The sequence below is a fragment of the Ahaetulla prasina genome, chromosome 4 (genome assembly GCF_028640845.1).
Source record: "Ahaetulla prasina isolate Xishuangbanna chromosome 4, ASM2864084v1, whole genome shotgun sequence".
In the NCBI taxonomy this organism is placed as follows: domain Eukaryota; kingdom Metazoa; phylum Chordata; class Lepidosauria; order Squamata; family Colubridae; genus Ahaetulla; species Ahaetulla prasina.
Genome location: NC_080542.1, coordinates 71,578,312 through 71,722,490, shown reverse-complemented (window position 1 = coordinate 71,722,490; position 144,179 = coordinate 71,578,312). Strand labels below are relative to the sequence as shown.

General features: G+C 40.7%; 1 protein-coding gene across 2 annotated transcripts; it reads left to right on the top strand.

Annotated features, from left to right (window-relative positions):
- The first annotated feature begins 33,997 nt into the window (after positions 1 to 33,997).
- SEPTIN7 (septin 7) lies at positions 33,998 to 130,867 on the top strand. Of its 2 annotated transcripts, XM_058184226.1 has the most exons (14): positions 33,998 to 34,217; positions 71,076 to 71,178; positions 78,002 to 78,108; positions 89,843 to 89,943; positions 92,271 to 92,405; positions 96,925 to 97,042; positions 102,519 to 102,611; positions 104,202 to 104,298; positions 105,757 to 105,808; positions 106,620 to 106,745; positions 112,305 to 112,325; positions 116,830 to 116,965; positions 127,300 to 127,439; positions 129,861 to 130,867. In XM_058184226.1, the coding sequence occupies exons 2-14, from the start codon at positions 71,169 to 71,171 to the stop codon at positions 129,898 to 129,900; spliced, it is 1,176 nt and encodes a 391-aa protein (XP_058040209.1). In that variant the 5' UTR covers positions 33,998 to 34,217; positions 71,076 to 71,168; the 3' UTR covers positions 129,901 to 130,867. The 2 variants fall into 2 exon arrangements, with proteins under 2 accessions (XP_058040209.1, XP_058040210.1); XM_058184227.1 differs by lacking the exon at positions 112,305 to 112,325.
- Positions 130,868 to 144,179: the final 13,312 nt, after the last annotated feature.

Genomic DNA, 144,179 nt, shown 5'->3' with positions numbered 1-144,179 from the left:
GGTCCAATAAACATGTGGTAGCATTCAACCTCCCCAGTATCCTGTCCATGTCTTCAGGAGTCACAGAGTCGAACTCAGCCCAGACAATATTCTCCAGACCTGCCTCCCTCGTCCTGCGCAGGTTATTGCTTCATCGAACAAAATAAAGAAATTTGTATAAGGAAAGGGTCTTTTCTGTGGTGGGCAGCCAATTTATGGAATGTTCTCTCTAGAAAAGCTCAACTGGTATCCACATTAGCATCTTTTCAGTGCCAAGTGAAGACCTTTTTATATTTTCACAGAAATTGCCAAGGACAAGCCAATCCTACAGTATCACAGAATTTTGCTGCAAATTGAAATTAATCTATCAATGAAGGCAGGTAGAAAAAAATAAAAGAGTAGTATTTGTCAGCCAGATCTCCAGCATGGGATTTTCCTTTGATCCATGCTTGCTATTGGCTGCCATAATAACTGGGAGGGGGGCATGGCATTTGGGTTGGGGAAGTGAGCTGGTGAGGTGAAGTCCCATGTGAACTAAAAGGGAGGTTTTCTCTCAAGAAGTATTGCGCTACTTAGTGGAGTTGTTTTGTTGTTGTTGTTAGTTGCGAAGTCATTTCCAACCCATCATGACCCTCCAGGCCTTCCTGTCCTCTACCATCCTCTGGAGTCCATTTAAGCTCACGCCTGCTGCTTCAATGACTTCTTCATTGGCATTCTTTGGCATTGCTTTTCTTTGGAATTGGAATGTAAACTGACCTTTTCCAATCCTTTGGCCACTGTTGAGTTTTCCAAATTTGCTGACAAATTGGCATTTCTGCATCATGGAGTTGTTTACACCCTGTCAATGTCAACAGATGGGCTGAATACCCGAAGATGAATTTCACACAACATCACACTGGACATTTATTGGACACTCAGCAAGGGACCCTGGGTAGAGGGATATGGGAAAACCCTCAATTTGTAACTTTCATGTTTTTTGAATCAGAACTTGCCTTGCTTTCACTGCTATCATTTCAAACTCAGTAAAACTATCTCTTCTCTACTTCAATGGAGTCACGGTTTTTCTTTCTTGGGATTTGAGCAGAGGCAGGCTTGACAGTACTACACTTCCTCTCACAATTTCTCACCATCCATTAGCTCCAGTGAGCTTACAGAAATCTCTTAACTTTCCATTTGGCAAGGTCTTGAAAGGCTAATACTGACTTTTAGTCATCTCACACTAACTTCAATTGTCTTTAAACGTGGATATTTCTTAAGGGGTTTTCAAATTACATCTATACATGCCCTTCACAACAGCGAGAGCCAAGCTCACAAGGGAGGATAGTATAAGTTTCAGAACTCATCACATCAGCCAGTGATTACCCATACAGCTGAATGTTCCACCAACTCCAAGGTCAGGTTCAGATAAGAACAAGAGGCATAATGCCCTTGATTTAATTAAAGCAAAGATACACACATCAGCTAGCCATATAGAAGATGAGGAGGAATTAGTCGAGCTATTTACCACCCTCTCTACAGAAGACCAATAAACCATCCTATGTAAACTTGAGGCAATCAAATTAATACTTCAGTCAGTGTCAGTTGCAACTGAATCTCTCAACACTTTACCATACCCCAGTTGTCCTGCTGTTGAAAAGATGACAAATTCATTTTAGGGAAGTGCCTAAAACCTCCCTAAAAAAATCCACTCTAGCCCAAAACATATTAAAACAAATTAAATTAAATTAAATCACCATGCTGATCACATAACACAACATATTTATAACCTTCCAGATGTTCATACTACAGGTGATATTTCCTCACAACTGGACTTTAAAGAATAGACTAACAAATCTATAGCCACATTTCCTATAGCCATCTTCTGCATGGATCCAAATTCTAGTCATCTAGTGATTGCCTCATCTACAACTGGCTATTCCTCCTTACAAGTGAATCTTTTCAAAGGAAACCTGAACATGATCAGCCCTCTGATTTCTATCCCCTATCTGGATTCACCTGTTCTGCCCATGGAATACCCTCATCATTTAATTGCCTCATAGCCAGGATCAGGAGGTCTGCTTTCCATCCTCTTCTTCCATATTCCAAATGATATTTTGTCTGAACACTTATCCAGCGAAAGCACCCAGGAGAATCCTGAGGAAATTAGCAATTGCATTCTACTAATGATTTGCTGTCATCTCTTGGAACATAGCTGATTGGGTCTCTAATCAAGCAGACCCAAACTTTTCAGGATTCTTACCTGCATTTGATATAATCTTTCTGTATGAGACATGGATGCTGGAGAATTCTCAATCCCTAATTATTTTTCTTTGTTAGCTCCCACATAGGTGGCAGACCTAAGGAGGGGCTTGGTCTGTTTATAGCTTTCAATTTATGTGTCCAAATTATTAAACAACCACCTCAGTCTGATAATTCCTTATAAGCCTTTTTAATCTTTTATTTTTTCCCCTTACTATTAACCTTTAGCTTCCTCTTCAACTGTCTCAGTACAGGCAACTCAAACTGGATGCTTAAATTAGTTTTCTGGAGCACATATTCTAATAGGTAAGGATTTCAATGCAAGAGCAGGTGGTAATGATGAAGCCCTCCATGATCAGACCTCCTTACTGCCAAAGCAGCATTACTGGAATCCCTTACTGCCAGAGGTGAAATTTACTTACCTTCCCTACTGGTTCACCAATGTGCGTGCAGCGCGCACACGTTCACGCACACCATCGTCTCTGCATACATAAAGCATTCTGCACATGCGCAGGGGCTTAAAATGTTGCAAAAAAGCGATGTCATAAAGTCTGCATGGGTGGGCAGATCCTCCTGTGGCTGCCGCTACTGGTTTGCCTGATCCGGATAGAACCAGCTAGATTTCACCCCTGCTTACTACTCATCAGATTCCACTCAAATTCTAAAGGAGCAGAAAAGACAATGTAAGGCCTGTTCAGAAAAAAAGCAAGATGAGTAGAAAAAAGTGGTTGCAGCTAATCAAAGCCCCAAAGACTAAAAACCCTACACTATTTGACATACCATAGCAAACTGTTCCAACAACAGCAACAACTCTACTGTACTATCCCCTCAAGTACCTGAATATGTCATTTTCAAGACCTTTATTGGTATGTCACTTTCCAAACTGCAGGCTAATACCCATACGATGGATCTATCACTATCTTGACTCCCACAATGGTCCCCAGATACATGTAAGGAAGTAAAAAAATTCATCAACCAGCTTAAGTGTGCTAAAAGTCCTCAGAGTGATTGTATCCCTCCTTAGCTAATCAAATCTAACTCAAATTAGTGGGTTCCTGCACTGACATCTTTATTTTTGTACATCAACCACACAAAAAAAGGCCTGGAGGGAGGAGCCATAATTGTCCCCCTATAGGCCTATACAAAGAAAGTGACAGGAATGACACAGCCAATTATAGACCAATTAGCATATTAAATATCATTAGCAAATGATATGCCAGGTACTTATTTACCAAATTCCAAACCTGGGTAACAGACAAAAGAGTAATTGACCCAAAACAACTCAGGTCATACATAAACTTGAAAGCTTATGAAGCCATTCAATAAATTTTTCTCAGAAAATTGTTTGGCACTCCAAAATGAGCCCCCAATGTAGTACTGAGGTTTGAAGCCAATATGCCAAATACTAAAGCTCAGGCCAGGACTAGGATCCTAATCCTAGGTCATAAAATAATGTTTGTTACTTTTGCTGCTATCAGAAATTACCAATCCCATTGGCACCATACCTTGCAGTCTTGGTCTTGCTCTGAAATATTTAGATCTGGAGAAGGCTGGAGAGGAGGCTAGGAGGAGGCATGGCAGCATCACAGCAGGACAGCATGGATCCTGACGCTCTGGAGAAAACGCTGATATCCCAGCTGATTTGGGGGTCCTCAATGGACCATAGCTGTCCTGTAGATACAGGGAGGTACTGGCTGGTGCGAACAGAGAAGCTGCAAATTCCCTGGAGTGCCGGCATTAGCCTCAGATCCAGTGGTGAGGGAAGACAGCCATTAGGAGCTGTCAAAAGCTGGGACGGCCACACAAAAGACTTGAATAGGAGCAGTGATCGAACAGAGTATTGTTAATGGGTGCGTGATTGGCCAACTCAAAGGTAAGAAGAAAATCTTTTAAAGCTGAAAAGAAGTTCCAACTTGAAATTAGCGGCTAATTGGCACACAGAAATTTAAAGTGAAGGGAAACAAAAAGCAAAGGGAATTCTAAGACTAAAGTCCTAAAAGAAATAACTTTCCATCTGGATTTAAAATAGGATTTGGAAGAATTTAAAAATAATAAAAGGAGAAGAAAATTGAAGAAAAGCATCTTTTACTAACAAAAGGTCTTGAGGAAGACAAAGTAATGATCTTTGTGGATTAATAAGTAACATTTTGTTGCTGGGGATTTGTGAATTGGAGAGACACATTGGCTGGAGGAAAGAATAGTATCGCATTGCTTAGACTACCATGGGAAAGACTGGAGGAGTGTTTGTTTAAACAGCTGCAGTACAACTTCAAAAAAGGAGTGGAAAGATCAGAGATTTAAATTGGAATGGCTTAAACATTATTTGGAAATAGAAAAGAAAAAAAAGAGACAATGTTTGAATTTGAATTTGATATAAGTTAAAATAATAAACTTAAAAATCCTTTCTCCTTAAATTGAGAATATGGAGAGTTGGGAGGATGAGTATGAGGAAAACCAAGCATTTAATAGTGAGTGCCATACCATGTGCACTAATCAAACAGGTGACAAGAAAGTAGGAGCAGTCATGCACAACATAGGTTATGTAGATAGTAAACACAAGATCAATCAAAATGGACTCAAATGTCTATACACCAATGCACAGAGTATGAGGAATAAACAGGGTGAATTAGAAATTCAAGTAAATGAGGGCAGATATGATATTGTTGCCCTTATGGAAACTTGGTGGGATGAAACCGACAAATGGAACATACAGCTAGAGGGATATAAATTATTTAAAAGAAATAGACCAAATAAAAGAGGAGGTGGAGTTGCACTATATATAAGAAATAACTACATCTCTACAGAAATAGAGCACAACAATGATGAAAATTATCTTGAATGATTTGGGTCAATATTAAAGGGAGGGAAAATAATATTGCCATAGGTATATACTATAGGCCACCCAACCAAACAGAGGAAGTAGATGAACTTTTTGCTAGTCAGCTAACTAAGGTATGTAGGAAGCACATTACAGTAGTAATGGGGGATTTTAACTACCCTGACATCAACTGGGAGACAAACTCTGCACCAAGTGGAAAATCCAGCAGGTTCCTAACAAACCTAGAAGACAACTTTGTTTCCCAAAAAGTAGAGAAGGGAACAAGGGGATCAGCCATATTGGACTTAATTCTCACTAACAGAGATGAAATGATAGAAGGTGTTGAAGCTATAGGAATCTTGGGCGCAAGTGATCACGCAATATTGGAATTCAACATTATCCAAACACAAGTAGTAGAACAAAGTCAAGCTAGAGTCTTGGACTTCAAGAGAGCTAATTTCAATAAACTCAGAGAGAGCTTGAGAAGGATTCCATGGATGAGAATCTTCAAGGGGAAAACAACTCAAGAAGCTTGGGAAATTTTGAAAAGTGAGATTATAAAAACGCAGTCTAGCACAATACCAATGAGGAAGAAAAATAATAGATCTCAAAAGAAACCAGCATGGATGTATAAAGAACTATCTGACAAATTGAAAGACAAAAAGGACACATATAAAAAGTGGAAAGAGGGGCAAATAACTAAGGCAGAATATCAGCAAATAGCCCGAGCCTGTAAAGATGAAGTGAGGAAAGCTAAGGCTCACAATGAACAAAGGCTAGTGACAGAAGTAAAAAATAATAAAAAAACTTCTTCCAACATGTTAAAAACAAGAAAAATGTCAAGGAAACAATTGGCCCATTGCTGGGAGAAAGTGTCAAGAAGGTGACAAGCAACAGGGAGAAAGCAGATCTACTTAACTCATATTTTGGATCTGTCTTTACACAAAAGGAAAAAACAATCCAACCTATCAAAAACAAAAAAACCGATTAGGAACACAAGTTAAAATAGGGGGGGAAATGGTAAGTGAACATCTGTCTACCCTAGACAAGTTCAAATCACCAGGACCGGATGGATTACACCCCAGGATTCTGAAGGAACTGGCAGACGAAATCTCAGAACCACTGAACTATATCTTTCAAAGATCCTGGACCACAGGGGAACTGCCAGAGGACTGGAAAAGAGCTGATGTAGTTCCCATCTTCAAAAAAGGGGGGGAAAAAACAGATCCAGGAAACTACAGACCTATCAGCCTAACCTCAATACCAGGGAAGATTCTGGAAAAGATAACCAAGCAACGAATCACTGAACATCTAGAAACAAACAAAATAATAACCAAAAGCCAACATGGGTTTGTCAAAAACAGATCATCAGACTAATCTTATTGCATTCTTTGACAAAGTGACAAAATTAGTGGACCAGAATGCTGTCGATATAATTTACTTGGACTTCAGCAAAGTATTTGATAAAGTAGACCATAACCTACTACTAGATAAAGTAGAAAATGTGGGTTAGACAGCACCACCACCAGATGGATTTATAAATGACTGACCAACCGCACTCAACATGTAGTCCTCAATGGAACTACATCCACAAGGAGGGATGTATGCAGTGGAGTACCCCAAGGCTGGGTAGCCTACTCAGGTAGCCTACCCAGGTTGCTGGGTAGGCTGAATGCCACCACATATTTACTGGATCTGTGCCCCTCCTGGTTAGTACTGGCTACACAGGAGGTGACACGAGGCTGGCTCCGGGGGATTACAAATGCTTCCTTGCGGGAGGGGGTCTTTCCCGCTGCCTTGAAAGAGGCGGTGGTGAGACCTCTCCTCAAGAAGCCTTCCCTGGACCCAGCTGTTTTAGGGAATTACCGGCCAGTCTCCAATCTTCGCTTTACGGCGAAGGTTGTAGAGAGTGTGGTGGCATGTCAGCTACCCCAGTACCTGGATGAAGCTGTCTATCTAGACCCGTTCCAGTCCGGCTTTCGGCCCGGATACAGTACGGAGACAGCTTTGGTCGCGCTGGTGGATGATCTCTGGAGGGCCAGGGATAGGGGTTATTCCTCTGCCCTGGTCCTATTAGACCTCTCAGCGGCTTTTGATACCATCGACCATGGTATCCTGCTGCGCTGGTTGGAGGGGTTGGGAGTGGGAGGCACCGTTTATCGGTGGTTCTCCTCCTACCTCTCTGACCGGACGCAGACGGTGTTGACAGGGGGGCAGAGATTGACTCCGAGATGCCTCATGTGTGGGGTGCCGCAGGGATCGATTCTCTCACCCCTCCTGTTCAACATCTGTATGAAGCCGCTGGGTGAGATCATCAGTGGTTTTGAGGTGAGATACCAACTGTACGCTGATGATACTCAGCTGTACTTTTCCACCCCGGGCCACCCCAGCGAAGCTGTCGAAGTGCTGTCCCGGTGTTTGGAAGCCGTACGGGTCTGGATGGGGAGGAACAGGCTCAAACTTAATCCCTCCAAGACGGAGTGGCTGTGGATGCCGGCACCTCGGTACAGTCAGCTGCAGATGCGGCTGTCTATCGGGGGCGAGTCGTTGGCCCCGATGGAGAAGGTACGCAACTTAGGCCTGCTCCTGGATGGTTGGTTGTCCTTTGAAGATCATTTGATGACCGTCTCCAGGAAAGCTTTTTATCAGGTTCGCCTGATCTGCCAGTTGCGTCCCTTCCTGGACCGGGATGCCCTATGCACGGTCACTCATGCTCTCGTTACCTCTCGTCTGGACTACTGCAATGCTCTCTACATGGGGCTCCCCTTGAAGAGCACCCAGAGACTTCAGCTAGTCCAGAATGCGGCTGCGCGGGTTATTGAGGGAGCGGTTCGAAGCTCCCACGTAACACCTATCCTGCGCAGACTGCACTGGCTACCTGTTGTTTTCCGGTGCGCTTCAAGGTATTGGTTATCACCTTTAAAGCGCTCCATGGCTTAGGACCGGGCTACTTACGGGACCGTCTACTGCCGGCCTCTATCTCCCAGCGTCTGGTGCGTTCCCACAGAGAGGGACTCCTCAGGGTGCCGTCAGCCAAACAGTGTCGACTGGCGGCCCCCAGGGAGAGGGCCTTCTCTGTGGGGGCTCCTACCTTATGGAACGAGCTTCCCCTCGGGCTTCGACAACTTTTATTTATTTATTTATTATTTAAATTTTTATACCGCCCTTCTCCCGAAGGACTCAGGGCAGTTCACAGCCAGATAAAATAAACAATAATATTACAATATAAATACTATTAAAATACAATTAAAAGACTTATTCAATTGGCCTAGATTAAAAATTTAGAATAAATGATAAAAACCCATTAAAACCAACAAATTTAAAAACTAATCCAGTCCTGCGCAGATGAATAAATGTGTTTTAAGCTCGCGACGGAAGGTTCGGAGGTCCGGAAGTTGACGAAGTCCTGGGGGGAGTTCGTTCCAGAGGGCGGGAGCCCCCACAGAGAAGGCCCTTCCCCTGGGTGTCGCCAGACGACACTGTCTCGCTGACTGCACCCTGAGGAGTCCCTCTCTGTGAGAGCGCACGGGTCGGTGAGAGGTATTCGGTAGCAGTAGGCGGTCCCGTAACTAGCCCGGCCCTATGCCATGGAGCGCTTTGAAGATGGTCACCAAAACCTTGAAGCGCACCTGGAAGGCCACAGGTAGCCAGTGCAGTCTGTGCAGGATAGGTGTCACACGGGAGCCACGAGGGGCTCCCTCTATCACCCGCGCAGCCGCATTCTGGACTAACTGAAGCCTCCGGATGCCCCTCAAGGGGAGCCCCATGTAGAGAGCATTGCAGTAATCCAGACGAGACGTCACGAGGGCGTGAGTGACTGTGCACAAGGCATCCCGGTCTAGAAAGGGGCGCAACTGGCGCACCAGGCGAACCTGGTGGAAAGCTCTCCTGGAGACGGCCGTCAGGTGGTCTTCAAAAGACAGCCGTTCATCCAGGAGAATGCCCAAGTTGCGCACCCTCTCCATCGGGGCCAATGACTCGCTCCCAACAGTCAGCCGTGGACTCAGCTGACTGTACCGGGATGCCGGCATCCACAGCCACTCCGTCTTGGAGGGATTGAGCTTGAGCCTGTTTCTCCCCATCCAGACCTGTACGGCTTCTAAACACCGGGACAGCACTTCAATGGCTTCGTTGGGGTGGCCCGGTGTGGAAAAGTACAGCTGGGTGTCATCCGCGTACAGCTGGTACCTCACACCAAAACCACTGATGATCTCACCCAGCGGCTTCATATAGATGTTGAACAGAAGGGGCGAGAGAATCGACCCCTGCGGCACCCCACAAGTGAGGCGCTGCGGGGTCGACCTCTGCCCCCCGTCAACACCGTCTGCGACCGGTCGGAGAGATAGGAGGAGAACCACCGATAAACGGTGCCTCTCACTCCCAATCCCTCCAACCGGCGCAGCAGGATACCATGGTCGATGGTATCAAAAGCCGCTGAGAGGTCTAATAGGACCAGGGCAGAGGAGCAGCCCCTATCCCTGGCCCTCCAGAGATCATCCACCAACGCGACCAAAGCCGTCTCCGTGCTGTAGCCGGGCCGGAAACCGGACTGGAACGGGTCTAGATAGACAGTTTCATCCAGGTGCAGGGGAAACTGATATGTCACCATACTCTCTACAACCTTCACCGCGAAGCGAAGGTTGGAGACCGGACGATAATTACCTAAAACAGCCGGTTCCAGGGAAGGCTTCTTGAGGAGGGGCCTCACCACCGCCTCTTTCAAGGCGGCCGGAAAGACTCCCTCCAACAAGGAAGCGTTCGTAATCGCCTGGAGCCAGCCTCGTGTCACCTCCTGAGTGGCCAGCAGCAACCAGGAGGGGCACGGGTCCAGTAAACACGTGGTGGCATTCCATCTACCCAGCAGCCTGTCCATGTCCTCGGGAGCCACAGGGTCAAACTCATCCCAGACAATATCACCAAGACCGCCCTCAGACGCCCCGTCTGAATCGCCGCAATTTTGGTCCAGACCGTCCCGAAGCTGAACGATTTTATCGTATAGATAACCGTTAAACTCCTCAGCATGTCCCTGCAACGGGTCATCCCGCTCCCCCTGATGAAGGAGGGAACGGGTCACCCGAAACAGGGCGGCTGGGCGGTTATCTGCCGACGCAATGAGGGAGGAGGCGTAGCAACGCCTCGCTTCCCTCAGTGCCACTAGGTAGGTCCTAGTATAGGATCTAACTAGTGTCCGATCAGCCTCTGAACGGCTGGACCTCCAGGAACTCTCTAGGCGTCTTCTCCGGCGTTTCATCCCCCTCAGCTCCTCGGAGAACCAAGGAGCCGGTTGGGATCTGCGCCGGGTCAGAGGCCGCAGAGGCACGACACGGTCTAAAGCCCCAGCCGCAGCCCGTTCCCAGGCTGCGGCTAGTTCCTCTGCCGTGCCGTGGGCCAGACCCTCAGGAAATGGCCCAAGCTCCGTCCGGAACCTCTCCGGGTCCATCAGGCGGCTGGGACGGTACCAACGTAATGGTTCCGTCTCCCTGCGGTGTTGGGTAGCGGTCAGAAAGTCTAGGCGAAGGAGAGAGTGATCTGACCATGACAAAGGTTCTGTGACTATATCTCTCAAGTCCAGATCCTTCAACCACTGACCAGAGATAAAAATCAGGTCCAGTGTGCCTCCCCCGATGTGAGTGGGGCCATCCACTACTTGAGTCAGGTCCAAGGCCGTCATGGAAGCCATGAACTCCCGAGCCACTGTTGATGACGAGCCGGCAGATGGCAAGTTAAAGTCCCCCATGACTAAAAGTCTGGGGGTCTCCACTGCCACCCCAGCAAGCACCTCCAGGAGTTCGGGCAGGGCAGCTGTCACGCAGCAAGGAGCCAGGTACGCGACCAGCAAGCCCATCTGACACCTATGACCCCATCTCACAAAGAGGGATTCACACCCGGCAATCTGAGGTACCGTGGTCTCCCTCGGCTCTAGACTCTCTTTAATAACAACCGCCACCCCGCCACCCCTACCCTGGGCCCTCGGCTGATGAAATGCACGGAAGCCCGGTGGGCACATTTCGACCAGGGGCACGCCCCCTTCAGTGCCCAACCAGGTCTCCATAACGCCTATAAGGTCCGCAGCGCCCCCCTGAATAAGATCATATATTAGGGGGGCCTTATTTGCCACGGACCGTGCGTTGCATAACATAAGCCGAAGGCCCAGGCTCTGAGGTCATAACTACCTGACCTTAGGACCTTTCGCCACGAACTTAAAATCTATTTATTTCGTATGGCTGGACTGGCCTGATTTTAAATTCTAAATTTTAAATTTTAATTGTGGGTTTTAAATTTCTGTAATTTTTATGGGGTGTAATGTTATTTTAAATTTTCTGGCGAATTTGAATCAGTTTTTTAAGGGTTGTTTTAATTATGGTGTATGTTTCTGTTTGTATTTTATCTGCCTGTTCACCATCCTGAGTCCTTCGGGAGAAGGGCGGTATACAAATTAAAACATCATCATCATCATCATCATCATCATCATCATCATCATCATCATCATCATCATCATTATTATTATTATTATTATTATTATTATTATTATTATTATTATTATTATGGCTCTGTTTTAGGCCCAGTACTCTTCAACATCTTCATCAATGACTTGGACGAGGGGATAGTTGTGGAACTCATCAAATTTGAAGATGACAACAAACTGGCAGGAATAGCCAACACTCCAGAAGATAGGCTCAAGATGCAGAAAGATCTTGACAGACTTGAACATTGGGCACTATTTAACAAAATGAAATTCAATAGTGAAAAAAGTAAGGTTCTACATTTAGGCCAAAAAAACCAAAATGTACAGGTACCGTATATGTGGTACCTTGCTCAACAGTAGTAACTGTGAGAGGGATCTTGGAGTCCTAGTGGACAACCATTTAGATATGAGCCAGCAGTGTGCAGCAGCTGCCAAAAAAGCCAACACAGTTCTGGACTGCATAAACAGAGGGATAGAATAAAGATCACGTGAAGCGTTAATACCACTTTATAATGCCTTGGTAAGGCCACACTTGGAATATTGCATTCAGTTTTGGTCGCCAGATGTAAAAAGGATGTTGAGACTCTAGAAAGAGTGCAGAGAAGAGCAACAAAGATGATTAGGGGACTGGAGGCTAAACCATATGAAGAACGGTTGCAGGAACTCGGTATGCCTAGTTTAATGAAAAGAAGGACTAGGGGAGACATGATAGCAGTGTTCCAATATCTCAGGGGTTGCCACAAAGAAGAGGGAGTCAAACTATTCTCCAAAGCACCTGAGGGTAGAACAAGAAGCAATGGATGGAAACTAATCAAGGAGAGAAGCAACCTAGAACTAAGGAGAAATTTCCTGACAGTTAGAACAATTAATCAGTGGAACAACTTGCCTGCAGAAGTTGTAAATGCTCCAACACTGGAAATTTTTAAGAAAATGTTGGATAGCCATTTGTCTGAAATGGTGTAGGGTTTCCTGCCTGGGCAGGGGGTTGGACTAGAAGACCTCCAAGGTCCCTTCCAACTCTGATATTATTATTAATTAAAAGAGATGCTTCAAATGGTGCAAGAATCCTTTAAGGGAAATAAAGAAGCAGAGAAGTGGCTAAAAAGTAAAAAAAAAAGGATGTAGAAATTATGAGGGAGAAGCAAGAGGAACAAGAATACAATGCTGAAAAGGAAATAATTGAAAATAAAAAAAACAAAGAAGGAAATGGGAAAAGATTGAGGGGAAAAATTAAATGAGTAAAAAAATAGATGATTACACTGGGATTGACAGTGATAGGCTAAAGAGAAGAGGAGAAAATGGGGAAAAATTTAGGGGAGAAATCAAAAGAGTAAAAATTAGAGAGAGGAAGTGGAAAGGAAGATACAAGAAAGAGAAAAAGAAAAAGATAAAAAAATGGGAGAAAGGGAGAAAAATATTAAGAAATTGAATTTTGGAGAGACCGAAATAAAATGGTTAAAAGGAGTAGAAAAATGAATAGCAGAAAAGAAATTAAAATAGTTGTAGAAATTTTAGGTAAGATGTAAATTAGAAGAAATATATAGATTATTGTAAAAGGAAAGTAAGAAAGGATGAAATGAAGTGTATGTAAGAAGCAAAAAAGAAGAAATATGCTTTTTAATGCAAAATGGAGAAGTAGATGAAATGTGAAAGATATAATGGGGATATATGTTCTACTGTCTGAGAATGCATGGAATTAGAGAGAATTATAGTAGATGGTAAAGAAATATATTTTAAATATAGAAAAAATAAAGAAATTAATTGAAACTAAGATATAAAACTGAAAAGAAGTAAAAAAGGAAGAAGTATATCATTTAAGAAAAATAGTCCAGCAGATGAAATGTGAAAGACAGTATGGTTTATGGAAAACAATTGAAAGTGAGAGGTAAAATGGAATAAAATTGAAATGTTAGTAAATGATGTATCCCACTGGAAGAGAAAAATAATTATTGAACTATGAATAAGAATGGAAAGAAAACAAGAGGTGGAAAGTTGTATTAATTAATTATAAGGTAAAAACAGAATAAGATGAAGACAATGTTAATAATTAAAACATATGAGAGGAATTCTGAGAAACATACTCAATAAATGGGAAAATCGGGGTTGTCTGGAAACCATAGTTAAAAATATTGAAATGAAAATGAATACAGCAATAGAGAGAGATAAGAAGGAGAGAGAATGGAATGGGAGAAGGAGGGAGAGAGAAAGAAGAAAGGGAAGAGGAGAGGAAATAAGAATAGGAGAGAAGGTTAGATAGGGAGGAAGAATGGAGGAAGGGGAGAAAAGGGGAAGTAGAGAAGGAGTAGGAGAGGAGATGAGAAAGTAGGAAGGATAAAAGAAGGGAGGAAGAGGAAGGAGAAGAAAGATTGCTGTAAAATGGAAAAGATGAAATGGAAGAAAGACAACCCTGAACATGTTTGAATATATCAGGATAAAAATTGAAATAGCTAAAAAATAATAAAAGAGAAAATGGAGAAATTAGAACTTGAGGGCGAAAGAAGATGTGATTTATATAAATGAGCATGGAAATATTAAGGCATGATTAAAAGATGGGAAAAGATATTTTTTTTCTTTTTTTTTCTGGGCAATTTTTTTTATTTTCCATAATAATTCCCACAATTTGACCAGTGTACAATGCAATCACTTATCCAACAATCGATCCTATACTCAAATTATGCTCAATCAGGCCTGCTCGACCACCACTCCCTCCCTTAATCCTTTCTACCCTTCTCATCTTTCTTCTACTTTCTCCGCCATCCTTCTCCTCGCTTTCCTACTTCCCCTCCTCTTTCCCACTTCTCACTACCATCCTTTCTAACCCTCTATCTTCTCCTCCTTCTTCTCCTCCTATCCTTTCTTCTCCCTCCCTTCTTTCCTACCTACCTACCTGCCTACCTACTTTCTTCCTTCTTTACTCCTCTTTCCTTACCCTTTCCCTTCAGGAGTGGTTACCGAGCAGTCCCGACTTTACACCATTCCAACTTGTTTAATTCTATCATTATTCCTGTACAATGGCAATCAATCAATTTATAATCTTCCCCTTCCCCCGCCCATTTCCCCCCTCCCCCCCGAGACTTCCCAGAACAGAATACAGGGTATAGTAACTAACAAACATAATCTAAAATATAACATAAAGCATATTCCATTTCACACCATCACACTATCAATTCCCTTCTTTCTTAAACTCTAATACATAGCAATTCCTAACTTCACTCAAAAACTAATTGATATTTTTTAATCTGATACTTATTTTGAATATAATCGATCCACTTTCTCCATTCCAAAAATGGAGAAAAGAATATTGTTGCAGAAATTGTAACTAAGTAAAATGTATTTAGATATGTTAATTGTGTAAGATATGATATGGCCAATACTCTGTTCATAATCTATGTGGGGGCGGGGGATAAAAATCAATAAAAACTTTAAAAAAAAAGCCTGGAGAAGGCCAAATCAATAGTAAAAGATGAAATCAGGGACATTTATTGACAAAATATTACCACTGTCCCTGAATCTTATTGTAAATTGTTAGACAATTTACAAGCCCTCCTTTGCAGGGTTCTTATACAATTCAATACTAAGCAAATATATATGGGTGGTTTTTATCAAGTCACACAACTGCATAGAAAGTATTAATTAGACATGCTGCTTTATTGTCCCATTACTTTTCCCTCCCCCTAATTATTAATTGTTGTATTGAATCATTCCTTCATTTACTGAATTTTTATTATTATCTTTTTTATTGATTAAACATGAAACTCAGTCAACTGAATATTTAACAATGTATCACAAATATCATTAACTGGTGCTAATGGTTGATATACGTTGCTGCCAGCATCCTAGGTATCAGCCAAGTATCTTTTTAAAACATATCATGTTCCAAGTAGCACAGTTTTTTGCAGTTCTGCTGGTGTTATTGCAAGAAGCTGCAATTTCTTGATGTGTTTTGTAAAATTCTTGGACATGGTACCAAGTGCCCCGATGACAATGGGTATCATGGTTACATACTTCATCCATAATCACGAAGTTTCAATGGCCAGGTCGTGATTTTTCGCAATTTTTTCCAGTTCTTTTTCCTTGACACCAGCATCTCCTGGTACAGCGATATCAATAAATGCTTCGGTTTTCAACAACTGTGATATCTGGTGTACTGTGATCCAAATGATGCTCCATCTGTATTTGAAAGTTCCATCTTTACCTTCTCATTTTGACAACTTTTTCCATCTTATGTTCCTGTTGTGGTCCATCAGCAGCCTACAGAACTGGCAACGGAGTCAGACAGCGATGAGGCTGAGATGAGACCAGGGCCATCAGGAAGTGAGGTGCGGACTCCAGAGCCTCCAGAGACTGATAGTAGTGAGGCAGAGGAACAGTAGGAGCCTGTTCCTAAGGCACACATTACAAGAGCTGCCAGAAGGCAAGAGCAGCTCAAGCAGCGAGGACAACTTGGGAGTAGGGCCAAGGGATGATTGGCTCCTCTCATAAGGCTTAAAACAGACCAGCACCAGTGTTTGGCCTTTGCTGGAAAACAACATTGTAACTGTGTCTTCTGCTTCATCTTCTGCTTCATCTACGTCTTTGTTTTGTGGCTTCTGGACGTTTGCCAGGAAGGGACTTTGGCAGTTTTCCTAATTGGACCAAGGTTTGCGAGATAACTGAGGAATTTGTGTTGGGAGGCATTTGTTTTAATTTGAGTTGAATGACACTGGGAATGAAGCAATTCCCAGCTGTTCAAATAAAGTTTGTTTGTTTTTTCACGGACTGAGTTTATTACTACCTACTTGGGCCTGGGTGACAACAGTTCCCATGACTTTTCGGATACAGGTAAGTATTATTATTATTATTATTATTATTATTATTATTATTATTATTATTATTATTATTATTATTATTATTATTATTATTAACAACCTGTATCCGGAAAGTCATGGGAACATAAAGTGGAAAAAGTTGTCAAACATGAGAAGATGAAGTTCTCTTTTTTTATATAATTTTTTTATTTTTTAATATAATAATTCCATCTTCAATTAAATAGTGTGTCACCAGGTACAAATATCTTTGTAAAATGATAATCAAGATTTACAAAAATATTCATTACATTAATTCTATAATATTAAAATAATATTAAACATAATATAGTTGCTTTTCTCTCTTAACGTATCTTCTTTATTTCACAAATCTTTTTCTTTTGTTTCCCTGTTTCTAACTTCCATTTTTGTTATCTAACCATTGATAAAATAAGTCCCATGTAATATAATATTCAGTTTTTTCTCCATAATTGCTAGCATTAATCTATTCATTTCTGCACATTCTAATATTTTGCTGATCACATTTTCATCTGTGGGGTTTCTTCATTTTTCCAATTTTGTGCAAACACAGTTCTAGCTGCAGTTAATATATGTATAATTCGTTATGCATTCCCCTTACTATATTTTTTGGGTAAAATCCCCAACAAGAATATTTCTGACTTTAAATCAATATGTTGCTTTATCATTTTTTCCAGACAGGTACGTATTTTTGTCTAATATTTTTTTGCCTTTGAGCATGTCTACCACATATGATAACATGACCTAAGTATCTGGTGGCACTTCCAGCATTTAGCCAACTATCTTTAAACAAGTTTGCCAATCTTGCTGGCACAAAATGCCATCTATAAAACATCATATACAAATTTTTTTTGTATGCAGTTCCCATGACTTTTCGGATGCAGCTAAGTCATAATACCACCACCACCACCACCACCACCACCACCACCACTACCGTTACTACTACTACTACTACTACTACTACTACTACTACTACTAATAATAATAATAATAATAATAATAATAATAATAATATGACTTACCGAAAAGTCCTGGGAACATTAAGTGGAAAAAGTTGTTGAAAATGAGAAGGTGAAGATCTTGTGGGATTTTCGAATACACACAAATTTTAAGAAGATACTTGGTCAATACCTAGGATGCTGGGAGCGATCCATATCAACCATTAGCACCAGTCAGTGGTATTTATGATACATTTTTAAATGTTCAGTTGACTGAGTTTCATGTTTAATGAATAAAAGAATAATAATAATATTGTAAAGTCTAGTCAAAGATTAACAAAGATATTTGTTTTCTCAGACTTTAAAATAATTCATATTTTAGCTGCATTTTAATTGGTATGGTTTTTGATTTTGATAACTAGCTTTGCTGCCTAGTTTGTATGATATCTTTATTTTATTTTATTTATTCAATATTTTAACTCAAATTGTTTTATTTCTTTTTTTCTTTCTGTTGTGTTTATTGTAAACCACCTAGATAGCTTTGGCTAAGGGTTGGTTGAAACATATAAATAAACTCCTCTGCTTGTGTTTTGCATTTGGAACAGATTTCTTTTCAGATGGGGAGGGAGTAGAACTCCTTAGCATCAGAGCAGGTTAATAATAATATATAAGATATTAATGCTCTGATGGTCATTTCAAAAAATCCTTTCTTAATGAGCATCTAGAAGCCAAGAGGAACACACGTGGCAAATTTCAAATTTGTAGGCTTTACAGTTCTAGAAATTTCGTGATTTTGCTTTTGTATATATAGATGAATATATAAAAATTATTATAAATAAATATTATATATAAATATAAAATAGACCATAGCATGGACAAGAATATGTTCTTTTACTATATTGTAAAATAAAACTTTATAATTGCAATATAATCAGGAAAAGAATCTGGTTATTTTTTGAAGAGAAGCATATGTTCAAATTTATTTACAGAATACTTCAACATTTACACAGAAACATAAGAAAGTAGTTATAGAACCAAAAATTTATCCAACATTAAATAAATTTCAATGATGTTGAGCAAAATTGGGCTACCTTTCTGGCAGTTGGAGAACATCTATCATCTAAAAGGAGTATACTGTGACTTCCGGTGGCTCTGCCGCATTGATGGCGGTCTTTTTTAGACCGCTAGCTCCGTGATCGGGTAGAGCTGCTCAGACAGCGCAAATCAGCTGTTTGGCGGCTCGGAAACCTTTCCCTCGGGTAAAGAGGGAAAGGTGAGAATTCGGGCTGAAGTAGAGCCCCCCCCCCGAAAGCCCCAGGAAACTTTCTGGAGGCTTGAGGGTGAGTGCTCCTTCTCAAGCTTGGAAAAGCTCCGGATCCGGAGTGCTTCTGCCTTAATGGCAGAACAAAATGCTGCGTCCACTTCTGCGATATGGACCTGTGAATGGATTTTTAATGGAGACGGAGCAAAAACAGGAGTACTGGCAGTTATTTGTAAGGAAATTCTAACTCCCTAACCAGAGGATACTTTGTTGGAAAGATCGGAGATGAAGAAAGGAAATGGCATTTTGTTCTTTGAAAGTGAAAGTTAAGGAAGTGCTCATTAAAGCTGCTAGTGTTGAAGCTACACGAAGTATATAAGAAGAGATTAAGTAAATGGAATGAACAAGAACTGATTTATTTTTTATGATAAGTGTTCAAGAGGAAAGGATTTACTGAATTTTTCCATTCTTTTTTATTTCTCTTGGCCATTTGGCAGATTATAGTTTAACAGGAAATGTCTTTTAAGCAAACAAAGCCAGGACTGTGAAATCTCTTTAGCTCAAATACAGAAGTTAAAAGAAGATCTTAAGGAATATTTAAGGGCTTTTTTAAAAGAACTCTGGGAGGTTCAAATTTCTGTAATAGATCAAAAATTTAATGAAATGGAAAAAGAAATATTGGACTTTAAAAATATGGTGGAAACTCAGAATAAGGATTTGGAAAGTATAGCGGATGCAGTTAAATACCTATCAGATTATACTATTCAGATGAATGGAAGAATGGAAGAACTTAATCAAGTTAATTTGGATTTGAAAAGGAAAATAGAGGGAATATAGGTTAAGGTGGATAGGGCAGATGAAGAAAGGGTTTATTACAATATGGGCCTCTGGTGGCTCTACAGACTAAGACAGTCTGTTATTAACACAGCTGCTTGCAATTACTGCAAGTTCAAGTCCCACCTGGCCCAAGGTTGACTCAGCCTTCCATCCTTTATAAGGTAGGTAAAATGAGGACCCAGATTGTTGGGGGCAATAAGTTGACTTTGTATATAATATACAAATGGATGAAGACTATTGCTTAACGCAGTGTAAGCCGCCCTGAGTCTTCGGAGAAGGGCGGGATATAAATGCAAATATATATATATATATTTATATAAATATATATATTTATTATATATATATATATGTTAATGGAGTATGCCATAAGGGTGAGAGGATTGAAGGAATGTAAGCAGGAGAATTTAAAAAAGATTTTTACACAGGCTTTTGCACAGATAACTGGAGAGAATCCAGAAGATTTTGAAGTTAATATTGAAAAAAATTATCGTGTTAACTCCTGGCTGGCTAGATAGAGGCAATTACCGAGAGATGAGGTGATTTATTTTACAACTAAGAAGATTAGATATGGAATCTTACAAGCATTTTATAAAAATAAATTTCAAATATTAGGACAAGATATAATAATGATGAAGGAAATTCCTCCTAAAATGTTAAGAAAGAGAAAAGAATTTACCTTTTTAATGGATGAACTTAAGAAATATCAGATACAGTTTAGATGGGATGTCTCAGTTGGTTTAACAGTGAATTATAAAGAAGAAAGTATTGTCTTAGTATAGTCCTTAAAGTAAGAGATTTTTATATTAATGTATTAAAGGCTGGAAATCCTTTGTTGCTAGAAGCTAAGTTGATTGGTGTCAAGATGGCAAAAAAATGGGATAAGGATGTAATACAAATACAAGATAAGGGGAGAGGAGGAGAAATATAGGAGAAAATAGGGGAATCAAAAGAACATGGGGAGATTCGTGTAACTTCTAAATTAAAAGGTGTTTCTCTCTATGGGAAAGGGTATTTTTTTTTTGAATATAATAAAAGAAGAAAGTCAAAATAATTTAAAAGTTGGAGATGTGATTGTAATGATGTTATTTGTTTATATATGGTTTAACTGTTTTTTTTTTGTAAATAATTTTTTATTTCCATTTTTCAACATCATATTTATGTACAAACTATTATCCATCATTAATCATTAATTTTTATTTATTACTAATTCAGGCCTGCCCGACTGCCACTTCCTTACTACACAACTTCCCTCTCTGCCCTCTACTACTTTCCCTTATCCTTCATCCCCTTCACTTTACTACTTCCTCTCCTCCTTCTCCACTCCTCCCTTCTTCCACCCTATCTAACCCTCTTATTCCCCTCCTCCTTCTCTACACTTTCCTATCTACTTTCTTCCCTCCTTCTACTCCTCTCTCCTTTTCTTCCTGAAATGGCAGTCGAGCATCCCCAATATCATTTTAAATTTTTTAATTTCATATCTTCGAAAATTACTGTACATTAATAATCAGTCCATGTATCACTTGTTGATTCATTTTCCCCCCTTCCCCCCCTCCTCCCCCTTCCCCCCCTTAGGAATATATAAGTGGGAAAAGAAAAAAATTGAAAAATTTGAATTCAAATTGAATTTGAGAAGATGGATTAATTTTAAAAAATGGACTGTAAGAAGAAGCAATATGTGAAGTTGGTATTGTTTCTTTTCTTTTTTTTATTATTCTTTCCTATCTTTTTTATTTTTATTGTGAGGGGATCTATAGTTTTAAATTTTTTAGGGTGGGAGGTTATGTATATTTTGTATACTTTAGCTTGTGATTGTTGGTTATAATACCCGGTATTTGCTCTGGGAAGTCTGGGGGGGGGGTTTAACTGTTAATAATTGATTTGTTTTGGATATAAGTTGGAGATGTAATTTTAGTAATGTTATTTGATTAATTAAGAGTGAGAGATATAATTGGAATTTTATTGTTAAGAAAAATAACTGTTTAAGGATTTAGAAAATGCTTATTAATTTAAATGTTGGAATTATATATGTTGAGATTGTTTAGAAAATGTTTAGAATACAATGTTGGGAATATGGGAAAGAACTGGAGTTAAATGGTAGATTTAAACAAATTAAAAGGATGATGTTTATTTGATGGACATACAAATATGGTCTATAAGGTATATTTCCTAATTGATTTTTGATCGCCAAATACATTTTAGAAAGTAAACATGGATTATAAGGTATACTGAAGAATAACTCTTAATGGTGTAATACTGGAAATTGGAATACTGCTTATTGTTGAAGAATGGACAGTAAAATTTATGAACTTAGATGGCAATGTGGAAATATCATATTTGAAAGACTGCTTATGGAAGATATATACAGGAATGGAGAACATAGACTGATACTTAAAAATTGGACTGAAAGACTAAAAAGTCAAATAGTTTATGAACGGAAAGACTGTAAATCGTATTGCTACAATCTTTTCTTCGTTTTTATGGAAAAGGGGAGTTAAGGCCTTAGAGAGGGGTGGGAGCTTTTGGATGATTAGAATATTTTAGTTTGTGAATGTTGATACTATACCCTGTATTTGCTCTGGGAAGTCTGGGGGGGGGGGAGGGAGTGGGGGAAGGAGGGAAAGGAGAGGGAAGAGGGTTAGGGTGGGTGGGATGGGGGGATGTATGGGGGAAAATTTTGTAAAACTTTTTTAATAAAAAAAAATAGAAAAATAAAAGGAGTATACTGTATTCTTCTTTAAATAAGCATGATTATCAGACAGAAAAGCACAAGAGTCAATATTGCCCCTAGATTGTCCTGCCTGGCAAGGATATAGGTATTCCTGGCAGAGTAGTATTAGTAAATCTCCCTTTAAATATTATGAAAGGCAAAGCAGACCAAATCTGGCAAGTGTGGAAAAGTCTTCTGTAAGACAATATTGCATATTCTTACGCATTAATTATATAGTAGAATAGTCTTCCAATGAAGTCTTCACCATAGAAAATGGAATTTAGACTATTATCAGCTCCAATGAGGTTCAGCTCAAATGAGATTCTCTAGAGGCTGAGCAATGGCAAGGATTGATCAGACAGGCTACAAAAAATTCAATCCAAATCTATCTTTCATACTGATATCATGTATCCTGAATAATCCTGTAACAACAGGGAAGCTAGATTACAGGTAGTTCTTTAGAGTCTACCCTATTTAGTGACTGTTTAATGTTATGACAGCAGTGAAAAAATAACTTTTTGTCTGTTCCTCAAGCCTATGACTGTTGTAACAGCATTCACAATTGCCATTTGAGTGCTTTGCACTAGAACACATTTATGACAGTCACAATGTCCCTCTGTCGTGATTGCCATTTGAGCTTCACAGCCAGCTTCAAATAAATAGGTCAATGGTGACACCAGCAGTAAAATCATAAGTTAAATCATCTGATATCTTACTTAATGACCACAGATGATTTACTTAATAACTGAAGCATAACTTGACATCTTAAGTCCAGTACAGTCATTGACATTTCACTTCACAATGGTCGCTTAGCAATGGAGTTGTTGTGCTCATTAAGTGAGGACTACCTGTATTGATAAAACTATAATTTGAATTAAATTTTATGTTACAAAGCTATAGGTAAATATAGAGATCATTCCAATCTGTATAACTAATAAACAGCTGGAAATAATGTAATTTTCTTATTAAAAATAAATAGCAAGGAATCCATCTCAAGTCCATTTGAATCAGAGACAATAATAATCTGCATAAAGGAGAACCAAATGTTATTTGCTAATTTTTGGAAGTTGATCACAAATTTTGTCAGGGCTCATACTAAAGAATTACTGTAAAATATAAAAAGGCTGTGAGAAAATGCATCCTTGCTTTGTCCTGTTCTGAATAGGAATTGGAAAGAAAATCAGCAACACTAATTGACCTCCATAAAATATTATCATGAAATCTCATAATCAAGAAAATTAGGCCTTGATACTTTAGGAGGCAGCCAAAGACTCTCTGGGAACATAGCCATATGTTGCAAAGTTCGAGGCTATGTGGGTATCACTGAATAGAGTCTGGAAATATTCTATCTAGATCTCAGGAGAAGTAAGGGTGAATAGCTCAATTGAAACCTTATGGAAAGAAGGTCATAAGGAAATGGAAAGGTACTTCTTTCTGGTACCAGAAAACAGAAGAAATTTATTCTCCAGCTGAATGTCTACCAATGTTCAATTGACCCTCCAGATTCCAGCATTTTTGCTTAAGAAAACTCTTTTTAAGATTTTTTTTCCTTGCAGGACCCAGTCCCTGCAAGTAGCAATGGCTCTATATGTCCCATATGTTTCTGCTAATTTAATCTTGATCACAACACATTCATTATTAAAACAGGGCCTAAAATAATGCTTGACTCTACTATTTTGGATGAGGTTTGAGCCAGAGATGTCATAGATATTTTTGATTTCAAAGTGAAAATTGTGCAGAACCTGTGTTAATATTCAAGTTGGTGCAAATAGCGTTCTATAAATGCATAACTAGAGGAACTAAGGGAGAGAAGCTAATCCTGGGAAGCCTCAAACTGAAACAGATAGCACTAGTTATGTCACAGTACAATACAAAGCAGAGCACAAATTACTGTATAACATCAGAAAAGAATTAGATCTAGTTGGCAAAGGACCAAACTACTTCTGATGAAAAAAAATACTATCACTTACAAGCTAAAGAAAAAAATACTACCCAATCTTAAAACAAAATTAAGTTTTCTGATAAATGAGCATATCAATACAGTTCAGGAACAGAAGAGCCATATAGAGCTAGTCTTTCAGAAAGGATATTCAGTTAGCTCTGTTTCCCATCTCAACTCTTTTTGCGGTTTGATAAAATGTCTGCCAATGCTCTTAAAAATTTTTTGGATGTGTCTGCATTAATAACAACCCAGAATATTTGGGAAACAGACATTCTTAGAGAACATTCTTCATTTTTGGTTTGATATTCAAGGACATGACCAAGAATATAGACAATATCCTGCAAAAGATAAATGGTACTGAAAGAAGCCAGCTGTGCAATTCCTCCCTTAGACACTTTTATACTGGAAGAGAAAAATAAAAAATCACAACATATTCAACAGCTGCTGTTAGCTACTGAAAAGAGATTATTTCCCCAGGAAATTGGGATCTTGATGAAATAAGCTTTGCAAGATTTCTGCTACATGATACAGCTACTTCCCATTGCAAAGTCAATGCCTGACCAGATCCATCAGAGGGTATTCAGAGTTCCAGCCTGATATTCAAGTGATAAATACTTTTGGAAGAAATATCCATCTGGTTCAGTTTCAAGGCAGGAAAAAAGACACTGGAAACATGGAGGCTGATTGGAAAGATGGTTTCTTGATGAAGCAGAACCATATGTGTTTGTGGTTCTGGGCAGCTGACAAAATAGAGTTGGGGGGGTTATACTTTCTCTGGGCTTTGCACTTGAGCTTCCTGTTCCTGTGGAAGAACATGTATTCTATTGGGTGTTGTCAGATTCCTATGGGATCATGTAGGGGTCATAGCTGGCTCTACAGGCAAGAGGAAATGCAAATCCTGGGTGTTTATCTGAGCTCCCAGGTTTAGTTGAAGTTCAGACTGCTCTAGGGATGATGCAATGAAGGGCTTGTGTTCTGAAAGAGCAATTCCTATTGTGTTGGGCAATTCCTATTGTGGCTTAATGGCTTTCGTCCTGTTTTAGATCTTGAGTGAGGGCTAATCCTACCATTCTGCCTTTGTTCACTTTGATGCAGGGAGTTTCAACATATCCTATCTTGAATGGATTACCAAAGCTGCATTTCTAAAAGCTGTCTCTTCAGTATCTCTTGGGGGCTATTAACAAAGACTGAGTCTGTTTCCTACCTCTAAAAAACATGTTTCTCCATTTCTCCCTTAAGGATAATATTCTGCATTTTTTTAAATATCTCCCAAAATATTTTATTATTCTAGGTGAGGTAGGTGCTGACTTTCTACAATACTATTATTTGTATGTCCCTTAGTCAATATTTACATATTGTGAAATGACTATGTTACTACTGGTTTATACTACATTTATCCGTTTATTGCAACCCATATTTTCTTAAGGAGCACAGGGATCCTCTTCTATATTATCATCTACAACAAACATATAAAGTAGGTTGAACTGAGATATCATGATAGGCCCAAACTCTCCCACAGCAGTGCAGACAAAGCTAGATTCAAGGGACTTGATCCATCAAATTTATATTTATTTTATTCATAACAAAAATATTTTTACCAATGTGTTCCTGATAAGCTTGATACGAATCTTAAAGTACCCAATATATATTTAAAGCCTGGAAAACTTGTCTAAAAACTGCTAACTAAGAGATTAAGAATTTGTCCTATTGTATCCTGGAATAAAAACATATTTACCATTATTACTATATTTACAACAAAATACTCTTTTTCAATTTCAGACAATAAGTATAAGTGTGTGCCTCTCACCAAGATTACATCATTGGATTTCTTTGGATCAAAGCTTCTTTCTTTGGATAACTGATGCAATGGACATTCACCAATGCAACATAAGAAACACTTCTCAAAACAAGATTTTTTTGTTACAATTGTTCCGTACACAATGTGTTGATGTTTACATCTTTTAAAGAATTTGCTGTTTTTTGTTTTTTTAAAATAGTTTTTATTCAGCATTTACATCTTTAAAATCATTGTTACATTTTTACAGCTTTCTGACACTGGCATCTTTGATAACATTATCTTTTAATCAAACTATATACATATACATTTTATATATTACTAGCTAATTTCTAAATTCATTACACTTTGTAGCTATCTATTACACATTACCTATTTTATTCCTCTATAGTATCTTCTCTTATGTTTATACATTCATACATTAATTTTAGATTCTTTCTCCAACCAGTTATACAATCTATTCCATGTTTCATAATATATAGTTTCCTCTTGGTCTTTTAATTCCATTGTTAATTTATCTGCTTCTGCGTATTCTAGCACCTTTTTAATAATCGAGTTTGATGGAGCAGAATTTAGCTTCCAATTTTGTGCAAATGAAATTCTGGCGGCCATAATTAAGTGTAGTATGAGGTAATACATTTCTTTTCTAATCTTCTGTTTGATAATTCCCAATAAAAATAATTCAGATTCATGGCAACATCATCATCTTATAATTTGTTCCCCATAGTTTTTCCCAATACTCTAATTCAATATTATACCCAAATTTTTTTGCCCAAATTATCATTTCCTTCACCGTTTCCTCCTCCATTTCAAACTGAAGGAGGCATTTATATATTTTGGTAATTATTTTCTCATCAGTCCCAGTTAATATCTTATCCATTTCTTGTCGGTCAGTTTGGAATCCATATAATTCTAAGTCTTTCTTGTATTTTGTTTGGATTTGTAAATAGGGCCACCAGTCAATTTTGATTCCTTCTTCTAATAATTTTTGTCTAGATTTCAAATTTCCTAATCCGTCTAACAGTTCGTTGTATGTTATTATTTTATTAAGGTCAATTAAATTAGGGTAGACCAAGGCTTCCATTGTCGACACCCAACTTGGAATTTTTGAATAAAAGTTCCTTTTAATTTTTGTCCATGTTTCTAATAGTACTTCCCTCACTTGATGCCTCTGGAAATACTTATGGGCTTTGTCTTTTCCATCCCAGATAAAGGCATGCCAACCCTTCTGCAAATCATTTGTTAAAATTCTTCCATTCTTCAAATTTATCCATTCTCTGAGCCATGACAGTATTGTTCCCAATCTAGGAGGCCAAATCCAACCTTACTTCTGACATCTTGTAACATTTTAAATTTAATTCAGGATTTTTTCCCTAGCCATATAAATTTACTAATAATTTTATTCAATTTGTCAAAAATGTTTTCCCCAATTTTATAGGTATTGTTTGAAACAAATATAAAACTTTAGGTAGGATGTTCATCTTTATCATGGCAATTCTCCCAATCAATAAAATTTGTAGTTTTGCCCAATTTTCTAAGTATTTTTGAATTTGTTGCAATATTTTAGAGTCTTCCTTTACTGAAGATGTTTTTGCTGTAAGCCAAGTGCCCAGGTACTTTATCTTTTTGATAACTTGAATTCCTAGTTTCTCCTCTAATTTCTTGTCCTGTCCTTTTGTGAGGTTCTTGGTAATTATCTATGTTTTGTTTTTATTTATTTTCAGGCCTGCTACAGTTCCAAATTTCTCTATTTCTTATAAGAGCTTTTCTCCTGTTTCCAAATGGTCCTCTAATATAAGAATTTGCTGTTATATTATTTTCCATTCATTAGACTTGAGGGAGATCAACACATAGTTGGATATAAAAATGTCAGTCTATCATATATTAGATCTTTATGGCTGACATACAATAAAAGAAATTAATGCAAGGAACTTACACTAATATAAAAGTTTAAGTGAGTTTGATGGAAATACTAAGAAAATGTGCACAAGATAGCAGTTTTTAAATAATCTGATGGGATGATATGGAGTAAGTAAATACCATATTTTTCGCACTGAAAGACGCACTGGAGCATAAGATGCACATTAGCTTTGGAGGAGGAAAACAAGAAAACAAATTCTGCCTCCCAGCATCCATCTGGTATTCATCTGGCTAGCGCCCTTGCAGCAAACAGCCTGGTCAGCTTCAGGACATTATCGCAGCCCCAGCATGTGGCTAGTCAGGGCTCCACTCCGTTGCACCCACGACCAGTCAACTGAGCTGAGCTGCTGCCGCTGCCAGGGAATGCTGGAGCCTTCGCTGCTGAGCAGCTGATTGGCAGTTGGATCGACATTCCGGAATACTACCAATCAGCTTTCTAGGCAGCGGGCATCGCTGCTGCCTATCACTGCCACACAGCAGTGATGATTGTGATGATTGATGATTGACAATGATTGGCGGCGGCGATGCCTGCTGCTAGAACAGCTGATTGGCAATATTCGGGAGGCTGATCCAATCGCCAATCAGCTGCTCAGCAGCGAAGCTCCAATGTTCCCCAGTAGTGGTGAATGGCAGCAGCTTGACAGATGGTGGTGGTGACAGGTGGCACCAACCTTCCTCCCTCCGCTGCAATATTTTAGAGTCTTCCTTTACTGAAGATGTTTTTGCTGTAAGCCAAGTGCCCAGGTACTTTATCTTTTTGATAACTTGAATTCCTAGTTTCTCCTCTAATTTCTTGTCCTGTCCTTTTCTGAGGTTCTTGGTAATTATCTATGTTTTGTTTTTATTTATTTTCAGGCCTGCTACAGTTCCAAATTTCTCTATTTCTTATAAGAGCTTTTCTCCTGTTTCCAAATGGTCCTCTAATATAAGAATTTGCTGTTATATTATTTTCCATTCATTAGACTTGAGGGAGATCAACACATAGTTGGATATAAAAATGTCAGTCTATCATATATTAGATCTTTATGGCTGACATACAATAAAAGAAATTAATGCAAGGAACTTACACTAATATAAAAGTTTAAGTGAGTTTGATGGAAATACTAAGAAAATGTGCACAAGATAGCAGTTTTTAAATAATCTGATGGGATGATATGGAGTAAGTAAATACCATATTTTTCGCACTGAAAGACGCACTGGAGCATAAGATGCACATTAGCTTTGGAGGAGGAAAACAAGAAAACAAATTCTGCCTCCCAGCATCCATCTGGTATTCATCTGGCTAGCGCCCTTGCAGCAAACAGCCTGGTCAGCTTCAGGACATTATCGCAGCCCCAGCATGTGGCTAGTCAGGGCTCCACTCCGTTGCACCCACGACCAGTCAACTGAGCTGAGCTGCTGCCGCTGCCAGGGAATGCTGGAGCCTTCGCTGCTGAGCAGCTGATTGGCAGTTGGATCGACATTCCGGAATACTACCAATCAGCTTTCTAGGCAGCGGGCATCGCTGCTGCCTATCACTGCCACACAGCAGTGATGATTGACGGTGATTGACAATGATTGGCGGCGGCGATGCCTGCTGCTAGAACAGCTGATTGGCAATATTCGGGAGGCTGATCCAATCGCCAATCAGCTGCTCAGCAGCGAAGCTCCAATGTTCCCCAGTAGTGGTGAATGGCAGCAGCTTGACAGATGGTGGTGGTGACAGGTGGCACCAACCTTCCTCCCTCCGCTGCAATATTTACCCTCCGCGCAGACATTTCCACCCATTTTTTTGGGGGGTGGGGAGGAAGTATCTTATAGTGCGAAAAATACTGTAATTGTATTATAAATAAATGTGTATAAGATGCCTTTTTTTGAGATTATATGTTGCATTACATCACTCACAATCAATTATATTATGCATTTTGATTTAGGAAGTAAATTTAGGAAGCTTAGTCATTATGTAGTTCCTATTTTGCTCATGTCACCTATAGAACATCTTTTTAATTCCAATTGCAGTCAGCTTTAACCTATATTGCTATATTGCTATAGTGCTTGAAGAGCACCCGGAGGCTCCAACTGGTTCAGAATGCAGCCGCGCGGGTAATAGTGGGAGCAACTCAAGGCTCCCATGTAACACCTATCCTGTGCGAGCTGCACTGGCTTCCGGTGGTCTTCCGGGTGAATTCAAGGTGTTGGTTATCACCTTTAAAGCGCTCCATGGCATAGGACCTGGTTATCTAAGAGACCGCCTGCTGCTACCAATAGCCTCCCATCAACCAGTGTGCTCCCATAGAGGGGGTCTCCTCAGGGTGCCGTCGGTCAAACAATGTAGACTGGTGACCCCCAGGGGGAGAGCCTTCTCTATGGGGGCTCCTGCCCTCTGGAATGAACTGCCTCCGAGGATACGTCAACTTCCTGATCTCTGGACCTTTCACCGCGAGCTAAAGACCTTTCTGTTCCATCGTGCAGGGCTGGCTTAATGAAGCTTTTTATTGGGGTTTTAATATAGTTTTATTAAATTTGGCATTTAGTTTTATTAATTCTTTCAGCCTTTAATTTAATTAGTTTTTAAATGCTTTTTTAACTTTCTGATTTGTGCTTTTTATCATGGCTGTAAACCACCCTGAGTCCTTCGGGAGAAGGGCGGTATATAAATTAAATAAATTAATAATAATAATAATAATAATAATAATAATAATAATAATAATAATAATAATAATAGCATCTATATAATAGCACTACTGGACATTTTAGTTTAGCATATTTTGCAATCAAAGTTTGCATTGCATTGTTAAGTTTATAGCTAAGGGTATAAAACGAACTTAGAAATATTGCGGGGTTTTTAAAAAAGGTCAAGCAGCATGTGACATGAATATAGTGTTTTACAGCAATGTTTCTCAACCTTTTCTTCACCATGGACCCCTTTAAATATGTTTTGTGGCCATGGACCACCACAATTTAACTCAAGATTTAAATCATAACATGTTTTCAAGCAATGACAGCCCCCCAGGGATCTGGAGACCAGTGATTGAGAACCACTATTATACAGTATATCCTGATTTTGGAAGGGCTGTATTGGAAAATAGCTTGATACAATCCTCATTCATACAAGCAGAAAAACAAACCATCCCATTTTAATGTTTTCACTTAGGTTTTTTTTTTCAGAAACAGAGAATGTTTGTTAAAGTCTTTATGAATAGAAATCTGTATCTTCATTGTGACAGCAGGGGAGAAATACTGATGGTCAGATGGCCACATTCATATCCTAACTTATAAAGTGCTTATTTTGTGTTGGTATATTTATTAGTAAAAGAAATTTGTATCTCAGATAGTGAGATGAAATTTAGCCATTTTGTGGTAGAAACTCTATGCCAATTATGGATTAGCACTACTGGTACATTTAAATCCTAAATCATGCAGAATCAATATTTTTAAAAATGTTTTCGCTAGGCTGGAAAGACATCAGGATAAGTCATCATTAAGAGTTGGGAGTGAGTGGATTGCACATAATGATCCCTGAAATGCTTGCAATATTGTATATTGCCATGTTTTTGTGGTTGTTACAATGCGCAGATAAATTATTTATATGTTAACTGTTATTTAATACTTCCAAAAGTATGTGGTATAGCTTTTTAAACAGTAGAATAAACTTAATTTGGAAAATCTCTGTGCTTTTTGTGTTGAAGTAATGACCTGAAAAAGGGTCATGAAGTTACAATGAATGGGACAAAGTTGTCCCACAAACCAGTTTTCTCATGACTTCAAGCACATCACAATGTAGTAAAAATCAAACTGTTACAACATTTCTTTATGGACATGAAGCCCTTGCTGTTTTACTGTTAGAAGAATTCTTTACTGGCCAAGTTTGATTTAGACACACAAGGAATTTATCTTTGGTGCATAAGCTCTGTGTACATACAACAATAGTGATAGATTATCATAAGGTAAAGGTAAAGGTTCCCCTCACACATATGGGCTAGTCTATCCCAACTCTACGGGACGGTGCTCATCTCTGTTTCAAAGCGAAGAGCCAGCGCTATCCGAAGATGTCTCCGTGGTCATGTGGCCAGCATGACTAAATGCCAAAGGCGCACCAAACGCTGTTACCTTCCCATCAAAGGTGGTCCTTATTTTTCTACTTGTATTTTTTATGTGCTTTCAAACTGCTAGGTTGGCAGAAGGGATTATCATAGTCATTGTAAAAATACATTCATAATACAATATTAGATTGGCAACGCTATATCAAATCCTGTTCCTGTCAAAAGTGGCATTCCCCAAGGTAGTGTTCTTGGACCAACACTCTTCATACTATACATAAATGATCTCTGTGACCTCATCTCAAGTTATTGTGTTCTCTTTGCTGATGATGTCAAACTATTTAATACCACTAATAATACTTCTACCCTTCAAGAAGATCTCGACTTAATTTCCGATTGGTCTAAAATTTGGCAACTCCAAATCTCAACCAGCAAATGCTCAGTCTTACATATTGGAAAAAAGAACCCTAACATCAAGTACAAACTTAATGGGCATTACCTAACTGACGACCCCCACCCTGTCAAAGATCTTGGAGTTCTCATATCAAATGACCTAAATGCCAAAGCCCACTGCAACTACATAGCAAAAAAGGCCCTAAGAGTTTTAAACCTAATTTTACGCAGCTTCTTTTCCAAAAACTCTACACTACTAACTAGAGCATACAAAACATTTGCCAGACCTATTCTTGAATACAGTTCATCCGTCTGGAACCCATACCACATCTCTGACATAAATACAATAGAACGAGTCCAGAAATATTTCACTAGAAGAGTTCTTCACTCCTCCGAAAACAACAAAATACCTTATACCACCAGACTTGAAATCCTGGGATTAGAAAACTTACAACTCCGTCGACTTTGACATGACCTGTGTTTAACACACAAAATCATCTATTGCAATATCCTTCCTATAAAAGACTACTTCAGCTTCAATCACAATATTACAAGAGCAAAAATAGATTCAAGCTAAATGTCAACCGCTTCAAACTTGATTGCAGAAAATATGACTTCTGTAACAGAGTTGTTAATGCTTGGAACGCATTACCTGACTCCATTGTCTCTACTCAAAATCCCAAAATCTTCAACCAAAAACTGTCTACTATTGACCTCAGCCCACTCCTAAGAGGACTATAAGGGGCATGCATAAGAGCACAATAGTGCCTACGGTTCCTGTCCTATTGTTCCCTTCATTATATCAAATTAATATAGTTGATGCATATTTTTTACTTATATATTTTCTTCAAGACATGTTGTTTTATCTATGACAATTGTTTGTGTATACTGTTGTGACAAAGAAATAAAAAAAAAAGATACAACACTTAGTAATAGTCATGGATACAAAATAAGCAATCAACATAATTCATACGAGGATACTAATTAAACCATTGAAATCGTAAGATACAAGTAACAAAGTTATAGTCCTAAGAAGATAAGGTGATAGGTAATAGGGAAGATGAGAATAATGATGGTAATATTGCCTTTCTAGATAGTTTAACAGTATTGTGGGAATTAGTTGTTTAGCAGAGTGATGGCATGGGGTGGGAGCGAAGGGAAAACCTGTCCTTGTTGTTCTGACGTGCAATGCGCATAGAGCATAAAGAAAACTTTGGGATGAAAAAAAGAGAGCAAGGAGAAGCTTGCGAAGCCCCGTTGTCTAAATGTTGCAATCTCCAGCGGATCGCGCTGGAGATTGCAACATTCTGTTTCACCTTCATTTTTCACAGATTTTTCGATTCATCATTCAGAGTTGACCTTCCTCTCTGTTACAGTTCCCGCATCATTAACTCCCCTCCTTGGCAAACTGTTGGTGCTTCTTCCGCACTTTTCTGTAGAACTAGAGGCCTAATCCGTGAAAGCCTGGCAAGACTACGCCTGCCCACGAATACCTCCTACCTCGCAATCAAAATAGCTCTTGCGCAGTAACCGTGGCATCCATCTTTGAGATCTTTTATTTTTTGCCGCTTCCCCTGCGGAAACTGTAACCGATCCTAAATAAGTACCTATCTATAGACTAGTAATTAATATATGTCCAGGTTCGGTACGATAAAACACCACAAATAGCTTGTTTTCATAGAAACCAGTGAAGTTTCACGATGGAAAAATATGCCCGAAATAAAGATGGAGGAAAGTGTCTTAGTGGTTGGGATAGAAAAGAAAGGAGGAAGAAAACTGATTGCGGACAAGATTAAATATTTTCGGGGTGGAAATTCTCGCGATATCTTAGACGAGGCCGGAAGAGACTGTGGAGTCTCCCAGCCCCTTCGGTCTCTCAGTACGTGTGCGTAGGCGTCAATTAGGCTGTTTGGCGGTTACGCAGCGAAGTCAGCGTTGGGGGTTGGAGAATTGGTGGTGCAGCGGTAGTAGCAGCAGAAGCACCACTTCTGTTGAGGGAGGGGGTCGTTTCGCTCCTTGCAGCCGCGGCTGAGTGGGAAGAACGTCAGCAAGAATAGCCCCAGCCGCCACCAGCACCATGGGTGAGTCTCCATCCCGAGCTGGGGAAGGGCGGGAGTGGAAATGCCGGCTTGGGCGGGGACGGTGACAGATGGAGGAGCAGATCCCGGGCCCGTTTAGGCACCTTCAGTTTCTTTCTTCCCTCGCGCTTCTTCCGGTGGCGGCGAAAGCTGTAGCGGCGGGCCAAGCCTCGGCTATCCGCGCTTGCTGCTCGCCCTTGGTGGAGGCTCGCGCCCAACTAGTAGTTAACCAAAACCGCATTTCTCCCTTCTGGCTCCTCCTTTCGGCTGAAGGCGGCTGAAAGGCTGCGGGGACGGACAAGTTCGCCTCAACCTTCCTCTCGATTCTTTGGGCTCTGGGTTGAAGTTCGTTTTCTTTCCAGAGCGAAAGTCTCCCTGTATCCCCACTTTTGTTCGACGTTTCTCGGTCATTCCTCAGTTCCCCGCCCTGCTCTCTCATTCAAATTCTTCTTCCCCTTACCGGCGCCCTATTCTTTTCCTTTTTTCTATTGTGCTTTCGAGTTCTCTCACTTTGAAAGGAGAGAATTGCTGATTGGAGCCTCCCGGCGCGCGGACTCATTTCCTGCGTCTTATTTTACGGCCGGTACTTTCTGCGGCTCCCCCTCATTTTTTTAATGCAGGAAACTAAAACGCTGAAAAACGAATCCACTCCTCTGTGGTGCTTTCCTTTTCTTTGCGCCCGTTCTTCAAACTATACCTTTCAGCCTCCTAGTTTTGGAATGGGTGGGATTTGTTAACAGGAATGCAAGGCACTATATAAGTTTGGGGTGATAGGAGCAGATTGGGAGGTATCAAAAAATCTCAAAGCAGCAAAAAAGGACGAAAATGAACGTGTACTTAGCAGCATAAACGTTGCTGTTTTCTCTCTAGTTATAGTACTCTAATATAAGTTAAATTTGTTATCGTTTTCAAAAGCTATTTAATTGTACTTGTGGCTGCATGTGATTTCATTCTGGTTGTTTGGTCACACCTTGGAAAGAGCATTCCAGACTATTCTGTATAACTATGGTATGTAGGATAATTTAAGTTTGTCTACTGTGGATCCTTCTAGAAATGATTTGTTTAAGTTGTAAAATTTAAATATTCATTTTTTAAACATTTTAATGCTAATTTTTTTAAAAAAAATGTTTCATATTCATGCTAATATTTAGAACCATCCTGAAATACTGATTAATTTTCTAATTCAAGAGTACCGTATATACTCGAGTATAAGCCGAGTTTTTCAGCACGTTTTTTGTGCTGAAAAACGTCCCCTCGGCTTATACTCGAGTCTACGTCTTCGGGAACCCCGCACAGGAGGGGGTACCGAACGGACTCCCATGGGAGGGACGGGGAGCGGGCCCGCCGAGGTCTCGCGGGATTTGTCGCCCCCAGGCCGGCCCCCATTCCCGTGTCTGGTGGGCGGACGGCGCAAACTTGGCGGGCTGTGCATTGGCGCGGGGAAGCCCTGGTGGTGCAGTGTTCCCGTTCGCCCTGGCCTCCGTCCTCCGATCTCCTGCGCTGGGAGCGGGCGAGCGAGCCAGCGAACGGCTTCGGGCACCGCGGACTTTGGCAAGGAGGAAGGTGGGAGGGAAGCGGAGCTGCCGGCTGTGGGGGGGTTGAGGGGCGTGCAAGAGGAGTGAGCGTGGAAAGGCCTTTTTGTGTGTGTGTGCGTGTGTGTGCGCGCCTGTGTGCCCTAGGGAGGGAAGCGGAGCTGCCGGCTGTGTGGGGGGGTTGAGGGGCGTGCAAGAGGAGCGCGCCTCCTCCTCTTCCTCCACGCTCGCTCCTCTTGCACGCCCCTCAACCCCACCATCCCCCACCCTCTCCGCGCGTGAAGGTCACCTCCTCCTCTTCCAGGCGGCGGCGGCGGCGGCGGCGGCGGCGGCGGCTCAGCGGGCGCCACAGCCGGCAGCTCCGCTTCCTCCCACGGTCCCAGTCCAGCGAGCGGTGAAAGCGACATGCCGGCGCGCTCCGCTTTCACCGTTCGGCTGGATTGGGACCGGCTTGGCTGGGGTCCGCGCGGCGGGGCGGGGGAGCCGCCAGCCTTCTCGGCTGAGGGAGGGAGGGTTTCCCCTTGAAAGGGCTGCGGGTTGGAGGAGCTGCCGGGCCCCCAGCTGGCCCGTCCTGTCTCTCTTGCGGCGAGTTCCTAAGAGCCGCAAGGATACCCAGTTCAAAGCAACCCGCTGGGCTCCTCCGTCCGTGCTCGCCCGGGTCTCGTGACGGGGACGGCCGGGCTAACGCCTGGCGTTTGCGGCTGGAAGCTTAACGCGGGGATGATGAGCCCAAGAGCGGGCGGCTTTGAATTGCAACCTTGGCTGGAGTTTCGCTTCACCTTCCCTGCATCGGTTGGCCTGAGGGTTTCAAGCGAGCCGGGCTGCGTGGGGAAGGCTACCGGGTCGACCCAACCAAACCCCTGGCTCTACACGGCTGGGCGGGCGGGGAGAAAAGGGGTGGGTAGAAGGGGGCTTGTAGGAAGGCTTCAGGCGCCCCCCGAGCAGAGCTGGAGCTCCGGCCAGGCGGCTTTTCCGAATGCGTTGAAGCTCCCCCCCCCACATCCCTTCCCCGGTGTGCCAGATGTGGGGCCCCCTGGCAAGGGCCGCCTGTGGATGATGGGGCTTGGAACTCTGCGAGTCTGGAAGATCCAGCTTTCACCGTTCGGGGAAACCCTCCCTCCCTCAGCCGAGAAGGCTGGCGGCTCCCCCGCCCCGCCGCGCGGACCCAAGCCAAGCCGGTCCCAATCCAGCCGAACGGTGAAAGCGGAGCGGCGCTCGGCATGTCGCTTTCACCGTTCGGCTGGACTGGGACCGGTGGGAGGGAAGCGGAGCTGCCGGCTGTGGCGCCCGCTGAGCCGCCGCGCCGCCGCCGGAGCCGCCGCCGCCGCCTGGAAGAGGGAGGAGGTGACCTTCATGCGCGGAGAGGGTGGGGGATGGTGGGGTTGAGGCGTGCAAGAGGAGCGGCGTGGAGGAAGAGGAGGAGGCGCTCCTCTTGCACGCCTCAACCCCACACAGCCGGCAGCTCCGCTTCCTCCCTAGGGCACACAGGCGCGCACACACGCACACACACACAAAAGGCCTTTCCACGCCACCTCTTGCACGCCTCAACCCCACAGCCGGCAGCTCCGCTTCCTCCCTAGGGCACACAGGCGCGCACACACGCACACACACACAAAAGGCCTTTCCACGCCGCTCCTCTTGCACGCCCTCAACCCCACAGCCGGCAGCTCCGCTTCCTCCCTAGGGCACACAGGCGCACACACGCACACACACACACAAAAGGCCTTTCCACGCTCACTCCTCTTGCACGCCCCTCAACCCCACAGCCGGCAGCTCCGCTTCCTCCCACCTTCCTCCTTGCCAAAGTCCACGGTGCCCGGTTGCCGCTGGCTCGCCGCCGCCTCCCAGCGCAGGAGATCGGAGGACGGAGGCCAGGCGAACGGGAACAGCCCACGCCCGAAGAGGGAAAGGGAGCGAGTGGGTGGGTGGCTGGGACGAGACCCCACCACAAACACACACACACACGCCTGTGAGACGCCTTGCTTGCATGTCACACACACGCACGCTCGCTGGGAAAAAAAAGGATGGATGGATGGATGGAAGTAAGGAAGGAAGGATGGATTGATGGATGGAGGCGACCGCTTTGAAGCGCAACCCTTCTCCCGCAACTAAGGGGGTCAATGTTTTCCCAATCCTAGGGTGTGGGAAACAGTCATTCTTTCTTCCCTCCTAGTCTCTCCCGAGATCGCACTGCAGCGCCCATCATCCCCAGCCGGCAATCTGAGCTCGTGCCATGGCCGGCGTGGAGGGTGTGGTGGTGGTAAAACGGCCAGGAGAAAGCTTTCGCTCTTTTCGAGAGGTCCTCTTGGAAGGCTGCCTTGGAAAGGGAAAGTGGGGAGGGGGCAGAGATTTCTCCCTCAAAGGTCCCCTTGGAAGGCTGGGTTGGAAAGGGAAAGTGGGAGGGGCAGAGATTTCTTCCTCGGTCCTTCTAGAGTCCTTGAGAAACTGATATCATACAAGGTTAATAAATTATACTCCTCCTCCTCATTGATGAGTTTTTCATCCTGAAATTGATTGAAACAGTGTACCATCATATGCTGCCATAGTATAGTGTTAACAACATCTGTAAAGATGATATATGAGCATGACACTAAGTTTTTTCTATATTTCCCCCTTTATTGAAAAACTTCCATCATGCTTCTTTCTGAAAACAAAGGTCATTATAATATACCTCATTATATATTTGATTTGATGATATTTCAGTTAATAAATACCATTTAAGGTGTTAAGCTTCTTTTCTTTTTCAGCAGCAAAGTGAATTACAACTTTAAAGAACTTTATTACTTTATATTCATTTATTTTAAGTATAGATTTTAGATTTTTAAACAAATATGTTTAGAGCTTTTATATCTTTCAAGTTATTCAAATTATCCCCTCAGCAGGTATATAATGGCATCCAATTCCAATATCATGTTGGGGCTTTTGAGCAAGGGAGGAGGAACGTGAGCACCGCCTTTCGCTGGCATTCCGGGATTTCCTTTGTTTAGAGCTGGGAATCCTCCTTCCCCTTTGCACTCCCTCCTCCTCCTCTCTCTCTCTCTCTCTCTCACACACACACACACACACACACACACAGACTTCTAAAGTCGATTGGCACAATGAAAGGCAAAGACCACAATTGTTTTAAGAAAGAAGCTTTAGCAGGAGGGGGATGGGAGGGTGTTTTAAGTTTTGGCAAACAGCCAGGCCAACTGTATTGGAGAAGGTCACACAACTGGCCTTAACATTTTAGCTGCTGTCTTTTTCCTCACACTTGGGTTTAATGATATTAGAGACCCTTATTGCCCTGCCAAAAAAAAAAAAAAAAGCCACCCCAACGTCTATGAAAATTAACCTTCTGCCAAGAGACACTGTGCAGGGTATTTTCACTATTGGTGTGCATACAGGCTTAGATTTGTGCTGGGTTCTTAGTGCTTAGAGCACTGACCTTCAGAGGCACCCTGGTCCCTTGGAAGCTAAAGGAGGACTCATTTTCATGCTTGCAGTTGTATTGTCAATTTCTGTGAGACAATGTTGTTGAAGTAACTCACTCACTCATTCATTCATTCATTCATTCCTTGTGTGTCCAATCACACTTAGCCAATAAAAATTCTATTCTATTCTATTCTATTCATTCATTCATTCATTCATTTTATTTTGTCAAATACATATTAAATAATTATATAAATATAAGCATGAATTGAATACATAAAAGGAATACAACTAAAGGGAACATTAGGACAGGAACGGTAGGCACGCTGCTGCTCTTATGCATGCCCCTTACAGACCTCTTAGGAATGGGGTGAGGTCAATACTAGATAGTCTTTGGTTAAGGCTTTGGGGATTTTGGGAAGAGACCACAGAGTCAGGTAGCACATTCCAGGCATTAACAACTCTGTTACTGAAGTCACATTTTCTGCAATCTAGATTGGAGAGGTTCACTTTTAAGTTTGAATCTATTGTGTTCTCGTGTATTGTTGTGGTTGAAGCTGAAGTAGTCATTGATAGGAAGTACATTGTAGCAGATAATTTTATGAGCTATGCTCAGGTCATACCAAAGGCGGCGTAGTTCTAAATTTTCTAAAGCTGGGAATCCTCCTTCCCCCTTTTGCACTTTTATTGTTTTTCGTTCAAATAAATATTCATGTTATTTTACTTGGCTCTATCTTTATTTTTTACATTGACCAGTAGCTGCCTCATTTCCCACCCTCGGCTTATACTCGAGTCAATAGTTTTTCCCAGTTTTTGTGGTAAAAATAGGTGCCTCGGCTTATATTCGGATCGGCTTATACTCGAGTATATACGGTATTCATGTAAAATATTCGTATAACATTCCAGGTCATTTCAGTCATTAATACTATGAGATTTCAATATACTTGACCCAAGTAAAACTTTAAATATGACAAAAGTATTAACACTTCACATATAGAATAGAATAGAATAGAATTTTGTTGAGCTTATATCAGTGATTCCTAAACAATTATTACATATATTCTAGTTAGATTGCTTCATTTTAAAACTGGCTTCAAGGGGATGGGAAGACCTAATGGCTGTTTGATTGGGAGAAAATTTGATAGGGTGTATAAATGCCTTTTGATTTTAAAAGTTTATTCTTACAAGGTAATTGCTGTTTCTGCTTAAATGCACACTGGATCGAAAAAAATCATGGGTTTTCAGTCTATAAGTTTCAGTTCGGTTAGTATTTTTTATAAAGGTAGAGAGATTTAATTAGGAATGGATAGTAGTGTGCTGAAAGATAAGTCACGTTTTATCAAATTGCATTCATTACACAAACGGTTCCAAGATAATTATAGAAATTGGATATTTCAAGAATATCTACAAAAAGATGGATTAATAATGCATTGGGCCCAGGTTTCAATGATGCGAAAGTAAATTTTGTGTATAGAAGTGTAATTGTTTTTGGACATGACTAATTTTTATGTCTGGTTTATCATATTTTTGAAAAGGGCCCTTTAGTCCAACTCCCTTCTTAGTGTAAAATCCAAACTAATGCATTTTGAGCAGCTGGTTGTTCATCCTCTGCATAAACACATCCAGTCTGGCAAGATTTGTTCTTGGCAAAACTATGTGACTTCTGATAAATACTGTAATGTTTCAAGATTGCCTGGAGATTACTTTTTTTGAGCTGTTGTAGAATCTTCTTAGGTGTCTACATTTTTGTGAATAGGCTGTGGTTCTTTAATCTCTTCTTTTTCATCTTTTTAAAGACATATACTTGTTTTCTTCCATTCATATAGTATTTAATCTATTTTCTAGGTCAGCAATTCTCACACATTTTTGTCTCAGGACTCCTTTACATTCTAAAATACGAAGACCTCAAAGAGCTCTGGACTTTGTGTGTTATATCTATCAATATTCATTGTAATAGAAATTAGAACTTGAGACATTTCAAGATATTTATTTGACTTCAGGGACCCCCTGAAATTGTCTTGGAGACCACTTTGAGAACATCTGTTCTAGGTAATAGGATCATACATAAAGACTGTCCCAGCCATTAGTTATTTCTTTCAATAATCTCAAATAGAGTGTCAAATTGATATTTACAATATCCTAACACAAACTGATAATGTGCAGAGTGAGTTGTTTATGTACTTGTGTTCTGATATAAATCACAGCACTTGCATTATGGTGTAATTTTGTCACTTGTTTTGTCCAGAGATACCCATCATTGGCCATTTATTTTATTTATTATTTTTTATTTATTTTATTTATTAAATTTTTATACCGCCCTTCTCCCGAAGGACTCAGGGCAGTGTACAGCCAGAATAAAAACAAAGATGTATACAATTTAAAACAACATTTAAAAAGAGCAAATTTTAAAGGCTGATTATTAAAATTTAAATTAAAAAGTTAAAAATATTAAAAAACCCAATTAAAATACATCACTAATTATACCAGTCCCGCTTTAATGAATAAATATGTTTTGAGCTCACGACGGAAGGTCCGAAGATCAGGCACTTGACGCAGGCCGAGGGGAAGTTCGTTCTAGAGCGTCACTGCCCCCACAGAGAAGGCCCTACTCCTGGGGGCCGCCAGCCGACACTGTTTGGCGGACGGCACCCTGAGGCGACCCTCTCTGTGCGAGCGTACGGGCCGGTGGGAGGCAAAGGGTAACAGTAGGCGGTCTCGTAAGTACCCGGGTCCTAAGCCATGAAGCGCTTTAAAGATAGTTACCAAAATCTTGAAGCGCACCCGAAAGACCACAGGAAGCCAGTGCAAGCTACGGAGCAGCGATGTCACGTGGGAGCCACGAGCGGCTCCCGTTACTACTCGCGCAGCCACATTCTGGACTAACTGCAGCCTCCGGGTGCACCTCAAGGGCAGCCCCATGTAGAGAGCATTGCAATAATCCAGCCTAGACGTAACCAGAGCGTGAGTGACCGTGCATAAGGCATCCCAGTCAAGGAAGGGACGCAACTGGCGAACCAGGCGAACCTGGTAAAAGGCCCTCCTGGCGACGGCCGCCAGGTGTTCATCAAAAGACAGCCGTCCATCCAGGAGGACGCCCAAGTTGTGAACCACCTCCTTTGGGGCCACTAACTCGCCCCCAACAGTCAGCTGCGGATGCAGCTGACTGTACCGGAATGCCGGCATCCACAGTCACTCCGTCTTGGAGGGATTGAGTTTGAGTCTGTTTCTCCCCATCCAGACCCGTACAGCTTCCAGGCACCGGGACAGCACTTCGACCACTTCGTTGGTAATAAACTAGGTATTCTCTGACTGTGGTTCAGTCTTCAATTCTATTTTTTTTATCTTGTTCTTTGTTACTTGGTGCAATTACAGTCACCTTTTGGAGCCGATTGGACAAAACAGTAGCAGTTTCTTAGTGTTATTTGTCAGCACTTTTTTGGTTTTCATTTGGCAGTTGGTATAATTGTTCATGTTTTTCTTTATCTTTTGATCATATTTGAATAAACTCCTTTGTTAGTAGTATGTTTTCTTTTCAGTTTATTCTCAGCTTTTGCTTTGCAACATCATTTGTAAGTTTTTACTTGATTGCACCCCTCTGTGTCTGATGTTTCATTGAAAGTTTTAATAGTTAAAAACAATAGTTAAAACTAAATAGTTAAACTAAAGTAGAACAAAAAAGAAATAAAAATTAAATGTGCAAAAAGGGTACAAAGTAGAAAAATGAAGTTACAGCAATCTTCACAGCAATTTTAAGTACAATTATATTTTAATCTCTAAAAAAATTTTCTATCTATAATTTATCTTGTCTAATTATCAAAGCCAAAAACCATTCACTTTTTTTTTCACAAAGTCTATAAGATGTTTTCAATCATCAATAATGTAAATATTTTTTCTAATCAAACAAGTTAATTTATCCATTTAAGCAAGTTCTGTCTTTATTAATTACAGTCATGGCCGAAATTGTTGGCAACCCAGAAATTTTTCCAGAAAATAAAAGTATTTCTCACAGAAAAGTATTACAGTAACACATGTTTTGCTATATACATGTTTATTCCCTTTGTGTGTATTGGAACAAAACAAAAGGCAGGAAAAAAGGCAAATTGGAAATAATATCACACAAAACTCCAAAAATGGGCTGGACAAAATTATTGTCACCCTTAACTTAATATTTGGTTGCACACCCTTTGGAAAAAATAATTGAAATTAGTCGCTTCCTATAATCATCAATAAGCTTCTTACACCTCTCACCCGGAATTTTGGACCACTCTTCCTTTGCAAACTGCTCCAGGTCTCTCTTATTGGAAGGGCCCTTTTCCCAACAGCAATTTTAAGATCTCTCCACAGGTGTTCAATGGGATTTAGATCTGGACTCATTGCGGACCACTTCAGAACTCTTCAGCGCTTTGTTGCCATCCATTTCTGGGTGCTTTTTGACGTATGTTTGGGGTCATTGTCCTGCTGGAAGACCCAGGATCTCGGACGCAAACCCAGCTTTCTGACACTGGGCTCTACAGTGTGACCCAAAAGCCTTTGGTAATCCTCAGATTTCATGATGCCTTGCACACAGTCAAGGTACCCAGTGCCAGAGGCAGCAAAACAACCTCAAAACATCATTGAACCTCCACCATATTTCACTGTAGGTACTGTATTCTTTTCTTTACAGGCCTCATTTCGTTTTCGGTAAACAGTAGAATGATGTGCTTTACCAAAAAGCTCTATCTTGGTCTCATCTGTCCACAAGATGTTTTCCCAGAAGGATTTTGGCTTACTCAAGTACATTTTGGCAAACTGTAGTCTTGCTTTTTTATGTCTCTGTGTCAGCAGTGGGGTCCTCCTGGGTCTCCTGCCATAGTGTTTCATTTCATTTACATGTTGACGGATAGTTCGCGCTGACACTGATGCTCCCTGAGCCTGCAGGACAGCTTGAATTTCTTTGGAACTTGTTTGGGGCTGCTTATCCACCATCCGGACTATCCTGCGCTGCAACCTTTCATCAATTTTTCTCTTCCGTCCACACCTAGGAGATTAGCTACAATGCCATGGGTTGCAAACTTCTTGATAATGTTGCGCACTGTGGACAAAGGCAAATCTAGATCTCTGGAGATGAACTTGTAACCTTGAGATTGTTGATATTTTTCCACAATTTTGGTTCTCAAGTCCTCAGACAGTTCTCTTCTCCTCTTTCTGTTGTCCATGCTCAGTGTGGCACATACAGACATACAATGCAAAGATTAAGGGTTTGTTTTTTTGTTTGTTTACATTTATACCCCGCCCTTCTCCGAAGACTCAGGGCGGCTTACAATGTATAAGGCAATAGTCTCATTCTATTTGTATATTTTTTTACAAAGTCAACTTATTGCCCCCCCAACAATCTGGGTCCTCATTTTACCTACCTTATAAAGGGTGGAAGGCTGAATCAACCTTGGGCTGGGCTCGAACCTGCAGTAATTGCAGGCTCTGTGTTTTTAATAACAGGCTTCTCTATTGCCTGAGCTATCCCGGTGAACTTCTCTCCTTTTTATCTGCTTTCAGGTGTGATTTTTATATTGCCCACACCTGTTACTTGCCCCAGGTGAGTTTAAAGGAGCATCACATGCTTGAAACAATTGAAACTTATTTATCCACAATTTTGAACGGGTGCCAATAATTTTGTCCAGCCCATTTTTGGAGTTTTGTGTGACATTATGTCCAATTTGCTTTTTCGCCTGCCTTTTCTTGTTTCCAATACACACAAAGGGAATAAACATGTGTATAGCAAAACGTGTTACTGCAATACTTTTCTGTGAGAAATACTTGATTTTCTGGAAAAATTTCTGGGGTGCCAACAATTTCGGCCATGACTGTATTTATCCATTGTAAGCATTATGAACTATTTCCTTTTTTGTACATACAATGTTGTCACTTTAATTATCATATCTAAAAATGGTGTTTCATGGCTCTTTCTGAATGTTTATCCTTTGGTTCCAGGAAGAAGACTTCTGATTTTAATTGAATATTATTCTTTAAAATCCTCTGAATCACTGAATGTATTGGAACCCAAAATTTTCTAGCCTTTTTATATCCACCAATCATGATAACATGATTCTTCTGATTGTTTACATTTCCAAATTTGAAGTATCTTTATATATCTTAGATAATTTTTCTGGTGTCATATATCAACGGTACATGATTTTAGAAAAAATATAATACAAAAATATTATGTAATGTAAATTTTAATCCTGTCAACACATATTTTCCCATTGTTTCCATTTGTATATCTTAACCAAAGGTTAGATTTGGTTTTTAAGCCTTTCTATTGTACATTCTTTGACCTGTTCCTTTTTTAATAATAATAATAATAATAATAATAATAATAATAATAATAATAATAATAATAATAATAATTTAATTTGTATACCGCCCTTCTCCCAGAGGACTCAGGGCGGTGAACAGGCAGATAAAATAAAGACAATACATTCAATAAAAACAATATTATAAAAAACTTATTCCAATAGCCTAAATTTAAAATACAATACAAAATATAAAATAAACCCCAATAAAATCCATATTTAAAACCCTATTAAGCCAGTCCTGCTGAAAGAATAGATATGTTTTAAGCTCGCGGCGAAAAGTCCGGAGGTCTGGAAGTTGTTGAAGTCCTGGGGGAAGCTCATTCCAGAGGGTAGGTGCCCCCACAGAGAAGGCTCTCCCCCTGGGGGTCGCCAGCCTGCACTGTCTGGCTGACGGCACCCTGAGGAGGCCCTCTCTATGAGAGCGTACCGGTCGGTGGGAGGCATGTGGTAACAGAAGGCGGTCCCGAAGATATCCGGTCCTATGCCATGGGCGCTTTAAAGGTGGTAACCAACACCTTGAAGTGCACTCGGAAAACCACAGGTAGCCAGTGCAGCCTGCGCAGGATCGGTGTTATATGGGAGCCACGGTGGCTCCTCTATCACCAGCGGCTGCATTCTGAACTAACTGAAGTCTCCGGGTGCACCTCAAGGGGAGCCCCATGTGAGGCGTTACAGTAGTCCAGGCGAGAAGTGACGAGGCATGAGTGACCGTGCATAAGGCATCCCGGTCTAGAAAGGGGCGCAACTGGCGGACCAGGCGGACCTGGTAAAAAGCTCTCCTGGAGACGGTCGCCAAATGATCTTCAAAGGACAACCGTCCATCCAGGAGAACCCCCAAATTGCGCACCCTCTCTATTGGGGCCAATGATTCGCCTCCAACAGTCAGCGTTGCAGCTGACTGTACCGGGATGCCGGCATCCACAGCCACTCAGTCTTGGAGGGGTTGAGCTTGAGCCTGTTTCTCCCCATCCAGACCCGTACGGCCTCCACACACCGAGACAACACTTCAACAGCTTCATTGGGGTGGTCAGGGGTGGAAATGTACAGCTGGGTGTCATCCGCGTACAGTTGATAACTCACCCCAAAACCACTGATGACCTGCCCAGCGGCTTCATATAGATGTTGAACAGGAGAGGCGAGAGAACCGACCCCTGTGGCACCCCACAAAGGAGGCGCCTCGAGGTCGACCTCTGCCCCCCTGCCAACACCGTCTGCGATTGGTCGGAGAGATAGGATGAGAACCACCGAAGTACGGTGCCTCCCACACCCAATCCCCCCAACCGTCGCAGCAGGATACCATGGTCGATGGTATCAAAAGCCGCTGAGAGATCAAGGAGAACCAGGGCAGAGGAATAACCTCTATCCCGGGCCCTCCAGAGGTCATCCACCAATGCGACCAAAGCTGTCTCAGTGCTGTACCCGGGTCGGAAACCGGACTGGAATGGGTCTAGATAGACAGATTCATCCAGGTACTGGGGTAACTGGTGTGCCACCACACTCTCAACAACCTTCGCCACAAAGCGAAGGTTGGAGACTGGGCGATAGTTACTCAAAACAGCTGGGTCAGGAAGGCTTCTTGAGGAGGGCTCTCACCCCCGCCTCGTTCAAGGCGGGGGAACCAACACCCTCCCTCAGATAAGCGTTAACAAGCCGCTGGAGCCAGGCACGTGTAACCTCCCGGGTGGGCAGCACCAACCAGGAGGGACACGGGCCCAATAAACATGTGGTGGCATCCAGCCGCCCCAGCAACCTGTCCATGTCCTCGGGAGCCACAGGGTCAAACTCCTCCCAGATGGTCTCAACAAGACTAGCCTCCGTCACCTCGCCCGAAACTACCCAGTTTTGGTCCAGACCGTCCCGAAGCTGAGCAATTTTGTCAAACAGATACCTGCTGAAATCTCAGCACAACCCTGTAAGGGTCATCGCAACCTCCTGGTTAAGGAGGGAGCGAGTCACCCTAAACAGGGCGGCTGGGCGGTTCTCTGCTGACGCAATGAGGGTAGAGACATAGGCCCGCTTGGCCTCCCTCAATGCCACTAGATAGGTCTGAGTAAAAGACCTAACTAGTATTCGGTCAGCTTCGGAACGGCCGGACCTCCACGCGCTCTCTAGGCGTCTTCTCCGGCGTTTCATCTCCCTCAGCTCCTCGGAGAACCAAGGAGCTGGTTGAGATCTACGCCGGGTCAGACGCCGCAAAGGCACGACATGGTCCAAGGCGCCCACCGCGGCCTGTTCCCAGGCCGCAACAAGCTCCTCGGCCGAGCCGTGGGCCAGATCGCCGGGGAGCGGCCCAAGCTCCATCAGGACCCTCTCCAGGTCCATCAATTTTGTTTCAAATTTCAATAAAAATTTACAATTGGCAATTACATATTCATTATTTCATACACAATCCATCTCAAATTCTGTCCTATATTCTGTCCAATATCAAGAATTCATTTATCTACTTTAAATCTTGGTGATAATTGTAAAAAAGCCATTGACAATTATGTCTCTATTTTATTCTTTAGATTTCATTTTTTATTCCCCTTTATCAAATTCTATTATCTCACATTATTTGAACCCTTTTTTAGGGGTGAAAAAAGTGTGTCATATACTCCAAAAAATACGGTACTTTTCTTTGATTTCTGGTCCTCATTCCATTTTCTATACAAGTTCATTATTTTTAAGATGTTCACACACTTGTCTAAGTGGATTGTCTCTTATTTTCTTTTAAATAATTCATTAAAATTAACTATAATTTCAATATCTACTTTTTAATAAATTCTTACCTGTTTTTCCATTAGATTCTTTTGATCTTGTTATCAATGCTCTGCTTTTTTGACAGTCTAAAATACATGTTTTCCAGTGTGTTGTTCAGATGATCCATACATTGGGTGATCACATGTCTAATTGTCAGAGACTGAGTGAAGAAATTTGAAACTGCTTAGCCATGCCTCGTGCTCCTTGAGCTTCAGTCTTTTCACTCAGTCTAAGGGAAGAGACCTGAGTTTTGTTCCTCTGACAATAGGTAGTCAGATCATTCCAATTTTGGATTTTTTTAATTATTATTATTTTTTCTAGTTGTATTCTTCTGGGAAGCTGTGTGTTTGGAGTATTCTGGCAAGTTATACTTTATTTATTGACTTGTGTTGTTGTTGGTTGGCTGCTGGTGGTGGTGAGAAGGATCTGGGGCTCTGGACCGTTTCCCACCGCTCAGGAAGATTTGTTAGCAGCTTTCCAGAGCTGTGCTCCCCCTGGGAGACACCTCCATGTTGATTTCAGCTGCTGGTGGAGTTTGGGGGGGGGTTGGTTTCTGGTTAAACCCTCCCCCACCAACGCAGCTCCTCCAACGTGCTGTGAGGTTTATTGTGGCTTCGCGGTGCTGGAAAAGCTGGTTTTGGTTTTTGCACCATTTTCCCTGGCTCAGGAAGCGTCTGTGGTGGCGTGGGGGGAGTCTGCAGGCTCGCGGATGTCACTTTGGATTCCAGTATGGCCGGAGCAGACTTAGATCGGCTGAGTAGAGGCTTCTTGCTCCCGATCTGCTTCCTGGTTGGTCCTTTGCTATTCCTTGGAGTAGTTTCAGCCAGAGCTGGTGAGCGAAGTGGCGTTTTAGGAGTTGTGGCTCCTGCGCCTGAATTTTGACTGGAGTTTGGAAGCTGTGCTGGGAGAGTATGCTGGGCTTTCGTGTCGCCATTGACTGAGGAGTAGCCCTGAAGAGTGACCGGCAGGTTTGATCCCCTTCGCGGTCCCAGTCCCTCTGCCCTAGCTCAGGATCAGGTTTCTGGTCCCTTGGAAGTTGCCTCATTGCCCTTAGCTGCTTTTAGTGGCTTTAATAGGGTTTCTTCTTAATTTCTTTAGACTGTTTCCAGCAGCAGTAATTATGCCTGAGTCTGATCTCTCCTAAGACTCAAGCTCCCAGCCCCCCTAGAACATGTAAAGGGGGTTCTTATAAATCCAAAAGCTCCACAGCTGATCAGAGTAAGGCTAAGGCCAGGCCTGAGTCAGGGTTAGTTTCTGCCAAGGCCCTAGTTGGAGATAAGGATGCTCAGAGGAGACAAAGCTTTAGAACGCCAGTTTGATATTACTCAGTGGAATGCACAGCTTTCAGTGCATCAGGCTGATTATACCAGAGAGGAGCTTTTACTAGCCCAGGCAGGAATTCCTTCCTTTCCACTTCAGGGGCCTGTTGTACTTCAGGAGGAGGCTTTGCCCTCACACCAGCACCCAGTTGCAGGATCCTCACATGAGGCTTCCTTGGCTTTGCCCCCTACCTCTTCAGCTCCACCTCATCTGTATCCTGTAGTGCAATGTCAAGTGCCAGAAGCTACCTTCACTCCCACCACTGAGGGGCTCCGTGCGGGGGAAGGATTGAATCCGGTGCCATCAGTGGATTTTGAGGTCATGCTTTCTGATGTATGTTCTAAATTCCTGGCAGCTGGCATACAACAAGGAGCTCAATTGTTGTATAGTGTACCCATGGCCAGGGCTCAGGTGCCCTTGCAGAGGCCTAGGGTTGTGAACTCTCCATCCCACCATGATTCCTCTCATAGTGAGGGTTCCAATGCAGAGGAGGATTGTCCTGTGGATTTGGATTTTTCTGAGGACGAAGGGATAGCACCAGATCAACTACCTGTTTCAGGTTTATTTCGCCCTTTGATGTTCAAGTCCTTACTTCATAAGGTTAAGGTCACTACTAATATTGGATTAGTGCCAGCACTGGTTCTGCAGAACCTGACCATCTTCATGAGGGTTTGTTCAAGGTTTCTAAACCTGAACAGGAATTTATTCCTTGTCCGGATTTATTTACTGAGGCGATTCAGATACCATAGGTTCATCCCAGTTCTCTGCCAAGTCCTAGTGGACAGGATAAGAGAATGTATTGTTCTGCTCCTGCCTTGGATCAGCTTTTGCAGCTGCCTTCTGTGGATGCCCCAGTAGCCAATCTCACATCTTCCACAGTACTTTCTGGTGATGTGGGTAAAGGCCTTAAGGCTGAGGATAAAAAAATCAGAGATGGTCTTTAGGAAGACTCATCAGGCTGCAGCTTGGGCCATTAGGGCTGTTATATCTGCCTCATTTTTTAACAGAGCTTCGCTCATTTGGTTACGCCAGTTGCAAAGCCGTATTCCATCTGAGGAAGCGAGAATCCACCAAGATATTAATAAGTTGGTGGCTGCTACAGAGTATTCGGCAGATGCATCTTTGGATGCAGTGAAGTTTGCTTCCCGTGCTCTGGTTTCTAATGTCACTTCGTGCAGGCTTCTTTGGCTATCCAATTGGAAGGCAAAGTGGAGGCTGGCTGCCGCATGGTACAAGGGATCTTCCCTTTTTGGAGAGGCGTTGGATCCCATTCTGATTAAGGATAAGGATAAGAGGAAGATCCTGCCTTCACCTTCTTACAGGAGATCTGAGTGTAGATACGTTCCATATTCGCAACGCCAGCCCTTTCGGGCAGACTCTGGATCTGGTGGGTCCTATTTTCAACGTTCCTATTCACAGGGCTATGGCCAGTCTATCAACAGGCTGAATTTCCAGGATCGGGGACGCTGTCAACTGCCCTCCAAGAAGCCTTTTTGGAGAGCTAGAAACCGGTCTTTCCATCGTGGCAAAGGACACCTTGTATCACTCCCCCGTCGGTAGTTGTCTCCAGCTGTTCTATCATCATAGGGAGACTTCGACGACCGATGTGTGGGTCCTAAGGACTGTAAAACACGGTCTCACTTTGGAATTCTTCTCCAGCCCTCCAAATCATTTTCTTCAGTGCTAAATGTCTCCAAATCAGGCCAAAAGGTATCTTATGGAGGCAGAAATAGATCATCTATTGGATATACAGACAATAGAGCCGGTACCAGTCGATCAAGAAGGGCACAGGGTTTTATTCCACCCTATTTCTGGTACCAAAACATTCAGGGGCTGGAGAGGGATTTTAAATCTAAAAAAGTTAAATTATTATATCCTGTACAGGAAGTTCAAGATGCAATCCCTCAGATTGATTTTGGGCTGCATCAGACAGGGTGACTGTTACAGTCAGTGGATCTCAGGGAAGTGTACTTGCGTGTTCCAATCCATCAAGCGTACCACAAGTATCTTCGTTTCACCTATGCTTCTTGTCATTTTCAATATCGGGTGATGCCCTTGGGGCTTTCTTCAGCCCCTCGAACATTTACAAAATTGTTGGCAGTGGCAGCATTGGTCAGGAGGATCTCAGTCTGTATTCTCTGCTACCTGGATGACATATTAATCCTGTCATCATCACAGGTGAGAGCAGTACAGGACAAAGAGATTGTTCTTTGGGTGCTCCAACTTTATGGCTTCTCTCTCAACCTGAAGAAGAGCCACCTATATCTGACTATCTTCATTCTATATCTGAGAGCAGTTGTCAACTCGGTCAAAGGTCAGGTGTTTCTGTCGCCGGACAGGATGGCCAGTCTCAGGGAGTTGGTGTCACAGGTTCTGCTCCAGCATTGTGTTCCATTGGTCCAGTTGTCACAGTTGCTGGGGAAGATGATCTTGTGTATAGCCATCGTTCCCTGGGCTCGAAGGCATGCTCGCCCTTTGCAGTGGTTCCTGTTGCCGTTCCAGAAAGCAGGGCGCAGCAATTCCAGATCCAAGGTTCTACTCCAGCCGCAGGTATGCCTGTCCTTGAAATGGTGGCTGTCTGTTTCAAGAGCCAGAGTGCATCACTGTGACATTGGATGCGAGCTTTTTCGGTTAAGGTCCATATCTGGACTTGCAAGTGGCACAGGACAGATGGATGTTGGCAGAGAAGCAGAACAGCATCAACTGGCTAGAGTTGAGGACAGCTCGGCTCACTCTCAGATGTTTCCGGGTGGCAGTAGTGGATCGCCATGTCTTGTTCCTGACAGACAACATGGCAATGAAAGCACACATCAATCAGGAAGGCGGCACCCGATCACCTTGGACAAGGCGGAGAAGCTGATGAGCTGAGTGGAGACTGACAGTGAAACACATATCAGGTGTCCTAAACGTTCAAGCAGATTGGTTAAGCAGGGCGCAGAGTAGCATCTTATCCACAGTTGTTCCAGGAGATTGTGCAGCGGTTCAGTCTTCCAGTTCTTGACCTGTTTGCTCACCCAGTCAACACACAGCTTCCTCGGTTTTTCTCAAGGTTCCCGAGTCTGGGGGCGGAGGGCTGCAATGCCTCAAAGTCTGCTGTACGCATTTCCTCTCATTCCGAGAGTGATTCGAAAACTGCTGGCAGAAGGAGCAGAGGTCATTCTAGTATCACCATATTGGCCTCGCCTTCCCTGGTTTGCAGACCTTGTGGGTCTCTCAGTGTGCCACCATGGCAGATCCCTCAGGATCGAATCTCTCTATGCCAGGGGGCAGTACTCATTCCAGAACCTCAATGGTTCCAGTTGACCGCCTGGCACTTGAACAGATCCTCTTGAGGAGGGATCACTTTTCAGGGAAGGTGATTCAGACTATGCAGGTGTCTCGCCGAGCTTCTACAAACCGCATTTATAATGCTACTTGGAAAGCTTTCTGTCTCTGGTGTTCAAAACAGCACCTTGATCCTACCTCAGCATCAATTCTGGATATTCTTGACTTCTTGCAAGCCAGCTTAGACAAAGAATTGGCTCCTTCAACGCTGCGACGACAGGTTGCTGCCTTAGCTACAGTTCTTGTGACTCTTTTCAACCTTTAACACCCAAGGATTCGTCGTTTCTTCGACCTCCGATAGTCTACCACTACCCTACGTGGAATCTCCCTTTAGTTCTTCAAGCTCTAACAAACCCTCTATTTGAACCTCTGGATTCCATTTCGCTCAAATTCCTGATGTTGAAAGTCACCTTTCTTTTGGCAATCATGTCAGCTAGGAGGATTTCTGAGCTGGCAACCTTATCTATTCGAAAGGACTTGTGTATTTTAAATTCCAAAACAGGGTCGTTTTATGACTGGAACCTTCATTCTTGCCAAAGGTGAACTCTTGGTTCCATCGTGTTCAGCAGTTAATCCTTCCAGACTTTTGCCCAGATCCTCATCATCAGTCACAAGAATGCTGGCATACCTTAGACGTGCAGACGGCTCTCCGCAGGTATACCAAGCGTACATCTTCTTTTTGATGAACTGAAGACCTTCTGGTGTTCTTTCATCCATCTTCAATGGGGAAGAAGGTTTCTTCAACCACTGTGGGTTGATGGCTGAATGTGTGCATTGCAAAGGCATACGAACTTAAATCCAAACCTGTGCCAGGCAGAATTTTATCACATTCAACTCGTAATGCTGCAACAACAGCATCTTGGGCTACTCAAGCTTCAGTTAGTGACATTTGTAGGGCAGCTATTTGGTCGTCGTTATCCCCATTTATACGCCATTACAAGTTAGATAGCTATGCTTCGGCGGAAGCATCGTTTGGACGTAGGATGTTACAGAGTGTGCACTCCACCCAGGACGTAGGGACTAGTCAGTCTCCCACCCAGGATGTTCTGTCCCCTCCCAGCCTCAGCTACGCGAGCTGGCTAAACGAGCCAGTAATTGAGTTCACGGCTGCTATCAGTCCTGGCAGGGAATCTGCAGCTGCCTGCCAAAGTCTCCCTTATTTGGGGTTGCCGGGCAACAAGAAGTCATTAATCCAGGCCAAAGGTTCAGCTCAATTCTCCACAAGTCAAAGAGTTCAGCTCACTTCTCCACGAGTCAAAGAGTTCAGCTCAATTTTTGCTTGTCACGGAACACAAAAGCAGCCAGGGCTGCTTTTATACTCTGTGGGGTGTGGTTCCGTGACTCAGCACTCTCTTGGTCTGCCCCACCCCTTCCTTTGTTTTAGCCGCCTCTCGTATCTCCAAAACCTGGGATCCAGCCAGGCCTGATTGCCATCAGCCGGGTCTGGAGGCGTGGCCTGGGGGGGAGAGTCAGGGGATGGAGGCCTTGTTATCTCCTCCACCTGGCCTGCTTCTGGCTCCTGGAGCTGAGCCAGAGGAGCCGGTGCTCCAGAGGTAAGTCCTGATGGCCTTCCCCCTCACTTTCCAAGTCACTTTCTGGCAGGGGGCCCGGCTTGGGAGGCGCAGACACAACACAGGGTCCATTAGCTTGGGTATATCCCAATGTATGGACTATTCGAACAACACACATTGATGTTGACTTACCTGAACATTCTTTTTAAGGGTGTTAGGAGGATGACCCATCCCACCCGTTAGGCTTCCTATTCCCGGCCAGGGTGGGTGTCTCTGAATGTAGGGTAAATGCCACATCCTCTTCAATATTTCCATATAACAGAGTAGCTGACACATCCTCTTCAATATTTCCATATAACAGAGTAGCTGACACATCCTCTTCAATATTTCCATATAACAGAGTAGCTGACTCTGTTTAAAAAAGTTGTGTATTACACTTGTGATCTCTGGTATTGAAAATGTAATGATACAAAAAGTAGATTCAAGATTTTAGTGTAGTTAAAAATAATATTTTAGTTACAAGACCTGTCTGGATTCAATTTAGTTTGCTGTACCTTAATCAAGCCACAGCATGATCCAGTCAGGAACCGGTACTCAAGGCCTATGACCTGAATATGATAGTAAAATAATACAGGTACTATGTGTATAGAGAAGGCATTCAGCTGCACATTTTTAACAAAAGTACTAGCAGCTTAATACAGATAAAAGTATGGGATAGGAGGTGGTGGTGGGGAATAAAATAGAACTCTGTGGCACTCTGCGGTTTCAAGACTATTAGCATCATATACACTACAATACATTATAGTGCTATATTAGTATTAGGAATGTGCCATTAAGATAAGAGACACTTGACTAAACTGTGCCTCCTGTTCTCAACTTCTTCAGATGGTTCACAATAGTACATTGATTTATGGCAGTGGTTTTCAAGCTTATCTATTTTAACCTGTGCGGACTTCAACTTCCAGAATTTTCCAATAAGTATGTTCCCAGCCAGTTCCAAGTTTGAAAATCCTGATGATATCGAAAGCTTCTAAAAGTCTCAGGCGCATAAACAGCAACACACGCATCCATTATATTTTTTCAATAGATTATCTGGCCCATTGGAGCAAAAAAGTTATCCTTGTTAATTGAAGGTTCTACATCTACTTGCAAGAATGTTCCAATAAAATAGTATTAGGTGACTGTGCTTCTGCATGCTTAGTGGCATGCAACCAAGTACTATTTTATCCTGAATGCTATTTAACTCTGGTGACAATTATTAGGAATTGAATATGAATTTTGGCATGGAATCTTTATAAAAAAATAGTTTTTGAGTAAAGGATTGATGGCATTTTTACGTTCTAAATGAAGTTATACTTCTTTATTTAAATTATATAGCTGAGGATGATTCTAGAGCAATCATTACCATAATGAAAATGACCTCTACTACAGCTATAGTAATTTTAGCTTTTACCTAGTATTCCAATTATGTCTTTTTGCATAGGGTTATCTTATTTATTTATTTTATTTATTTATTTAATCAAATTTTTATACCGCCCTATCTCCCGAAGGACTCAGGGCGGTTTACAGCCTGATAAAAATACAAATATAATACAAGATAAAACACTAAATTAAAAAACTTATTTAAATAGGCCGAAATTTAAAATTACAATTAAAATGATAAAAACCCCATTAAAATTAAATTTAAAATTAAAATTCTAGTCCAGTCCTGCACAGATAAATAGATGTGTTTTAAGCTCGCGGCGGAAGGTTCAAAGGTCAGGAAGTTGGCAGAGTCCTGGGGGAAGTTCATTCCAGAGGGTGGGAGCCCCCACAGAGAAGGCCCTTCCCCTGGGTGTCGCCAGTCGGCACTGCCTGGCGGACGGCACCCTAAGGAGTCCCTCCCTATGAGAGCGCACGGGTCGGTGAGAGGCAATCGGTGGCAGTAGACGGTCCCGTAAGTAGCCCGGCCCTAAGCCATGGAGCGCTTTGAAGATGGTTACCAAAACCTTGAAGCTCACCCGGAAGACCACAGGCAGCCAGTGCAGTCTGCGCAGGAGTGGTGTCACATGGGAGCCACGAGGGGCTCCCTCTATCACCCGCGCAGCCACATTCTGGACTAACTGGAGCCTCCGGGTGCTCCTCAAGGGAAACCCCATGTAGAGAGCATTGCAGTAATCCAGGCGAGATGTCACGAGAGCATGAGTGACCATGCATAGGGCATCCCGGTCCAGGAAGGGGCACAACTGGCGGACCAGGCGAACCTGGTAAAAGGCTCCCCTGGAGACGGCCATCAAATGGTCTTCAAAAGACAGCCGTCCATCCAGGAGAACACCCAAGTTGCGCACCCTTTCCATTGGGGCCAATGACTTGCCCCAACAGTCAGCCGCAATTGCAGCTGACTGTACCGGGGTGCCGGCATCCACAGCCACTCTGTCTTGGAGGGATTGAGCTTGAGCCTGTTTCTCCCCATCCAGACCCGTATGACCTCCAGGCACCGGGACAGCACTTCAACAGCTTCGTTGGGGTGGCCCAGTGTGGAAAAGTATAGCTGAGTATCATCAGCATACAGTTGGTAACTCACACCGAAACCACTGATGATCTCACCCAGCGGCTTCATATAGATGTTGAACAGGAGGGGCGAGAGAATCGACCCCTGCGGCACCCCACAAGTGAGGTGCTTCGGGGTCGACCTCTGCCCTCCCGTCAATACCGTCTGCGACCGGTCAGAGAGATAGGAGGAGAACCACCGATAAACGGTGCCTCCCACTCCCAATCCCTCCAACCGGTGCAGCAGGATACATGGTCGATGGTATCAAAAGCCGCTGAGAGGTCTAATAGGACCAAGGCTGAGGAACAGCCCCTATCCCTGGCCCTCCAGAGATCATCAACCAACGCGACCAAAACCGTCTCCGTGCTGTATCCGGGCCGAAAGCCGGACTGGAACGGGTCTAGATAGACAGTTTCATCCATGTACTGGGGTAATTGACGTGCCACCACACTCTCTACAACCTTCGCCACAAAGCGAAGGTTGGAGACCAGATGATAATTACCTAAAACAGCTGGGTCCAGGGAAGGCTTCTTGAGGAGAGGTCTCACCACCGCCTCTTTCACGGCGGCAGGGAAGACCCCCTCCAGCAAAGAAGCATTCGTAATCCCCTGGAGCCAGCCTCGTGTCACCTCCTGTGTGGCCAGCACCAACCAGGAGGGGCACGGGTCCAGTAAACATGTGGTGGCATTCAACCTCCCCAATAACCTGTCCATGTCCTCGGGAGCCACAGGGTCAAACTCATCCCAAACAGTCTCAACAAGACAGCTCTTCGACCTCTCATCTGGATCCACCCAATTGTGATCCAAGCCCTCCCGAAGCTGAACGATTTTATCGTATAGATAACCACTAAACTCCTCGGCACGTCCCTGCAACGGGTCATCCCGCTCCCCTGTTGAAGGAGAGAGCGAGTCACCCGAAACAGGGTGGCCGGGCAGTTATCTGCCGATGCAATGAGGGAGGAGACGTAGCAACGTCTCGCTTCCCTCATTGCCACTAGGTAGGTCCTATTGTATGACCTAACTAATGTCCGATCAGCCTCGGAACGACTGGACCTCCAGGAACTCTCTAGGCGTCTTCTCCGGCGTTTCATCTCTCTCAGCCCCTCGGAGAACCAAGGGGCTGGTTGAGACCTGCGCCGGGTCAGAGGCTGCAAAGGCACGACACGGTCTAGAGCCCCGGCCGCGGCAAGTTCCCAAGCCGTGACTAGTTCTTCAGCCGAGCCGTGAACCAGACCCTCACGAAACGGCCCAAGCTCCGTCCGAAACCTCTCCGGGTCCATCAGGCGCCTGGGACGGAACCATCATATCGGTTCCGTCTCCCTGCGGTGTTGAGCGGCGGTCCGAAAGTCTAGACAAAGGATAGAGTGATCTGACCATGACAAAGGTTCAGTGACTAATTCTCTCAAGTCCAGATCCTTCAACCACTGTCCAGAGATAAAAATCAGATCCAGCATGCCTCCCCCAATGTGAGTAGGGCCATCAACTACTTGAGTCAGATCCAAGGCCGTCATGGAAGCCATGAACTCCCGAGCTACTGTCGATGACATGCCGGCCGATGGCAAGTTAAAGTCCCCCATGACCATAAGTCTGGGGGTCTCAACTGCCACTCCAGCAAGCACCTCCAGGAGCTCGGGCAGGGCTGCTGTCATGCAGCAAGGAGCCAGGTACGTGATCAGCAAGCCTATCTGACATCTATGACCCCACCTCACAAAGAGGGATTCACAGCCGGCAATCTGAGGCACAGTGGTCTCCCTTGGCTCTAGACTTTCTTTAATAACAACCGCCACCCCCGCCACCCCTACCTTGGGCCCTCGGTCGATGAAATGCTCGGAAACCCGGTGGGCACATTTCAACAAGGGGCACGCCCCCCTCTGTGCCCAACCAGGTTTCCGTAATGCCCATAAGGTCCGCGGCACCCTCCTGAATAAGATCACAAATTAGGGGGGCCTTATTGGCCACGGACCGTGCGTTGCACAGCATCAACTGGAGGCCCGGGCTCTGAGGGTCTTGACCATCCGGGGAACGGGAAAAGTCTGAGGGATCGGGGCGCGTGATCACCTTCAAACATCGAGCACGCGCCCCCAAAGAACGATACAAGCCCTCACTTCCGCCATATCTGCCCCTCCCACTTACCGTACAAATAGGACCACCCTCACTAAAAGGAACGCAATCTCCCCCATAACCTTCGAACCTATTAAATAACTGCCGCGAGCACAATGCACAACATCTTAATGCTATTAACCTATTATTTAAATTATTGTAACCTGTGCTTATGCTTCATCTAGACACTACATCTCATATAGAATATGGCAGCTGGTTTGCTTGACTATTCATAAATTACATCCAGTTGTAGTTGCTGTACTTGTTGCTAGTTACCAAACCAGGTTTTAAGTTTTGATTCGACCATACAAGGCCCCTAAACAATTTGAGATCAAAATACTTGCTAGGCTGTTTTCATGTACTAGAGCTGGATGGTTGCTAAAATTATCAGGGGAGATTTTCCTTTGAGACTTTACAAAAAGTGATGTGTCTCTTGAGATGTGGCTCTCCAACTTCTTCAAAGCATGCAGAAATGGAGTACTAACAACCTCTCTAATTAATTCTGCCATTGTTATGTAGAGATTGCCATAAAGATCTTATGTTCAAATTAAATCTAGCTATCTGCACTTTAAATCTATTATATATAGTCCTAAATTTTGAACAATCTTAGCGACCATTCAAAGTTATGACATATTTCCCCCGTTGATGAAATGACCCTATTTTGAAATTATGATTGCTACAGCACAGCCACTGTCATATATTTTTATTACTTCATTAAACAAATTTTATTTCACTTAATAAAGTGAATTTTAAACTTAATAGATAAGATGCATTAAGATTAATAGTGGATCTAATGTAATGTCAATATTTCAGAGATTGTTTTGTGTTTGTGCAAAACAAATTTCATTAAATTGAAAGGTAAGATTCATTTTCATATATATATAGGACCATGGCATAGGGCCGGGTTATCTACGGGACCGCCTACTGCTACCGAATACCTCTCACCGACCCGTGCGCTCTCACAGAGAGGGACTCCTCAGGGTGCCGTCGGCGCGACAGTGTCGTCTGGCGACGCCCAGGGGAAGGGCCTTCTCTGTGGGGGCTCCCGCCCTCTGGAATGAACTCCCCCCAGGACTCCGTCAACTTCCGGACCTCCGAACCTTTCGTCGCGAGCTTAAAACTCACTTATTCATCTGCGCAGGACTGGGTTAGTTTTTTAATTAATGGGTTTTTAACGAGTTTTTATTATTTATTCTAAATTTTAATTTCGGCCAATTTGAATAAGTTTTTTAATTGTATTTTAATTGTATTTATTATTGTATTTTTTATCTGGCTGTGAATCGCCCTGAGTCCTTCGGGAGAAGGGCGGTATAAAAATTTAAATAATAAATAAATAAATAAATAAACTTCCTTTTGACTGATTGTGATACTTCTTAAGATAATTTGCAACTAGTTTTGATAAAACTACACTGCTGTGGCATAGGCCAGATGTTATCCTTGTTCTGCAATTTCAGGATAATTGGCAATAGAAGAAGAATACTGTTTTGATAAAGAGGGGAAACAGGTTTTAGGGAGGTATTTCAGTACTGCTCAGAATAATTTCAGTTATTTTTTATTGCATACTTAAAACGTGTGACTTAGTTACAGTAGAGCTTAATCCTTTTGATTTTTTTCAGTATGTTTGCATACATATGACTTAAAGCATAATCTGTTTTTCACACAAGTCCTAATAGATAAAATACTCTGTTTCCCTATATTGTTTTAAGGTTTGTGTGAAGAATAAATTGCATTCTAGGTAATATTTATGCAGAAGTATTAAAAAAGTGCACCTTATGGGAACCATTTTGTTTATAAGGATACCCATATCTTTTTCATGTTTTATTTTAATTATTTATTTAATAACTTGGCTTTATTATTTTTACATATAACTCAAGGTGCAAACATATCCAATATACCTTCTTTCACCTATTTTCCTGACAATTACAACAACCCTGTGCGTTAGGTTGGGCTGAGAAAGCAACTGGTCCAACCTTTTCACGCAGCTGGCTTGCATGGCTAAGGTAGGACTTAAACTTTCTATCCTGGTGCCTTAGCCACTAGACTGAACTGGCTCCTATTTTTATAATGATACTGATACCTTGATTCCCCCCCCCCTGTAATTAATGGTATTTTCAACCATGATTGTTTTGCTTGTAAATAAGACTTACTACTTTGAGAACTAGGGTTGCAATTTTGCCTCATTGAATGGTAAAACAGCCAGTTTGGTATAGTAGTTAAGACATTAAGCTAGAAACTGGGAGAGTTCTAGTCCTGTTTTAGGTACAAAGTAGGTACAAAGTCAACTAGGTGACTTTGTGCCTGTCATTCCAAGCACCAGTAAGAAGACACTGGCAAACTTCTTACAAAAATCTTATCAGGAAAATTCCAGGTAGTCACCAGAAGCCAGTACTGACTTGTAGGCAAAAATAAACAGAAGGGTAAGAGTAGTTAGAATAAGTTTCAGATATTTGTTGCAATATTTTGTGTTAGAATTTATGTTAATTACATTATCTTTGGATAAATTGCGAAATAGGCTTATCCATTTGCTTTCCAGCAACAGATTGATGTTGCAGTGTAAGGACCTATTATAACTTAACAGTCTTAGCATAGTAGACATATAGAAGAGTTATGAAATTTCAGAAATAAAGATTACAAGATTTTACAGGTTGTCTTTCACTTACAATCGTTCATTCAGTGATCATTCAGAATTACAGTGATCATGAATGAAGACACTTAAAACTGATGCCTGAAGTTATAGCCATTGCAGTGCTTGGCAGCCCGTTCACACTTACAGTGGGCCACGGGAGTGCTTCAACTCCTTCCACCTGTCTACAATATCTCCACCTCCACAGTGGGGCATGAACCAGGCACCTCCACCCTAACCCTTGATTGAACATTTGGGAGCCTTCATAGCAGGACATAATGCATGTGCCCCAAAGGAAACTCCAAATCCTCAGAAAACTAAATCCAGTCCAATTCAAGGTACTTCGTTGAGAGATAGACCTTACTCCCAACTTGGAATGGCACCTGGGGGCTGTGGCATTATTTGGGTTGTGTTTTATGGGGTTTTACTGCTTCTCATAAAACCCGCTTGGTATTTTCCCACCCCTCCTTCAGTGACTCCATTCATTTAGTGACATGGTTGAGGGGGCTCCCTGGTGAGTTTCAGGCTTGGGAACAAATTCTATATCACTGGTGATCTGGAAAGGGGTCAGGCCGTTGCTGCTGTGCACCACATTAATGTATGCCATCTTGGCGAATGGCAGTAACTCTGCCCAATTAGACTGCTGATACTTGACAAGCTCCACCATTGCGTTTGTGCGTTCCACGGTCCCATTGGTACGCAAATGAAATGCTGAGCTAAACCCCTGAGAGGACCCAATAGTCACCCTGAAGCTGACCAATGGATCTAATGAACTCCTCCAGAACTTAGCAGTGAATTGGACCCTCCCTACGCCCATCAGAGATGCTGCATGCTGTAAATCTGCCTTACAAACAGTCTGGCCAGCTTTTTTGCTGATGGGACCCCTGGGCAAGCTATGAAATGGGCTTGCTTTGAGAACAAATCTATTACGGTCCAAATAACCATGTTTTCCCCACTCTTGGGAGCTTAATAATGAAATACATGGCAATTTCTTCCTAGAGTCTGGATGGGTCTATCACCTGCTGAAGCAGACCTGGGGGCTTCCCTAGCCATTTTTTTCATAGCTGCACAAGTGGCACAGCTTTTGACATAGTGCTCAATATCTTTTTTCATATATGGCCACCAAGATTGCCTCCTGGCCAAGTGCAAGGTTTTCATACAGTTTCTGTCGGCGGTCTTCTGAAACAGAATTGCCGTAATGACCTTGTTGCTAGAGTCAGCTTGGACTATGAAGGGCTGTTCTGGATTAGGGTGCCTGAGGATTGGCTCCTTGGCAAATAGGGCTTTCAGCACCCTGAATGCCCACTTCCATTCTAAAGTCCAGTTTAGGCTTGGCAGTGGTTGCTGTGCTACCCTCTCAGTTTTTAATAGCTCGATGATGGGCAGGTCAATTTCAGCGAAGGAGGGAATGAATTGCCTATCTGGGATGGGAGTTCCCACTGGGGGGAGACCTCATTGGCTTGGTGGGCAAATTTTCCCTTTCCATAGCTTTTCATGGAGGCTTTTTCAGCTTGGCCAACTCAGGCCTTTGCTTGTGGGATGGGGATGGGGCCAGGCACTCAGCCTCTCTGGCCTTGCTGGAAGCATTGGAAGTATTTCATCATGGAGGCTCTCCTCGGCTGCTCTTCCGCTTGCCCGATGGAGCTCAAGGTCCCAGGAACAGATGGACTAACAGCTGCCTATTATAAAAATTTACAGTTTGAAATGGTAGAATCGCTTAAAGATTTATTTAACAAAATTCAATCTGGAGGAGATGTGCCTCCTTCATGGAGAACGGCATTTATTTCATTGATATCAACGGAAGACCAAGACTGTAATAAACCAGAAAACTATAGGCCGATATCGCTTTTGAACACTGATTACAAGATTTTTGCTAAAATATTAGCAAATAGATTAATGTTAGTCATGAGTCAAATGATTCACTGTTGCATCCCCTTGATTTCCTCCTCGGCTTCCTGGACTTGGGATTCATCCTCAAATCTGGCCCTCAGCTCCTGCAGAGAAACATTGATGTTTGCCAGTTCTGGCGTGTCTGCATACAGTTGGGACACCCACACTGTTGCTTCCCCTGTTAGGTTGTCAGTGATGGCCTGGACTATCACTTTGTCATGGAGGTAGTTGCCTCCGTATTCACCAGTGTGGACCCATGGCCCGTTCAGGTAGAAAACTAGCTTGTCTGGGTCTCCATTGAAGGTAGCTCTAAAGCTTGGTGGAGTTGCAACCCAAGCTGGTGGCACAGGGGCAAGGATCCATTGCACTTGGACCCAGCCATGACCCAGGTGGTAGGCCAAGCCAGATGGTACTTGAAAATTCGGTGGGAACTGAGGCTGACTTAGAAGGCTGGCTGTTCTCTGATGTCTCAGTGGGGTTGGCTGTGCCACAGGAAGCCATGGAGGGCTAGTCACCCGGCTCACTGTAGAGGTAGACTGGTCCCTCTGGGGTAGAAATAATCCCAAGCTCGACTGGACTGAAAGAAGCAGTGGAGGACTGGCTGGTCAGAATGCTGCAGTGCTAGACCCGTCCCACTGGAGACCCGTCCCATCAAAATTGGCTGGTTCAAGATCAATCCCGTATGTTTGGGCCAGTGCGAGCACCCCATACCGTTTAGGCTCAACCGGTCGAACCTTTCCGGCAACTCCTCCAAGGTCTGGCAGTCTGATATCAGACATCGCAGTCTGGTATTTCTGGAGTCACTCAGATCTAGTGGCCTCATCACCCTCCACTCGAGGATTGTCCTCTCTGGTCGAGGTCATGGGACAATTCTTCACCGTCTCCTGGAATGGGCCTTGGCCACTGAGGTCCTCCTGCACCTGATACAGGTCTCCAGAGATAGGCCATGTGGTGCAGACTTTGGACTGGGCACCCACCTGGCATGCAGTTGGTATCCGGAGGGGTCCTGTTGGCTTCCCAGGAACCCTCTGCAGGCTCCCGCAGTCTTGTCCCATTTCTTCTCCATCTCATCTTCCCTGAGTCTTCCTGCTCCTGGGTTAGACCAGGTAGCAACTGAAGCTCAGGACCTCAGAGAGCTGTTTCATTCAGAGCGGAAAATTAGCAGAGTCTGTTTAATGTCAGGGTTCCGAGTAATACACCTATAACAAGCAAAACTCTGAGGCAGGTAAATTCCCGTGGTTTTCACTTAATTAAAAGTAAAAGTTTTTCTCCTTCCCCAATCAATCAGTCATATGGTCCAATTAAGGTGCCGCCCAGTTGTCTGGCAATGTCATTTCTCTCTCACTCTCTCTCTCCTAAAATAATTAAACTTTTAATAGACCTAATGTATATTGCATATGTTTTATTTGTAAAGAACATTTTTCTCCTGGCACCAAAGTTTTACAATTAGTATATAGGGAGACCTCAATTTACAACCACAATCAAGCCCAGAATTTTACTTGTAAGTCATTGCAGTTATTAAGTGTAATCACCTCACTCAACAATTTGAGCTCTTCCTGTTGTGGTCATGTCTCAGGGAGTGGGGGAGGCCTGGCACCCACCTGCACATGGAAATGTGCCATGTGCTGAGAAGTATGAGCCAGACAGGCCCACCAGTGTGCAGACCTCTCCACACCAAGGCCCACTTACCATTCTGTTGCCTCACTCCATCCTGCATGGATTCCATATTCCTGTGATGGTTTGGAAAGTTTCTTCTCCAAATTGCACAATTTACAAACAGTCATGAGATCAATGGTATTTAATAGTGTTTTCTCCTTCAGAGAAGAAAATACTACTAAAGCCAGCATTCTGAAAGGCTCTAAATGCCAAGATATAGAGCCTTTAGCTAAGGGATATCAAACTCAAGGCCTGCGGGCTGGATCTGGCCCATGGAGTGTTTAGATCTGAGCCTCAGTGCCAGCCTGGAAATAGCAAAGGAGTGGCCCGTGGTGCCTCCACTAGCGAAAATGGGACATGCCTACCCCCCAGCGGCCTGTTTTTGGTGGTCTCCTGCAAAATCCTGCAGCAAATAGAATTCCCTCACTAACCTGCTTTCCAACTCCATTCTCTGGCATGCAGGGCAACAAAAGTCCATGTGCCTATCATTAAAAAAAAAAAGTTCAATCAGACCTTCTAACTTCATGAGATCTCCCCCCCCCCCGGAAGTTGGAAGGTCTGATTGCATTTTTTAAAAAAACTGGTAGTCACATGGTTTTCTTTTGTTGCCCTGCATACAGGGGAACGGAGGTGTAAAGCAGGTTAGTGAGGGAATTCTGTTTGCTCCGGAATGGGGTGGAAGTGAGGATTTTGCATTATAATTGCTCATAAGTAAGAACGAACCAGTAAAAGAGGAATGAAAAAGTCCCTATCTGTAGATCAGTGTTGTTAGTCTTGGCAAGTTTAAGATGGGTAAACTTCATGCTACCTGGGGAATTCTGGGAATTGAAGTCCGTACACCTTATAGTTGCAAAGTTGAGAAGCATGGGTCTACACTAGAGCATTCCTGTTTTATTTAGAGTTTAGTGCTATTAAATCAGTTGTGGTTTCCTTAACAAATAGTAATTAAACTGTTACGAACCATTACTGAACTTTTTGTGAGAAACTGAAATTTAAAAGTTGATCTGGGGCTTTGATGATTAGATGTGGGATTATAGAAATAATATAGACAAATGTTAATCTTAAGAGTAAGAGTTTGATATATATTTTTACTTATATCTGTACCAAAGAAAGATGTCATTCTTTTTCGGTTTTCCTTCTTTCCTCTTTTTTTTTCTTTTTTTTTTCTTTTTTTTTACATTTTCACATTTTCTTTCCTGTGCCTTTTCTTTTTTCAAATCTGTTTTTTATTTGTTTATCCCTTAGCTTTGTATATTTTTTTTGCTTGATATATGAAGGATCAAAGGCTCAGCCATTATAATTTTACATTCCTTATTTACAAAAATCATACCAAAATTTAGAATGAAATCCAATGGGAGCCATCTCATATAAGACAGATTCTGAGTCACTTTAACCAAAAAGTGTTTATTGATAGAAGAGAATATTCATAGCTCAGGATTGAACTGTGGGGTCCTTGGTGCTCTCTGAGCTTGATGGTTTTCTTGCAGATGTTTCCTTACCAAACTAGATAATATCGTCAGTAGTAGAAGGGAGTGGAGTTTGCTCTTATTTTCATTTACTAGTCAGACAGAGAAGGACTATTCTTCATCCCTCCCTCAAATGTTCTCTAAAATACAGTTTCCCAGTATTCCTTTAGGAATCTCCAACTGGTTACTCATCCTAAAATTCCTCTTTTCCTGGAGCTTCAAAATTTGCTATTTGCTGGAAAGGTGTGTAGCTAAAAGTCAATCTACATTTAGTCTACATCTGACTTTGGAGATACTTCTTCATAACCAAACAGAAGTGTATTTTTTGTGCAGGCCATACCCCTTGCTTGCTGGATCTGGATGTCACAAAGCAAAGCCCACATTTTGTAATTAATCCCGGCAGAGTGCTTCAGGAGGCTGAGTGCTGCCATGCCCATGCCCACCCTGGCCATGCCCCCAGCCATGGCCACCTGGCCACGCCCCCTGGCCCTCTGAGGTCAAACACAACCCTGAGGCGGCCCTCAATAAAATTGAGTTTGACACCCTGTTTTATCTCTTCTTCAGAATCAGCCTCTTTTGCTACATCCTTTTCCTCTCACAGCCTGTGTAGAAACATTCAAAGTGTCAGTTTCGTTAACATTTTCCATCAGATTTGAGGTCCTTTTCTTTCTCCTGCATGGAAAGGAGGGGAAAATCCATTGGTTCAAGATTTGAAATCTATTGTTGAAGAACACATCTCAAACTGTCTGACCCTTCCCTGTCAGTTTCTCCAGAAGCTAACAAAAAAGATTGCAAATGTGATCGCATAATCACAGGGTGCCTGGCAACAGGTTGTAGAAGCGAACAGGCTGCCAAGTGCCTGAAATCCAGACATGATCCTTTTATGAATTATTTTGGGTGATGCAGTGCAGAGCAATTTTTCAGCACCACCCAAAGTAATTCAATATTATTATTAGATTTTTATCCCACCTTTCTCATATTAACTCGGGGGTATAACATTCCTAATGCTCCTGCTTTAGGTTGGGCTGAGAAAAAGTGACTGGCATAAAGTTACCCAGCCAGCTTTCATGCCTATAGCAGGCCCAGTACTTGGTTTCTAGGCCAACATTTTAACCACACTAAATTGGCTCTTCAGTAAACATCAAGTCCTGTTGCCTATCAGTATTTTCCCCTTTTCTCAAGATGTTTCTTAGACATGGGGACACAGTGGCTCAGTGGCTAAGACACTGAGCTTGTCAATCGAACGGTTGACAGTTCAGTGGTTCGAATCCCTAGTGCTGCGTAACAGGGAGAACTCCTTTAATTGTCCCAGCTTCTGCCAACCCAGCAGTTTGAAAGCATGTAAAAAATGCAAGTAGAAAAATAGGGACCACCTTTGGTGGGAAGATAACAGCGTTCTGCATGCTTTTGGCATTTAGTCATGCCGACCACATGACTACAGAGACGTCTTCAGACAGTGCTGGCTCTTCAGCTTTGAAATGGAGATGAGCACCGCCCACTAGAGTCAGGAACAACTAGCACATATGTGAGGAAAACCTTTACCTTTCTTAGACATCTTGTCAGGACAATTCTTCATGTGCAGCCAATCCATTAAGAAGAAAAACATACAATCATCAGATAGATGGATTGAGGCGTCCAGAGGAAAGTGATGAAGTAGAAGAATTCTGCTTTACCAGCTCTCTGCTGTGTAGCAATTTCCCCAGCTGACCTGCTGGAGACCATCTCAGTTGGCAATGGAGTTTCACTGGGGAATTCAATCTGCTATTCCTGGGTTTGGCCTCAAGTGGACCAGGAGTTCAGGACAACCCAGGTATGGGTTTATCCAGGTCATCCATGGCCCAAATCAAGACAGTGGTCATACTACAAATATGATCATTTTGTCAGAGAGCAATAGCAACATAACCTCATGACCTTTCTAGGAAAAATAACTGGCTTTGCAACTCTAGAGGGTCCTGGATGAAACAGATTATCTAGATCCTTTTTGGTCAGGTTTCAGGCCCAGTCAAGGGATAGAAATAGCATTGGTTGATCTCTGAGGAGAGCCGAATGAATCCATCCATCTTTGCTCTCCTTGGCCTCTTGGCAGCTTTCAGTACTATCGACCATGGTATACTTTTGGACTAATTATGGGACTTAGGGCTGAGTTTTGCAGTGTTGCATTGGTTCAGTTCCTTTCTCTGGCCAGTTCCAATTGATGTTGATAAGGAGTAAGAAGTCCAGCTCACAGCCATTCCTCTGGGGCATTCTCTGTGCTCCTTTTTAATATGGGTGTCAAACTTTTTATTTAATATGGGTGTCAAACCTTTTTATCATGGGTGTCAAACTGGATTTCTTGAAAGTACGGATCAGCATTGTAGTTCTCCTCCACGGGCCGGCGGGGTGTGTGTGTGTGAGGAGCAGGTGGAAGTCGGGACGGACACTTGCAGCACCCTGCCGGCCAAAACGGGGCGCAGTCTGCCCTGTTTCAGCCCGAATGGCCTCCAGCAGCACTTTATTGGGCAAAATGGGGCACATGTCATTTTTTTTGCCTCCAGCAGCCCTTTGCCAGCCAAAAATGAGCCGTGTAAAGGCCTCCCACAGGGAGGCTGAAAAGAGGCCACATGGCGCTGCACATGTCCCATTTTGGCTGGCAGAGGCACTGAGGGCCTGTCCTTTGATATTTCCAGGCTGGTCCCACAGGCCAGATTTAAGTATCCCTGATCTACATGAAACTGTTGGTGAGTTTCGGTGTGAGATAGCAATTTGCTGCTGATACTTAGCTTTACATCTCCACTATTGGTGATCCAAGTGCTCTTTCACAGTGCTCAGAGGCTAAAGGGGCCTGGATGGGCTAAAACAGGCTTCAACTGAACCCTAGATGGAGTGGCTGTGGGTATACAGGGCCTTGTGATTTAGAGGTGTATTATTTTTAGTTCTGGATGGGCTGGCAATACCCCAGACAAACCTGGTGCACAATTTGGGGGTTCTCTTAGACTTGTGACTCCTGCTCAAAGAACAGATGACAGTTGTGGTTAGGAGAATTTTACACAACTTCGCGTAATGCTCCAACTGTGCCATTTTTTAAATTCAATTTTTGTTTAATATAAACATAGAGGGCTTGACTGAATGAGAGTGTATACATAAAAGTTTAAACTTCTCCTTAGTTCCATGGTTTCCCTTTTAAAGCTCTCATAAAGAGGTTGTGATCTGTAAAGTGACTGTGATAAGGAAAATTAAGGCTGTCCTGCCGTATGAGCCCTGATGCTTACACTATTCTAACAAAAAATCAGAAAGGTAGCTATTTGCTAAGTTTTAATATGTAATTAAATTAATAATATAATATATAATTTTGCTCTATCTTCTGCAGTAATAAAGATATACTGACTTTTTACTTGATGTTTTAATATTTTTTAAAATGAGTAATCACTGATAAAGTTTTAAATTTATTCTTTTTAAGAGTTCTTAGCATCTTTTCTTCTCTTATAGAATAATAATGAAAGTTAGACATTCAAAATATAAAAGTGAAATTGTGACACATTTCTTCCTGGCTTGGGAAGGCAGGCAGTACTGTTTCATGATATCCATGGTGGATTTTACTTTTGGGATTTGTTTTAAAAGTTCTGCTTTTAATTGCTTATTTATTATATGATTCTAAATACTTTATTGCTTTGAGCAATAAAACTACATGCACACATAGACACACACACACACAAATCTTCATTGTACAAATGTAAGTAACACTATTTTTTTCTTTCTCTTTTTGATAAAAACTGAATCTGGCTTGTATTACCAAATTACTGGAATTCCTCACTTCCTGTGACTTTTGGCTGTATTTTGCTTACTTATGGACATGTAAAATGATGGAAATATGTTGTTTACAAAGTAGCTGTAAGTATTCTTGTTTTTTCTAAAGGTTGATTTTCTTTAAAAAGAATATTGCATTTTTTTCTTGTACTTAAATAGCATATCTTTAAGAAAGTGGAGGGAAATATATATATATCTTCAGTAAAATTAATAAATATGTAGAAGATAGCAAATTATTTAAACAATTTATTGGTTTATAATTTTACTAGTGAGAAATTATACTACTTACTAATAGAATTCTTCAGGAAGATGTTGCAGCCTGTTCCAGTTCCAGATGATAGCTTGTGTCTATCTGAACTTAGGGTTTTTATTAGAAACAATATTTCAAGCCAATGCTATATTGTATTTGAGATCAGATAGTATTCATTTATCAAGAACAGAATACACCATTATACTGAATATCAAAATATTTTAAAATAACAAGAGAGACTGAAAGTTTTGCAAGAGTTTAGATATTGTAGTTAGAATATGAGGTACAAAGAATATAGCCATTGTCATAGTTAGAGAATATGGTTCTTAAAAAATAGCATAAATAAGTCAGTTGTGCTAAAACATAAGTAACCTAACCACCTGTTTTTATCCTAGCAACAGAAGAATCTTGAAGGCTATGTGGGGTTTGCAAATCTCCCCAATCAAGTTTATAGAAAATCTGTCAAGAGAGGATTTGAATTCACACTTATGGTAGTAGGTAAGTTTTGTAATTCCTTCATTTATTTTTTTAAGGGGTCTTAATTATGGCTTATTTTTGAGGTAGGGTTTATATTAGATACACATGTAAAAAGTTAGGGCTTATTTTTGGGATAGGTATTATTTTCTGGGAAACATGGGTAGCATGGGTAGTATAAATTTAATATTCAAAATTACAAATGAGTTCAATAAATAAAGGATAGCACCATACCTAGGAAGTCCAGGCTCTTCCTTGCCCCACCACACCCAGGTCCACTTGCCATTCACCTTTTCTATAGCTAACAGGTATGCCCAGCCTATGCAAAGTGTAGCTATAAAGTTAGCGAAGGCAGTTTTCTGAAGACTAGAAATGCTTTTTGTGGATTTCAGAAAAAAATGTATTTGTTAGCTTTCTGGCTAGAAAAAAATATTTCTAGACTTTAGAAAGACTGCATTTGCTAGCTTCCTAACTACACCTTGCATAGGTTGGGTGCATCTATCAGCAGCTACAGAAAAATGTAAAGGAGTAAGTACACCAGGTCTTCTGGCACCCCTGCTCAATCATTTAATGACTACAAAGGGCATGCGGGGGATGTGCATGCACTCCCTGAATGGGGTGCATGCAGGGGGGTGCAAGTTGGTGCAGGAGGCTTTCCAGGCCCAAAATGGGACAGAGCACCGCACAAGGCCCTCCCCATGCCACATTTTGGGCCTGGAAAGCCTCCTACACTAACCTGGAAACCAAGGGGGGGCGGGGCATATGCACCAAAATGGGGTGCAGGGGCCTTGTGCGGCGTCCCCGTGCCCTTCTTTTGGCTTCCAGGTTGGTGCAGGAGGCTTTCCAGGCTCAAAACAGGGTGGGGGACATGCGCGCATGCATGGGGGTGGGGTGCATGAGAGGGGGCCCTTGTATTGCATTTTGGAGGTTTGGGCACAGGTGTGTACATTCGTGCATGCGCTTTGGACACTTGGCACCAAAAAGGTTAACCATCCCTGAGATAGACCATCGTGTAAAGCAGGAGCTACTGAGCTGACTTCTCAACCCCACTACTATAGATTGTGTCAGAGTAGACTGGACTAGGCATTGCAGCAGATCAGCTAATGGGGACTGTCTGGAAACTGAAATATAGTTATTTATTTGTATGGAGCCATAAGAGACAGTTTGGAGTCTGGGCGTGGCTTAGACTTGCTGAACTGTATATAAGAGTTGGTTTGGCCTCTGTAATGGGTGCCGCTATACAGAATTAGTGTCTGTATCTCTCTACCCTGTAATGACTTGCTTCTATCAATATTGCTTCTGTGTTCCTGATTTTGTATGCTGACTTCTATGTATGGTTGTATATAGAGAAATTTTCTTATGTAGATAAATCCTGCAGAATTTTTCTTTTTTTTTTATTCAAAAAGTTTTACAAAAAATTTTTTTCCCCCTTTCCCCCCAACCCCTCTCCCTTCACAAACCCCCTCCCCCCTCCCCCCCTGGCTTCCCGGAACAAACACAAGGTATAGTTAAAAATAAAACAAACATATGCTAAAAAAATTTTTTTCCCCAAAACTATTATACCAATTCTCCCTCTCTAGCTCTGACTTCCTCCTTACATAACCAAAATCCTTCAAAAAATTAACAATAAACAGTAATAAAATATATAGATCAGTAGAACAAATTAATCCTAAAATATTTAAAACCAGCTAAAGCATAAAAATCCAATCCAGTTCAGAGAATATCTCCCTTATAGCTTCTATAACCATATAATTTTCTCCCCAAGTCTTTCTTACATAAGATCTTTCAAGAATATTCTATTTAAAATTCAATACAACAGATTATAAAATTTCAATACAGAGAAATTACAATATCTATTCAGCTTTAGTCCTTCCTCGTCAAAATCCAGTATAAATCCAAATATCTAGTCTTTTATGATGGTTATAAAACATATAATCAACCCATTTCTTCCAAATCTTCCTTACGTATTGTCTTTCAGAAACGCTAAAATCTTTTTCTGTTAATATTTCAAAAAAAAAAAAATTCTTTCAAAAATGATACTTTTGTCTCTTGCCATTTTTGATGCATTAGTCTCTGTCTTTCCTTCATTACTCCTTTTGAAAAGTCAATCACAATATTTCCTAATAGTTCCTTATGTCCAAGAATCCACGAGTTACTGCCGTATATTCCCTCAATCCGAAAAGAGAACTCTTGGAAAGCATTAACCCTGTGAATGTTTCCATTTCGGGAGACAGCCTCCTGTAGCACAAATTCAGGCTTTTCATCCAAACTTTTTAAAAAAGGCTTCTTTACATCCATTCCATATTCCAAGTCCTGATTACTTTGGTTAATTTCCTCCAAACTCTCATCCAAAACGCCTCCATTTTTTTCCAATTCGTATTGTTGAGTAATTAAAAACATTCTTTCTGTATAATCCTGTATAAAGTCACGAATCCATTCTTCTGAAAAAACCTTCATGGCAAAGTTCTTGCTGAAAATCCCCTTATAAAATACTTAAACAAACTAAAATAATCCAACAATCCACAGTCCAGTACAATAAGATAAAATCTCCATTCAGTTTCACTTTCTCAACAAGTAAACGCCATTTTATTTCATTGTGTTGATTGTAGATGGGAGGAAAAAAAAAATTTTTTTTTAAAGAAAAAATAGAAGTCAGATTTAATACTTGCAATTTAAATGACTGATCTCCTGTGTTTTATTCCGTCTGCTTATAAATATCCATAACAATCAATTGAAGCAGAAGTGGTCGCTCTCTTCTCTGTCTGCTTAAAGCAGAAACACGCTGGGGCTGGAGCTTTGCAGAAGGAATTCCAGGGAACTTTCCCTTTCGAGTTCCCCAAACGGGGCCTCTAGAGAGAGCTCTACCTTTCCTTCTTCTTGCTCTTTCCCTTCCCCTTACCGGGGAAGGTACTTTCAGCCGTTGATTTCGCCGGCTTTTACAGAATCCCAGCGCGGGCGCCCTTAGGGCGTCCTTCGGAGAGAGCGGAGCCACCAGAAGCCCCTGCAGAATTATTTAATTGTGTGTCTGATTGTGTGTGCTGCAACAAACTCTGACAGATTGAATGCAAACTGAGGAAAGAATGGAACTATTGCAAAACAATATCCCATTTTATTATGATTCCATGATAAAAGATACTGAACGCTACAGTTCAAAAGGCCCAAAAGAAATGATTACCTATATCCAGATCTTGATATAGCTCATCCAAGAGAATAATCATGTCAGCCTTACAAAGTAAACCAGACAGGAAACACAACCGGATAAATGTCATTGTAAAGCTATATTAATAGATTCTTGCAGATCTGAAAATACATTTTTCCCGCTATCACCTTTACAATTTAGGAAGGGTATATTCTGAGCCTCTTGCTGAGCCCACTGTGAATTGTAGGCAATGCTATCTCTTATCAGATTGTCCCCTAAGTAATATCTCTTTGCCCCGTCTCCATCGTCTTGTCCACATACCATTACTGACTAGTTCAGTCTTAGTCCCATAGTTGGGCCTGGGAGAGGGTCCAGATTTCTATGGCATTACATAATTGATTCTTTACCATTAATAACATTTCTCCTAAATGGAGAACGTTGGAGACTAACCAATAGTTACCTAAGACCAGTGGATATAATCTGTTCAAACGGGATGGTCATATCTCCAAGATTGCAGAGGCAACTCCCTTTACTGTAGAGAAACAATGACAATATCTTGCCTCCAGATCTGCATCTACACCTCTGCTTTTTCCTCTCAAAAGTTTTCTGTGAGGACTACTGCAAGCACTGGCATAGTACTGAAATAAAAAGCATAGTTTCTCTAAGTATAATAAAGTAGTTGCAGAATAGGATATTTCAGCCATACCTGAAGTTCTTGTATTTCCACTTAGCATTCCTTTGGTGAAATAATTAGGGTGGATAATGAAAGGAACATGCCCAAATAAAAGCATTAGCAGTCTGTAGTTGTAGAATTCCTTTGTCCATTAATCTTTGTGCAAATTTTGGGATATAATTTTATCACAGATCAGTTCATTTGAAGAAAAACATTCTTTAATTTTCCTCAGGTTACTCCATTAATATAAAGGATTCACTATATTTAATCAGCTAATTCCTAAGTACTAATTAACTACATAGGAATTTGTCAGGTACTTGTTAGTTCTTTATATAGTTTTGTAAATGGCTGTAGGTTTTTAATCTAAGATGATACACATTTTACATGTTTCTTACATTGTTAACTTGGAAAAGGCCAGAAAAAAATTGGAAAGAGGATTGGTTTATGAATTTTTCTTTAAATATTTTTTCAGTCTTTTTTTCCCAATGAAATATACTGAAATAGAAACCCAAATTTTCTTCTCATAAAATAATTAAATTGTTTTTGAGATAAACATCTATTTTACATAATACTTGCCAGTGATTGGTATTTAAATAATATTTCCATTGTTATGTAATTGTGGTTCTTATATATTATAAATTTATATGATTTAGTTCTGAATCTTAAATTTGAAATTTAGTCCTTTTTCAGATAATAATAATAATAATAATAATAATAATAATAATAATAATAATAATAATAATAATAATAATATTTTAATTTGTATACCGCCCTTCTCCCGAAGGACTCAGGGCGGTGAACAGGCAAAATAAAAAACAGCAATCAAATACATACAGTAAAAATATCAATTAAAAAACTTATTGAATTTAGCCCGAATTTAAATACCTTTAAAATCCAAAAACCTAATTTAAAAATTTAAAACCCTAAAAAACAACTAAAAGGTTCTATGCCAGTCCCGCACGGGTAAATAAATAGGTCTTAAGCTCACGGTGAAAGGTCCGAAGGTCCGGAAGTTGGCGAAGTCCAGAGGGAAGCTCGTTCCATAGGGTAGGAGCCCCCACAGAGAAGGCCCTTCCCCTGGGGGCTGCCAGCCGACATTGCTTGGCTGACGGCACCCTAAAGAGTCCCACTCTGTGAGAGCGCACGAGTCGGTGGGAGATTGCTCCACGCTATAGTGTAAGCAAACATTCTCAACATATGGGCAACTTTCCTATAGTTGTATGAAATTATGTCTTGCCTGGTACCAAAAATAATATGAGTGTTTTCTGGTATAATGTCCTGATTGGTTGTGAAGGAGGAGAGAGAGGAAAAATGGTAGTGGTCCCTTTAATTCCTGGCTGTTTTTCTCCTAACCCAAATTCAGCCCTCAACATTATTTTGGGAATGTGCTCGTGATAGGAAAAAGTTGTCAATTCTGATATAAGAGCATTTGACAGAAATTAATTCATTTATAAATGCATATAAGTAGATCATTGTGTGGAATGTGCCAGTTTATGAAGCTGAATAAGGAAGCTTGAATTTGGGGAAGCATTCACTTATCTGATAAGATGAAAAACTGAAAACGCAGAAGTGCTTGTGCTTAATTGCAATATCTTGTTCTTTCATAAGCTTATTCTACTTGAGAAGACTAGTAAAGCAAATTAAATATTCACTTGTATTTTTTTTTATCTATTATGTGCACAGATGTTTTATAGGTAAACCCTGGGTTACGAGTATTCCCTTAGCGAACGTTTGAAGTTACATGATAAGCACCCCCCAGCATTTGCAAACAAGTCCTGAAACTACAAATCTTGCAGTAACAGCAGGTGTTTGCCCTTACGAACAACCGCAGAGCTCTGCAACATTTATCCTGCCATTTGCCATTGTTGCTGGCAAAAATGGAGCTTCCAAAGGGCGGATCCAATCCTCTGATGCTCTGTTCAGACCTCCAGAGGCCTCAAACACCACACCCCCAATCTGCCGCACTGGGTCACTTCCCTTGTGAAGATCTAGCAAGCAGTCTCCTCTCCAGCCTCTCAGCCAAGTACGTCCCTCTGCAGTTACATTCAGGCCTCCATTCTACATTCTTGCCAAACAGGTTGCCGGTTGCAATGGAGCTTCTGAGGGGTGAATCAACCCTATGATACTCTGTTCGGTCCTCTGCAGGCCTCCCCTGCCCTGTTGCAGGCCGAAAGAGTTCCGGCCAGGGGAGGCCCACGGATGGCCAAACTGAGCCTCAGAAGGCCAGATTCTCCCCCAGAATCTCCATTTCAGCCTGCAGCCTGTCAGGCTGGCAAGTTTTGGATGCCCAAATAGAACTGCAGAGGAGTGCACGCAACTGAGAGATTGGAAAGGAGACTACTTGCTAGATCTTCACAAGGTAAGTAATCCAGCGTGGCAGGCTGGGGAGGGGGAAACAATTGTGGGGAGCATGAGGTATTTCATAGATTGGGGAGGCCTTGGATAATCTTGGGCAGATGGCCTGTTCCATCAGTACATCTGTTCCATCAGTAAATTTACAATGGCGCTATGCTGCTAAAAGGCCGCAATAGCCTTTTAGCAGCATAGCACCATTGTAATTTTGAGCAGTCGATGAATAAAGCGAGGATTACTTGTAAATGTAAAAATTCATTTAAATTACTGATACAGCATTTTTTCAACCTTAGGAATTTTATGTGATCTTCAACTCCCATACATTTTTAAGTTTCTAAGATTGGGAAACACTAAATAGTGTCTTATAATTCATATCCCTTTATGCAGATAGGAAATTGTCTTTGTGAATAATTTCTTAATAAATTTATTTTAAATTTAAAAATTGGTCACAAGGTTGATTTTAAATGTTAAATCTTAAATATTTGGATGAAACTATTCCCCTACAAGAAAATCATATTAAGAATTGTATGCATATTGTTTTTGATTTTAAACTTACAAAATAAAAAATAGTTATGAATACTGCAGAATAACATGAATTATGCATTACAATAAAATGACCTTGAAAACATATCCTAATGAGTAGTGTCATCTGATAATTCTAATTGTATTTTTATTTTTGGTAGGTGAATCTGGATTGGGAAAATCAACCCTAATCAACTCATTATTCCTGACAGACCTGTATTCTCCAGAATACCCAGGACCTTCACATAGAATTAAAAAGACTGTACAGGTTTGCATGAAAAAGTATACCTTCTATTACATTCTTTTATATGCTAGATTTAAATAGAAATATCTTAATTATTTATTGGTTCAATTAACTTTTTTAAAATGTTCATTAGCCAAAATTCTCTGAGCATTTTTCAATAAAACAGACTAAAACGTTCAGTCTGAGAATATGCTAAAATCAAACCAGGTACAAAATAAAAAATATATAAGTCAGGCTGCAATGTAATATTCATTCAAAAACTATGAATTAAAATACAGTTATAAGTCAATTAAAAAGCTTGGGAAAATAGAAAGATGCCAGAATGATCCTATTATGAGTATCAGAGTTTTTCTGGTGAGACAATTCCATGAATTTCAATCTAATACATTCTTCAGCACTGAATCAACACATTAACCACTCACCTGTGTTAGATGAAAAAGCAAAATAGAGCTGGAAATCATCTTGAAAGCATGACAACCCACATCCCTGAACAACCTGTCCTAGCAGTTTTATGTAGATATTAAAAAGCACAGAAGATAAAATGGTGACCTAAGGGACACTATAACCCAATCCATCCTAATTCTTTTTGTCAGTCAGTGAGATCAGATCAAGTGAGTATACTTTGGAAGGCCATGTCATGAGTAGAACTCAGAATATATGCCTTGTCTTTTACTGTGTTTGCCTTCTGGATATTCCCCAACCCTAAATATGCAGATAACTCTCACACTTATGATCTTAAGAAAGCTGTTACTGTGTTTCCCTAAAAATAAGATCTATCCCCAAAATAAGCCCTAGCTTGATATTTGCATGTGCACCTAATACAAACCCTACCCCCAAAATAAGCCCTAGTTAAGCCCCACCCACTCCATCCCGCTGTCTGGTTGTACGAGGTGGGATGGGATGCATGTGAAAAATCAGGTGGGGGTAGTGGAGTTGCCCTAGACATGCCCACATCCGCTTAACTTTGGACCACCGCAGCCAGGCCTCCCACGCCCAGACACCACCTGCCTGAATTCTTCTGTAGCCGTTCATAGCCAGACACCATGTGGCATCCTTCTGCAAGCGGCAGCATGCCGGGGCTGTCGTTCATGGCAGGAAGCTGTGTGGCGTATCGTGCCAGTGTCGCCACTCATGGCAGGAAGCCACATGGCATGTCGCGCCAGTTGCAGCAACATGATGCACGTGATGCATCACGCCACTGCCACTCGCTCACGCAAGGGCACACAACACACCGCACATCATTCTGCCATGAGCGGCAGCATCTGCGCAATGTGCCACATGGCTTCCGTCCATGAGGAGATACAGAAGTCAGGCAGTGCAACAAGTGTTGAGGTGTGGGAGATCTGTCTGAGGTGGTCCTAAGGTAAGCAGGTAAGATATCCCCCGAAAATAAGACCTGGTGTTATTTTGGGGTCTAAAAGAAAATAAGAGTGGGTCTTATTTTCGGGGAAACACGATACTAGTAGACCTAAACTTATGGGCATTCATTTAGTGGCCATTTGAAGTTACAACAGAATTGAAAATAGTGACTTAAAACTAATCTTTGCACTTGCTAATGTTGCAGCATCTTTTTTTTTGTAAAGTTTTGTTATTTTTTACACACAGACAACAACATACAATACATCTTTTCTGAACAAAATATTGGCCAGGTACATGTTCACATCCAATTAGGTTCCAACACTTCTTACATGCTTTCATCAATATATTTTCTCTCATTTTTATTTCCCTATTTGCATTCTCTTAATAATAATAATAATAATGTTTTAATTTGTATACCGCCCTTCTCCCGAAGGACTCAGGGCGGTGAACAGGCAAATAAAATACAGACAGAAACATACACCATAATTAAAATAACCCTTAAAAAACTGATTCAAATATGCCGAAAATTTAAAATAACATTACACCCCATACAAATTACAAAAGTTAAAACCCACAATTAAAATTTAAAATTTAAAATCAGGCCAGTCCAGCCATATGAAATAAATAGGTTTTAAGTTCGCGGCGAAAGGTCCTAAGGTCAGATAGTTGTTGGAGCCCGAGGGGAAGCTCGTTCCACAGGGTAGGAGCCCCCACAGAGGAGGCCCTCTGGGGCCGCCAGTCGACATTGTTTGGCTGACGGCACCCTGAGGAGTCCCTCTCTGTGGGAACGCACCGGACGCTGGGAGATAGAGGCCGGCAGTAGGCGGTCCCGTAAGTAACCCGGTCCTAAGCCATGGAGCGCTTTAAAGGTGGTAACCAATACCTTGAAGCGCACCCGGAAAACAACAGGTAGCCAGTGCAGTCTGCGCAGGATAGGTGTTACGTGGGAGCTCCGAACCGCTCCCTCAATAACCCGCGCAGCCGCATTCTGGACTAGCTGAAGTCTCCGGGTGCTCTTCAAGGGGAGCCCCATGTAGAGAGCATTGCAGTAGTCCAGACGAGAGGTAACGAGAGCATGAGTGACCGTGCATAGGGCATCCCGGTCCAGGAAGGGACGCAACTGGTGGATCAGGCGAACCTGATAAAAAGCTTTCCTGGAGACGGTCATCAGATGATCTTCAAAGGACAACCGACCATCCAGGAGCACGCCCAAGTTGTGAACCTTCTCCATCGGGGCCAACAACTCGCCCCCGATGGACAGCCGCATCTGCAGCTGACTGTACCGAGGTGCCGGCATCCACAGCCACTCCGTCTTGGAGGGATTAAGTTTGAGCCTGTTTCTCTCCATCCAGACCCGTACGGCTTCCAAACACCGGAATAGCACTTCGACAGCTTCGCTGGGGTGGCCCGGGATGGAAAAGTACAGCTGAGTATCATCAGCGTACAGTTGGTATCTCACCCCAAAGCCACTGATGATCTCACCCGGCGGCTTCATATAGATGTTGAACAGGAGGGGTGAGAGAATCGACCCCTGCGGCACCCCACACATGAGGCGCTTTGGAGTCGATCTCTGTCCCCCTGTCAACACCATCTGCGTCCGGTCAGCGAGGTAGGAGGAGAACCACCGATAAACGGTGCCTCCCACTCCCAACCCCTCCAACCGGCGCAGCAGGATACCATGGTCGATGGTATCGAAAGCCGCTGAGAGATCTAATAGGACCAGGGCAGAGGAATGACCCATATCCCTGGCCCTCCAGAGATCATCCACCAGCGCGACCAAAGCTGTCTCCGTACTGTATCCGGGCCGAAAGCCGGACTGGAACGGGTCTAGATAGACAGATTCCTCCAGGTACTGGGGTAGCTGACATGTCACCACACTCTCTACAACCTTCGCCGTAAAGCGAAGATTGAAGACTGGCCGGTAATTCCCTAAAACAGCTGGGTCCAGGGAAGGCTTCTTGAGGAGGGGTCTCACCACCGCCTCTTTCAAGGCAGCGGGAAAGACCCCCTCCCGCAAAGAAGCATTTGCAATCCCCTGGAGCCAGCCTCGTGTCACCTCCTGTGTAGCCAGTACTAACCAGGAGGGGCACGGATCCAGTAAACATGTGGTGGCATTCAGCCTACCAGCAACCTGTCCATGTCCTCGGGAGTCACAGTGTCAAAGTTATCCCAAACCACCTCAACAAGACGGGTCTCGGAACTCTCGTCTGGATCTACCCAATTTTGATCCAACCCGTCCTGAAGCTGAACGATTTTATCGTATAGATAACCGTTAAACTCCTCGGCACGCCCTTGTAGGGGGTCCTCCCGCCCCTCCTGTTGAAGGAGAGAACGGGTCACCCGAAACAGGGCGGCCGGGCGGTTATCTGCCGACGCAATGAGGGAGGAAACGTAGGAACGTTTCGCATCCCTCAGTGCCACTAGGTAGGTCCTACTATAGGACCTAACTAGTGTCCGGTCAGCCTCAGAACGGCTGGATCTCCAGACACTCTCTAGGCGTCTTCTCTGGCGTTTCATCTCCCTCAGCTCCTCAGAGAACCAAGGAGCTGGTTGAGACCGACGCCGGGTCAGAGGCCGCAAAGGCACGACACGGTCCAAAGCTCCAGCTGCGGCCTGTTCCCAGGCCGTGACCAGCTTTTCAGTCGTGCCGTGGGCCAGATTCTCGGGAAGCGGCCCAAGCTCCATCAGGAACCTCTCAGGGTCCATCAGGCGCCTGGGACGGAACCAACGCATTGGTTCCGTCTCCCTGCGGCGGTGGGTAGCGGTCTGAAAGTCTTAAAAATTTAATATTATCCTTCACACCCAATTTAAATTTTTTATCAAATTATCCCTCTTTTCCCCCTTTTTTTCTATTTATGTTAAACCCTTATATTTCCATTTAATAATTATATTCTTTTCTATCTTCTACTCAACATCAACATCAGTCATATCTTTCAATGACAATTTATAATTTGTTAACCATAATCCAAGAAAGAAAATAAAAAAAAAACTTATTTTTTCTTCATATTTCTACAATATCATTAATACATCCATAATAACCTTCAAACTTTTTTTCTCATTTTAAAGAATCTCAATATTTATGTACTTTAAGTCTCATTAATATTTCAACCAGTGATTTATTTCAATTCTTTTTTATTTCCCCTTTTTTCTCTTCCTCCTTTTTCCTTTTTTCCTCTTAAAATTCTTTACTCTCTTTGCTTGTCCTGTATTTCTATTCACTCTCCTTTTCTTCCCTTCCCCCATTTTTATCTTTTCTTTATTGATCCTTTGACTTTGTATTTTTTTTCTTTCCTTCTTTCTCTCCTTGCCTATTCCTCCCCTTTTTATTTTTTTTTACTCTTCTTGTTTTCAATATTTTTCCATTTACTCTCCTCATTCCCCTTTTAAAAATTTCTTTTTTATTACTGCCACTCCCGGTGTAATCTTCTAACTTCTTTGTGCTATTTCCCTTTTTATTTTCCCCTTCTTTATAAATCCCTTCACCTCTCCCCTTAGACTCATTTAAAATTTCACAATCATTTAATAATTCATCATCAATATTTTTTCCATTGTCTTTCATCAGCCTCTTTTGCTTGTCCTGTATTTCTATTCACTCTCCTTTTCTTCCCTTCCCCCATTTTTATCTTTTCTTTATTGATCCTTTGACTTTGTATATTTTTTCTTTCCTTCTTTCTCTCCTTGCCTATTCCTCCCCTTTTTATTTTTTTTTACTCTTCTTGTTTTCAATATTTTTCCATTTACTCTCCTCATTCCCCTTTTAAAAAAATTTTTTTTATTACTGCCACTCCCGGTGTAATCTTCTAACTTCTTTGTGCTATTTCCCTTTTTATTTTCCCCTTCTTTATAAATCCCTTCACCTCTCCCCTTAGACTCATTTAAAATTTCACAATCATTTAATAATTCATCATCAATATTTTTTCCATTGTCTTTCAACAGCCTCTTTTGCTTCATGATTTCTTTGTTTGCTATAAGTTCCGGTGCAGCTCTTAATTCTTCTGGTTCTTGTTTTCCATAAGGTCTTGTAATTATTTCTTTTATTTCTCGCTTCAAAGTCATATACATCTTTTTCATCATTTCTGTTATTCCCTGCGCCGTTCTGTATTTTCGGGGTTGTATTTCTTGTTTTATTATCAGAGTCCTCCCTTTTAGTTCTTACCAGCCTTATCACTCCAGTAGAGGAATTTTCCACAACAAATGTTAGTCAATGTAGTTTTTTCTTCCTCCTGAGGGTGTCTCTTTCCAATCCACAGTTCTAATCAACAGTTAAAGAAGGTATCCATTTTGTTTCTTTTGCTTAGAGCCGTGCTTTGTTTTGCTTTAACTTTTTAACTGTTCCAATTAGTTCAATTTAAAGTCTATGTCCCAATTTAATTAAATCCAACTCATAGGGGAAGAAGAAAATCAAAGTGATTTCACCATGTTGTAATTCTAAATCCCCCAGCTTTTTTTCTTTTTATATTCTAGCAGCAGATTTAAAAGTCTCTAAATTTTCCAACTATATTTAAAGGTTTCCTTATTTTTTCTTTCTTTTTGAGGGGTTTCCACTTCAATTTTAAAAGCCAAATTTCTTTTGGGTCTTTGGGTAAATGCTTCCATTTCTCTTATTTTGCTGTGTTTACAATCCTTCTTAGTTTAGCCGCTATTCCACTGCCAAAGATTTTTTTTGCAAATGTCAAATTAAAATATTTTCTTGTGAGTTGGTGTTCACTCACCCGGCTTCAACATTCCATCCAAATCACTGCTCCTGCTCAAAATCTTGGCCCGGTTGACCCAAGTTAATGATGGCTGCCGTAGCCCCGCCCCCGCCGTTGAGTCGAAGAGCTTTTCTCTGACCTCCGAGGAACTTGCCAGTTCCTCTTGGTCATCTGAGGTGCCTTTCCTTCTTCATCGTACCTACAGGACAGTTCTGGTCCAAAGACCCCTTAAACGGCGGTTTGCCAGCCCAGGAATTCGCAGAGCTCAGTGGAGCTCGCTTTTACCCGTCTGTCTTGCCACGACGCTTCCGGTCGAATCCCACTACTGTTGCAGCATCTGTAGAGAACTTAAGCAAAATTCAGATGCTTTGGCAACTGGCATGTATTTGTGATTATTGCAGTGTCCTTGGGTCACATGATCACTATTTGCTACTTTCAGTGGGGAAGCCAGTCACTTAACAACCATGTGATCACAGCGATCAGCTCAATGGCTGCAGAAGAAATGTAAAAATAATAAAATTGGGTGCACTTCATTTAACTGTCTTGCTTAGTGATATAGGTTCCAATCCCAATTGTGATAAGTCAAGGGCTACCTTTAAAAACTTGACTATTGAATCTGGTTGGAGAGATAGTTGTGTTTGTTACGTGAATGTTTAGAGAAGTTGTTGGCTCCTGGTCAGGGAGGGAGAAGAAAGTCCATAGTGGCTTCCCTTTATATAAGATCCAAGATGGGAAGAAGAGAGATTGCTGTTATTGATGGAGCTCTGGTCTCTGGGAAAGGACTGAGCAGAAGATCCTTTCTTCCCTCAGTAAAGAAAAGGGTGTTCTGCTGACCTGATCCAGGAGGAGTTAAGTCACACTAAGCAGTATTTCCAGCATAGTCCTTTCTCTTCATTCTCTCTTAAGAAGCCTAGAAACCCAGAAAAAGAGATGAAATGAAGAGAAGCTGAAGGAGTTAGCAGGAAACCTAGAGATGGAATCTCTGGGAGAGAAACATAAGAGTAAGCCTAAAACTCTGACTGGATGGTGGGGAATGGAATGATTGGATGGTGGGGAATGGTTGCTGGGAACTTTCTTTCTCACCATCCAGTCATAGCTGAAGAAGCTTCTTGGATGAGAAGTGAAATGTCTTCAGAGAAAATCCAGTTGCCTTTTGAAGAAAGCACCTTTGGGACCAACCATGACCTGGATGACTGAGAATCTCCATAGACATTAATGCTTAAATAGTTCAAACATGTAATATGAAGGCAAGGACTAATTGGAGGAGAAAAGGCTAATGTATAGGAAATGGAAGCTAATGAAAAAGAGAGTGTCAGAAAACAAAATACCTTGATGTTATTACTAATGACAACATAAACATGAATGTAAAAGAATTCAAAGAAGCAATTACTGACAGACAATCCTGATAAATGTTGTCAGTCAAGATTACAATGATTCAGAAATGTCTGAGCAAAAATTATTATTACATTTAGTCCACTACTCTTATTATAATCTATTTGGCTAGAATAATATTACTGTTTTCAGTTTCTTTATAGCTTGAAATAACATTTTAACATCTTTCTATGATCTGTGGCTTTTATTTATTGATATTAATACATTACCATGTTTAAAATTAATAATTTGTAATTATGTAAATTTTAGGTTTAAGATTTTTTAAATTCTTCAATGTTTAATTATCTTGCTACTATCATGTTTTCCCAAAAAAAAGACTGGGTCACCAAAAAAAGCACCAGGTCTTATTTTCGGGGAGGTCTTATTTTTTCCCCATGTACCAGGCAGCGGGAGCGAGCTGCCCCTTGCGCCTCCTTGCTTGTTTTACCAGCAGCTTGGTCCGCGGAACAGCTGATCTGCAGGTACACTCCTGCTGCCGCCTCCAAGAAGCACAAATTTTTTTGCAGAGATTTGAGGCTGCAAAAGCGGCAGGAGGCCCCAACGACTCATGCCCCCTTTAAGAACAGTCTTTTCGTACCAGCAAGTTGATCAGGAGGCCAAGTGAGGCATCCCTTGTGCCTCATGCCTCCTGCCGCCGGCTCCAAGAAGTGTGGCCTTAAGCCCAGCCCAGATGCATATCCCAGGTTTGCAAGGGTGAAGGCTTCGGATGGAGCCTTTTGGCATCTGTGCTGGGCTCAAGGAAATGACTATCGGCAGGAAAATGGGGGAGGGGATTTTCCTGCCAATCACCCTTTGCTTGAGCCCAGCACATATCCCAGCACATATCCCAGGATTGTAAGGCTGGAGGCTTCAGACGGAGTCTTTTTGGGATTCGTCTCTGTGCTAGACTCAAGGAAAGGACGATTGGCAGGAAAATGAGGAGGGAGACCATCCTTTCTTTCAGACCAGCACAGACTTATATCCCCAAAATGCTCCATCCGAAGCCTTCAGCATTGAGATCCTGCAGAGCGTTGCAGTGGGAGGCCTCCATGGGTAACATTGTGTTCCACATCTTGCTCCAGTGAAGAGTGCAGGTTGGGGGCTTGACCAGGGAAAATGAGATTTTGGGGTGCAAAGGAGGAAGGGGTGATTTCCTCCTCCGTCCCATTGCAGGGCCACCACGGAGCTTGCACAGGGCAGCGTGAACGCTGGTGAAGGGGGAGGTGGTTTGGAGATCTGGACCCAGTTGCCCCATGCCAGGCAGGAGCAGTCCAGTTGGACTGGTGAAAGCAGCACAGCTAGGTGGGCGATGAGGCCCCACAAAGCCAGGAGTAGCAGGTGCAACCGATTCCAATGTGTCATCTGCCTAATCATAGCAGCAGCCTGAGCAAGATCCAGGCCTGGCAGAGCACAAAGCATGGTCGCCTCCAGAGCCACAAGGTGAGCTGCAGAAGAAAGGGGCCCTCGGCTGCGAAGTTGCCTGGCACTGCGGGCAGGGCTGGGGCTGGCAAGAGTGCAACAGAAACACCTCCAGGTGCCCAGAAAGACAGAATGAGAGGCAGCTCCCGGCCCTGCCATGAGGTGATCAGGGAAGGGAAGGGTTGCCTCCTGTACTGTCATGCCCAGTCCTTCACTAGGCCTTATTTTTGAGGTAGGATTTATATTAGGCCTACACCCCCCCCCCCCAAAATCAAACTAGGACTTATTTTTGGGGTAGGTCGTATTTTCGGGGAAACACAGTAGTTGAAATACTTAGACTATTTTAGACTATGCATGGAAGGATTCATGCTTTTGTACTTTAAATGTGTCTTGGTTAAAGTTAAATCACTTTAAACATCTCTGCTTCCCATGAAACAAAAATAATAGAAAGCTGTTCATAAAATACATCAAATAGACAACTTCTAAAGGATAAGACAACTTTAAGTTTACAAATCTGACATGGTCTGTGAATCTGATCCATGTTTATTTAAAATAGAGTGCATGGGAAAATAACCTTTTGGAAAATAACCTTACTGTGAAAAAATTTGCATTCCAAGATTAGAGCTAATTTATTTTTCCTAAATCCCCACAGACTAGTTCTAAAACTAAATATGATTCATTTGAAGTTGTAATGAGGATTGATGCTATTTACAATAGTTTTCTGGCTGGCTTCCAACAAGTAGTACATTATGAGGATTTGTCCATGTATGGTCATATTACTTTTTTAAAAAAGAAAAGACTAAATTGACCAGATAGAATGTACAAATGAATTCAGCTTGAATATTTACTGTATATTATATTCATATAATCTTGAAGCTAAGTTTTAAGAGGTTGTAAATTAAAAATGGTAATTGTAAAGGAAATACAATCATCAACCACAATATTTATTAAAGCTCCAGCAGCTTAAAATAAAATATCTAAGACATGTCTAGGTAATGATGTAGTACAAAATAAAAATATTCACTAATGTAAATTGAGGTGTTTTGGTCTTTCTCTTTCCTTTCTGACATTTTGATCAACTGTGGAATGGTATGTAGATGTCGCTTATCTCTATGTGCCTGTTGATGGTTGGCTTGTCTGTTGATACTTTCTGAGATGACATTCAGACTATTACAACAACATAGCCTAACATATTTTTTGGAGTATAAGACGCTCCAGAATATAAGACACACCTTATTTTGGGGGGAGGAAAATAAGAAGAAAAAATTCTGCTTGAGAGGTTCTCCGTTTGAGAAGCTGCATATGCAGCCTTCAAAAGCTCTGTTTGCAAAGGAGCTTCTCTTTGCAAAGTCAGCCTCTTAAACGGACCTTTTGGAGGCTGTTTGAGAGGCTTTCTGTTTGGGAGGCTACATTTGCAGCCTTCAAAAGGGTGGGGGCTGGCGGGTGGATGGGGCGACATTCGGCATATAAGACACACCCAAATTTTCTCCCTCTTTTTTTTGGGGGGGGGAGAGTGTGTCTTATACTCCGAAAAATACAATAATTGTAGAACATGAACCAACTAAAACCCTCCAAAACATCCTAATGCGGGGCGGGGGGGACACAACCCAACAGCCTCAGAAGAAAAAATAAGAATGATCCGCAATAGGGATCAAATGGATTGAAATGGCTACTTTGTAGGATAACAAACAGGCAGAAAGCTAACAGTGCATCTATGAACACCAGCTAGGAGTCAGAAGACATGATGAAGAGTTTCACAACACGTGGACAGATTTTACCATAGTTTCAACTGGGAAACAGCATCCTTGACCAAGCCAAGTCCAAAAATGCTAGAGAATTCCTGGCACTTAGAAAACCAGCTGCCAACAAGCATATAGAGAGATATACTATTCAAAGGGGATGATTAAAAGCCAAAAAGGATACTGAAAGACTGAAACATCTGCACCCAAGCAATCAATACCTAAATAACAGAAATTAACAGTAAGATTAATACCAGATCAACAACCAATACCCCTATCAAAGAACTACCAACTCAGACAAGCAAGCTAATAGTACAAAACAGTCTATTCAAGAAACCATTAAGAACATTCCCATCAACACTGACAGGGCAAGCCACTAGTATATCAAAAAAATAGAGCAAACCTGATTCCCTTCTGGTACTGATGATGTTCCCTGGTTGGGTAATGAAATGTCTGGGGAAAAAAATAAGTAAGCACCAAGGATTCCACAATTCAACTTTGAGTTACAAATATTATCTTGTATCGGTACCAATCAAATACTTTACTCAAGAATTTCCCAAACAACATTTCTAATGTGTGAATGAAGGTGAAAAAACAAAAAGATTACAGGTTAAAACCCAAAGTGTTAAGCAGAGGCATTGAAAACCCATCTCAGTTTTGGTTTGTGTTGTAAAACCATTTGTTTTTTTATATCATAAAAACATTTTTTCTAGAGTTGGAAAAACAAATTGAGCAAAGAAATATGAATAGAGAAAAAGAAACATGATTTAGATTCTCAACTGATATGACCAGAACTCTACATGTAGGATATTTTTTCAAGAAGAAAATAAAAAGCATTTTTGTTCAATTTCTTCTTGCGTAATCATTCAGCCTCTCCTGAAGAGTTGGGAAGATGCTTTTTATCAATGCTTCATCCTCTCCTGCTGATAAAAGGATTCTCCACTGAATCAAAGTTTTTCCCTGAATCAAAAGAATTACTACATTTATAGAAAAGCAGTTTAGCATACATAACAATAACATTCATTTATGGTCATATTTTAAACAACATTTTAGGAACAGTTGACCTATAATATTTTCTTTAAAAAAATCTAAAATTATTATATTAAAAGTTTTTATTAGCAAAGTACCACTAATATTTAATGTAGATGCATTATTTATCTTTTTAAAATTTTTCAGGTTGAACAGTCTAAGGTTCTAATTAAAGAAGGTGGTGTACAGTTGCTACTGACAATAGTTGATACACCAGGATTTGGTGATGCAGTGGATAATAGCAACTGGTAAGTACATTCTAATATTAGTAATGGGTATTATCTTGCAATACTTGCATATATTTAAACTAGATTTTTTTTCTTTATATGGCACTTTTACTGCAGTTCTGTTGGTCAAAAATGACATAAAAAATAATTTTCCTAAAGTAGTTATCAACTGCCTTGTTTCTACATGTTTGGATATGTCTTGTTTCTTTGTGATTAGCTCAGAGATAAATATTATTTGGTTATTACTGAGAAAAGTCAAAAGACTAAGTACCATTGATAACTATGAGATGTCAAGAATGTCTTCGGTTATTATAAAGTTTTTATTTTAATATTAATGTAATGAATAAATATTCAATCTATTAATTATTGTAGATAGTTAACAAATGAAATTTATACTTTAACAAATAGCTTTGGGAAATATGCTTTATGTTCCTTCATACCATTTCTATAACCCTTCCTTTTACTACTAAACTGGGTGTCAGCAACCCACAGCTCCAGAGCCGCATGTGGCTCTTTGACCCCTCTCCTGCAGCTCTCTGCTGACCCAGTCACGCAACCTGCTTGCCGCCCCAAGACACTGGCCCAAAGTGGCCATGGCTGATGCAACCTCGCTAACACCAGGGCTGGCGGGGTGCGAATGGGATCCGGGAGGAGGGTATGATGGAAAGGATAGACTCGTACTTGAGGAGCGAGCATGGCAGCTTCCCCAAAGACAGCCCACCTGCTCCTTCTTCCATAATCTTCCATAATCCTTATGATTTATATTGATATTGATTGTTTCCTGATTGCTTATTTGTACCCTGTGATTATCATTAAGTGTTGTAAGTGTTGTATCTTGATGAAGATATCTTTTCTTTTATGTACACTGAGAGCATATGCACTAAGACAAATTCCTTGTGTGTCCAATCACACTTGGCCAATAAAAATTCTATTCTATTCTATTCTATTCTATTCTATTCTATTCTATTCTATTCTATTCTATTCTATTCTTCTCACATGATTTCCTGGCTAGCTGTTGTGGGGCCAGGAGGGCACACACAAGCGGGGATACCCTCCTCAAGTGAGTGGCCAAGCATCACCAAAGCACAGCGAAGGCATGTGGAGTGGGTGGGTTGACCATCTGATGGGGAATTGTCTTTGGCGGGGATGCTCCAGCTTTCTCTGAGCCTGATCCCCGGGGTGAGTGTATGAGGTTCAGTGGGGCCAGCCCCCTTTTCCCACTGCTCTGAGCTTCTTTACTCCTGCAGCTGAGCAGTGCGCCAGTGGCGTTGACTGAAAAACACCCCCCAGCTGACACAAGTCCCCCATGCAAAATATAAAGCCGTCTGGAGGACACTTTTCAATCAGTGCCACTGGCGGCATTGCTTGTTTGTGAAGGATATCCCCGCTTGTGCGCGTGCGTGAGCAAGAGAGAGAAAAAACGGGAGAGAAAGAGAAATGAGAAAATGATGGAGGGAAAGAATTGATAGAGGAAAAAGAGAAATAAATTAGAGGGAGAGAAAAATGAAAATGCTGGAGGGAGAGAATAAGAGGGAAACAAATGAGAGAATGGGGAGAGAGAGAGAAATGAGAAAATGATGGAGGGAAAGAATTGATAGAGGAAAAAGAGAAATAAATTAGAGGGAGAGAAAAATGAAAATGCTGGAGGGAGAGAATAAGAGGGAAACAAATGAGAGAATGGGGAGAGAGAGAGAAAGAAAGAAAGAAAGAAAGAAAGAAAGAAAGAAAGAAAGAAAGAAAGAAAGAAAGAAAATAGACAAAAGAAAGGAAGAAAGAAAGAAAGAAAATAGACAAAAGAAAGGAAGAAAGAAAGAAAGAAAGAAAGAAAGAAAGAAAGAAAGAAAGAAAGAAAGAAAGAAAGAAAGAAAAAGAAAGAAAGGGAGATGGAGACGAAAAAGTCAGAAAAACAGAAATGGGAGGGAGAGAATGAAAGAGAGACCTATTTTCCACAGAAAACACCAGGAGCCATAAAACCTGGGTAGGCATGGCTGGGGGGGGTGTTCATGTGACTGGGTGGAAGTGATGTTACGTTGGCCAGGCCCACCCAGGTTTTGTGGCTTCTAGTGTTTTCTTTTCTGTGGGAAACGGGTCCAAATGGCTCTGAGTGTTTAAGGTTGCAGACCTCTGTACTAAACCTTCTGCTTGTTACTCTTGTTTCATATATAAGAATGGGCATTGCTCATATAGCAACCTAACCAAATTTCTCCTGGAAAATTATATTTGTGATATTTACGTGTCATTTTTAATATTATTATCTATAACTTGTACTAATATACTATAACTTGTACTAATATGTACTAATTTTTCAAGTTAATCTGCTTTTTTAAAAATGTGTTTGTATATTGCAGCTGGCAGCCCGTTATTGATTACATTGACAGTAAGTTTGAAGACTATCTTAATGCAGAATCACGTGTGAACAGACGACAGATGCCAGATAACAGGGTCCAATGTTGCTTATATTTCATTGCTCCTTCAGGACACGGGTCAGTATTAAAGATTAATGTTTTTGCTCCTACCTTGCGATTTCTCCACTCAGAAACATTTAAACTACATTTTTTTAATTTGAATTTATATCCTGCCCTTCTCCGAAGACTCAGGGCGGCTTACATTATGTTAAGCAATACATTGTTAGATATGTCATATCATAGAAATTGTAAGGAACTTAATAGTTTTTCTTCTGTTTTAGAATCCAGAAGAGCAAGAGTTGGGATTATATGTTATTATTAGTTTTGTATTTTGGATTTTTCTAATTGGTCAAATTGAAAATAGTTTTTCATGCTTTATTTACAGTATCATAATAAAGGATGATTAGTTAAAAGATATGCTGACGTTTTAGATAGGTTATTTAATAGCCTGAATAAGTAATTTTAAATGGGGTTTTAGTTTATATTGTTTAGTTTTTAATATTCTGGCCATTATTTATATAAATTTTAGTCTGTTCTTAATTTGTATTTATTGTATTTTTTAACTGGGTGTGAACCGCCCTGAGTCCTTCGGGAGAAGGGCGGTATACAAATGTAATAAATAAATAAACAAATAAATAGGCCAAATAGGTCAATTTCTGCCAATGCTTTGAATTGCCTTTTATCAGATATTTATAAATTATAATTTGTGGTACTGATAAGTTCTTATAAAGCACTTTGTTTTTGAAATCATTGGTAAATATTGCCCTAATTCTCAGAGGATAGTAGATATAAATATTTGAAAAGTTGAATATATGGCTGCTTCTTCCCTAACAAGTGTACTTTCAATAGACCTGCAAACTTGAAAAAGATAATGTCAAGGTTCCAGAAAAACCTCCTCTGCATAAAAAAAACTCAGAAGCCATTGTATTTCAGAGTTCTTTACTTTACTACTATAAGGAAACTGGCACATGATGAGTGAAATTCCAAAACTGAACTTCCGAATTCTTTTCCCACTTATACAAACCCCAAGAGTCCCACCCCCCTAACCCCTTTGCTGGTCACATGGTCCCACGTTCTCCCAGTTCATCCGAATATCTTCTCGCCACTCCTCCTGCAGATGTGAACACCATCCGACCTTGACCGCTTGAAGAATGTTACCATACCCCTGAACCCCCCTTCTTCCCCTCAGGGGAAAAATGTGGCAGCGTCTGGAACCCTAAGGCCTAGTATGGTTTCCAGGCCTGACAGGCGTCCCCCCTTGGAAAAGAAGCTATATCCTAGGAAAGAAAACAAAGAATTAATAAAGAAGAGTCTCGGTGGTCCACACTTCCCTTCTACCCCCCTCTACCCCCTCCAAGAGGTTTTTTAATTTTGTTAGGGAAAGTGTCGTGAAATTGTTTAATCAAATTGTCCGCATTTACTTTCCAACTTTTGACCCAAGTAGATTCAGATAATGGATATCCCTTCCAGTGGACTAAATATTGTAATTGACCTCTGTATAGTCTAGAGTCAAGGATTTTCTTGATCTCATAGTGGGTTTCACCTTGGATTATCAAGGGTGGTGGGGGAGCAAGTAAGTTTAACTGACCTGCTTGTGGTTGAAGAGGAATTTGTGGGAGGGCTGTTGCTATCGTGGCTGGTTGCTGAGTTGTAAAGTGGGGTGGAATTCCCCCTGGCTGCTGAGAACGAAGTCCTTGAAATGCTTCAGCTGACGTGGCAAAACTCAGCCTGAGGCCCCCAGGAAAAAAAGGTGCTGAACTTGCTGGTTGCCATTGGTATTGGATCCATCCTTGTCCAGGATAAAATGCCCAACTGGGAGGAATAGAAGCAGCAGGAGGCAGCGTAGGCCTCTGTTGGCGGGAAAAGTCAATGGGGGGGGGAGTTGCGATTCCCCCCAAGTCCCTGGTGCTGCCTGAACTCCCTGCCATCTGAAGGAGGGAAGGGAGGTCCTCCTGCGTTCATTGGAATGGCTTCGAGCTTCAGTAATTTCTCCCTCTCTGGAGGGAGGGAAGGTGAATTTAGGCTGAGCTAAACTCAAAGGCTCTCGAGGTGGGTGAGCTGAGCTTATACAAGGCCTCACTTCCAAACGCTCAAAAGTTTCCGGGAGGTCCAATAGGGACTGGGATTTCAGGGGTTTCTCAGGTCCCAATCCAGTGACTCTCCCGATTCTCCGGTTTTTACTGTCCTCCATTGAGGTTGAAAAGAGGGAGGGGGCTCTCCATTCCGCCCCGGGGAAATGTTTTCTCCCAGGGATCTCACTTCTTGCAATTGATGGGGTGGGGTTTGGCCGGAATGACAGCTTACCCATAAATCGGAGTCTTTAGGCCGTGCACCAAGCTGACAAGCAGGCTCTACCACTTCGGGTTTTTGAGTCATATCTTCCGATGGGAAGTAGGTGATTTCGACCAAGTCCTCAGATTCCAGCCTTTGCGCTCCTTCCACGCTTTCAGCTTGCTGCCCTTCCATCTTCGCTGGGTCTTTGCACCGCTGTGAAGGTTGCGGAGGCTGGGGCCCAGCACCCCCCTAACAGGCCCCTCCTGAGCGGAGGAGAGGGTACCGTTAAGCAAAAGAAAGTTAGGAGTTTTGGAATAATGTCAAGGTTCCAGAAAAACCTCTTTGCATAAAAAAAAACTCAGAAGCCATTGTCTTTCAGAGTTCTTTACTAGCATAAGAAAACTGGCACACGATGAGTGAAATTCCAAAACTGAACTTCCGGATTCTTTTCCCAGTTATACAAACCCCAAGAGTCCCACCCCCCTAACCCCTTTACTGGTCACATGGTCCCATGTTCTCCCAGTTCATTCGAATATCTTCTCGCCACTCCTCCTGCAGATGTGAACACCATCCGACCTTGACCGCTTGAAGAATGTTACCATACCCCTCAACCCCCCTTCTTCCCCTCAGGGGAAAAATGTGGCAACGTCTGGAGCCCTAAGGCCTAGTATGGTTTCCAGGCCTGACAGATACATTACTTAGCAGTAGAAAGGAACTTTGCTTGGAAGAGTTTTAAAATTCTGAACCATTTTCAGAAGCGTATATCTTTTAGTGTAGAGGTTTTATTGTATACATATTTGCAAGGCAGATGCGATTACTGTAGTCCTCCAGATATAAGAGATCAATTATTAAAAATTCAAAGTTATGACAATTACCCCAAAACTGCATATGACCTTGTTTCAAAGTTAGGATGGCTGCAGGGCCACTGGGTTATTCACCATTACCACTGATTAGGGGGATGTTGCAGCACTGCCGCCACCTTCCTTCCTTTCCCCCATCCTGCTCCAGCACCACCCCACAGCACTTGGGCTTATTCCCTGTGTCTCCTGGCAGCAGCTGCCATTTTCAGTGCTCCAACAGTTCCTTATGGAAAATGGCAGCTGCTTTTGGAGCTCTTTGCCCTGATCAGCTGGCCTTCAGGAACCTGCAAACTTCTCCTGGCTTTTGCTAGACTTTGGGAAACCAGGCCTGAATGCTCCGATAGCAGCTTCAGGATGAGCTTCCCAAAATCTTTCCTTTGCTTTAATCTTCTCCCTCCCACAGAAAGCCACATTTCTTCAGGGTTTTTTTTTAAAAAAAAAAAGCTGGGCAGGACAAACTTCTTGATCTTGACTTTTAGAGTCATAGCTGGGTCCTACAGAATTGAGACACACAGCTAAAAACTTGTCCGGATGTTTTTTTGTTTTCGTTTTTTTGTGCTCCCCTTGCTAAACTTTCTGAGCTGAGTTTTTTTCTGCAGCTGTTCTAGGCAGAAAGCTGGAGAGTTTCTTTGCTTGCTTTCTTCCTTGTCAATCTGGAGCCAAGGTAAATGTTTTTAAAAGGGGTAAAGACTGGAGGGAAGAGTTGAGGATTTTACTTTTAACATCTAATTGGCCAAAGGAGAGAACAAGGTGGCTATTCCTCCCAGCTTTTTACTGAAAAACATGGCTTTCTGGAAGAGGGACAGGGTTTGTAGCAAGGTAAGGCTTTTGGGAAGTTCATGAAGCAGCTACCTTATCATGTAGGGTCTGATTTCCCAAAGGCTAGCTAGAGCCAGAAGTTTGTAGTCATCCAAAGGATTGGTGGCCAGCTGATCAGGACAGAAAGCTCTGAAAAGTTAGGGAAATTATCCTTTTGCCCCAGAAAGGGAAAAGGATAAGTTGGCAGGAGGAAAGGCAGTGACAGAACCAGGAAGGGCAGGCACAGCCATCATCAGTGTCTCTTGATAGCAGGACAGCTATGCAGCAGGTGCACACAGGAGCCATCGAAAAGGCAGAATGGAGCATGGTGCATCTTGGAGTGGAGGAAGCCTTGAGATATCTGAGGCAAGGGGCTTTGCCTCATTAGGCCTCCTAGGATTTCCCCCATCCTTGAGGCACCCCGTGCTCTACATAATAACCCACACATTTGGTTAATGAATGCACTGGGAAGAGCAGAGATGGCTCGCCATTACATGAGGTAGTTCATTTAGTGTGTGTCCCGACTTTCAACCCTAATGGACAGATTCCATTACAGTCATAACTCACGGTCTATCTGTTTTACTTTCTGTACCGTATATGGATTTCATTTTGGCTGTGTTTGTTTGGAAGCCAAATTGGAAAAATCTCATTAATTTTTATTTTAGACTTAAGCCTTTGGATATTGAGTTTATGAAACGCCTGCATGAAAAAGTGAACATAATCCCTCTCATTGCCAAGGCCGACACACTCACACCTGAAGAATGCCAACAGTTTAAAAAACAGGTAATTTTCTTTTTTTTTTCTTTCAATATAATTATATTTTTCTCCTTAGTTTCACGATAACATGCATAAGAACAATTCTGCCAGATCAGCCAAAACCCATCCTAATCCAGCATTTTATATAGAGTGGCCAAACAGATGCTTCCAAGGTGGTCACATGCAGAAGTTAGACATATGTGCTTCTCCAATTTCTATTCCCTTAGATTTTATATTTAGAGACATGTTATTTCCTACCTGGAATTAACATTGAGTCTTCATGATTATTAATCCTTGTTAAGCCTATTTTCCATAAATTTATCCAGTCCTCTTTTAAAGCTGTTCAAGTTAGTGAGCATCACCACATCTTATGATAATAACTTCCACAGAAGGATCATTTGAAGATTCTTGGATGCCCTGGAAGTTATATTTCTCTCAGACCTGTCTATTTTTATATGCCTCAGTAATATCTTTCCTCAGCAACTTTGTTTCCAAGCAGCCTCCTAGCCTTTTCTCATATGGAAGATGTTCAAACCCCAGATCATTTTACTTGTCCTCTTATGCTTCTTCTCTAGCTCTTTTGAATCCATATTTTGAGCTGCTGCATACTCCATTGCTGTATATTCTTGGCATCTCCATTGTGTTATCCACTCTGAATCTTTTTCTGTGTGAAATGTAAACAATTCAGACTCTATCACTGTGTATATAAGGTTAGGAGGGTTTCACCCAATTGTGTATCTTTTTTCATGCATTTCCATGTAATTAGTTACCCAGTGTAAAGAGATCTTAACACTTCTTAGTTAATTTTGACATTCTGATTATTTTAGTATCATCCACAACTTTGCAAGTTTGCTGTTTACCTGTAAATATTACTTATGAGGAAATTAAAACCACTTATCCCATCAGAGATATACAATGGGCTCTGCTTCTGTTGTCTTTGTCTCTTTCTCTCTCTCTCTCTCTGTGATATTGAAATTAAGTATATTTTTTAAAAAATTTAAACTTAAATACAACTAATACATAATAAAGAAAGAAGAAAGAAACATTCAGAAAAGTAATGAACTAGAAAGAAGGTTCATTTATAGAAACAAAGTTTCATGCTTTTTTTCTTCTTGTCAGTCCATTAGTCCCAAAAGAAAAGCCTTTGATTTTAATTGTACTCTCGTTTTTCAAATCTTCTGAATTAATATATGTATTTGTATACAAATTCGTTAGCTTTTTTATACATCCACCAAACATGATAGTGTCTCCTCACGTTGTTCTCATTTCCAACAAAGATTCAAAGTACCTTCTAGACAATTTATTTAATGATAAATGCCAACAATACATCATTTTATAAAATTCTCTTTAAGACTAGAAAATAACGTACATTTCAGTCCTTTCAACCACATATTTTCCCATTGATCCATTTGTATATTGTCACCAAAATTTTGTCCCATTTTATTACATATTCTTTCCCTTGTCGTCTTGTCTCATGTTTCAACTAACATACATTTTAGCATAACATGTTCATCATTAGTGCTTAATTCTGTTTCAAACTCAAACTGAACTAAATAGTTCAAAATCATAAAATATTTTATCCTCTTTAAACCTTTCTAATAATTGTACATTAGAAAACCATGGACAAGTTATCATATTTTTTTGGAGTACAAGATGCCCTGGAGTAACCCAGCTTTGTTTTTGGGGAGGAAAATAAGGGGGGGAAATTTGCCTATCAGGTATTCATCCTTAGTCTGGTCAGTTTCAGCACATTAGTTTGCTTGTTTTAAGCATGAGCGCGCTCTTTCCCTGCTTGGGAATAAAAAAACAGCTTCTAAAGCACAGCTGAGAAGGAGCAGCAATGAGAAAATCAGAAAAAGCATGGAGATTGCTTCACTTGTTAGCGCCTCGTTAGGGCTGAAAAAAAGCTTCTAAAGCACAGCTGAGAGTCGGAGGAAGCAGGCAAAGTTTGGAAGATTGGAAGATTGTTCCACTCGCTAGCACCTTGTTAGGGCTGAAAAAAAGCTTCAAAGAAGCTACATTCTGAGTACCCAAATTTTCAGCCTCTTGGGGGGGAGGGAAGTGCATCTTATACTCCAAAAAATACGGTACATATATCTGTTCTTGGTTTTATTTTACAACCCTCTTGAGGAAATTATAGTATATCATGATAAATTAGTCATTTACTTATTTGTTGTCTATAAAATGTTTTTTGTGCTGAAAACTAAAAGCTGTTTTTAGCCACATTCAGTATTTACATTTATTCCATACTATAAATATATATGTCACTCAAATTCAGATTCATGTCCTTCTAACTCCAATAACCTGTTTCTTTGCAACATCTATTCAAGGCTAAACAATAGGAACCAAAATATAATTTCAAATCTGGTAGACCTAATAATCTTTCATTTGTATCTTGCAATACCTGGCTTATATTAACTTGTGGGATTTTTTTTCTTATGCTATAGAACAGTGGTAGTCAACCTGGTCCCTACCGCCCACTAGTGGGTGTTCCAGCTTTCATGGTAGGCAACAGGAGTTTTGCCCGATACTGAAGCACTTTCCTTTTAAAAAAAATTTAATTGACTTTTTAAAAAAAATTCATAGCATTATTTAAAAACATTTTCATTAGGTTTTCATAAAATTCCCCGTGACAATTTAAATTTCTGAAAATATACTATTTGTATCACCCGTGCATAAGTTTAGTTCAAGTTATGTGAGTGAAACTAAATAGCGCTATAGTGCGACCGCAAACAAAAGAGCCTCGTCCCAGAATAGCTCGCGCATCTCCCCCCACACCACCCAGCTTTAACAGACAGGCAGAGCTGGTAGCCGGCGCCCCCCCCCCAAACCTACTTTATAAATCACCATTACTGTGGAACCGGTGGGTGGTTAGAAAATTTTACTACTAACAGAGATACAAAAGTGGGCAGTAGGTATAAAAAGGTTGACTACCCCTGCTATAGAAATTCCAACAAACCTACCTCTGACTTTTTTCCACTGAGAAAAATCCCATTTATTTGTATTCTTTGCTTTCTGCTGTTAATGAATTAGCAATCATTCTTTATTTAAGAATCTTTGCTGAGAAACTGTCAGAGGCTCAAGTTTACATATTTTTGACAGGAGGTTAGCAAATACATATTTGATTTTTTTAGTGAACGCCCTCAGGCTGTCATGATCACTTGTTTTGTCTGTTTATGAGGCTTGCAGGCCATGTGACAACAAAATGATTCTTTGCAGCTTGCATTAAGTAAAAACAATAAAGTGATGAAAAATAGCAAGAAATCCTGTCTATCTGGATTATTATATTATAGCCTTTCAAGATGTTCTAGAATAGCTTTTATTTTTAATTGCTCTAATTTTTTTAATTGTTCTTATTCTATCCAAGAGAAGATCTGTATGATTCAAATATCACAGGATTCTCCAACCCACAGGCTGCTCATGTGCTCCCACCTGCCACTCGCAGGCAACTATACCCTCTTCTCCCCCACCCAACCAAGCCAAAAAGGTTGGAGACAGATGAACTATCAGTCCTTTATATGAATATAGCATTTATAAATACCGCTTTCATATATCATATAGTATTCTGTTTCCCGCAAAATAAGACATCCCCTGATAATAAGCCCAATCAGGATTTTGAGCGCATGACAATAAGGCCAAGCACTTATTTCAGGGCTCAAAAAAATATAAAACAGGGTCTTATTTTCTGGGAAACATGGTAGCAGATTAGATACTACAATCTATAATATCTAAGCATATTTAATTTGGATGGTGAATAGTTAATTTCTTTCCTGAAGGCAAAATATGAATGATATTTCATTTATATTCATTCATATGATAGAGCTCTAATAAGGAAACTATGTATATGTAGTCCTTGACCTACAACTGTTCACTTGATGATTGTTTGAAATTATGACTTGGAAAAAATGACTTAAAATCCATCCTTAAAATTACTGTTATCACAACACTCCATGGTTATGTGCAATTGAAATTCTTAGTAACTGGCTTGCATTGTTGCAGCATCTTGCTGTCACATAATAATTTGTAACTTTGCTGTCCAGCTTCTAACAAGCAAAGTCAATTGGGGATGCTGGATTTACTTAGCAACTGTTTGAATAATTTAATGATCATAACGATTTGCTTAACAACTGAGATTCACTTAATGATCAGGGTAAAAATGGTCATATAAAATTGAACCTGATCATATGATTTATTTAATTATCACATCACTGAAATTCTGGATCCAACTGTTATCATAAGTCAAGGCTACCTATATACTGATGTTATATCACCGATTAAATAATTGAAATAGAATTCTTCACAACACATACACATAATCTCTCCCTCCCTCCCACTGCCTCCTCCCTCCCCCCCTCTCTCCCTTTGTCAGACACACATAGACATAGATACATACCCACACAGACATCAAGGAATGATAATTACCAATTGCAATGAACTTTTGTTTGAAAATTTGCCATCTTTGTTTAAAACTACAGATTAGTCAATAAGTATTCAATAATACATTACTGTTATTATGTCTTTGTAGAAGATGGTATATTTGTGATTTGAAAAATAATATATAGCTTTTGATTGAAGTTTCTGTAAGGATGACTACGATTACCTATCAGAATAGAAACTTAATTTAATAGTATATAGTTTTCTGAATGAAAAAATATTTATTTATTATTTATTTATTTATTTATTTATTTTTTCATATTTATATACCGCCCTATCTCCCTAAGGACTCAGGGCGGTTCACAGGCAGTTAAAATACATATAAACACAGATTAAAAACGACGATTAAAAAACTTATTCTATTGCCAAATTATTAAAAACAATATAAATAGTAAAAACCCCTTAAAACCAGTAACTTTAAAATCTAATCCAGTCCCGCGCAGATGAATAAGTGTGTTTTAAGCTCGCGACGAAAGGTTCGGAGGTCCGGAAGTTGACGAAGTCCTGGAGGGAGTTCGTTCCAGAGGGTGGGAGCCCCCACAGAGAAGGCCCTTCCCCTGGGTGTCGCCAGACGGCACTGCCTAGCTGATGGCACCCTGAGGGTGTGAAATCTAGTAATTAAGTAATATAAATCTAGTAATTAAGACACATACCAGCAATGTACTGCAAATAACATATATATGTGAGATCAGAATTGTTGCATAGCTTTTGAAACAATTGTGAAACACATCAGTTTGGATGCTTACAATCTATTCTTAAAATATTCTTAAAATTGTGAAAGAATATTAAAATCTCCAATGATCCTTTTATACTGTTTATTACCATATTGTGTGAATTGGAATGAGTGAGAGTGGGTTGACTTTGGGAAATGGAAAAAAGTATAATTTTATCTGCAAAGTAAGAAACACATAACTTGAATTTCAAAAGACATTTTGATTATAGAAGTATCCATGTTCTGACATAAATTTGTGGTGTTCATCTTTAATACATAAAAATAAAATTCATCAGCATACTTTATTAATATATTCAATCTTTGTTACAGTTCCTTTTTAAAAATATTTATTTTTAGATAATGAAAGAAATCCAAGAGCACAAAATTAAAATATATGAATTTCCAGAAACAGATGATGAAGAAGAAAATAAGCTGGTTAAAAAGATTAAGGTACCAAAATATATTGAAACAAATTGTTACAGTTTCATGTCACAAAATTCTGTGCAAATGGGTTTTATTTTAATGGACAGAGTCATTCCACAAAAAAATGTGTATCGGATATCTGTCTATAGAAAACTCTGATATATATAAATTTTTAAACACTTTGACATACACCATAATAGAATCAGATTATTAGGGAAAGTTTTGAGTGTTCTTTAATATCTCAAGCCTACTAAAACAATTTTTATTTATAAAATGTCCTTGCTTTTACTCTATTGTAGTGACTGCTTTTGGATGTTTCCTTTATTACTGGTTAATAATAAAGGAATTATGCTGCAAAAGAAAATAATGGTGAATCTTACCTGAATCCTCTCTTCTTTTTAAAATAACAAGCATATTCAGATTTTTTATTTTTGTTTTTGATTTACCGTAACTGTCATCAATAGCTAGGCAAAATATATTTAATTTTAACATAACTAGTTGAGCAAAGAAAAGAAAGTGCATATTTTCAGCCTAATGGAATGTTTGTAATAGTTCTTATTTTTAACAAGTAAGATTTTAAAATGAGAGGCTGTAGTGCCCTCTTATGGTAGATTGCCACACTGTCATGTAGTGAGATGATAAATATACTTAGAAAATATATTTAGATTTCTTATCCTAGTGATTTCCCAATTGTTCAGTCATCTGTCTGCTCATTTTATTAATTGGTTCTAAATGGATGTGGGTGTGATTTTTGCATGAAATATACTGGTTGTAAAATCATTTCAATTCCGAGGAATGTTATTGAAATTCATTGCAACTAAATTGTCGTTTTAATTGTACATTTCTGTGTTTTTATTTTTGGCTGTACACCGCCCTGAGTCCTTCGGGAAAAGGGCAGTATAAAAATTTAATAAATAAATAAATAAAATAAATTGTGTGGCAGTTTAGGCTTCGCAATTATATATGTTTATATAACATTCTTCAGAATTGAAAAGAGAGTCTGGATGACCCTAAAAAGAGTCACCGGGGGGTGGGCATTCTATGGATATAATAAGAGCAGAGAAGTATTGATGCTCTTACTGCGATGAGATAAGCCTTAATAGTGGCTTTAACTCATGTTTGGTTGAGTTCATTCTTTGTTTTCCCCCAGAAGTGCTCTAGACATCTCTTGACCTTTTTCAACTACTTCAACTTCTCCATGAACCACAGGGAGTAACTGGAGTGATGAGCCAAGAAAGGCCACATAGTCGCTATCCTATCAGAGCCAGGGCCTCAGCAGGACTCTGTAGCAAATCAAGTATTTGCCCCAGCTATTTTGAAAACCAGTTGGGGTCATTAGTTGCTGGAGATAAATCAATCAAAAGGTTCTGCCTTCCTGTGGATGGGATTAAAATTAAAGAATATAATCTTCAATTCCATTAGTGCATGACCAATCTTGAACAGAAAATTCTCCTAATTTTATAACCAGATGATGCTCTTCTTTACTATTAGCTCTTTTTTCTAATCTTCTTTGACACTTATTTTTATTGTGATCTCAGGGCAGTATAAAAAGTTTTACTTTCTATCCAACCTGTCAATAAGTTATTTTAGGAAAAAAATATTCTGTTTCTTTTGTAGGATCGTTTACCTCTTGCGGTAGTAGGTAGTAATACTATTATTGAAGTCAATGGGAAGAGAGTTAGGGGAAGACAGTATCCTTGGGGTGTTGCAGAAGGTAAGTGAATAGAATGTGTAACATACATAATTGGGCAATAAGCTATATCTTTATAGGAATATTATAGTTTCAGAAAAGCAAAATAGAGGTACAGATTCTCCCACTTGCCCTTCCACTTCCATATAACTGTGCCCTTAATTATACTGTATATCTAGACCCTAGAGCAGAGATTCTCAAACTATGGGCCACCAAAGCCATTAATCCAGTCCACTTGGGACCACGAGGCTGCCTTGGCCACATTGCCCCACCTACCCGCTGGCCTCCACCCACTTCTGGAGGCTGAGGAGGCCAAAAATGGGATGTATGGAGGCCTCAGGAGACCAAAAACAGCTCCATTTTTAGGCAGCAGAGTGGTACTGGGGCCAAGGAGGCCAAAGATGGGATGCACGAAGGCCTCAGGAGGCCAAAACCCAGCCTGTTCTTGGCCTCCCCAGCCTCTAGAGAGAGAGAGAGGGACACACACACACACACACACACACACACACACACACACAGAAATCCCTCACACACACTGCCTCCATGGCAGCCACATCCTTTCACTAATATGTTTTCCACTCTAGGAACATAACAAATTAAAGATTAATTTATGTGTATTGTTTAACGCACTGTTAAATTGACCATGCCCAGTCACATGACCACCTTGCCATGCCCACCCAGTTGCATGACCATCTAGCCATGCCAACCCAGATGGTCCGACCCCCCCAACAGTCTGAGGGACCATGAATTGGCCCCCTGTTTAAAAAGTTTGAGGACCCCTGCTCTAAAGCATTATTTTGCTTTTGAATCAGAAGCACAGCATATCTTTATTACCATGTTTCCCCGAAAATAAGACCTTATATTATTTGTTGCTCCAAAAGTTGCAATAGGTCTTATTTTCTGGTTAGGTCTTATTTTCGGGGAAATACATGACTAATTGCGTCCATCTGGCTGATGATCTTAACTGGGGCATATTTTTGGGGTATGGCTTATATTACGAGCATCCTGAAAAATCAAGCTAGGGCTTATTTTCTGGTTGGGTCTTATTTTCAGGGAAACAGTATATATTTGTTAATCTGCAGCTAACTTTAATATTTGTTTTATTACACTGGTTATTTCTTTAATTGTAAATTTGGATAATTAGAATGATTTCAATAATACAATATTACATGTATTAAGTTTGTTTTTACCATTTTTATTGATCTTAAAAAGAAATCAACTAATTGGACCTGGTTAACACTTGAATGGGAAATCTATAGTCAAACAGAGTTATATACTAAAGTGGGAGATTATAAAAACTTCTTGAAAGAAGGCATTGGCAAAGCATATCAATATTGTTGCAACAAAAATAACATGGGTGTATTTTTTGAATTACTAAGCATCAAGGGAAATTTTACTAAGGGCAAATACAGGGTTTAATTTTCAGGTTGCCCATCTGATGCTGATTAAAGTGTATTTAAAATAAGCATTTTTTTTATGCAGTTGAAAATGGCGAACACTGTGACTTCACAATTCTAAGGAACATGTTAATAAGGTAAACAAGTAATCTATAACATTAATATTAGCAATACATTTTTAAGTTATTCCTTACTTAACATCAGTATTAAATGCTTCACAGAATAATGTATTCTGCCCTTGGAGGGTAATGATGTAGAATTTTTCAGTCCTGAACTAATTTACAGTAACAGCAATACAGGTAGTCCTTGACTTACAACCATAATTGAGCCCAAAATTTATGTTGTTAAGTGAGATATTTGTTTAGTTTTGCCCCATTTTACGACCTTTCTAGGCACAGTTGTTAAGTGAATCATTGCAGTTATTAAGTTAGCAACATGGTTAACAGAGAACAAGGTGGCTGGATGGAGTCACTGAAGCAGTAGGCATGAGTTTAAATGGACTCCAGAGGATGGTAGAGGACAGGAAGGCCTGGAGGAACGTTGTCCATGAGGTCACGATGGTCGGACACGACTTCGCAACTAACAACAACAACATGGTTAAGTGAATTTGGCTTTCCCATTGACTTTGCTTGTCAGAAAGTCTCAAAAGCTGTTCACATGATCTCAGGGCACTGCAAGCCTCACAAATATGAACCAATTGTCAGGCATCCAAAATTTGATCAAATGACCACAGGGATGTTACAATGGTCATAAGTCATTTTTTCAGTGCTGTTGTAACTTTGAACAGTCATTAAAAGAACTGTTGTAAGTCTAAAGCTATTTCAGTTTTTAAACAAACTTGAAAACCATTTTATGAAAGCAAAGTTTAACACCGTTGCTTATATTTGGCATTTATATGGTACTATTCAGGAAATAAGTTGCTGGTGGGTTTTTGGTTTCCTTTTCTAGAACTCACATGCAAGATCTGAAAGATGTCACTAATAATGTCCATTATGAGAATTACAGAAGCAGAAAATTGGCAGCTGTAACATATAATGGAGTTGACAACAACAAAAACAAAGGGCAGTTAACAAAGTAAGTGGTAATTTAGATGGTGCTATAGTTTGTTCCAGCTGGTTCTGGAGAATTATTTGAGGTTAAATATTCTGAATCTTGTTATATTTTTAAATCTCATAAAATAGTGTAGTATCATGCAGCTTTCCAGATTATTCTATCTCAAAATGCAAATCGTTGGAGTACGGTAGAAATACATCACTATTTCAAAATACACTTTTCATAATTGATTGGCAGAGTGAGGAACAGGATTTATTGAAGTAAATAGGATTTATCTCATTCAAACAGATTCTACCACAGAATGCAATCATGTGCATGTTGTATTGATTTTAATTAAACCTAATCTCAAATATCTATATGTGTTGCTTAGTAGTTTGATCTGTTTCAAAATACTATACATATAATGTACTATGAGCTATTTGAAATTATTTCAATTTATGCTATACATATATTGCTTTTCTATGTGATTCAGATTTTAGTACATTGTTTTCAAGATTTTTACTACACATTTCATAAATTACATTTGGTATTTGTATGTATGTGTGTATTCCTTACGAAAACCTAGTGGGAACATTTTTTTTTTTTGGTCAAAGATTCATCTTGCCATTTTGAAAGCAGAAATACCTGTCCAAATGAGGTTAATGTAATGTATTGCAGGATATAGTAGTTTATGGACCAATTGTATTAAGACCAACTCTGCACAGTCATAGATAACATATAATAGGAAAGATGTTTGATATTTTATATTGCCAATTGAATTTATCTTCGCCATCTTATATGAATATTTTTTTGTCTTGCAAAAAATAATCTTGTTTATTTTGGGAACTGTTTTAAATTTTAAAAAATTCTTTATAAGGTATGCAAACATAATTCGCCCTAGCACAACTTAAGGTTAGTAATGTTTTCAGTTTACTTCCTATCTCAGAATTTAAAAATTCAGCTGTTCCTGGAATTTTTGTTCATTTACTACTGAGAATTATTTATGTAAAATCAACAGTGAAAGTGTTTGCACCCTGATATTATTACCTTTGCTTTTCATACTGACAAATATCTGCAACATTAAACATCAGAGTAAGTACATGGCTTTTAACTGAGCATGGATTTTTATTTCAGTGCTATTTCAGTCTCCTTGTTCCATCACAATTCAGAATTTTATTAATGTCTTACCCATAAAGCAATATTATTTATTCTTATCCATAGTGGCATGAACGCTTTCCAATACATTTTTATTGTATTTCCAAAGTTAAAATACTAACTGCAAGCAAAAAAGAGAAAATAACAACAAAACAAAATCTAAACAAGACTCCACAAAAAATGTGCCTAAAAGTTCTGATGGGGCTCAAGGTTGACTCAGCCTACAGATTTAAATAAAACTTGATTTGTGAATTTGATATTATTCATAGATAGCATTAGAAATATAATCAACAGTGAACCACAAGTTTGCATATATTTGTAGAAAGAAAATCTTATAAGTGTAGCATTTCTCTTTTAGACTAAATACCAAATATAATTCCATCCAACCCATTCAAAGACTAAATCCCTTTTTATTGAGTTAAATTCTATACAGTGTTTAAAATGTAACATGTGGCATGTAACATTTTTTAGGCAGAATAACATATATGCCAACATCAAAAATGTAGTCTTTGCGGTTGTAATAATATCCTGGGTTATTGAGAGAAACATATGGAAGCAATCATCCGTATTCCAAACATGCAAGGTTTAAAGATCAATACCATGTTTCACCGAAAATACGACCTATTCAAAAAGTAAGGCCTAGCCCTACCCCAAAAGTAAGGCCTAGTGAAGGGGTGGACGTGGCCAGCACAGGAGACAGCCTTTCCCTTACTCCATCAGCTAATGGCAACTGGGCTCCTTAATCGCAACCTGCAGATCAGCTGATCTAATCTGGAGTTGCTTCTCTTTCTTCTATCTGGGTGCCTGGAGGTGTTTCTTGTACATTCTTACCAGCCCTGCTACAGGACCAGGCAACCTCGCAGCTGAGGGCCCCTTGTTGAGTCCCAATCTGGGGCTCGCCATACCTGGGTGGGTGCACGAAGCTGCAACCATCAGAGCAGTTACAGTGCCAGTCAGCCATTAGTCAACAGGCCAATCATGGTCAGGTCTGGCCGCAAGCAGCACCTGCAGGCAACAAGGTGCACTGCTGGTGTGAAGAATGGAGGCAACAGGACTTCCAGCTGCAGCAGCATGGCCAGGTCGATGGCATGGTGCAGAGTCCTGGGAAGCATGGCTGGAAGGGATGCAGGGGCGAACAGCTGATGAGCGACTGTGTTGCGCTGCCACTGGAAGTGCTGTCACCTCCCTGTTCTTTGCACTGGCTGTGCACCTTGTTGCTTGCATCCCTTCCAGCCATGCTTCCCAGGACTCTGCACCATGCCATCGACCTGGCCATGCTGCTGTGACCGGAAGTCCTGTTGCCTCATCAGGAGAGCGGCCTGCTGACAAGTGGCTGGCAGTCACTGCCCTGACGTGTCCTGCCACCATATCTTTGCTCGTCGTTGGACTTGGCAGCTCCAATTGTTGCAGCTCCGGGCCCCCACCACCAGCCCCTGGTATGATGAGCCCCAGATCAGGACTCGACAAGGGGCCCTCGGCTGTGAGGTTGCCTGGTCCCGTGGCAGGGCTGCAGCAAGGGTGTGCAAGAAATACCTCCAGGTACCCAGAGAGACAGAACAAGAGGCAGCTCCTGATCAGCTCAGCTGATCCACAGGCCGTGGTTAAGGGGCCCAACAGCCATGACCACACTCACTGTCTCCTGCACCTCAAAAAAAAAAAGTCCTCTCAGAAAATAAGGTCAAGCGCTTATTTCTGGGGTCAAAAGAAAATAAGACCCAGTCTTATTTTCTGGGAAACATGATGTTAGTGCCTTAAACTAAGTCTGTAAAGAAACTGACAGCTAATGTAGTTCAGATAAAAGAAACATACTGGATCAAAAACTTTGTCTCCAGCAAGCAAACAACCAAAGCTTAAAAAGGGGAATAATGATTGATACCAGTAGTAGCTAATTTTTAAGTATTTGGTATCAGAACAATTAAATGTAAAAATGCAGTGTTTTCAGACCATGTTCTACAGAAACTTTCCTCAAACCATTAAAACAAAGAATTCTTGCTTAGATGCGTTATTCTGTACTGTATCAAAGCTACATTTATTTTCTTACTTGTCCAAAATCCAGAGCAATAAACTTGCTTTGCGGACCAAGTGGGACAGAAAGGGAATTGGATATTTATTTATTAAAAGTTTCCACTGCACAGACTTTAAACTACCTAGTTGAAAATGAAACATCCCATCAAGAAGCTTTTTAAAAATTCTGCTTGTGTATATAGCTGCATGTCTAGTTTCATTTGGAGTTTTTATTTTATTTTATTACTTATCAGATTAATTGAGGAATTTATTTTGAATATTGATCACAAATGATGATGTGTGTCCAGTAATCTCAGTAATTTGTTCAGTTTGGTATAGACTGAAAAATTGAGAAAAATAGCCTTTTAATTTTAGCACAGAAACATTATATTATCTGTATTAGTTAACATTGTTTTCTTCATACAATTTTCTTAACAATTATTTTAAATAATTTTACCAAAAATAGATAGATTAATTGTTGCTCTCTCCCTTTAATATCATAGATTTTTTAAATTGGATAGGTTTATAATGTTTATGAGTTTAGGACAAAACATTACAGATTTAATGTGTGCTTTTGTCTGTGGCATAAAATTTCATTGCTGTTTACTGTTCATGTTGGTATAATATAGTTTTTAGTAATTCTTTAACTCAAATTAGGCTCTGGTCTTCCATGTAATTGATATAATTACTTAGGACTCTGACAGCTTCTGTTTTGTTTTACCAACTATAAAGGCAATATTTTAAAAGGATTTTAACAAATGCATGGCTACAGCTTTTAGGTTAAAGGTTAAAATTCTTTTTTAAGCTCATTTTTTTTACTATCTTTCTTTAAAACCTTCTACTCTGATCAGTTTCTCCATGAAATTAATACAATTTTTTAATACCTCATAGCAATATAAGAACAAAGATTTTCTAATACTAGCCTATCAATAGAGTATTAATAGGACCATGGAATTCCATTGCTCAAAAGAGGAAATATCATTCATGAAATAGAAAACATATTCAGAGATTATTTCTAGCAATCTGAATGTGAAATACATCAATGGATATTAAGAAGCATTATAGTAAATCCACTCCTAATATATAGCACCTTAATAATTTTTTACCTAATTTAAACCTACTTTAGAACATCTTTCATACAGCTTGCAAGAAATAGGAGTTAATAATATTTCTGGACCCAGGAACCAGAATGCATTTTATTATTATTACCATATATTAATTAATTAGCATAATAATTTGAGGTTTTACACAAAGAATTCTATATTAACTGTATTATAATTGTCCTGATTCATATTTTCTTCGCTCAGTTTATAAACTGTTAAGTATGAATAAAGAGAAGTGTTCCCTAGGAAGAAAATTTTAACTACCAAGCACTTAGGATCTATCAATTCCTATTTCAGAAAGAATAAATGGACTCACATAGCATAGAACTAAGAGAGCTGTACCTCAGTTTATAATGATAAAATTTAATTTAATTTAATTGATATCAATTCCAATTTGGCAATTCAGGAATAATGTTAAATGAAACATGCTAGTTGTATATTCTTTGCTCAATTCTCCCTCCTCGTACCCATTTTTGTAGCAGTTCTTTATGGAGCATCAGATAGAATTATTAGAAAGTTTTTGATAAAAGTGATACTTGTAATCTATAATTATTTCATGATCCTTGAGAACATGTTCTTATGCATGTCATAGAAAATTGGAGGTAATTTTTAAGGCAGTGGAATTTTTTCATTGGTTTCTATAGGATATAAAACTTTTTCAATTGAAGCTTAGAAAATCATACTTTTCAAATCAGACATGTTGTAAGTTATCTCAATTTATTGAATATTTTAAGTTTGTGCCGAACTTGTTTCAATGATTGAACCTGCAGTCATTGTATACTGTTAAACTTGAGTTCTTTTTCTGGCTTTGTTAATCAGTAATGAAGTATGAGTTCTGCTTTACCAAGACAAGAGTTGCTATTTGTATCTTATTGTATCTTACTTATAGTGTTAATCAGAAATTAATTATTGTCAGTATTTTCCATTTGATGTAGTCAGTCAAATGAAATGCCTGCAATATTGCATTTTAATATACTTGCAAGTAACATAGGCCTAAAGAGAGTTGTAAATTGAGGTTTATTTTGAATAATTAATTAGATGAATATTTAGTCCTCTTTTTAAAAAGGATGCATAATTTTGAGCATACCAACATAGGCAAAGAGTTTTGAAACCTTTGGATAGCAGTTGCATTAATTATGTGCAACACTTGACTAACAGAATATTTAAAGCCTAGCTTTAACTAACTATCTACCACTATGATGGAAATCTTGCTTAAGAAGATCATAGAAAACAGCAGAGCTTCAAATCCATAATGAATTTGCTTTTTTTTAATTGCTGCTTTTTATTTTTGTGGTTTTATTTAAGCATGCTAAGCTTCTGTATATTTTTTGTTTTTTAGATTTGACACAGTTGAAGGCATGTAAGTGGTCATTTCCATTTTTCAAAAGACTTAAGAATTTTTTTAAAAAAGGCTTTTAATGTTAAGTGTAACTTTTAAAACTTTAATTTCAGCTTGTGCATTTTATTTTGCTTTAATGTTTCTTTTATTCTAAAATTTCCCTAACACATGGTTAAATATTTATGAGGACTAAAGAGCATCTTTATTCACAGTCTAGAAACTGGTTTGGCTATAATTGGATATAAAATACATTATTAATACTATTATATGAAAACATGTCAAGCTTATTTCTTACCTCTTTAAGTTAAAGAGGTTATCTGATCATGTAAAAGCACTATCTTGTGAAGACAAAGAAGAACTGGTTTACAAAAACTCATCTTTTGATTTTGTGTTCATATGATAATTATTATTCTGCTTTGTGTTCAAATGGTCACATGCATCCAATTTTTGCACAATACAGAGAACAAGTAATTAAGCAGTATTGCTTATCATTATAATGTGGTATTTCTCTGCCCAAACATCTTTTAAAACCTTCCCCTTTTTCCTCAGTACACAGTGTGTGTATTGAAAGAGTGTGAAATATACTATATCCTGTTCTATTTCTGTCAAATATTTAGCTAATTTGTCTGAATTATTACTTTTCAAGGCTTAGGTTTTATAATATCTATTGTCAGAGATTAGGGAAAGGGAAAACAATTTTAAAGAAATCTCAGTAAATTAGCTTTTTCTCCCTCTTTAATTGATATCAATTCCAATTTGGCAATTCAGGAATAATGTTAAATGAAACATGCTAGTTGTATATTCTTTGCTCAATTCTCCTCCTCGTACCCATTTTTGTAGCAGTTCTTTATGGAGCATCAGATAGAATTATTAGAAAGTTTTGATAAATGTATTACCAAGTTATATAACCTGCTATAATTGTGGCACCAACTAAATTAATACCATTTTTTTATCACAAAAACCTAACAACAGACTGGATGGCTACAGATTAATTGGTATCACAGACTTCAAAGTGTGTGTGTGTGTGTGTGTGTGTGTGTGTGTGTGTGTAAATGTAAGAGGAATAGCAACAGAATTCTGGTTCCAAGTTAAACCAACTGATGAACAGTGATACGATGAGCATTTAGATAGATTATTTCACAGTACACTGCTTCTTAAGGATGTCCATTATATACTTATGGTATTAACTCTCTTCTTCGCCTGGACTTTCTGACCGCCATTCACCACCGCAGGGAGACGGAGCCGATACGTTGGTTCCGTCCCAGGCGCCTGATGGACCCGGATGGGTTCCGGACGGAGCTTGGGCCATTTCCTGAGGGTCTGGCTCACGGCTCGGCCGAGAAACTTGTTGCGGCCTGGGAACGGGCCGCGGCGGGGGCCTTAGACCGAGTCGTGCCTTTGCGGCCTCTAACCCGGCGCAGGGCCCAACCGGCTCCTTGGTTCTCCGAGGAGCTGAGGGGGATGAAGCGCCGGAGAAGACGCCTAGAGAGTTCCTGGAGGTTCAGCTGCTCGAAGCTGATCGACACTAGTGAAGTCCTATACTAGGACTTACCTAGTGGCATTGAGGGAAGCGAGGCGTAGCTACGCCTCCTCATTGCATCGGCAGATAACCGCCCGCCGCCCTGTTTCGGTGACTCGCCTCCTTCATCAGGGGAGCGGATGACCCGCTGCAGGACGGGCTGAGGAGTTTAACGTTATCTATACGATAAAATCGCTCAGCTTCGGGATGGTCTGGACCAAGATTGCGTGATGCGGTGAGACGCCGAGGGTGGTCTTGGCGACATTATTTGGGATGAGTTTGACCCTGTGGCTCCCGAGGACATGGACAGGTTGTTGGGTAGGTTGAATGCCACCACGTGTTTACTGGACCCGTGCCCCTCCTGGCTGGTGCTGGCCACCGGGAGGTGACACGAGGCTGGCTCCAGGCGATTACGATCGCTTCTTTGGTGGAGGGTGTCTTCCGCCGCCTTGAAAGAGGCGGTGGTGAGGCCCTCCTTAAGAAGCCTTCCTGACCCGCTGTTTTAGGTAATTATCGTCGGTCTCCAACCTTCGCTGCGGCGAAGGTTGTAGAGAGTATGGTGGCATATCAGCTTCCCTTGCACCTGGATGAAACTGTCTATCTAGACCTGCTCCAGTCCGGTTTCCACCCGTTACAGCACGGAGACGGCTTTGGTCGCTGGTAGATGATCAACTGGGGTTGATGGTTTTGTGGATTCTAGAAACTATAATCTAATAACAGTCTGCAGAAAGGACTATACAGATAATGAAATTGTTATGTTGCGGGGGAGGGGGATCCCTGCTATATACATCAATCCATTTTAATATACTTTTACTTTTCTGGTACAAAATATTTCAATTAAACTTAGTTTAGAACATATTAACTCTGTAGTTGTTCTCATGAAATCTTCATTGTTTACAGGATTCCTGTGACTTCTTCATTCTCTAGTTCTATATTTTTAGTTTCCCAATATAATAATTTAGTAAATAATACATTCTTTCTGTCATTTTACCTTTCATCTTCTCCATTTGAATTTGTTTAATTCACTTGCTGCTTTGTCCTCATTGAACTAAAACTAGCAGTTAAGGTTTTTCTGATTGAAGTGGCTGTTCTGTTTTGTGATTTATCGTAATCATAATATTTTGAGTTCAAGAGGGCTCTCTCTCTCTCTCTCTCTCTCTCTCTCTCTCTCTCTCTCTCTCTCTCTGTATAGATATTGGTAGGGGATAAGAATCATTTGGGGTTTTTTTTAATATTCAAGCAGGTATTATTAAACAAAAGTATTCTCTTTTTTTTTCAATCAATTTACCCAAGATATGTAGTCTGATTTAGATTGATTCAGTTCTTCCTTACATTGCTGGTTAATTTTGAAAATAGAAAATTAGTAGACATCTGAAGCTTTACTGTAATTACAATTTTAAACAAAATCATTTAAGAAATGTCAGCATAGTATAATTCTGGTGGTCTTATGAAGATGAGATTGAATTTGTAGGATGATTTTGGTATGTTCAAATTAGAATCTGGACCATTTTCTACTGTTTGTACCTCTTTATGATATGGATTCTTAAAATAATTTCTATGAAAAATAATTCATTTTGAATTGTTTAGAATGTAAATTTGGTCAATTTCAAGTATTATTTTTTGTAAGCCACCCAGAACCACCGAGAGTGAGTGGTAGGCCATATAAATTCTTTTAAATAAAGTAAATGAATAAATTTCCAGAATGTTTCAAGTTGAAATGTTTGAAATATTTTGTTTTGAACTTGGGATAGCTTTCGTGTTCAGGACAAGTAGTTTCAAGAAGCTTTATGCTTGAAACACTTCAAAATGAAACACGTTGTACACTCTTATTTGTGAGACACTTCTGTATATCAAAAATATAAAATTATTGGCTGAGTTTTAGAACCCTGTTGTCAGTTGTACCTATTCATGCACAAATTCAAAATCCAAATTCTTTTCCAGAAGCAGTGACATTAATACAGCTCTTAAGCACTTCAAGAGGATTGTTGAAAATTCTTATTCTTACATTGCAGTCTATTTTATTTGGGGATAATATCCAATACATCAAGAAAATTCTCTATTTTTCTTCTAAAATGTTTGTTAAATTGCTATATCATACTGCTATAGTAATAGTAAAAGGCACACCTAGAATAATTTCCCTTTGAGAATCTAGACCACATTCTTCCCCATACTGGCACCTTCCAAAGAATTTTAATTGTAACTTATTTAAGGGTACCATGTTCCAAATATATCTGTCTGATTACTTTTCCTCAGTCTTCTCTAATACTTGCTTACTATTTTTTTCCTATGTTAGTTCAGTCTCTTTCTTTCTCATTTCTGTCAATCTATTTAGATTTGATTGGATAACTATTTCTCAATCTTCTTTTTTGCCCTTTCATTCTCCCTTTTTTCCTGGGTTCTTTCTTAGCTGCTATTATATAAATGTATTACCAAGTTATATAACCTGCTATAATTGTGGCACCAACTAAATTAATACCATTTTTTTTATCACAAAAACCTAACAACAGACTGGATGGCTACAGATTAATTGGTATCACAGACTTCAAAGTGTGTGTGTGTGTGTGTGTGTGTGTGTGTGTAAATGTAAGAGGAATAGCAACAGAATTCTGGTTCCAAGTTAAACCAACTGACGAACAGTGATACGATGAGCATTTAGATAGATTATTTCACAGTACACTGCTTCTTAAGGATGTCCATTATATACTTATGGTATTAATACCCACTAGCCCTGCATATATTTTTAACATTTTAGAATTATTGTTTTTGTTACACTACTGTAAGTAGACCATCATAATTTCATTCTCTCCTAAACTAACTTTTTATGTTATTTTTTAGTATAGTACACAATAAAGTGAGGCATTTAAATTCTGTTTGTTAGCTGTGTCTCAACACTGGGTTACTTCATATTAGAATGTTGCTTGATTATTATTGATGTATGTCTGTTATGTTTCTCCCCAATGAAGTAAAATAATATTGAATATAATTGTCTGTTTTGACTTATTCCAGGAGCCCTCTGGCACAAATGGAAGAAGAAAGACGGGAGCATGTGGCAAAAATGAAGAAAATGGAAATGGAAATGGAGCAGGTATTTGAAATGAAGGTCAAAGAAAAAGTTCAGAAACTGAAAGACTCTGAAGCTGAGGTATGTATAGCTTGATTAAAAAATTGCAATCTAGCATCAACTGAATAAGGTAATAATTAGAAGCAATGTAGTATTTAACAGTGATTGCGCTACTCTAAGGATAAGCATCTATGTAAGGAAAATCAGAGTAATTTCCTATGTACCATGAGAGATGAGCGTAACTCCTAATAACTTCTTACAACAAATGTGTGTCACTGCACCAAGCGGCAAGACACAGAGATAATACAACTATATAACTGGAAAGGCTTTTGTGAAACATTTAGCCTATTTTGATGGAAGGGGATTAATGATTCTGGAATGATAAAATGGAACAATAAATGTGTTAAGCTGAATTTCCGATTTATTTTCCTGACAATGGATTAGACTTTGGACTGTAAAACAAGACAATAAATGTGGTCAATATCCTATTAAAAGACTTTTAAACATGATGATAAAGGTTTATGTCAGAGTAAGAAAAACAGTCATCCATAAATACAGAAAGAATCCAAAAGGAAAAGGATATGTTCTCTCTATCAAAGAAAAATTAGATTTTAAAAAAATGAATGAACAAATTCCAAAACTACTCTGTACTTCCTGGCTTCCTTGTTTTGGTAACAAGAATTGCCAATTCCCCCCAGAAACATTTGAATGTGGTCCATTTATATATGTTTGGCACGTAATATGTAAATACCACTTAACCAGGAACCATACATCAAAAAGAAAGTTAGAACAAAAATATTATTTAAATATGAATTTAATTTTTAGTCCTCATTAATTTTAATTGCTTATAAAAATAAAGTGTCTCACTTGTAAAATTAATTACTTTTTCATAAATGCACAAAAATTATTGCCTCACAAAGGCAGAGACAGTTACATCCTGATGTTTTCAGAGATATAGGACAAATACATACTCAACAAGCAAAATATGTGCTTTATGTATATGTATTTACTTTGTAATAATCTCATTTAATTCAGTGGCTCTTATTTTTAGTTAAATATGTACAGTATTATTTGCTTTACAGTAAGAGTGGATTTGTTTAACATAAGTTGTCATGGCATGTACAATGGTAAACATTTGTGAAGGTTTTAGAATTATTTATAATCTTGCAATATTGTAACCTACAATGTTGTGATGAGTATCAGTTAAGTTCTGTTAATAGGGATTCTGGTTAAATAAAACAGGAAATTGTGTCAAATCTATATTGAATATGTTGAACTAATATTCACTGTCTTTTGGAAAAAGTAGTAAAACTATAGAATGATCAGTTCTAAAGTGGTGAGTCAGATGAAAGGACAATTAACTGATAGTTGATATTGCTCTCGCCATAAAGTTTGTTCTTTCACAAGTTTGTGAAAGTGAAAAATGCCTCAATCCAAAAACACCTCAGTAGTCTTCAGAAATAAATAATGTAGCTTCTCTTCAGAGAACTTTCAAGATCTGCAGGCCATTCCTTATGATCTATTATTACTATGCGTCTTCCATTAGGAAAGCATTAAACAAAAGTAGTCTCTTGGGTTGGCCAAAGACCATTTGAATGATACAACTGGTTGTTAGCAACTTCAGGTCATGGATGGCTCATAATTATTCATGGAACAAAGGATCTCAGTTATACAAAAAAAATCTATGGGAGAACATAAATGTTATCTACCAGTTACCTGAAACATATGAGTGAAGGTGAAGGTTTGTTCTTCAAGCTTGTAGGTTGGTTTCCAAATGTTTAGGGGATGGGTATAAGTCATGCAGTACAACAGTGATCCTAACCCAAAAGTAAATCTACAATAGAATGGCTGAATCAAAAGAAATATTGGGTTTTGAGTTTACAAGTCAGAATAAGCTACTATAAATGAAGTTTGTAATTCTCAAATCAATTCTGGATAATTCTGTTGCTTCATTTATATATATTTGTTTGAATTTTTTGCTACCACTTTAAAGTATATACTGCTATGATTGCTAATCTTATTCTCTCTTCTCTTCCATCATACATAGGAAGCTAAAAGATTGTTTTTAATATTGCTTTTAGTTGAAATTAAGTTTGTGTACAAGTAGTCCTCAATTGAATACCAGTTACTTAGAAACAGTTTGATGGATCCCACAAAACTACCGTGATTCCTCGAAAATAAGACCCTGTCTTATATTTTTCCCACCAAAAAGGCACCAGGTTTTATTTTCGGGTGGATATCATCCACTGACTCCCTTGTGCACATCGCACCTGGCCTCCTTTTTGCTGTCAGAGGCCTTCAGGAACTTCTGCAGCTGGCAAAAGGCTTTCCTGAAGACCTCTGCAGCCGATAACAGAGCTCCAGATAGATCCCAAGTTCTGTTAACAACTACAGAGGCCTTCAGGAAAGCCTTGCTGGCCACAGAAGAAATGGGCTGGCAAGGCAGGTTTCAGGATGTCCGAGGCCTGGCTGCAGCTGTCCAAAGGTAAGTAGTAGGGCAGCTCCATCCCGCATCAATATTTTTACCTAGCACCCTGGAGTGGGTGGGGTCTTAATTAGGGCTTATATTGGGTGCACAAATCAAGTTAGGACTTACTTTCGGGGTAGGTCGCATTTTCAGGAAAACATGGTATAACTCATTTTGAAGATACAACCCATGCCTCCCACAGTGTCAATTCAAGATGGCGACAATGGAGGAAGCATAGTTCACATCGCAGGCAGATAAGTTGTTACTAAAATAAAATAAAACAGTAGGAGGAGAGGTAGAGAGGGAAAGACAAGTCATAGAAAAAGAAAAAAGACTGGAGAAAGGAAACGGAGAGGAAGATTGGAGAAATTAAAAGAGAAAGAAGCCCAGCTGCACCTGAGAGGCCTAACCAAGAGACCGGAGGCCCATTAAAGTGAGATGAACAGAAAGACAAACCAACTGCAGGCAGTAAAGCCAACTGGTGGCGAATAAAGAGACAAGCCAGTGAGCAAGTGGGGCCAGCTGCGAAGCAGGGAGGAAAAACAGCTGTGGGGCAGAGAGACCAGCCGACTGAGGATGGCGCAACAACGGTGAGAGAACAGAGCAGGGAGCAAGGGAAGAGAAGAAAAGAGAAGAGACACGAGTTTGCTGGGGAGCATCCAGGCTGTTGGCTGGTGAAAATAGCATCCCCAGTGTGATGGACAGCAAAAGGGAGCCATGTTGCTCTAGAGCAGCAGAACAGCACGGAGGAGAGAGAGTCAGTAGCAGCACAAGGCAGCATGTGAGCTAGAACCTGAAAGCACTGCAGAGAGCAACCAGGAAAGTGATGGTGGAGGTGAGTGGAGGGCTGAGTGAAGCAGACTGGACAGCAGAGCTGAGCTGATCTTATGGCAGGCTGAGAGAGCTGATCAGAGCAGGGACCAGAGCACCAAAGAACAGAAGGGAGCTGGCAGAGAAAACAACAAAAAGCTGGAGCAGCAAGTGAGGGAAGTGAAGGCAACAAATTAAGCCTGAGGTTCCAGACAAGGAGGGAAGACCCCCGGTAGAGAATAAAAATAAATAAATAGGCAAATAATAAAGACGATAATAAGAACAACAGTGGAAAGTTAGAAATCAAGGAAGAATAGGATTAATAAAGATCAATCAAATAAATAAAATGGAGGAACTGGAGCTCAAAAACTTTTTAAAAATATAGGGAAGAAAGGGATAAATAAAACTAACATAATAGTAAGCAAGTAAAATAAATAAAATATAAAAACAAGCACAAAATGGCAGAAAAAAATGATTTTAAAAAAGATACAAAACTTTCTACCCTTAAAAGAACCAACAAAAAGAAATAAATTCATGGAACAGGTGACTGATACTATTGTGGTATGCAGTTTATGTTCTGTGTATGTGCTTATGCCCAAAGAACACCCAAATTACACATTTATTAAATATAAGCTATGGGAACTACTAGAGGAAAACGTAAGGTATCTAGAGGCAGCTCTAGCCAAACTCCAACATATGCAAGAAAGCTATGCCCAAATTGAACCAAATAATGAACAAATAATTCCCAGAGTTTGACCCTGCTGATAAACCCTTGGAGGAAGACAAATGGAGGCATGTCACACATAGAAGGAATCACAATAATCAAAGAAAGAAGCAGCACATATCTAACAAACCCCTGCTGCCCAATCTAATCCAATCAGAAGCAGCTCCATTAAAACTGAGCAACCGATTTTTTCCCCTAGTTGAAAATACTCAGACCCACAACCTCCCCCTCAAAGAAAACATGAAAACACTTAGAAAAGAAACACATCAACAAACTCACCTGGGATAAACAGAAAAGCACCCCAGACTGTACCCCCTAAAAAAGGAAGGTGGTGAGTGTTTGTGATAGGAGATTCTATTCTCAAAGGAACAGAATCAGATATCTGCAAACCAGACATGCAATCTATGTTGTCTTCCTGGAGCAATAATCAAGGATGTGGCTGAGAACCTAACCAAATAATTAGGGCCACAGATTACTACTACTACTTTTCTACTACTACATGTAGGGACAAATGACACAAAAAAGGACTTGAAAATAATATTGAATGGCATGAGCAGCTAGGCAAGAAAGTCAAGGACTTGGGTACATAAGTAGTTTTTTTCATCTGTACTGCCAATGAAAGGACAACATCCAGTAAGAGAACAAAGAATTCTAGAAGTGAACCACTGGCTAAAGGGTTGGTGTTCCCAAAAAATTGATTCCTGGATCATAGTCTGTACTATCTCCATTATGGGCTTTTGGCAAGGAATGGGCTGCACCTCACAAAGATTGGGAAGAATGTTTTTTGGAAAACGACTGGTTCAACTTATCAAGAGGGTTTTAAACTAAAATTGAGGGGGGGGGGTGACCAATCTTTAGGATCTCCAGGACCTAATTCCAAGCAAAAACCCCTAGAAAGCAAGTCAAATAATGAAATAAGGAGGGATGGGAAGATAGACAAACTCAAACATCAAATAGGAAACATACGAAGCATAGCCAGAGTCAGATATAAAGATCTCAAGTGCCTATATACAAATGCACAAAGTCTGGGGAACAAACAGGGTGAACTTGAACTATTAATATATGAAGGTAGATATGATATAATTGGAATAACAGAAACTTGGTGGGATGTAATCCATGACTGGAACATACTGATATAAGGATACAAACTCTTCAAGAAAAAAAACAACCAGACCCCATAAAAGAGGAGGTGGAATTGCACTGTATGTAAAAGACCACTATATTCCTTCAGAAATGCATGAAACCAAAGACGAAAACCTAGAATGCATATCGGTCAATATAAAAGAAAAAAAGAATGACATGGCCATAGGTGTATACTATAGGCCACCCAATCAAGCAGAAAAAATAGATGTCCTTTTTGCTAACCAACGAACAAATATATGTAGGAAACACAATAGTAACGGGGATTTCAATTACCCTGACATCAATTGGAAAGCTAATTGTGCACCAAGTGACAAATCAAATAGGTTCCTAACCAACCTAGCTGACAACTTTGTTGTCCAAAAGGTAGAGAAGGGAACTAGAAGGACAGCCATACTGGACTTCTTACAAACAGAGAAGAAGTGATAGAGGGAGTTGCAATTGCAGGAATCCTGGGTGAGAGTGACCATATCATACTAGAATTCAACGTAAAACAAACACAAGCAATAGAACATAATGACTAAGATGTTAAAAGGACTGATTTTAATAAACTCAGCACTTGGGAAGGATTGAAAATCCTAGAGGGGAAAAGAACTCAAAAATCTTGGGAAACTCTGAAAAGTATGATCATAAAAGCCCATACCAGTACAATACCACTGAGAAAGAAAAACAAGGAATCCAAATAGAAACTAGCATGGCTGCACAAAGATCTCTCTGACAAATTGAAAGACAAAAAGGACAAGTACAAAAAATGGAAAGAGGGACACACAACTAAGGCAGAATATCAACAGATAACCAGAATCTGCAAAGATGAAGTCAGGAAAGCAAAAGCTCAGAATGAACAAAGACTTGCAACAAAAGTCAAAGATAATAAAAGTTTCTTCCAACATATAAATAACAAGAAAAAAGTCAAGGAAACAATCGGTCCACTAAAGAGAGAAGACAGCAAGGAAGTAACAGGCAATAGAGTGAAAGCAGAGCTGTTTAACTTATTCTTTGCATGGGTCTTCACGCAAAAAGAAACTATAGCCTAACCTACCAAAAACATAACTGTAAAAGGCAGATTAGAACAAAAGTTAAAATAAGCAACAGCAAAAATAATATGGAAACACCTATCTGATGTTGATGAATAGAAATAGAAATAGCACTTAGACTTATATACCGGTTCACAGTGCTTTTTACAGCCCTCTCTAAGAAGTTTACAGAGTCAGCATATTGCCCCCAACAATCTGGGTCCTCATTTTACTGACCTTGGAAGGATGGAAGGCTCAGTCAACCTTGAGCCAGTGGGACTAGAACTGCTGAACTGCTGGCAATCAGCAGTCAGCAGAAGTACCCTGCAGTACTGCACTCTAACCAATGTGCCACCACAGCTAAGTACTGCACTCTTGACCACTGCGCCACCACTGGGACCTGACGGATTATATCCCAGAATTCTCAAGGAGCTGGCAGATGTCATCTCAGAATCACTGCACCACATCTTTCAAAAATCTTGGAGCACTGGAAAACTACCAGAGGACTGGAAAAGAGTTCCCATCTTCAAAAAATGTGATGTGGTTCCCATCTTCAAAAAAGGAAGAAAAAAAAGACTCAGGAAACTACAGACCAATCAGTCTAACATCAATACCCAGGAAGATACTGGAAAAGATAATAAAAAAGCAGATCTGCCAACATCTAGAAATGAGTAAAGTAATAACTAGCAATCAGCATAAGTTTGTTAAAAACACATCATGCCAAACCGATCTTATTTCATTCTTCAATATAATGACTAAATTAGTAGACCAGTGAAATACTGTGGATATAATATATTTAGACTTCAGCAAGGCTTTCGACAAAGTAGACCACAGGCTATTTCTTGGTAAGCTATAAAAAAGTGGGATAGGTAGCATTACCACCAGATGGATTTGTAACTGGCTGACAAACCGTACTCAATGATTAGTCCTTAATGGGTGTACATCTACATGGAGGGAAGTAAACGGGGTACCACAAGGTTCTGTCTTAGGCCCAGTACTCTTCAATATCTCCATTATCAACTTAGATGAGAGAATAAAAAGGAACTCATCAAATTTGCAAATGATATTAAAGTGGCAGGAGCAGCCAACACCCCAGAACACAAGCTCAGGATCCAAAAAATCTTGACAAACTAGAACAATGGGCCCTATCCAAGAAAATGAATTTTAAAGGGGAGAAAAACAAAGTTTTACATTTAGGTTGGAAAAATCAAAGTTATAAGTACAGAACACCCTAGAACCATGATGGTGAACCTATGGCAGGCGTGCCCAAATTGGCACATGAAGCCATGTTGCCCAGCACACACAGCCTTGCCTGTCTGTGTTACGGGTTTCTGGCATGCATGTGCGTGCTTCAATCAGCTGTCGTTCACACACACAGCATGCCAAAAACCATTGTGCACATGCACAGCGGCCAGCTGGTTGTCAAGTGCACATGCGCACCAGAATGTGGAAGCTCAGCTTTTTCTGGACAGCAATCCCTTGGCGCACATGGCAGTGCTGAAAACTGGCCTGAGCATGCGCAGCCGGTTGGGTGTGCATGCGTGCTACAACCCAGAAGTTCGGCTTTTCCAGAGTTGCCTGACAAGCGTGCATACAATTTCCATGTGCCAAAAAAGGTTCGCCATCACTGTCCTAGAAGATACGCTCACACAGAGAGGGACTTCTCAGGGTGCCGTCCGTCAAGCAATGTCAGCTGGCGGCCCCCAGGGGAAGGTCCTTCTCTGTGGAGGGCCCTACCCTCTGGAACGAACTTCCCCCTAGTTTGCGACAACTGCCTGACCTTCGGACCTTTCACCGCGAGCTGAAGACGTATTTGTTTACTCGCGCGGGACTGGCTTAGGAATTTTATATCTTGATATTTTAAGGGTTTGAATTTTAATTTTTGATACAAATTTTAAGGGGTTTTAACTGTTATAATTGTTTTAGAATTGGCCAACTATATAATAAGTTTTTTAATTTCTTTTTATCTGTATATTGTTATTATTTTATTCTGGCTGTGAACCGCCCTGAGTCCTTCGGGAGAAGGGTGGTATAAAAATCTAATAAAACTAAACTAAACTAAACTAAGATAGGCTCAAGATCCAGATAGATCTTGACAGACTTGAATACTAGGCCCTATCTAACAATGAAATTAAATGTAGAGAAAAGTAGTCGTACACTTAGGCAAGAAAAACCAAAAGTATGCATATAGACTGGGTGAAACCAGGCTTAATAGTAGTAACTGTGAGAGGGATTTTGGAGTCTTAGTGGACAACCAGTTAAATATTAACTGTGTTAATGTGCAGCAGCAGCCAAAAAGGGGTCAAGCTATTTTCCAAGGCACCTGAAGGCCAGACAAGGAATAATGGATTGAAACTGATCAAGGAGAGATTCAACCTAGAAATAAGGAGAAATTTTCTGACAGTGAGAACAATCAACCAATGGAATAGCTTGCCTTCGGAAGCTGTGGGAGCTTCATTACTGGAGGCTTTCAAGAAGAGATTGGACTGTCAAGTGTCAGAAATGGTGTAGGCCCTCTTGCTTGGGGCAGGGGGGTTGGACTAGATGATCTACAAGGTCCCTTCCAACTCTGTTAATCTAATGGTCACATGATTTTATTTTGGGTGCTTGACATGCGGCTCTCCTTTATAGCTGTTTGCACTGTCCCAGAGTCATATGACCACAATATGTTTTTTGTCAGTTACAATTTCCAGCAAAAAATGTCCATTGGGGAAAATAGATTTGCTTAATAACTGCAGCATTCACATAATAATCACTGGAAAATTGGGTCCAATCATTTAATATATTGATTTACAATCATAATTCTAGATTCAATTATGCTTTTAAATTGAGGACCACTTGTATTCCTCCTAACAAGAAGTATCAATCAGGTAGGACCCATGGACACCATAGGTTGAGAAAACAGGGTGGGGGTTGTATTGTGGAGATGCATGCCAAAGATAGGACCTATTGGGGGGAGTTGAAGAAGGTCACAGAAATATGGGAGAGATATCACACTAATGGGAGATGGTGTAGAGTGGTGTATGGGTTAGGTTATGCTTGAGAGTATAGAAAAGACACCATGTATGTTAGGGCTAGCATGTAGGTAGGGTTGGGGGTTGGGAAGAGCCCAACAGCTCCACAATAGTCCCAGTTTCTCATGTGGCTCCTTGGGAAAATTAATAGTCCACCCAGGGGTAAATTATATTGAATTTCGCAGAAATTGGTGGAGATACATGTTTTAGTCCATTAAAATCTTGTTTATTATAGTTTATTAAGTTTTTATAGAGCTGTTAGACTGATGGGAAGAGTCACTCTACCATAGTAGTCAAGGCACCAGGCTAGAAAACTGACAGAACATAGAAATTATGAACTCTGCCTTAAACACTTAGCAGGCTAGGTAATCTTGGGCCAGTCACTTTCTCTTAACCTTAGAAAAGAGGCAGAAGCAAAATACTTCTGAAAATGTTACAAAGAAAATCAAGGATTTGTTCAGGCAGTCACCAAGAGTCAAGATTATCCGAAGGCATGTACTAACCCATAGTTAGATGATACTGAAATTTATCATACATTACAAAAATCTGTGCAGGCATTTTCAGTTATATGGCCTTTTGATAGTAAAAATTATAAGAAGTCCTCAACCTTCAAACACAGTTGGAACTGCAATCTCAGTTGTTGAGTGAAATGGTTGTTCATGTGGTCACTTTGCTCAATGATTGCAATCTCAACCCTCTCTGTTGCAGTTGTTAAGCAGATGGAGTGCCACCTAAGGAAAGCAGATACTTCAAGACAGTGTGTGAGGTCTGTTGTAGACCAATCATGATTTCCCCCAACCCATCAGCATGTGTAAAGCACCCCACTTACCTTTGCCATTTTTCTCTGCTATGGATACATCCAAAGCAGTGGTGGGTTGCTACCGGTTCGCCCCGAATCAGGCAAACCGGTAGTGGCATCAGTGGGAGGCTCCACCCACCTGCCCGGATGTCTCTGCACATGTACAGAAGCATCGTGCGCGTGCATCCATGAGCAAACCAGTAGCGAACAAAATTGAAACCCACTACTGATCCAAAGCCACCTTGTGCCATCCTCTAAGTAGGATCTACTTTCGCCCTGCTTCAGAAGCCTCCTTTTCCAAATTGTACGAGGCTTAGAGAATGAGGCTTCTCAAGCATTGCAAGGATGGTGCATATGGTATTGTTGAAAAGTAATTTTTAAAAAAATACAATTTAAAGTGAATTTTTAATCAAAAATGAGTTACCATATTTAATATGTTTTTCCTTAGCTCCAGCGACGTCATGAGCAAATGAAAAAGAATTTGGAGGCCCAACACAAAGAACTGGAGGAAAAACGACGTCAGTTTGAAGATGAAAAGTCAAATTGGGAAACTCAGCAACGTATTTTGGAACAACAGAATTCTTCAAGGTAATTTTCTGGTCTTTCTGATGGTATGATTTTGAATTATAAAGACAGAATCCCATTCCATAGAACAGTGTCTTGTTCTGAATCCTACAATCCTATTTGCATAGACCAAATTTGTCTGACCAAAACTTGGAATGTATCTAAAAATTGACTGCTTATTTTGGCTGACACAAATAGAATTGTATACCTGTCAGCTATAATTCAAGTTTGCCGTATTTTTAAAGATAATATATTTGTATCCCTCTCATGAATTAGCCTTATTTTAATTTATATGAACTAATTATTAAAAATACAAACACGATCTGATTAAAAGTTCTCTTAACAAGGATAATTTTTTCCTGATCAAAAAACTCTTGTCTTTTTCATTCCCATTTCAAGTTCTTTATTGCCATCCCTTTTATAGCCATATTCTTCTAATATATAGAATAATAGGGTTGAAAGAGTTTTGAAGGTCTTTTAGTCCAACCCTCTGCTCAAACAGGAGACCTATATCTTATCATATAATTATTTATTTATCATATTATAGGCATATAACCTATACCATTCCAGACAAATTTAGTCCAGGTTCTTATTGAAAACCTCAGTAATGAAGTACTGACAACTTCTAGAAGCAAGCCATTCCATTGATTAATTGTTCCCATTATCAGGAAAGTTCTCTTTAGTTCTAGGTTGGATCTCTGTTTAATGATCTTCCACTCATATGTTGTGTCCTGCCCTCATGTGTTTTGAAGAATAATACCTCATCTTCTCTGTAACAGCCCCTTAAATACTGGAAGATTGCTATTATATCTGGTCCTCCTCTTTGTAGAGTAGACATACCTAGTCCCCCTCAATTATTCAGCATATGATTTAGCTTGCAGATCTTTTATCACCTTTGTTGTTTTCTACTCTCTTTCTAGGGTCTCAACATATTTTTTGTATTGTGATGAACAGGACTGGATGCAGTATTCCAAATGTGGTCTCATCAGTGCAGTATAAAGTGATATTATCTCTTCACATGACCTTGAAACTATCCTTCACTGATGCAGCCTAGGATTTCATTGGCTTTTTTGGTAGCTGCAGCACACTCCTGCAGTAGTAGCTGTGAGAGAGACCCCATATCTGGAGCTCTCTCTCAGCTGCTACTGTTGAGCCATCTATTCTGTACCTATGCATTTGTTTTTTCCTGCCCAAGTGCAGGTCCTTTCTTTTTTCATCACTGAACTGCACCTTGTTGGATAGGGTCCAAATCTGTCTAGATCCCTCTGGATCTTGAGTCTGTCTTTCAGAGTGTTAGCAATTTTCCCCAGTTTGGTGTCTCTGCAAGTTAGATGAATTCCCTTTCTATCCCCTCATCTAGATCATTTATGAAGATATTGAAGAGTACTTGGTATTCATATTAAATACTCATTCTTGTGAGTGAACTACTAAGATACTTAGATGCCTCTCACAGTTACTAATGTTGAGCCAAGTACCTCTGTTCTATACTTGTGCATTTGGTTTTTCCTTTCCTATGTGCAGGACCTTTTCTCAGCACTAAATTGCATTTTGTGGGATAGGGCCCAGTGTTTATGTCTATCAAGATCCTTCTGAATCTTGACTCTATCTTCTAAAGTGTTAGCTATTCCTTCCTCCCCCCAATCTTGTTGTTATCTGCAAATTTGATGAATTCCCCTTCTATCCCCTCATCTAGATTATTTGAAGAAATAGAAGAGCCCTGGATATAAAACAACTTGAGGTATCCCACTGCATGCTTCCCTCCATGTAGATGTAGTTCCATTGAGGACTACACACTAAGTGTGGTTGGTCAGCCACTTGCGAATCCCTCTGGTGGTGGTACTGTCTATCCCACATTTTTCTATCCACCAAGAAATGGGTTGTGGTCTACTTTGTCAAATGCCTTATTGAAGTCTAAGTAAACTATACCCACCACATTTCTCTTATTCACTAATTTAACCACTTTTGTCAAAGGATGCAATAAGGTTTGTTCGGCACAATCTGTTTTTGATAAATCCATGCTGGCTTCTAGTAATGGCTTTGTTTGTTTTTAGGTACTCACAAGTGCTTGATTATCTTTTACAGGATTTTCCCAGGTATTGATGTTAGGCTGATTGGTCTGTAGTTTCCTGAATCCGTTTTTTCCCCTTCTTGAAGATTGGAATTACATCAGCCTGTTTATGTTTCCTGCCATAATCTACATAATTTATGGCCATTTTTCTCTTATAACTGTTATTGTTACAAGTCTGTACCTTTATAAACTATTAGTCAAAAACAATATTACTTTGCACTATATTTGCATAATGTTCAGTACTGACAGCTTTTCAGAACACAATTTTTGGGAAAGGAAATATTAGATGTATAAGATAGCATAATAATACAAAGAGAATATTGATTATAAAATATACTGTGTCTAATATATCTAATGAGTTCTTTTTTCTCCTCCAGAACTTTGGAAAAAAACAAAAAGAAAGGGAAGATATTTTAAAGAGATTTGCAGACCACCAGTTTTGTTTAATTGCCAATATTCTACCCTTGGACATCAGTGTGTCTTGGATCTGTTTAACCAATCTTGCACCGTTTGTATCCATATGTTTGGATTTATCAGCATGACAAGTTTTTGTGTTAATTTTGATGGCACTTGAGAATGCCTTGAATTGTTTAGAATGTTGTAAGCTTAGGAAAACAGCTCTAAGTACTTTTTTTTTTAACAAAATACAAAAAAGGAACAGAAATCATTTAAATGTAAAGAAATTTTCTGTTGTACAATCATATTCTGGTGGTTTGATTTGTTTACAGAATATTCCAATATATAAGGACTTGGGAAAATTTTCCATAAGGATACATTGCCATAATATAATATGAACTATGCGTCTGTTATATAAAATTCCATTCAATACGTCATATATAACAATGTAATTTAGTCTAACACAGTTGATCCTATTTTGGACACTTCCATTGTTTTAAAAATAGACATGGAAAGACAAACTTATAGGTTTATGGGGCACCTAAAAGCTTTTTATAACAATCTTTTGTTTGTTTGGGATTCATTAAATGTATGCTATTCTCATTTAGTAATTGCTTTAGCCCGATGGATTTCATTACTGCTTCATTTTTGTAATAACATATAATTTAGATATATTTCCATATATTGGCCCTGCTAAATAGAATGTAGGTTTTTTTTCCATATGATAGGAACCAGTAAATAAAACATTTTCTTTTAATTCTCCTTTTACATTTTATGGTAAGTAGCAGGAAAATGCATTTATAAGTCATTTCTAGAAAACAGTGTGGATTTAACCACCAACTGTTTATACCTGCGTGCAGTCTGGAAATGAGAATCATGGCCTTTTTAGAAAAGTCACCATTCTATATTTAGCTGTATTCATATACTGCATTTCTGTATTTTTGTTTGTATTGTAAAAAGTCACATAATAAACAATGTTGTGATGTAACATACTTGAGTATGAAAGATTATTTTAGTTGAAAAATTGCATTATTTTAAATACTGGTACTATTTTACCTGGCATTTTATACATATTTTATTTTATTTAAATCCCACCTTTATTATTTTTGTAAATAACTCAAGATAGCAAACATACCTAATACTATTCCCTCCTATTTTCTCCACAACAATCCTGTGAAGGTAGGTGGCTGAGAAATACTTTACAAGCACAATTGGAGCCTTAGTCTTTGAGCAAAGCAATCATTAAGCGAAACATCACATGACAATTCCACTCAAAGACTACAACCCTAGCACTTCCAGTTGCAGTTGTTAAGTGATCACCTGGATCATTAAGCAGATGGAACAAAAAAGCTGACTGCCAAAGAAGTTCAGCTCTTTCTAGCTGAAATATTCCCAGCAGGCAGCTGCTTTGAGAGAAAAAGGACTGCCTGCTGCAGGGTTTCAGATTTGCACGAATTTGAAACCCAACAAGCAGCTAGCTGCCCAATTTATTTTCTTGAAAATCTGGCAGAGAAGATTATAAATGACAATTGAATGATCATGGAGCACTGGGCAACTGATCATAAATATGAGCCTGTGGCCAAGCATTTGAAATATAATCATATGACCAAGTTTCTGATAGTCAGAATAGCTTTAAAAGCTGTAAGGTACCCTTTCCGAGGCCATTGCAACTTTGAACGCTCATTAAAAAACTGCTCGGAAGAAGACTAACTACTTTCAAATCAAATTGAATTTGTGACCAGTTGTTTTGAAACATAACCAGCATTAACGCAGTTTTTCCCCCCAACAATGAAATCTTGTCCTCTGTCTGTCCACTCATTGTTTTAGTCATTATAAAAATTTATAAAATTTAAATTATAAAAATTTATAAAAATTTAATAAATAAATAAAAATAAATTAAAAAAATTATTTTTATGCTTTGAAAAAAAAGTGATAAATTAATGGGGAAAAAGTCAATTAGGAACCAAATTATGTCCAGCTTTTCAGTTTTTTTAAATGAGTTCTGAATATAACTTTCAGAATTAGTTTCAGAAAAAAGAAAATTATCCTGAAAAACTGAGAATTTAATATTGCAGATGTTAGTGCATAAGTGAATATCTTATGTATACTTCTAGACTAGATGAGCTGTTATACTAAAAAACTACAAGTAAACTATAACTGCTGTTATTTTTGATACTTCCACAAATCATATTGAAATGAGTGGTAAAGTATCCATTTTAATTATTATCATTCCCCCCCCCAAAAAAAAAACAACTTAAATTTGACACAAGATTGCCTTATTCTAAATTAGTTGCAACCACTTTCCTATTTTAATTATTATATTTTCATTGTTCACATTCCATATGGCTCAGAAAGGTAACTCTCAACATAAGGACTGGACTTGGAATTGCATGAGGACACTCCAAATGCAGACAACACCAAAAAATTTTTTAGCAAGTTAGGCTTCAGACTTTTTAAGAGTGAAGTGAACATTTTAAGAATCATCAAAGCTTAAGACATTCATTTTGAATCTAAAACTAGAAAGAACAGTGACAAAACCAAAAAGGACCAATTCTGAAAGTTTGCTGACAGGGAGAAAAGGAATACCTGTGAATCACTTGCAGCACCTGAATATATTTTCTGCAACCTTTTCATGTAAGCTTTATTATTAAGAATCCATGTTCTATTTTGTGCTTGTAGTTCTTGAAGGGATACATTTTCAAAATTGAATTTTAAAAACTCTTATAGCAAGGAATATCAATTATACATTGTTAGTCACCTCAACAACATCATGTCCTACATATTTCAGAAGCAAAAAAATAGTTGTGACTCTTCTTCCACTAACTCAGTAGGAAGCACAGTGACTCAGTGGCTTAAAGAAGCTGGAGATGGTCTGCTCCAGCAGTTCAAGTCCTAGCACTGGGTGAGTGATCTCCTGTCATTTGCCTCAACTTCTTTTGCCAACCTAGCAGTTCAAAAACATACCACATGTAAATACATAAATAGATATACTGTAATAACACCAATCTCTCTTCATAGATTAAATCAGTAATGCTGCTGTTGATGACAAAGTAACACTGCATTTTCTATGGTTTCTATACTTCCCTCCATTTCACGCTTCCATTTACATTAAACTGCACTGTTGGGAATAATCACTGATTAGATTAACTAGTAAAGAATGAAGTGGCAGACACAATGAACCAAGAATGACCAGAGGAATGATTCCAGTGCAGTTTCTCTGTATTGTTGCTCACTTATAGATCGGAATCTTGTCATACTAAAGCACATTTCTGCATAACTATTGAATATACTCTGGAAGTTTTGAGAGGAATCTGCCTTGCGTCCCTTTCTATATAACAAAGACCATGCTAAACTGTCTCTTCGCTCCTTCGGAAAGTCACCCCTCCCCCTTCCTGTGACACTACTAGATTCTACCACATCTGATGAAATCAGATCTGATTATACTAAATAGGAATTCCTAGCAACAAACTAAAAAGGGCTTTAACTATTAGGTGATAGTTGTAATAAAAAAGGAAAAACAATTTGAATAATTACTATTACAGCTTCTCCCAGAAGTAAAGGAAGGAGTTTTAGGCTTTACCTCTTGTTAGGTAAGGGTAGTAAAAATTGTACAAGGAGACTATTAGCAGTATCTGTTCTTCCTCACCGCAGGGAAGATAGCTATTGCAAAATTGGTTATGTAATAGGTGCCAAATTATGGTAGACTAAATTCAGCCTATAAACCAAGACTATAAACTTCAGAGGGGACAACAGCATACGTGGCCCTTGGGATTCCCCAGATATGTCATGCAGTAATCTGCTGACTGGATATCTCCAGCTATTTGCTACCATTAGTTTTATGTTGAAATGTACAAATTATACCATATTGTATTAATTTTTAAACAAAAAAAAACCAAAAACATAAATATAGCAATACAAAAATACAAAAAATATTTTTTGTGTGCAGAACTGTGACCATTTACACAACATATCACTACAAATTTTTTATACTCTATACGTTTACTTTATCAAATTTTACTGTCTGAGTCTGTTTTATTTTTCTGGTTTCAATCCAATTGTATCATTTCTCCCATGATACATAATACTCCAAGTCTGTCATTTCTTTCAATTCCAATGATAGTTTGTCCATTTCAGCACAATTAAAAAAAATTTTAATTATTAAGTCATTGGAGGGTATCTTTACATTTTTCCAACGTTGTGCAAAGGCCAATCTTGCCACAGTTGTTATATGTATAATCACATATCTTGTTTTCTTATCGTATGTTTTTCTCATTATCCCCAGAAGAAACAATTCTGGTGTATATTTCCAGTTGAACACTGGTTATTTCCTATAACCAATGTTTTATTTTTTTCCAATATTTTTTTCAATTTTGGACACAGCCACCATGAGTGATAGAAGGTACCCTGCTTCTGTCCGCATTTCCAACAATTTGGAGTTACATTTGGATATATTTTTGCTAATCTTGAGGGAGCCAAATGCCAGAGGTAGAACATTTTGTATTGATTTTCTTTATATTTTGCCGATCTTGTTATTTTATAACTTCTGTCCAAATTGTTTCCCATTCCTCTAATTCGATGTTGTGCCGTATATTTTTTGCCCACACTATCATCATCCCTTAGCTATTTCTTCTGCTCTGTCAAATTCCAAAAAATATTTATACAATTTAGTTATTAATTTTTCATCTGGGCCAATTAGTAATTTGTCTAAGTGTTGTGGAACCAGTTCGATTCCATATTTCTCTTTATCTTTTAAATGCCGCAATTTTACTTTTAGGTAAGGCCACCAATCAATGTTAATTCCTTGTTTCTCCAAATCTTGCCTAAAGGAATTTTTAAATTTCCTTGGGCATCTAAAATTTTGCAATATTTTACCATTTTGTTTATATCCATGGCATTTGGTTATATCGTTGCCTCCATTGTCAACACCCATCCAGGCATTTTCATATAGTATTTTTTCTTGGTCTCTTGCCATATTAGCATTAAGGCCTTTTGCATTTTATGAGGAAAAAAATATGAATGGGATTTATTTTCTTTGTCCCATAGAAAGGCATGCCACCCTTTTTGTAAATCATGCCCTTCTAATATGACTCTCTTATTTCTTAAGTTTATCTACTCCCTAACCCAGGTTAAAATTGCTGCTTTGTAATAGAGTTGCCAATCTGGAAGCCCTAAACCGAGATAGCTTCTGCTATCTTGAAGGTCTGTTAATTTTATTCGTGCTTTTCTGCCAGCCCACATAAATTTTGTTGTAATTTGGTTCAATTCTATAAAAAAAAATTCTTATCTAATTTTATGGGTATGGTCTGAAAAAGGTATAAAATTTTGGCAAGACATTCATTTTAATGGTTGCAATTCAGCCTAATATTGATAATTGTAATGCACCCCATCTTTCTAAATCCAATTTGATTTGCTATATAAGTTTTATGTAATTGTTTTCTTTTATTGAGGAGCATCTTGCTGTCAACCATATTCCTAAATATATAATTTCTTTACACTTTGTAATCCCAATTTTTCTTCTAAATCTCTTTCCTGTTGTCTTGTCATGTTTTTAACTATCATTTTCGTTTTTGTCTTATTAATTTTAAGGTCCAATATTTCTCCATATTTTTCTATCTCCCTTATTAAAATAGGTCCTGTCTCTTTTGGCTCCTCAATGAAAAACACCAGGTCATCTGCAAATGCCTTTAATTTGTATTCTTCTCTCTTAATTTTAGTCCCCTTAATCTCTGTATTCGCCCTGATTTTTTTCAATAATGATTCTAATGTCAGAATAAAAAGCAGAGGTGATAATGGGCATCCTTAGCGAACTCCTTTCTTTATCTCAAATGATTTTGTGATTTCCCTGATGAGTAGATTGTTTTAATCATTTGTTCAAATTTATTACCGAATTTCATTTCTTTAATTTGTTTTATCATATATTTCCAATTTAAGTTATCAAAGGCTTTCTGCGCATCCAGAAAAACAAGGACTATTTGTTTCTCTGGATATGCCTCATAGTAATATATAATATATAATACATAATATATTCAAAACTGTCCTTGTATTGTCTTTAATTTGCCTGAATGGGAGAAAGCCATTCTGATCAGGGTGGATAATTCTATTTAATATTTTTTTCATCCTTCATGCCATGATGGTCATAAAAATCTTGTAGTCAGTATTCAAAAGAGAAATTGGTCTATAATTTTGAATCTGATTTGGGTCAGTACCTTCTTTCATATGACTGTATTATATGCTTCTCTCCATGAGATGGACATTTTTGCTTCCAACGATACCTCATTGTATAAATCCGAGTACCGGTTCCAATATTCCCTCCATATTTTTGTAAAATTTGCCTGGTAGACCATGAGGTCCAAGAGTCTTATTGTTTTTTTGTCTATGAATTGCTTCCTTTAATTCTTCCAAAGAAATCTCTCTATTTAAGCTCATCCTTTCCTCTTCCTCTAACCAGGGCATGTAAGTAACCATTTATATTTTCCATCTCCACTTCCTCTTGATTATACAAGTTTTCAAAGTATTCTAATGTTTTAATTTCTTCATTATTTTGTAGGTTTATTTACATTTTCAAACTGATATTGTTTCACATAATTAATATTTTTAATATGTTCTGTTTATTCAATTAAATTTAATGTATTTATTTATTTATTTATTTATTTATTATATTTGTATACCGCCCTTCTCCCGAAGGACTCAGGGCGGTTCACAGACAAAAAACAACAGAAAACATATAATAGATTAAAAACAGCTAAAGAATAGATAGTTGAATTCAATTGATGCTCTAACTTTTGAATACAAATTTAAAACCTCATTTAAACCCCTTTTTTAAAAATCCCAATTTAAAAAACTACATTCAGGCTAGTCCTGCTCTTCGAAACAGCAACGTCTTCAGCTCGCGGCGGAAGGACTTGAGATCGGGGAGTTGACGAAGCCCCAGAGGGAGCTCGTTCCAGAGGGTAGGGGCCCCCACAGAGAAGGCCCTCCCCCTAGAGGTCGCCAGCCGACATTGTTTAGCTGACGGTATCCGGAGGAGTCCCTCTCTGTGAGAGCGCACTGGTCGGTGAGAGGCTAATGGTGGCAGTAGGCGGTCCCGTAAATATCCCGGCCCTAGGCCATGGAGCGTTTTAAAGGTGATGACAAGTACCTTAAAGTGAACCGCCCTGTTTCGGGTGACCCGCTCCCTCCTACACCAGGGGGAGCGGGATGACCCGTTGCAGGGACGTGCTGAGGAGTTTAACGGTTATCTATACGATAAAATTGTTCAGCTTCGGGATGGCTTGGACCAAGATTGCGGTGATACGGGTGAGACGGCTGAGGGTGGTCTTGGTGACATTGTATGGGATGAGTTTGACCCTGTCGCTCCCGAGGACATGGACAGGTTGTTGGGGAGGCTGAATGCCACCACATGTTTACTGGACCCGTGCCCCTCCTGGTTGGTGCTGGCCACGCAGGAGGTGACACGAGGCTGGCTCCAGGCGATTACGAGCGCTTCTTTGGTGGAGGGTGTCTTTCCGGCCGCCTTGAAAGAGGCGGTGGTGAGGCCCCTCCTCAAGAAGCCTTCCCTGGACCCGGCTGTTTTAGGTAATTATCGTCCGGTCTCCAACCCGCCGCGGCGAAGGTTGTAGAGAGTATGGTGGCATATCAGTTTCCTTGCACCTGGATGAAACTGTCTATCTAGACCCGTTCCAGTCCGGTTTCCGACCCGGTTACAGCACGGAGACGGCTTTGGTCGCGTTGGTGGATGATCTCTGGAGGCCAGGGATAGGGGTTGTTCCTCTGCCCTGGTCCTATTAGACCTCTCAGCGGCTTTCGATACCATCGACCATGGTATCCTGCTGCGCGGTTGGAGGATTGGGAGTGGGAGGCACCGTTTATCGGTGGTTCTCCTCCTATCTCTCCGACCGGTCGCAGTCGGTGTTGACAGGGGGCAGAGGTCGGCCCCAGGCGCCTCACTTGTGGGGTGCCGCGGGGTCGATTCTCTCGCCTTCTGTTTAACATCTACATGAAGCCGCTGGGTGAGATCATCAGTGGTTTCGGTGTGAAGTACCAGCTGTATGCGGATGACACCCAGCTGTACTTTTCACACCGACCACCCCAACGGCTATCAAGTGCTGTCCCGGTGTCTGGAGGCCGACGGGTCTGGATGGGGAGAAACAGGCTCAAGCTCAATCCTCCAAGACAGAGTGGCTGTGGATGCGGCATCCCGGTACAGTCAGCTAAATCCGCGGCTGACCATCGGTGGCGAGTCATTGGCCCCGATGGAAAGGGTCCGCAACTTAGGCGTCCTCCTGGATGAACGGCTGTCTCTAGAAGATCATTTGACGGCCGTCTCCAGGAGAGCGTTCTACCAGGTTCGCCTGGTGCGCCAGTTGCGCCCCTTTCTGGACCGGGGGGCCCTATGCACGGTCACTCACGGCCTCGTGGCGGGTCGGCTGGATTAGTGCAACGCTCTCTACATGGGGCTCCTTGAAGGGCATCCGGAGGCTGCAGTTAGTCCAGAATGCGGCTGCGCTGGTGATAGATGGAGCCCTCGTGGCTCCCGTGATACCCCCCATCCTGGCCAGGCTGCACTGGCTACCTGTGGCCTTCCGGGTGCGCTTCAAGGTTTTGGTGACCACCTTTAAAGCGCTCCATGGCATAGGGCCGGGTTATCTACGGGACCGCCTACTGCGACCAGATACCTCTCACCGACCCGTGCGCTCTCACAGGGAGGGACTCCTCAGGGTGCCGTCAGCTAGGCAGTGTCGTCTGGCGACGCCCAGGGGAAGGGCCTTCTCTGTGGGGGCTCCCGCCCTCTGGAACGAGCTCCCCCCAGGACTCCGTCAACTTCCGGACCTTCGAACCTTCCGTCGCGAGCTCAAGACACATTTATTCATCTGTGCAGGACTGGCTTAGATTTTAAATTTTATAGGGGTTTTAAATTGATTTTAATATTTATATTTCTATTTTTAATGATAGGGCATTGGAATAAGTTTTTTAAAGATTATTTTAATTTTGTATATTGATGTTTTATATGCCTGTGAACCGCCCTGAGTCCTTTGGGAGATAGGGCGGTATATAAATTTAAATAATAAATAAATAAATAAATAAATAAAAACCCGGAAGACCACTGGGAGCCAGTGCAGGTTACGCAGGAGGGGTGTTACATGGGAGCCAAAAGGTGCTCCCTCTATCACCCGCGCAGCCGCATTCTGGACCAGTTGGAGTCTCCGGGCACACTTCAAGGGGAGCCCCATGTAGAGAGCATTACAGTAGTCCAGGCGGGATGTAACAAGGGCATGAGCGACCGTGCATAAGGAAGCCCGATCCAGAAAGGGGCGTAACTGGCGTATCAGGCGAACCTGATGAAAGGCTCCCCTGGTGACAGCTATCGTATGATCTTCTAAAGACAGCCGTGCATCCAGGAGGACGCCCAGATTACGAGCCCTTTCCGTGGGGGCCAATAGTTCGCCCCCAATGGTCAGTGATGGAATTAGCTGACTGTACCGGGCCGGCATCCACAGCCACTCGGTCTTGGTGGGATTGAGTCTGAGTCTGTTCCTCCCCATCCAGACCCGTCGGCCTCCAGGCACTGGGACATCACTTCAACAGCCTCGTTGGGGTGGTTAGGGGTGGAAATATAGAGCTGAGTATCATCAGCGTATAGATGACAACTCACCCCAAGACCACGGATGATCTCACCCAGCGGCTTCATATAGATGTTGAACAGAAGAGGCGAGAGAACCGACCCTTGCGGCACCCCACATAAGAGGCGCCTTGGGGTCGATCTCTGTCCCCCCGTCAACACCGTCTGCGACCGGTCGGAGAGGTAGGAGGAGAACCACCGATGAACAGTGCCACTCACTCCAAGTCCCTCGAGTCGGCGCAGCAGGATACCATGATCGATGGTATCAAAAGCCGCTGAGAGATCTAATAGGACCAAGACAGAGGAACAACCTCTGTCCCGAGCTCTCAAGAGATCATCAACCAGCGCGACCAAGGCTGTTTCCGTGCTGTGACCAGGCCGGAAACCGGACTGGAATGGATCAAGATAGACAGTTTCATCCAGGTACTGGGGCAACTGTCGTGCAACCACACTCTCGACAACTTTTGCCAAAAAGCGAAGGTTGGAGACCGGACGATAATTTGCTAAACTAGCTGGGTCAAGGGAAGGCTTCTTGAGGAGGGGCCTCACCACCGCCTCTTTCAATATGTTTAACTGATATTAATTCTTCCTTATTTTGGGAGTCACCTGGGTTTAGTTGAAGTTTGGTTTCTAGGTACTCTAGTTCCTTCAATAATATATCCTGCTATTGCTTTTTTTCTTGTTCCTCATTGATGTATATGCTAATGTTATTCCTCTTGTAAATGCCTTTAATATATCCCATAGGTTCTGCAATGATGTATGTATTTTATATATGTCTAGGAACAAAATCAGTTCTTTTTCTATCTTCTCTAAGTATTCCTTTTCCTTTAATATTAGCTTGTTTAGAGTCCATCTCCTAGGTTTCCTTTTTTGGCCTTTCAAGGTTATTCTCAAAGGATTATGATCCACCCAATCATTGGGAAGAATCTCTATATTTTCAATTTCTTTGATTATTTCTCTATTTGCCCATACCATTTCAATTCTTGAAAACGAATCATGTGAATTAGAATAGAAGGCGATTCCCCTCCCCCTCCCCAGAGTTTAATAGTTTCCATACATCCTTCAGATTCAGTTCTTCAGCCATATTAAAAAAAGTTTTTGGTAATACATTCCTTGTTCTTTGTTTGTTACAAATATAATCATTTCTTATATCTATTATTCCATTATAATCACCCACTATAAATACATTTTGGTAATCCGCCTCAATAATCATATCATGCATTTTCCTATAAAATTCTTTTTATTTTTTGTTGCGTATATATTAATTAATAACATTTTAGTTTCCCCTCTTATCAATTCTATCAAAAGTACTCTTCCTTTAGGGTCCTCATAGATTGCTTTGGCTATTATTTCTTTTCTGATATATACCATTACCCCTCTTTCCTTTTTTCTCATAGTGCTGCAAACAAGTTTCCCAATTTCTTGTATTCCAGATATTTTCTATCTTGTTTTCTAATGTGTGCCTCTTGGAGACGTATTATATCTACATTCTGCTTTGCTAATTTTGAAAAGGGACACGTACCTTCTCATCAGGTGGAGACAGCATCCAGGATGGGTTAACTTTGTGTGTTCAGCAGGAGGACTGAGTCTGCAAAGTTGTTAAGCTCCGCCTCTGTTGCTAGGTATCCTCAGTCTTTGACGAAGCATAAGGGCAGACTCGACGTGTCAAGAAAAGGTAAACAATTGTCATCTACCATAAGACCAGACCAACGAATCTGAAGGGTGGGGCTGGATGCTGTCTCCACCTGACGAGAAGATGCGTGTCAGGTGTGACCAACGCCCCTTCTCCCTCAAAGTGGAGACAGCATCCAGAATGGGACATACCAAAGCTACTGTCCCAAGTCTTAAGGGTGGGTCCCAGTCTGGTCGGTGGTCACTTCCTCCGTATGGACCCTTTGTAGGACCTGATGACCAAATGCCGCCTCCGCCGAGGCATACATGTCAAGTTTATAGTCCCTGATGAAGGGAGAAGGTGACGTCCATGTAGCTGCTCTCAGATCTCTGCTTGTGTGGCCCATGCCGCCGTAGTGGCCACACTGCACGTTGAATGCGCTATCATTCGTGGAGGCCTCAGCAATGACTGCAGGTCATAGGTTTTGGAGATGGTCAGCTGTAACCAGCAGCCAATGGTAGCAGAAAACACCTCGGAACCAAAAGAGACAGGCTGAAAAGATATAAACAAAGATTCTCTCCGTATCAGTTTAGCAGTGCGTTTCAAGTAAATACGGAGTGCCCTTCTCACATCTAGTTTATGCCATCGTCTTTCCAAGGGTTGGACAGGGTGAGGACAGAAATTTGGTAAAATCAGTCCTGTATCCTGTGAAAGGGCAAGTTAATCTTGGGCAAAAAGGAGGGTCCAATCTTAACACTACTCGATCCATGTGAAAGACACAGAGATCGCTTCGCACTGACAGTGCCACCAGCTCCAAAATTCATCTAGCTGATGTGATTGCGACTAGAAAGGCCACCTTACAAGATAATAGGCTTAGGCTGGCAGTTTGCAACGATTCATAAGGAGCTCCAATAACCGAGTTCAAAACCCTGGTCAAGTCCCAGGATGGATATCTATGTATGACAGGTGGACTTAAATTAGCTGCCCCTCTAATAAAATGATGGATAGTAAGATGTAAGTCAGGACAGAGGACAGGGCCGCCACCTGTCTCTGGATGGTGTTAGGAGCCAAACCAGTATCTAATCTGTCCTGTAGAAAATCTAAAATATGACCCAAGGAGACCTGGACAGGAGACACCCCAATCTGATTACACCATTTGCAAAAGGTCCGCCAGGTCACTGAGTAAATGTGTTCAGTGGATGGCCACCTAGAGGCCTGGATAGTCTTGATCGTCCTGGAAGAAGTATTGTCCTCCCTCAGGGCTTGCCACTCAAGCACCAGGCAGTCAGTTGGAGCCATTGTGGGTCCGGGTGGACCAACGCCCCCTGGCTGAGTGACAGATTGCCCCAAGGAATCCTCCAGGGTGGAGCCACCGGTAGACTCATGAGGTCTGAGAACCACGACCTCCTGGGCCAATGTGGAACCAATAGCAACACCTCCGTCCTCTCCAGTAGAATTTTCCGGATGACACGGGGAAGAAGAGGAAGAGGTGGGAATGCACACAACAGGCCTGGCAGCCACCTGGTACGAAGAGTGTCCACCCCCTCTGCACCTTGCGTTGGGAACCGAGAAAAGAATCTCGGGAGCTGCAAATTCTTTGGGGTGGCAAACAAGTCTATCTCTGGGGTTCCGAATCGGTCCACCAACTCCTGAAAAGTAGCTGGATGCAGACCCACTCCGCATGGTCGAAGGTCACACAACTTAACCAGTCCACCTGCACATTGGATACCCCGGAGATGTGTTCTGCTGTCAGCGACTGCAAGTGATTCTCTGCCCAAAGGCATAGTCTCTTGGCCTCTAACATCAAGGCCTGTGACCTGGTGCCCCCTAGTGGTTTATATGAGTCTTTGTGGCTACATTGTCTGCAAGCACCAGTACATCCTGGTCCATTATTGATGGACGAAACTGGAAGAGAGCCAGGGACACCGCTGGTAGTTCTAGCCAATTGATGTTTGCCCTTTGTTCTCGATGGAACCAAGTGCCCTGCACTACCTGGGATTGGCAATGTGCTCCCCAACTGGAGAGACTCCTGAAAGAGGCAACTTCGGGCTAGGGCCACTGATCGTCACCAGTTGAGGGACTGAAGAACCTCTTTGGGCACCAGAATCCTGGTTGTAGAATTGCTTCTGCCTGCTTTTTGGAAAGGCAAAAGAAACCAATGAAGGTCCTTAGCATGCAACCACGCCCAGGGTGTGATCGAGATGGTGGAGACCATCTTCCCCAGGAGCTGTGACAGTAAGGCCACTGACATCCTGAGCTCTCTCTGAATTCTTTCTGCTAGGTCTCGTATGCTGTCCAGCCTCTCCTGGGACAGATATATTCTGTCCTCAATGGTATCAATAATAGCCCCCAGTTGGTGTCAAATGGCTCTTCTGAATATTAATAGAGAAGCCATGCTGTGTGGGAACCCTGACTGTTATCTGGCCCTGGGAATTGAGGATGACTGGATGAAAATGTCATCCAGATAACATTCTATGCGGATCCCCTTAATTCTGAGATGGGCTGCAAGGGCTACTAGAACCTTAGTGAACACCCAAGGGGCTGAAGACAGTCCAAAGGGCAAGGCCCTATATTGGTAATGATTATCTGAGTAATAGAAACGAAGGTACTGCCAGTGTAAAGGCAGAATTGGTATGTGTAAGTAGGCCTCAGTAAGATCAATCAAGGTGAGGAAGTTGCCAGGCCACAAAGAGGCCAAAATAGACCAAAGGGATTGCATCTTAAACCGTCTGTAGATGATATAGCGGTTCAATCTCTTGAGGTCTAAAATAGGTCTCCACGCGCTTTAGGCACAACAAACAAGTTAGAGTAGAATCCTTGCCCTTGTGCTACTGGTACCAGTTGAATCGCTCTAATCTTAAGCAGATGAGTGATGGCCGCCTCCATAATTGCCCTTTTTGAAGGGTCCCGTGATACTGGGCAGCTAATGTGAACTTAAGACTTTATTATTCCATCATGCGGGACTGGCCTAAGCGTAATTTTAAATTGTAATTTTAATGGGTTTTACATCGGTCTATGACCATTTTAGTTCGATTCAGCCTTTTAAATATTTGTTTTTAATTCTATTTT

Coding starts and splice junctions, on each gene's coding strand:
- SEPTIN7 (XM_058184226.1), top strand. Junction 106,746..112,304: donor AACAAAGGGCAGTTAACAAA/GTAAGTGGTAAT, acceptor TTTGTTTTTTAG/ATTTGACACAGTTGAAGGCA. Junction 127,440..129,860: donor GAACAACAGAATTCTTCAAG/GTAATTTTCTGG, acceptor TTTCTCCTCCAG/AACTTTGGAAAAAAACAAAA.